Source organism: Rhododendron vialii, chromosome 2a (genome assembly GCF_030253575.1).
Source record: "Rhododendron vialii isolate Sample 1 chromosome 2a, ASM3025357v1".
NCBI lineage: Eukaryota > Viridiplantae > Streptophyta > Magnoliopsida > Ericales > Ericaceae > Rhododendron > Rhododendron vialii.
Window position 1 is genome coordinate 11,382,747 of NC_080558.1, and position 119,228 is coordinate 11,501,974.

Consider the following 119,228-nt stretch of genomic DNA (forward strand, 5'->3'; position numbering starts at 1 on the left):
AGAGGAATAATTCTGAGATTGAGAACCAGAGGGATAACCACCAGTTTGATTAAATCGACCTCTATAAGAATTGTAACCACCTCCTCCTCTGTAACCACCTCTGTAGGAGTTATATCTGTCACCTCTGTAAGAATTTCTGTAAGATCCACGAAAACCCCTAGAATTCTGGAAATAATTTGGTGAATAAGGTCTGTTGCCCTGATGTGGAAAACCTCCCCGAGATGCAGTAAAAGCCACAGTCAGATCAGTCGGAGATTTAGGTTTGAGAGAAGATTCTTCATGAATTGCCTCAGAAAGAAGAAGAGAACACAGTTCCTCCATCGTAATTGGAGAAGGCCTAGTTCGAATTGAAGTCTTAAAGGCACGAAATTCATCAGATAAACCATTGAGAGTGATAAGAACCAAATCCTCATTATCAACTGGAGAGCCAGCCAAGGCTAATTGATCAGTTAGGGTTTTAATCTGTTGAAGATAAACTTCCATTGTGTGTGCATTCTTAGCAGTAGAATTCAAGCGATTCTTTAATTGATGAACATGTGATCTTGAAAGAGTAGTGAATCGTTTCTCAATATTAGTCCATGCTTCAAGACTGGAGTGACAATTGAGAATTACAGGATAGATCTGAGGAGAAAGAGTACCAGAAAGACAGCTCATGAGATGTGTATCATCCACCATCCACTGAAGAAATGCCGAATTAGTGATCTCCTCATTTGACGAATTACGAGCCGTAGGTGGTGGTGCCACGCCTGTGCCATCAATAAAGGAGAGCAATCCAGTAGCTTTCAGAATGTTCTCCCACTAATTCTTCCAAATGAGGAAGTTCGAAGCATCGAGTTTCACAGAAACAAAGGCGTTGAGATTGGAAATGAGAAGAGAGAGATTGGAAGATGGCGATGGTGTTTTTGTGGAAGAAGATGCTGTATTAGGGTTTGACATTGCTGAACCTTGCTCGTTGGAGCGTGAAGGCTCTGATACCATAAAGAGAAATGGAATCCAATATGATTCTTTTCTATTCAAGAACAATCAGTTTTACACCCACCATTGACAGTGATGAGATCAGAGCATAGACAGTAATTAAAACCGGGGGTTTATGAGTAATGCATCAATAGCCACTTTTTTCATGGTTCCAACTACCAATCATTATCTATGGCCAGGAGATTTGGGCAATCATCATCTCCTCTTGTATTTCTTCGCACTATCTGAATCTCCCTGGCCGATTCCTCAGCAGAGCAACTGCTCTTCCTTACCTCAATTTCGCGAAGTTCGTTTAGATTAGCAAAATCAATCGGGATCCACTTCAGATGTGTGCATTCTTTAACTACTAAGATCTCAAGTCTCGGAAATTGATTTTCGGAAGCATTCCATTCTCGGATGTGCAGATATTGTAACCTCAAGTACTTGAGTTGAGAGAACCCTTCAAGTTGATTTGTGTTCCAAATTCGTCCCTCACAGGCACAGTGTAATAATTTGAGAACCTCAAGCCTCGGCATGGTTTGGAGGATTGATAGCTCCTCCCACTTTAAGCCCGTATTCTTCAAAGTTAGCCGCATAACAGTCGGAGGAAACTTCAGCACTGGCAAACGGGTAGTTACCCAGTACGAAATATTGCGGCATTGGTTAAAACTGAGTGTCTCATTACTGGCTTATTTTTTTGTTTTTATTCATTTTTTTTTTGTATTTGTTAGTTTTTCGTCATTTTTTTGGAGATTATTGCATCGTCATGACAAGAAGAATTTAAAAAGTAAAAAAGTATGATCGAAATCTATTTTTTTTAAATAAAGATGAAAAAATTGGCTTATTGGCTTATTTTTTTCTTTATTCAAAAAAATTAGGTTTCGATCGAAATTTTTTACTTTTTAGATTTCTCTTGTCATGACGATGCAATAATTCCTAAAAAATTGACGAAAAACTAACAAATAAGAAAAAAAATTTGAATAAGGACAAAAAAAAAAAGTCAATTGGCTTATTTAGCTGAATGAGGCCGAATTGTGCAAGTTTATCGGCGTTACCAGGCTGGCCCGGCCTTGTCGTTTTGGCGTCGCTTGTTCGAACCCTGACAAGGTTGTTATTGTGGGACGGAGATAGCTGGTGGTGTTATTGGATGGTGGGTGTGGTTGCTGCGGTGATCTGCGATCTTGGTGACCAGATTTAAGAGTGTAGATTTGTTTCTGTAGGTTTTGGTCTATTTTTTTTTGCTGCGTTTTTTTCTTTTGGTTTCCTACCCCTGAAGGGGTTGTTTCCTCCCCTTCCGGGGTTTCCTTTGGTTTGGTTGTGCGCTCTTTCTGCGGCGAATGTTGTGCCCAGAAGGTGTGCGGGAGTGGGGTACTTTCTTGCTGGCCTCTCCCTTTGTGGCTTGATTCGCCCGTTGTGTTGTGAGAATCTTGCTCTTCTTGAGAAGATGTACTGTTTCTCCTATCAATGGAAACTCAAAAAAAAAAAAAAAAGAGTCAAAATGAAATTTGTAATTAATACGCTTATTTGACCCTTGAAATCAAGGTTTTATCTTTACATTTGATACCAAATCTGGGAGCTAGGATAATGATTCAACATGTTGGGGGGGAAAATGTGCATTGTTTCATGAGACCAGATATAGTTCAAATTTGGTCTCTATTTCTGGTAGGTGAGTCAATGTAATCGGCGTATATGGTAACCAGATTGATGTCTAACAATTATCGATTAACTGTATGCAAATGGATAGTTGATTACATTCCTAAATTTGGGGTGAGTCCTGGATAATAGCGAGTCAAATGAAATTCAAAATTTGAAATTAAATACTTTTCTTTGACCCTTCAAACCAAGATTTCTCTTTCATACCTTTGATAACGAATTCGACAGAGGTGCCAGCTTATATAACAGAAGCTATCCTAGGTTATGTTTCTCCCCTGTGCTATATCATTATTCCTTGTAGTATCATTTGAATTTCTCGCTTAAATCACTTTTTGCAAGGCTCCCTTGGAAAGAAACGAGGATGCATATCACTACGAGGGGGACGGCGCTTCTCTTTCTTTCTGTCCTCTTCGCTCTGATCTGCTGTTCGCGTTGCGATTTAATAGCTGACACCTGCAAGAAAACTGACTATCCGGAACTTTGCATCTCAACCTTAAGATCCGACCCTCTTAGCGAAACTGCAGATGTCGGAGGGCTCGCCCGCATTGTTTTAAAAGTTTTACTTGTGAAAGTGAATGCTACTCTCAACCGAGCAAATGAATTATCCAAAGAGTCTGAGGATCCTGTTGTGAAAGCGGATCTCGACGTTTGTGCTTCGCAGTACGATGATGCTATATATGATGAGATCCCTGAAGCCATTGAGAATTTGAGCAAATTTGCAGCAGATGAAGTTATTGTTGGTGCTCTTACTTGTGAGGATACATTTAATGAGGAGCCGGATGTGCGTAAATCGCCCTTGACAGCTGACAATAATATGTTGATACAACTAGCTTCAGTTGCTTACAAAATTATAGCATCCCTTGGTCGTTAACTAATTTCCTCCTTTGCGCCACATTGAATGAATAAATGAAGGAATTGATTGGTTTCTAGTCCGTACCGCTCTTTCCTCTTAAATGTCGACATTTGATTTGCAAAATCTTAAATCTGTGATAACTTTTCACGGTTGTATTTCTCTTGTTCTTTGACTGAAGTATACTCATTAAATCATACCGCTCGCAGTTGATTGATAATTTATTAGCCGTTTCTATTATGTGTGCAGAAGCAACTAAGAAATAGGAATGTAGTTGTTTGTTTCTTATTTGTTCGATCCTTTACAAGGTGCAGAGTTTTCTCTAAGGTTGATTTTGCGATTGGGATGCTTGACATTCTGGAACCTACTTTCTGAATCAAGTATGGACATTATGAGCTTACTGTCATGCTGTTCGGTTTAACAAATGCTCATGCTGCATTCATCGGTCTGATGAATGGAGTGCTTAAAGCTTATTTGGTTTGGAAAATTTATTGCTTTTGTTTTATTAAAAAGATATTCTGCTTCTTTTGGTGTTTTTTTGTTGTCGAATCGGTGGAGAAGAGGATTCTTCCTGTAAAACAAGGTATCCGTGAGGATACAATGGTAAATGGAAGGAGGGAAAGGATGGAGAAGGATTTGTGGGAGCTGCTGGAGCTGCTATTAGAACTAGCGCGCATTTGCTTGTGGAAACAGCACCCACGTCCCATTCTGCACGTTGTGCGCTTCGATTCTTGATACCTCCTTCCTTCTCTGGCCAAAACAACTCCGAAAACTGAGGGACTCAATCCGCAACACACCCACTGGATATCCCCTTCCAACATGCCAACAACATTAGCCATGCTCTGCCTCAGCATCGGGTCTTGGTGGCGGAACTACACCAAGGCTACCTTGGGCTGTAGCCCAGGTGGTCTCCCAAAAAGTTTTAAAAAAATAATAATTATACTCCGTGTGTAAATTTTCAAACCAAATGAGTTTAGCGGCAGCATCTCCGGCTTTCACCTATATTTTTCCTCAAATTTGATTCAAATTTTGGATAAAAACTCATTTTGGGTAAACACATCTCTAACCATCAAACCCAAATTTTACACATCTCCATCTTTCCCTCTCTCTAACTAGCCGCTGGAGAAATGGGTTAAGGCAAAAGTTGTCTCAGATTTGGGCAAAAAAATGGGTAAAACCCAAAATGAGGAAGGGTTTGGGTCAAAAATTGGAGAGAGATTTTTGTGATTTTTGCTCCATTTTTAAATTTGAGTCTTAAAATAGGTCAAGGCTGGAGATGCTCACCCACCATCCTTTTATTCAACCCAGCCAACCGTTACCCACCATCCAAATACTCCTAATTTCGGTCAGCAGGGGCAGAGGAAACGAAACATCATTGAAAATTGGGGAATGCTAGGTATAAAGAAAATTTACCCCGAAAATAGCAATCAATGGTTGAGAATCACTTTGATGATTATGTCACACACATCAAAGTGAATCTCAACCACTAGTTGATCTTTTCGGGGTACTTTCGGGATAAATTTTCTTTGTCCCTAGCATTTCTGTTGAAAATTTGAAATCGACTCTCTCTCCGACAAACCCTCTCTCGGCTCTCTCTCCGATGAAATCGACTAAGAGGTTACTCCTAAACTCGACATGAACACCGTCACGAATAGGTGCCTCAATTGCCCCTCTCTCTCTCTCCCTGTGTGTGTGGATTTCTCTCTCACTCCTCTCTCTCTCTCTGGGGTAAGGCAAAGCAAGTGCGCATGTCTATAATCTTTGCATTACTAACCACGTTTATATAATACCTAAATTTTATTGATCCTCAAAATTGTGTTTGGCCGTTGAACAAATAACCTAAAATTATAGGAAATTGTGATTATTAGGAAAAAGAAAGAAATGCCTGAGAATATAATTCTTTTGTTTCTTTCCAAATAACAGGGCCAGTGTGCATATGGGCTTTCCCTTGCGAGGTTCATGAAACTTCAATGGGTTTACCGTTTTAGACGGGTATTAATTATTAAAACACGTCTTGAACCATTATTTTTCCTTTTAGTTTGGATCCGAATGGGCCAAATATAGAACTCATCCACATTTGTAAAGGCCCATTATCAAACGGTCCACGCGGACTGGAACCAATATAGAACTCATTTTTTCTCAAGAAAAGAATAAAAGAAAAGAAACTGACGATGCATTCAGAAGTATCAATGGAATTGATACTTGAAGGAACAAACTTCGATAACCAAAAATCCGCATTGTTTCTTACCATTAACAAAAAAAAAAAAAAAAAGGCAAAAAAAAGTTTGATATGTACAAACGTTGGATTCAACCCAAAAGTTTTAGACTCGGTGGATGAGAGGTTGCAACATTAGATTAAGTGATCATTCATTTCCACGTGGAGTTGCTTTTGATGTTTGACACTTGTAGTCTCTTTTTAATGGGTGCTGTAATTTTTTTGAATCAATCATCGTGGCGTGTGAACTGTGAATTGTTAGGTTTGTATCTCGGATTTAGCATAAGATTGTTCTCTAAAGTTATTCAAAAAAGATTGTTCTCCAAATATGATATTGTTTCCTTGCTCCTATTAGTCTTGTAATAATTTCAAGATTAATGAATTTTTTCTTGCCATTCAAAAAGGAAAAAAAAGTAACTGTGAATTGTTAAAAACGTAGGATGAATTATGCCCTGCACCCTCTTATACTAATACCAAGTGAAGTGGTCATATAATACGATGTCAAGTAATCGCTCATATTATATCTACCCAATGAGACTTACACACTTTGTTTGGTTCTCTTCTCAGAAATAATCTTTCCTATTTCGTCATCCGTATTTTTTCGTCTTTAGTGATTTTTTGTCATTTTTTTTTACTTATTTTATACTTTTTGGATGTACATAGCATACCTCTATTCAAAAAGTAAAAGAGTTTGTCAAAATGCTAATTTTTTTTTTACTAAAGATGGAAAAATACACAAATCTATAAAACTTTTTTATCTACAAAATAAATCTCAAAATTGCAAACCAAACACAGTGTTGTCTGATAGAATATGATGTCAAGTGTAATTCCTTGCCTTACACTTCTGTTATTGCCTAACTGAAATTTTCTTTTTCTTCAAAAAAGAAGATTGGAAGTTAGTTTGCATGCTTATCTATACTATATACTAAAAAAAAAATGTAGTTACCTAAAATAAAAAAAAAGCCCTCCTCTCTTTTTTTTTTTTCTTTTTAACACGGGAAGAAACTTCTCTCCTTCATGAAATTTTCTCATATTTTTATTTATTGTTTCAACCTTTTACAAAATATAAAATCTATACTTTATTTTGCTTGAAAAAGAAACTAAGTAGCATCAATAACATAACAAAATATATATTTTATTTTACGGATGCACAAGACAACAGTGGTTAAGGACCAAAATGAGTCCCTTTTTCAGAAGAAATGATTTGAAGTATTTTCAAACTAGTAGTAATAATTATCAACACCAACACCAACACCACCAACAACAAAAAAAATGCTCCAAAGGAGTCGCAAGATTGATCAGAGAAAATTAGAGAACCACTGTCCAATTAAATGCAGCCTTTTAGTCACATTTTCATGTGTTTAAACTTCATGGCCCTCCATTTTAAAGGAGGTAAATCTCATAACCCAATTACAAGAGACTAGAGAGGAAGGAAAGCTACCAATTGATTGAAACCCCATTGACCTAACAGAAGTCATGTTTGGCTAGTGTAAGCCCAAGACTTAAATCAGCATGGAAACAAGTCATTGACAAAATCAGGTTGAGATTAGCTTCATGGAAAAGATGACACATATCAACTGGTGGAAGAATCACACTAATCAAGTTTGCACTAAACCCGTTCCAAAAAAAAAAAAAAAACTCAAGTTTGCACTAAACAGCCTACATATGTTCTATACGTCTCTCTTCAAAATGCCAGAAGAGGTTGCTAAAACCATGGTAAATGGAAGGAGGGAAAGGATGGAGAACGATTTGTACGAAAAAGGATTTGTGTGCGCCGCTGGAACTGCTATTAGAACTAGCGCGCATTTGTTTGTGGAAACAGCACCCACATCCCATTCTGCACGTTGTGCGCTTTGATTCTTGATACCTCCTTCCTTCACTGGTCAAAATAACCACCGAAAGTTGAGGGACTCAATCCGCGGCGCACCCACTGGATATCCCCCTTCCAACATGCCAACAACATTAGCCATGCTCGGCCTCAGCATCGGGTCTTGGTGCACAGTCCAATGGCGGAACTACACCAAGGCTACCTTGGGCTGTAGCCTAGGTGGTCTCCCAAAAAGTTAAAAAAAAAAAAATTATATGTAAATTTTCAAACCAAATGAGTTTAGCGGCTTTAACACCCACCATCCTTTTATTCAACCTAGCCAACTGTTACCCACCATCCAAATACTCCTAATTTCGGTCAGCAGGGGCAGAGGAAACGAAACATCATTGAAAATTTGAAATCGACTCTCTGTCCGATGACCGCTCTCTCGCTCTCTCTCCGATGAAATCGACTAAGAGGTTACTCCTAAACTCGGCAGGAACACCGTCGCGAATAGGTGCTTCAATTGCCCCTCTCTCTCTCTCTCTCTCTCTCTCTCTCTCTCTCTCTCTCTCTCTCTCTCAATTGCCCTAACCACGTTTATAATACCTAAATTTTATTGATCCTCAAAATTGTGTTTGGCCGTTGAACAAATAACCTAAAATTATAGTAGGAAATTGTGATTATTAGGAAAAAGAAAGAAATGCCTCAGAGTAGAATTCTCAAGGTTTCTTTCCGGATAACAGGGCCAGCGTGCGTATGGGCTTCTCCTTGCGAGGTTCATGAAACTTCGATAGGTTTTAGTCTGGATCCGAATGGGCCAAATATAGAACTCGTCCTCATTTGTAAAGGCCCATTATCAAACGGCCCACGTGGACTGAAACTTTCCAAAATAGAACTCATCTAACGTTTTTTTCTCAAGAAAAGAATAAAAGAAAAGAAACTGACGATGCATTCACAGAAGTATCAATGGAATTGATACTTGAAGGAACAAACTTCGATAACCAAAAATCCGCATTGTTTCTTACAATTAACCAAAAAAAAAAGAGGCAAAAACAAGTTTGATATGTAGAAACGTTGGATTCAACCCAAAAGTTTTAGACTCGATGGACGAGAGGTTGCAACATTAGATTAAGTGATCATTCATTTCCACGTGGAGTTGCTTTTGATGTTTGACACTTTGTAGTCTCTTTTTAATGGTGCTGTAATTTTTTTTGAATCAATCATCGTGGTATGTGAACTGTGAATTGTTAGGTTTGTATCTCGGATTTAGCATAAGATTGTTCTCTAAAGCTGTTCAAAAAAGATTGTTCTCTAAACATGATATTGTTTCCTTGCTCCCATTAGTCCTGTAATAATTTCAAGCTTAATGAATTTTTTCTTGCCATTCAAAAAAGAAAAAAAAAGTAACTGTGAATTGTTAAAAGTACGGGGTACCCAAAAAAAAGTAACGTTGCATTATTCACATCTTTGGACTTCCTAAAATATTGAACTACTCCTTCGAAGATGTTGCTTCCCGATTTTGTTTGCATGAACACGTACGTACAGGATTTTTATTTACCACATATATCGTCATCGAGGGGTGAAATATAATTTTTGAGGATTGGTGCAATCATGCATTCGTATAGCTGGGAAGGAGATGGAACACTGGCACTCTGAAACTTAACCTATTGAGCAGAGAATACTAGGAGGTTTATCAGACTTGAGATTAGAATCTGTTGTTGGGATTATGCCCGATAATCCCACCCGCAACGGAAGCGCAACAAATTAACAAAAACGAAATCACACACAAGAGAACACACACAACCAAAATACGTGGTTCCCCAAACTCGGGTACGTCCATGGGAGAGAGAGAAATCTTCCACTATATGAAAAATAGAGATTACAATGTGAGATGTAAAACCCTCACGAGCTCCTAACACACGGCTCTATACAATGTTTTACATTCACCCCTACAACTCTATTTTTCCCTCACATCTTTTCTCCTCTCACCTCCTGGCCGGTTTATCCGGCAACCCCCAAAGGGGCTGCCCTCTCCTTCTTCTCACAGTAATCTCGGCACAGGAAGCCTATAAATAGGCATAACAAAGGCCAGCACAAGAATCTCTTCATCTGCCGAGAATAATCTAGAGCCAAGCTCAACAAATGCTCTTTAATGCACTCTCAGCCACCAAATCATTTATTCAAAAACACATTTACTTCTTCAGCCAACTAATTTCATTAAAATTTCTTTTTCTTTTTCCAAACAATATTAACACCACATGGGCAAAACCCAACAGAATCTTCGAAAGCACTTTAGATGAGAATCTTTGAAAGCAGGTGACAACTTCTGCTCAGAATTTTATGTTTTTCCCCCAAGTCAGACAACCTAGTCAAGTGCATGTCCAATGGATTTAGTAATCCTCATAGTTGTTAAAAACCTACGATACATAATACGTATCTTACAATTTATATCGTTTCCTTCAGGGAACGATACGTGGATCCTATCATGTATCATTTTTTATAAAAATCCTACGATACGTCTGCGTATCTTACGATTTATACGCATATCCTAATTCTGTACGTATCCTACGATTACTTATTCGAAAAAAGTCAGACCTTATTTCAAGAAGCGGAATCCCAAATGCATTAATTTAAACCGTTTGATTTTATTATGACATCTTTCAAACCCTTTGATAGAAATTCAACCTTAATGTAGGTCTTGTATAAGAGAAAGAACTATACTTCGATTGTATTTTGTCTTACTTTTATTTTCCTAACAAAGAGAACATAGAGCCTTAATGTAATAGGCCCCAGTTGAGAGACTTGAAATTTTGCATCTTAAATTTTGTTTAAATGTAAACATAATTTGTTGGTGTTATTAGGTGTATCTACTTCTTAATTATATTTTAATTATGATTAACATTGTTGAAACATAAACTAAATTTAGTATTTTGACAAAGCTCCAATTGACAAACCCAAATATGATAGATATTATCGAAAAAGATATAAATATCTAGTTTTAGAAACTCTAAAATATCTAGCTCTAGAAGCTCTAGAATATCTTTGTGAAATATCTAGAGTTTTTTTTTTGTGAAAAATAGTCTCATGTATAATTCTAGAATTACCTCAAAGTTTATCTTGTATGAAAATATTCTTGTACTAGAGTCTTCTATAGAGTAGTACAACTAGGGATGAATTATTTTGTACCAAGTCCAAAAAAAAAATTGAGTTCAACTCTCCTTCCCCACTCTTGTCTTTAATACTCCCCCTTTTCCAAAATATATTGTCCAATTATACAATAGAAACTCCTACTTTTCTAGCAAACGTATCTCAAGATATACGATACGTATCTCGATACGAACTATATAAGTGAAAAAATGATACACGATACATATCCCGATTTGAAAACATTGATAATCCTTCACAAGTCTTGATGATCGGCTCAAGATACATCAAGATATTAGTTGTAGCATGAGACGTGAGTTGCCTAGGTTATTCTAAACTTTTGGGTGTAGCATGTTTTTTTAAGTATGAGTAGTCAACCATGGGATTCACATAAATGCACATTTTTTTTCCCCAAATGCATGCACACTTCTTGTTTCCACTCATGAGATATATTCGGACATTGGTTGAACCATGTCTTATGACTCTTTGATCGCCACATTTACACATTAGGATTAGAGAGATTATTCAGATTGGATAGTTGGTTCTCGTGTCCATGAGTATGTCTCATTTTGTTTCCTCGGCGATTGACCTTTTGGCATCTTGGTTGGATACGGTGTTCTCTTGGTTCTACTGAAAAAAAAACTATTCATGAGATTTCAATGCTTATCCAGGCGTTCATCGAGTACCGGACAATTGGGGGGCGATACTCTCCCTCTGAGGTTCGTGTCACAAAATGGATAGACCTTGTGAAGACATTCGTGTTGGATTGCTTGCTTAGTAACTAGGGATTGAGTATGAGGTAATCTTATTCCCAATATTCGTGTCAAACGGCGGTGGGGTGTAAAAAAAATGCATCTGTTTGGTAGCACAATAAAAAATTGACATAACAAAATACTCATTGGTTGAGGGAGCATTTATTATTGAGGGGGAGTTATTTCTAAACCTTGGGATGTCATTTGTGTCATCATGCCTGGTTTCACTTCATGGGAGGAAGAGTAGCTAGCATTCTTGGGGTACATGACAACTCTCAAATCCATGAATGGTGATCTAACTATTTTCTGACGTGTCACACACCCACTTTGTCATGGTCTCATATCGCACTCAATTCTAGATTCATTCATGCTTGGGATACATACAAGTTTACTCATGCATCTATTTAAAATTGTAGTGACAGTCGTTATTGAGCCTCATGGTTGAGCACTCACATCTTGAATTCTTGAATTAATGTGTTCATTTCCTATGAAAACCCAATTTATTTTGTGTTGGTAGTTGCCTGGTGTGGTAGTTTGTTTTGATTTTTGTGGTTGTTTTCGGGCTGAATGGAGCGTAGCTAGTATTTTACTCTACTTTGGTGCTTAATTGGCTTATGCTACTATGGTACTGCTTTCTAAACTTCCATTTGGTATATGGTTATTATGGAATATGGTCATAATAGTTTGATTTTAGTTTGTTTATCGATGTTATGATCTGTTGGACCTCCAATCTCCTTTTAATCCTTATTGATCTAGGTGCTTGTTTATGTGTGTTCTACCTTTGTCATTCCAAGACAAAAAGGGGTGTAGGATTATTGTGATTCTAACCGATTTTGTTTCTTCGAGTTGTGGTTGCAGCAGATTAATGAATTAGGGATACAGTGTTATTCTTGTAGTGTGTTTTGTCATGAAAGTGTCAAAGGGGGAGATTGTTGGGTCCAAAAAGCGGTGCTATTTTTTGGTTGGCAATTCCATTGACAAAATGCATATTCTTTTGTATCCCATTATTTATTGAGTTGTATTTTTTTTTTTCATTTTTTTTGGAGTGTTTGTTTTTGGACATTGAAGGGAAATGAAGAAAATATATGTATTTCTATATAGAGAGTTCGAAAATTAGGCATAACTCAAGGGATTTTCAGCAACCTATATATATATTGGCATGTTAGGGTTTGGTATGTGGACGGAAAAACATACAGCAGCCATACTTTCTTTGAAGGCCAAGATACAAGGGGTGCTTTTAGAGCAGCCTCATCTTTTTTTTCCCGTTTGAAGGCTAATATACAGAAGCCCCATTTGACGTGGAGCTTGCAGACCTCAGGGTCAGGGGTGCTTTTACTTTGGATCTTGAGTAAAATGGGATCCATGGATCATTAAGCATACAAGTATCTTCTTCAACTTATTTGAGAAAAGCCCTAAGGAGGATTCTTAGGCAAGTTAAAGTCCTTCGGTGGATTCCGGGAGGCAAGCGGATCGAAGCCTTATGGATTCAAGGCGGTCAAGCACTGGGGTGTGGAGAACGTAGATTCAACAAATAGGTCTTAGGCTCAATTGTGAGGATTCAAATCGTAGGGTAAGATTACTTGTAACTACACAATGTTTATAGTCTTTGATTCCTTCCTGTGGTTTTTTTCCCCAAACGTATATCTGGTGTTTATCTTTTTATTGCTTCTCATTCGTGTGATTAGTTTATTTATCAATTGGTGGATTGCTTTATTAAAAAGATAAAAATAGCAAATATTTATATACCTAGGCGAGCTTGGATTTTTCAACTGTTACTGAGTGATTTATCCATGTTGGCAGGAGGAAGCTGGATGCTTAGAGCATCCGCAGTAGGAATAATCAAAATCGATAACCAAAATGTGTCACGTCAGTATTTGATTATCTATTTAGATCATAATCAAATTTAACAAACTTGACCTCCACATTGGTTATTTTTGTATCTCTATAAAAAAAAAACCTCCACAATACGCAATGCACCTATGTCCAATTGCAAACGAGTTCCAATTACGCACCCGACCACACCAAATTATTCTCGATGAGACGATTCTAATGTGAGGTGTTTTTTAATTTTTTAGTTTTGAATTTGGTTATTGAGTTTTGGTTATTGGTAAAAATTGTTAAGTTTGGTTATGGAATGGGTGAAATTTGGTTATTTGCTAAAAGACTTGTAACTTTGCTTATTACAATGTGAGGTGTTTTTTTAGCATTGTTGTTAAGTTTGCTTATCCATACCAATTTGCTTATTACAATGTGGATGCTCTTACTCGGGTAAGATTGAGTACGAATGTGAATTTTACTTTCTGCAACCATATTCATTAAAGCCAAAAAAATGTTTATGAGGCCTATAGTTCAAAATTAGATTGATATTCTCTCATGTAGGATTTAGAATCCGGTAACTAGATATAGTTCAATAGCTCCTAATTCATTATAAAGTGTTCACAACATTGCAAGTATGTTTTGTACCGTCGCATGCTTGCAGATTTTCGAATCACTGCACATAACATGTTTCATCAGTTCATGTAATGGCAACATAAGCACCTATAAAAAAAAAAAAGTTTTGTTTTCAGTGCTGTTATGCATTATTCTGACGTCTTTGGACTTCCTAAAATATTGAACTACTCCTTCGAAGATGTTGCTAGATTGGATTTCTAACTTCTCGATTTTATTTGCATGAACACAGGATTTTTATTTACCACATACATGTATCGTCATTGAGGGGTGAAACATAATTTTTGAGGATTGGTGCAATCATGCTTTCGTAGCTGGGAAGAAGATGGAACAACTGGCACTCTGAAACTTAACCTTATGAGCAGAGAAGACTAGGAGGTTTATCAGACTTGAGATCAGAATTTTCGAAAGCACTTGAGATGAGAATCTTTGAAAGCAGGTGACAACTTCTGCTCAAATTTTTTTTGTTTTTCCCCCAAGTCAGACGACCTAGTCAAGTGCATGTCCAATGGATTTAGTAATCCTTCACAAGTCTGGATGATAGCACGATGGACGATAGGTGGATATTCCTGTATTCCTGTACTACCCCAAAAGAAAAAACATTTCCTGTTCAACAGAAATGGTTTTTGGAGTTCCCTGTGCATGTAGGTCCTTCTGCCGGATTTTTTTTAGGAGAAATTTGAATATCTAGTTTGATGGATACAAGCTACAAAATTGAACCTTTTGGCAGTGCCCATGGATTTACATACTTGGGACTCTTAAAATTTATAGAGGTCATCCGTCATTTATACGCTGAATCCTTGGGAAGGAATAACAACTACGTTAGTCTTTCTACAGATACCACTCAAACCCTTAATTCACCTCGAGTTTCTTCATGTTTGCTACTATTTGAGATCCGACAATGCTTTTAGGATAAGAGGGTTTACTATCTGGGAATTATATTAGCAGGTTGCCGTTTTATTTCGATGTGGTTTCCCATCCTCCTTCATCTGTTGTTTTTTTTTACCTTTTCTCTATAAGAATTTCGGTTTCTTATCATAAAATGATTACTTTATCGCCATTCGTGTGGGGTACTCTGATAAGAGCATGGTTATAGTACACACTGCACTCTCAAGCCCCAAGATGCAACCTAGAGGTTTGACTGGATATGATCTCAACTAAGGCTGGTTGTGGTTTAGGCCCTTCTTTTAAATCCAACACTCCAAAATGTTAATGTTGAGGCTGACCATGTTCCGGGATGGATTTACATTTAAATGTTGGACAGATTTATGTTCATTAAAATTGTGGCTCATTGTTATGGCTTTACCTACAATCAAGAAAGCTATAAGGAACGTAATTATGAATCTCGCTACATGTTATAGAAGTATGATGTCCGCTTTGCCGAGAAACCAAGTTGGACCACTTATTTCTTTTCTTGTTGACATCAATCACATCAGACTTGTTGTCAATATGCATTTTAAACATGTCTAATATAGTTTTGAACATGTCTAATATAGTTTCGTCAGAGGTTACACCACCAACCCATCATCCATAGTTTGATTTAGAGCATTTTTGTACATCTCACTACCATCTGGACGCTCTAATTCTTTGACTACAACCTTTAGATCAGTGTATGACATCCAGTCTGGGTCAATCTTAAGTGAAGTCACATTTCCACCAACATACATTATTCTTGGTCCCTCCCTCATATATATACCCTCCATGGTAAAAATAGAAGTGTTAGAGCATCCTTATTGTAATAAGTAAATGAGTGTGGATAAACAAATTTAACAACAATGCTCAAAAAACACTCCACATTGTAATAAGCAAAGTTATAAGTCTTTTAGCAAATAACCAAATTCACCCATTCCATAACCAAATTTAACAACTTTTACCAATAACCAAACTCAATTACTCAAAAATACCCCACATTGGAATCGTCTCATCGAGAAGAATAATTTGGTGTGGTCGGGTGCGTGATTGGAACTCATTTGCGATTAGACAGATATGCATTGTGTATTGTAGGTGTTTTTTTTTTGGTTAGGGATGCAAAAATAACTAATGTGAAGATATAGGTTGTTAAGTTTGATTATGGACTAAATGAATAATCAAATACTGAAGTGACACATTTTGATTATTGGTTTTGTTTATTACCATTGCGGATACTCTTAGTGATGGACAAGCCATTTATAAAATGGAAGGTAAAAAAAAAACAAAAAACAAATAGATGATCCAAACATAGGCTAGAGTCATAAAATGGGGCAATCAGGAAACAAACACCACAAAAGCTACTTACTTCTAGCAAATAATAGGGGGAGAATTGAATCTCGATATTCAATTCTAGAATAAAAACCGCTAGTCATTAATCCAGAATCAAATAAAAAAACATGGGGAATGATTCTGGTAATTAATCTAGTTTTGACCATTCTACTGCGCACAACTGTTGATCCAAATGCCAAACGGTTTGACCCGTATCCAAAAACCACAAACTTCTGGGCTCTAAAAAGATAAGGAAATGCCCAAAGCCCACCAGCCAAGCCTAGTCCAGTCCGACGAACCACGGGCCTGGGTTCACGGATCCACGAGCCCACAGCCCCCTCACGGCTCGGTCTGGGCAGGAGCTCGTGGCTTATGGATCGAAGTCCAAAGCCCACATAGCGTACGTGCTCCCTCATCCGAAAAATTTGGGTACCCCCAAAGGGTCCAACCTTTAGGCATTTTTTGCATGTGTATGCCTATCTATGGTTTCTCCTCAAACCAATGTGGGACTAGGTGACTTTTCAGCTTCTCAACTTACCCATTATGAGAGACAATTTCTCATTCATCTTTTAATAGAATTAGTTTAAACCCCTTGCTCTAAAACCCACTTGGGCCCACCTCGCGCAGTGTGAGTCCCACCAAATTCTCTTCTGTTAAATTTCAATTTTCCAACATTTTCTGCGCATTAAGGGTTAGGGTTTGTGGCGATTTGTGGGGTAGTATTGTGGTGGTGATGGGGGTTGTAATTAAGGGTTGCAGAGGGTGTGGGTTCAGTTGTGGTGTGGAGGTTGTAGGTGACAAGTGGTGGTGATTGATGATTGTGGTGGTGGTATCGAATCGGTGGTGGTGGTGGTAATGAATTGTGGTGAGTGGTGGTGGTAGAGAGAGAATGAGAGTTTTTCAGTTGCCAGAGGAAATGAGGTGGTTACGAGTTTTTTTTTGATGCGAGAGGGAGCCAGCAATTAGTCAGCATAGAATGCAAAAAAAGAAAAAGAAAATCCACATCAGCAGTTCCGTTAGCAATTGGACAGATTTAGACTGCGGGTGCCTATTTTAGGGGGTTTTGTAAGTTCAGGTATTTATTTGGAAAAAAAAAGAAGTATAGGTGCTTTGGAACATTTGGATAAAGATTAAGGGGCGAGATGAAAATTTCTCAATACTTAAATCAGGGTTTCGAGTCTTTCACGGACCCCTTTTCCTTGCCACTTCTACGTCGCTTCCTCTCACGTCCGGACATCAATAGACGACAATGTCGATGGAGTTGATGATATCGCAGAGGTGAAGAGAATTTTTGATAGGCAAAAGGTACATTCGCAATTTGGTTTTACAGTGGTGGTAATGAATAGTGGCGAGTGGTGGTGGTAGAGAGAGAATGAGAGTTTTTCAGTCGCTAGAGGAAATGAGGTGGTTAGGAGTTTTTTTTTTTTGATACGAGAGGGAGCCAGCAATTAGTCAGCATAGAATGCAAAAAAAAGAAAAAGAAAAAGAAAATCCACGTCAGCAGTTTCCGTTAGCAATTGGACAGATTTAGACGGCGGGTGCCTATTTTAGGGGTTTTTTTTGTAAGTTCAGGTATCTATTTGGAAATAAAACGAAGTATAGGAGCTTATGGAACATTTGGATAAAGGTTAAGGGGCGAGATGAAAATTTCTCAATAGTTAAATCAGGGTTTCGAGTCTTTCACAGACCCCTTTGCCTTGCCACTTCTACGTCGCTTCCTCTCATTTTCGGACGTCAATGGACGACAACGTCGACTTCAATGTCGATGGAGTTGATGATATCGCAGAGGTGAAGAGAATTTTTGATAGGCAGAAGGTACATTCGCAATTTGGTTTTGTTTTACAGTAGCATTGTGGTGCATCTAACTTCTGCTTTATGGTTACTGCCTTAATACAGTACCTCTTAGTCACTTTGGGTTTGCATATTTAGCGTCTGTGGGAAACCATTGTAGTTATGTTCAATTTAGAAGAGTTTTGAGTTGAGTTGAACAGTTCGACGAAGGTTCTCTAAATTTGGTTGCAGGGCCAAGGTATTCAACCCTATAAAACGGCCCGTTTGGATGCGGGTAAAGAATTGTGGGTATAAGTTAATAAGGGAATAAGATAGTAGGAGGTATTAGTTAATACGGGAGGGCCCATATTGATGTGATGTTTATGGAGGGGGATTAAATAGTAGGTTGTTTGGATGAGGTATTAGAGAAGGGTGATTAAATAGTACTTCGTTTGGATGAAAGATTAACAGGGGGTATAAGGAAGGGTGGATGATGTAAAAAACTGTCAAATGACCCTTTTGCCCTTGTGCAGTGCCTAAATTCATTATGTATTACGTTTTATATATAATTGCAAATTTAATTATTCTTTCACAATTTAAGCCGTAATATTTATTTGTACTAACAAATTAATGAATTTAGTATTATTATTATTTAAAAAATTATATATAAAATTTGGTTTTTTTAAAAAAATTCGGGGGTTTTTTTTTTAAATTCTGGAATTTTTTTTTAAAAAAAAAACACATTGTTTGGTAGTTGGAAATGTGTCCATCAAACTAGTTAAGTCAATTCTCATATGCATAACAATATTATTTGGTGAAAATGTGTTCATTTTAATTAATTATTAGTGAGGGTGTATGATAGCACATGGTCTCGTATGCACACAATCATTTTTCTTATTCTTTTCTTCCTTTCTTATCACTGTTAACTTTTCTTTTCACCGTTTAACAGAGAAAGAGGGAGAGAGGGAGAGAAAGAGCGAGAGAACTCCGGCGGCAGCAATAGCGGCGGCAGAAGAAGAAAATGAAGAAGAAGCAGCAGCAGCAGCTTTGACTGGTTTGATCCCTCCTCTCTCCGATCTGTCCTTTCTCCGATCTGTTCTTGTTGCTACTGTTCTTCTTCTTCCTATTTTTTGTTTATTGCTCCAGAAAACAAAAAACGGTGTAGGGGTTGGGGAGGGGGATAAGGAGGGGTGAAATCGTCAATTTTTGAGGGGGATTAGGGGTATAAGTTATGGATACCTCAGACCCTGTCCATAGGTAAGACCCCCTAATACCCCTTTCTCCGGTATTGCACAAGAATGGGATAAAACAATACCCAACCTCAAATGGCTTCCCAAAGGAGGGATAAGCCGTGGGCCCAGGTATAAATGGGGGGTATTAGTTATCCCCCTTCATAAGCCGGCATCCAAACGGGCCAGTCAAATGCACCTTTGAATCGTTTGGTTGGTTTGGATATACTTTATCTTGAGTGGTGTCTATAATATTCCCCAATCGCTTTTCCCTTTTTCCATGGCCCATATGCATTTGATGTTCTCAGTAGTATTGGCTGGATCCATTAGGAGCCATTACCAACAATGGTGTGCATTTCCATGTATCCAGAAAAAGTGATTAAATGCAGCTTGTATTCGGTAGAGATCTATAATATGGCTTTTGTGCATCTAATTTAGGCGCAGCTTGTTACTTCTTTGCAAGTAGGTGTTAACAACTACGCAGTCGCTCAATTGTCAGATACGCCACTTTTATGGTGTGAGGTTTGGAATTTGAGCAGATGGAGGAGGTCATCAAACCACTAACATCTTCCATCTGGAGAGAAGGGAAAAAAAGGAGTAGGTGTATGACATACTTAAAGTCCCATATTTGTTTTAGGGTCGATAATTGGTAGGCCCAATCTAATAATCTATACTCAGAGATAGAAACTCGTGTTTGGATCTTGAATTTTTCAAGGTAAAGGAGAAAATGAGATTATTTTTGTATGTTGATTTAATACGAATTATCTATACAACACAAAATTGATTTTTTTTTTTTCTTCATATCTTATGCCTATTCCTTGTTTCTTCAGCTGCATTTTGATAGGGAAGATGTTGCTGGAAACGCTTTCCAAAAAGTGTGTTGGTCTCATGCAAAAGTTTATGAATAGCGCTTGAAGATAAAGGAACAACATCAGAAAAATGCATAGGTATGCTGAATCTTTGTGATTTTAGGAATTGGCAGGTTTATTTGCAACTTATCTCTTCATGTACTGGCTTCGGGCTTGGTTGACCTACTTGGATACTAAGATATGTCCCGTTTCTCTCTAGTACATATTCAGTAATCCGATAGTAACACGAGGCATTATCTACATAGTGCTCCCACACACCGATTGAGCAAGCAATTTTTTCTGCGAGACAATGTGATTGGAGATGGGAGGACACCATTGTGTAGATGGATAACCGGCATCCTTTAGGAGTTTTGGATGCTAGGTTGTGTGCAAGGGTGGAATTTAATTTAAGCAGATCTCTACGGGTTGGGGTTAGCTCTATTGTTTCTAATGGAGGATGGAAATGGCCTAGAGCTAGGAGTGGTGTAACAAGGGACATTGTGGCCCTCACTCCTCTTGGGTTTCTTCCTAATCCTTCTCAATCTGATAAGTAGTTTGGCTGACCTCTAAGTCTAGTTCTTACCCTACAAAATCTTCGTGGGGGGCTAGTAGGTTTTCAAGCCAAGTGTAGCCCTGGTGGAAGATAGTCTGGTGTAAAACAAATGTGCCAAGGTGGGGTTTTATTGTTTGGCTTCCCATTTGGGGAAAATTTGGCCACAAGGGACAGGCTAAATGGATGTGGTGTGTCTAGCGAGACTCGGTGTGTGCTATGCACGATGAGCATTTTTTCTCTAATTCCCTATGTTTGTGCTTGTATGGCAAGAAGTTTTGGACTAAACCTCCTATGGCTTTGAAGGATGAGATCAGTTGGGCTGCATTTTAGGAAAGGAAAGTTTTTGGTGGACTCACTTTATAAGTTATTATCTTCTACTGCGTATTGGTTGTTAAGGTAGAGGAATTCAAAGGAATTCTTTGGGTAACGGGGTAAGTGGAGTGAATGCTTCAACCTTGCTTGCAAAAAGTGAAGGAGGAAGTCAGGGCTAGAAATTTCGTATTTGCAGAATTCTAAAGATACTAAAAGGATTTGCTATGCTTTAAGGATCCAACTTCCCCCGTCCAATTGCTTGTTTGTTGTATTGTTCTGTTTGTTGTTTGTCTTGTGTAGCTTGCGTTTTTGGTTGGGGACTACGCTGCTACTATATTTTGTAATTTGTTTGGTTTTGCCTCTAGCGTTTGGTAGGGTTTTTTTTTAACCAGTGTGTTTTTCCAGGAGGTAGTGTGAGTTGCAAACTTTTTGTTATGGTTGTTTTCGTATAAAATGAGTTATTTACCACCAGGAAAAAAAAGGAAGAGAAAGACAATGCACACACCAACATTGTTATAAATGTCCAGTTTCTTTCTAGTACATATTCAATAATAACACGAGTTGTTGTCTACATAGTGCTACCACACACTGATGGAACAAACAAATTTTCTTGCAATGTTAATCGCTTTTGTTAGGTGGTTTCTCATTGGCAGGAGCACCACTAGATAATGCTACATTACATGTTGGAATATGGAATTCTTTAAAAATTGTACGTGTACATGTACCAGAATTTCATAGTGGTCATGATACTTGAGTACATGAATTATATCAACACCATATCAAATCTTAACTTCACTTGATCATGACCGACAGTCTATGTTAGCACAGCTTTAGCAGTTGGAAGAAAAGACAGTGGTGTCAGTAAAAGAATGGGAAATAGTCGAAAGAGAACTCGAGGAAATAACAATGGGGATGAATAAATGGAAGGAGGTACTCCCTCTGTCCCGATTTGTTCGTCTACTTTTTACTTCTTTTTTATTTTTATTTTTATGAACTGGTTTACTTTTTTAATTTAATATCTAGAAAAGTGATGGGTATTTTTCTTTTTGTGTTGTAGGCTAGTGAGGTGGAGCCCGTATCTCTTTCGGACCCATGATATTTAGGTGTTAATATGGAAGGATTGTTGGAGCAAAATAGTGGTTTCTATTTGTGTGCTGTTTTTTTATGGGAGGACCTGGAACTCTTTGCCATATCTTGTTTAATAGAAAATTACATATTTAGGTAGAAAGAGTTCATTTTGTTAAATGAGCTACAGGGGTTATAGTTTCTAGCATCATTTTTTTGATAATTCAGGCGACGTCCGAGCCAACTTTGGCCTTGATAACATGTTTTCTAGTAATTACAGAAGTGTTGGTGCTTGTCCTTCTTGTGGTTTGCTCCTAGATTGATCTTTTATTGGGAGTTCATCGTGGTAACAACATTATTTTCGTTGTAGGACGTGGCCTTTTGCCCCATAAAGCCTAGTTGGGGAATTTATGGCCTCGAATGTTGTCTACCCCCCTTATTATCTTATTCCCTTCATAAATAATACACCAAAAACTCATACTGCATCCAATCGAGCCCTAATTTCAACAATCCAACACCCCAGACTACCGGCCAATCATTTTGTGTGATGTGGTTTACAAATTGATTGTGAGGTGGACTTCAATTGGTGGTTAAGTAATAATCTCTATATAGTATAGCAATGAGTATTTTGTTCTCTTCTACCCTTCAGGCTGATGTTTAATGCAACAACAGTCAAGGCCATAAATTCCCCAACCGGGCTTTATGGGGCAAAAGCCCACGTCCCACAACCAAAACAATGTCATTACCACGATGAACTCCCAATAAAAGATAGCTTACACTAGAAGGACAAGCACCAACACTCTGTAATTATTAGAAAACATGTTATCAAGGCCAAAGTTGGCTCGGACGTCGCCTGAATTATCAAAAAAAGGATGCTAGAAACTATACCTCCTGTAGTTCATATAACAAAATGAACTCTGTCTACCTAGATATGTAATTTTCTATTAAACAAGTTATGGCAAAGAGTTCCAGGTCCTCTCATAAAAAACAGCACACAAATAGAAACCATTCCATTATTTTGCTCCAACAATCCTTCCATATTAACACCTAAATGTCATGGGTCCGAAAGAGATGTGGAGCCGGAGATATGGGCTCCACCTCACTAGCCTACAACACAAAAAGAAAAATACCCATCACTTTTCTGCTATTAAATTAAAAAAGTAAACCAATTCATAAAAATAAAAATAAAAAAGAAGTAAAAAGTAGACAAACAAATCGGGACAGAGGGAATACCTCCTTCCATTTATTCATCTCCGTTGTCATTTCCTCGAATTCTCTTTCGACTTTTTCCCATTCTTTCACTAACACCACTTTCTTTTCTTCCAACTGTTGAAGCTGTGCTAACATAGACTGCCGCTCCTGATCAAGTGAAGTTCATATTTGATATGGTGTTACAATTCACGTACGCAAGTGCCATGACCACTATGAAATTCTGGTAATTTTTAAAGAATTCCATATTCCAACCTGTAATGTAGCGTTATCTAGTGGTGCTCCTACGAATGAGGAACCACCTAACAAAAGTGATTAACATTGCAGGAAAATTTGTTTGTTCCATTAGTGTGTGGCAGCACTATGTAGACAACGCCTCGTGTTACTATTGGATTATTGATATGTACTAGAAAGAAACTGGACATTTATAACAATGTGGTGTGTGCATTGTCTTTTCTTCCTTTCTTTTTTCCTGGTGGTAAATAACTCATTTTATACGAAAACAACCATACATAAAAGTTTGCAACTCACAGTACCTCCTGGAAAGCACAACTGGTTGAAAAATAACCCAACCGAAAGCTAGGGGCAAAACCAATCAAATTACAAAATACAGTAGCAGAGCAGTCCCGAACCAAAAACACAAGCTACACAAGACAAACAGAACAATACAACAAACAAGCAATTGGACGGGGGAAGTTGGATCCTCAAAGCATAGCAAATCCTTTTAGTATCTTTGGAATTCTGCAAATACGAAATTTCTAGCCCTGACTTCCTCCACTTTTTGCAATCAAGGTTGAAGCATTCACTCCACTTACCCCGTTACCTAGAGAATTCCTTTGAATTCTTCTACCTTAGCAACCAATACACAGTAGAAGACAATAACTTATAAAGTGAGTCCACCAAAAACTTTCCTTTCCTAAACTGTAGCCCAACTGATCCCATCCTTCAAAGCCATAGGAGGTTTAGTCCAAAACTTCTTGCCATACAAGCACAGACATAGGGAATTAGAGAAAAAATGCTCATCGTGCATAGCACACACCGAGTCTCGCTAGACACACCACATCCATTTAGCCTGTCCCTGGGAAGCCAAAGAATAAAACCCCACCTTGGCACATTTGTTCTACACCAGACTATCTTCCACCAGGGCTGCACTTGGCTTGAAAACCTAATAGCCTCCCACGAAGATTTTGTAGGGTAAGAACCAGACTTAGAGGTTGAGAAGGATTAGGAAGAAACCCAAGAGGGGTGAGGGCCACAATTTCCCTTGTTTACACCACTCCTAGCTCTAGGCCATTTCCATACTCCATTGGAAACAATAGAGCTAACCCCAGCCCGTAGAGATCTACTTAAATTAAATTCGACCCTTGCACACAACCTAGCATCCAAAACTCCTAAATAATGCTGGTTATCCATCTACACAATGGTGGAGGAGGTGGTGGGGATAGAGGAGTGAGCGGTGGATGGTGGCGGGAGCCCCTGCGAATTTTTGTGTGAGGCAGAGCGGCCGAGGGTGGCGGGAGGAGCCCCTGCGAATTTTTGTATAATTGTGTTTCTCTTCGAATTACCCGTGCAAATTTGTGAGGATGACGTGGGTGTTTGCGGCGGCGTTTAATCTGCCATGTGAGGTGGATTTGTACTTGCAGCACCAGATGTGGAGGCGTTCGACGGCGGCGGCCACATTGGTGCCGAGGAGTTGTAGTGTGGGGCAAAATATTACTTACACCAGCTGTAAATGCCGTATTTACCAAAATATAATTGGTGCCTGATAATAATGAGAGGCATTAATGCATTAGCAACGAATATTTGAGTGAATATTTAGAAGGAAAAGACCGGGCAACAATATTTAAAATTATATTCTTTTGGCTGAGAAAGGAGTGTGTGTGAGAGGCCAAAGGATGAGAAATCGAGGCTCAGGGACGAGTTAAAAAGGCAAATGTCTGCAAGATTTTAGATAATTCTTATTCTGTTGTCTTAAGATCAATCTACAAGACTACAAGTTCTTAACATTATTTTATTTCTCAATTAGCAAATTTGGATAAAATGCAGGACGCCGGAGCAGGGAAGAGCGAGAAGGAAATGCCTACTGCCTGTTTTTTGGAAACTTAACATGAGAAGTCATAAGGCAGTGTGTTGGATCTTTTAAGTTGGGGCTTTGGTTTGTGTTTTATTTTTCATCTTGTTCATAGGCATCTGTCAAATGCAGGAAGCTTCCTTGTTTTAATTTTCTTGCCTGCATGCAAATGATACCTGAGGAAAGCACTCCACGAAAGGGAGCTTCTTCAGCTCTGTTCAATTAACACGGCTTTCCCAGGTTTGCCGGACATCATTTTCCGGGCTCATTTCGATGATTGGAACTGTTTCAGGAACTTCCCTTCCGTCACTATTCACGAAGCACGTCGCTATAAACATGGTTTCATGACTAGAGTCCATCATAAGAATAAGGAATATTCCGTCATATGCCTCAAGAGACTGCCACCTGTCCCCTATGCCCTATACTTGCTTAATCATATCAGAATTCACAGGGATTTGCTCCTACGTACTACTCATGGACTTGGGCTATGTTTCCACTAATTGACAAGTTCTGAACCAGTCAATAGTGGTTTTATCTTTATTTTAATTTTTTCGCATTTGTTAGTTTTACGTCAAATTTTTATGAGATATTGGTTTGTCTAGACGAGAAAAATAAAAAATATAAAAAAATATGACTTTTACACTAATATTTTGGAAAATATCCAAAGAACAGCTCAAAAAGTCAATTGTTGTTTTTCTTCGATATTTTTCATATAATCCTTGTTGCTTTCACCGCTTTAACACTCCCCCCCCCCCCCCCCCCCCCCCCCCCCCCCCCCCCAACACTTGTATGTGGCCACTGCTCTCCAGCCTCTTATCTCCAAAGTTAACCCTAAGGAACTTGTGATTACCTAACCAAGTGTAACCCTTTTAAACTACCCACTAATTAACCACGTACACCCTCAAATATAGCAACCTATTAATTAAGTTATTTTAGTACGGTACAAAACTAATTACTATAATTAATTATACTTGTACCCCCAAAACTATAGTAATGTCGACAATGCTTATACTATGCGTAGAGATAAAATATTAATTAGGACCCAAACATTAAAACCAAGCTTCTAAACGGGAAAATTTATTAGCATTACGAAAAGAAAAGTTAGGGCATAACAATATTCCCTTTTGATAGCTCACGATGGGATAGTTGATAGGCAGTGTGGAAGTCCTTCCAGAATGCTATTGATGGTTGGAGTTACCAATGCCAGTGTTGGTTTCATGCATCATATGATTTCTATTCCATAAATTTTTGTCTCATTAGATTAGATTCATTACCAACATAATTTCTATTCCAGTTTCTTTTGGGTATTTCAATTGAAAATTGTGCCTTTTTGCTTTCTTAATGTTGCATTGAATTGATATGCAGTGGGACAAATAAAATATTTATTTTGTTAATCTTAGTTACGGTGGTGTCGTAATAAAACGGTGCTCCCTGTCTCTCTAAAAAAAAAACCTTTCGTCTCCCTCTCTCTCTCTAAACCCTCAACGAGATCTAGCTGCCGGGAGGGTTGCTAGTAGGCTTAATGACGTGATCTTGTGGCGATTGGAGGGACTGGATCTCGTGAGTTCTCCCACCGTGCAACACTCTTGAGTGTTGCCGATTTTGGCCTAACGGCAAGTGGAGCCTTGCGGCAGGTTTTTTGGTATGGCCGGTGGAACAGAGCATGGATCTACTCGGAGCTTCAACGGGTGACGAAGAGGCGGCAGTAATCGTCGGCGTTCATGGATCCTTGGCTCTCGGAGTTTCTAGTCGTTTATGAGGATCGTTGTGCTGGTTTCTCGGCGGCTTTCCATGGGGTTCAGGCGTGTGAGGGGATCGGACAACATGGGTCATTGCTTTCCTCGATGTTTGGTGGATTTGTTTCTTGGCTAGGGCGGGTGTTTCTAGTGGTGTTGGTTGGCCTGCTGGGGAGGTGGTCGTTGGTGAGGTGAGCGGCAGCAATGGTGGTGATATGCATAGGGCAGGTTTTGGGGTGTTTGGACTGGGCTTGGCATTGGGTTGGGTCCGACCCGTTTTTTACTTGAGCTGTATTTTCATATTTGTGTTGTTTGGCCCTTAGGTTTTATTGTGTTTTAATGTTTGATCTGAGCATTTTAGGCCCTTTGGTGTTTGGGTTTGGTCTGTTTGTTACGGGTCTACCCCTAGGTGTTTAGGGCTTTGTCCCTTCAGGTATTCGTCCTACTTTTGGTTGGATCCTCCTTCCCTCTTTCCCCACTTGATGTACCCTTATCAATTTTTTTAATAATATTTTTCCATTTCAAAAAAAAAGAAGATGATATTCTTAGTTTTGTTAATTTGCTTTTTTATCAGGTTTATATGAAGCAGGGGTTGGTGTTGCAGATGGTAGAAATTGAATGGGAGAGCTTGGGGTAAATAAGGCGATGGAGCTGGGCAGGTGCCTAAGGATCACATGCAATAGGTTTCAGTTTCAGTGTAGAAATATTGCAAGGACATGAAGTCATCCTACTATTGCTAGAGGAAGATGAGAATAGAGGATTGATCATGGTAAGTAGTGGATAGGGATACAAATGTGTTGAAGTGGGTTAGAACGGGTGAGAATCTGAAAGAGGATTCGGATGTAAGTCATGATAAATTGGGGTTTGAAATTTATTACGATTGACTGTTTTGATAGGTTAAGAGGACGGAGATGGGTTGCTCTCTAGTACTGAGTCTGATTTTGTAATTGTTATTGTATATGATTTGTTGGACATGCAATCGCATTACGTTTGGAGTTTATTTTGTTTCAAGTGCGACCGACTCTCGATGGATGTGGGTGTCTTTAGGCACTGGCAATTGTCCACACCTTGCTAAAGAGTAAAGATTCTACATTCTTCAAGGCACGACATATGCAGTACTATGTTTTAGTGGTTTTGTTCTTAACCGGCAATGAAAATTTCATTAGAATCCAATATGGGTACTTTTTTTTTTTTTGGTAAATGTACGCTTTCATAGAAACCACAAACACGGTACATCTATGTCCAGCCAGGACTCAAAAACCCAAAAAAAGCCTCAGCCAACTCCCTCAACAGGAGACAAGAAGACAAAAACACTATAAACTATACAACCAAGCACCTATCCTCGAGAGACAAGAAAACAGAAGTTAAACTTCTACAGTAGAAGGCCCTCAAACGTGGAAAGGAAACTCTCCAAATCCTGCACAAAATCCTGTTCTCTCCTGAGTAGATTTGATATCATGCCAAGCCATCATAGCATCTCTGATATTATTGCAGATCTTTGATCCCAATATCTCAGCCTCCATCATCTTATGCTGGAAAATCCTCATGTTCATTGTGATTTGCACTTGGCGGTGATTAATCATTGTTGATAATTGATTGTGCAAGCTATACATGTCCTTAAAGCCATGAATGGTAGTTACTATGTTTTTGTGGATATGGATCTTGGTATGGATTATGATTTGTAGTTCTGTTTTTTGTATTGGGATAGATTTCTGTAAAGTCATGAATGGTTGTTTAAATCTATATCTTTTTTTCCCCCATGCGATTATAAAAGAACCTAATTTTATATGATTATATTATTTGTTATCATGCTATGTCGTTTTATGCCTTGTAGTTGCAAAAACAAATGGCAAACGGGAAGAAAAACTTCATCAAACCATGTTCTCTAGCAACTCTGAAGAAAACCAAATATGAGAGGGAAAGAGATAAGAGAATGGAGGAGAACAATGCGAGACTGAAGGCTGCTGGGATTAACAGTATACTAGTTGATTTGAGGGGTTTGTCTTCGCCAAACTATACGAATGAGAAGAGAAGGAGTACTAGGAATGGGGTAGATGATCCTGACTATATGCCACCAAGTATTGAGGACGCCGATGACGATGAGTCCTTGGATTCTTTTGAACGCAAGGTACAATATGGATGATATATATAGAGTGTTTTTGTGTGTGTGGCTTTACTCCATTTTGTTTTATGTATTGTTTACAATTTTCTTGTATTGTGTTATGTTAGCTCCAACAGATGCCACCGAGTGGACTAACAAGATCACAAGTTGAGCTCCAACATGACTCGACTCGTGTCCTTGAGAGGATGACTCGTTCGACACCACATCTTGTAGTTGAGTCCCGGCCCTCACCACCTCGCAATGTAGAAATACAAAGTGAGGCAGCTGCAGGTAGCAGTGTTGGTAAGATGTTGAAGTTCCATTTATGGGGATATTTTAAATTTAATTTTTTCCATTGAATATAACTAAATAATATTGTTGTTCCATTAAAGTAGCTTCTAATAGACGCGGACGTGGCATATCACGCGGACTAGATATCCAAAGACTTGTTGACAAATCTGGGAAACTACTTGTTCCCATCCCACCAGAGTATGGTGCTCCGGTGGGGATTTACGCTTCTAAATTGGCCTCTAAGATTGGTGTTGAGGTTCGTGCACAGTAGAAGACCCAAGTGTTAAAAGTTGGAAGGCTGTAGATGAGGGTATTAAGGCACCTTTGCTTCAATCCCTAAAGGTAGTTGCAATACCTATTTATTTTTGTAGCTGATAGCACATAGTTATTGATTACCGCAAAATCTTTTTATAGGATCAGTTTGACTTTGAAGGAGATCCAATTGATGTCAACAAGGCAATAACAATAAGGTGTGGGTGGAGATTGAGTGATTACACCCACAGGTTGTATGAGAAATTCAAAAAGTTTAAAGCAACCAAGAGGGAAGCGTATGCTAGAAGTCACCTACCTCCTCAAATTGCCATGGAGCAATGGACTTGTTTGATTCAAAAGAAGTGGACAAACAAAGATTGGCCGGTAACCAAAACTTTTACCATTCTACTCCCTCCGACTCAAATTCTTTGTCCGGTCCGCAAACGGAGTGTTAAAAATAATACAATTTTTGCAAGAAAAAATCAAAAGTTTTCCTACAACTTACTGGATATCAATGAGTATTTTTAATGCATTATATTTAACACTCCGTTTTGTTGACCGGACAAAGAATTTGGGACGGAGGAAGTATATTGTACTTGTTTCAATGTTTGGGCACTCATTGTTGGGCTTCACCCACGTGTGATAATTTATCGAGGGGGTGCTTGGTAATTATTCGCGTGTAGTTATGTTATATTCGGTTTTGGTTAGAGAATCAAATCCTATGGCAAGTTGGAAGAGTTCCATACTTGGCGCTATTACTTTGGAAGAGTTTCCTTCTTGGTGTATTTCCTAGTTCGAGTAGGAAAAGGAATTACAAGGCAGTAGGAAGCCTTGGAGGTTAAGGCTTGATACTCTATAAATAGCGAGGCGTATTTGAGATTTTTATATAGAAGCTGATGAGAAGAAAATTATGTGCCTCAACAATTACTATCAAAAAGGGGATATGAATCTCAATAAGTAATAGCATATAAATGAAGAATGTACTTCAGCAACAGAATTCATCAACAGAATGTATGGTTCCACAGGAGAGGTCATTCACCAAAGGGAATGGTTCATGTCCGTAAATTGTGAAGGTCTGATATCTCTTCTCAGTCGGACTTCTTTGATTAATGGAGGAAATAGCTTTACTGATGTCTACGGCTCAAAGGATCAAAAGGGATCATTTTCAGATTCAGACCCGAGTCCTAAGGAGAAAGTAAATGAGATGGAAAAAACCTGTGATACCTTGGAAAAAGGGAGGGTTCACAGGGACGTTAGTAAGCATAACTTGGAGCATTTCAAAGACAAGGAAAATTTGGAGTTGGTTACTGGTTTGGACAACCAAGTTGAAGCAAAAAAGCAACAACCACGGCTACAAATACCTTTATTAGACAGGGACACAGATGTGAAATATACCGATGGCGACTCAACCCAAGGTCTTGATTCAATAGTCGAGGATTCGATGGCCCTTCTTTCTCTCTTGTGAGAGGTCCAAAACTCTGGAGTTAAAGTCCAAGCAAACAATGACCTAGAAATTGTCAACAGAGAGGCAGGAGGTCGGATCGAACCAATAATGATTGACTCGGGCTGTAATTTCAGAGCATCTCAAGTTGAAGGGATTAATCTTTTGGTGAACCTTGGTCCTGTTGAGGACAGTAAGAGAACTAGAAATCAAACAGTTGATGAATGTAGTAGCTCTTCTGAGCATGATGTAATGGAAAATTCAAGTTCCTCTGGAAGCCCATGTCACAATCAGGTAATGACTCAAACTAGAAGTGCTTGTAACTTTGTAGAATGTGAGGTTGTGGGAAACTCTACTGATGAACTCCAAAGTCAGCCATATAATGACATCCGTAAGGAACTTCAAGCAACAATTATGGCTGGTATAAGATTAGGAGTGGAATTTGATGAAAAAGATGTAGTAAATATGCAAAGATTGATTGAAGACGAAGCAAAAGATTATGATGCTCATCTTAAGAGGAACACATTTGCTCCTCTTCAGAGGAAAAACATGGCTTTTTCTTTCGTTTTCATTGATTGTGTTGTGGGTGGTTTCGGAGGGATGTGGGGTGTGGAGTTGTGTACTATGGTTGAGTTGGCTTGAGGTTTTGTTTCTGGCTGGATAGATTTCTGTGATAGAGTGAGAGGAGTGTGTTTTCTGGTATGGGTCTTGTGGCTGCTTTGTGTGGTGTTTGGTCTACGTTTACTTTGTCTCTATTGCTGCTTTATGTTGTTGGGGGGCTGCTACTCTGTTTACTGTCTTTCGGTAGCTGCATCTAGTGGTGTGATTGTGGTTTTTGGCTGCTCAAGACTGCTATTGCTGCTCTTAGTCTTTTGGATCGCTTGGCTGATTTTTGCTGATGTTTTTTTGGGCGAGGTCTTCTCTTTTATTGGTGGAAGTCTTATGGTAGCTCTTGCGATTTAGGTGGAGTTGATTCCTGCTTTTGGTTGCTTTTGTTAGGCCTCAGGATTTTAGGTGCTTGTGCTTCTTGCTTTGGTTGAGGTGTGTCCGGTTTCATTCAACTTTGTGTTGGATGTTTTTTCTTTGTTTTTTTGTTTTGGGTCTTTCACTCTTCTTCATGTATCAATGATGGAAGCAGGTGTTTTTGCCCCTCTTCGCTTCCTCGATGTACCTTTTGTCGAGTTTATAATAAATTTTTTGCCATTTCAAAAAAAAAAAAAGGGATCTCATTATGGTGCTCTTTATCTCAGTTAGGAAGCTTGGTGTTGATTTGTTTGATAGGGAGGGATTCTGCTTGTAAACGATGTCCTTTTGTTGACTTCTTGCCAACTTGTTCTGTCTTGGGTCCGTGATTGGGCATATGATTGTCAATGGTTTGGGTGCCAATATAGTTGGGATGCTCTCTCCTTGATTGTGATGCCGTCCTCACGTGTTTCTCTTTAATCTTTGTAATCTCTCTTCAAAAATTAATAAAATTCTTTTTCGCCTTTCAAAAAAAAGTAATAGCATATAATTACAGCTCACAAGTAATAGCATATAATTGTGATAACGTCTGAATGATATCCAAAAATAACCTATGAACCATAAACACAAATGCAAATTGTTTTTCTCGGGGAGTCATCACCCCCAAGAACAATATAATCAAATAGGCTGGGGTATTACGTACATATTCAGCGAGTCCATCCCACTTTGGTTGGATTGAGTTTGTCAGTCTTTCCTATAAATAATTGGTGTTAGGAAGGGTTGTGAAATCCTGGAGTGCATTTCCTTGCAGGGCGCTCTGTAGGGCAGATCTGGGCCGTCCATCTCGGCAATCAATGACATATGGACCATTGATTGCCGAGATGGACGGCCTAGATTGCTCTGCAGGGCACTGCAGTATCTGCCCTGTGGGATCCATGGATCCGTTAGGAAGGACTTCACTTATGTTCTTTACATAATTCAACATCACACCCACTGCTCCAGTTTTAGAGCAGTCATAGGGAACGAGATATTGTACGCCTGCAACAGTACATATGAATGCTGCACGAGTAGCTTACTGCTCCACATCATTGCTTTCCCACTAATGTAGCAAAATCCAAGTACTTACGCAACGTCTAGCTATTTATTACTTTCTATATATCCTCGAATTCCAACACAAATGTAAAGCAATTCCATAGTTTGAACGTGCAAGATCGATGGAAGCTCTTAGACACTATCTTAAACAATTACTATAATTTGGGGCTGACTATCTTAGAAAAATATTAGTGATCATGATATATATGCTTAGCGCATAAATAATATTTTAGGTTTATTATACCTATAAGCGACACCCAAATCCTGTTCTTTATTTCTCTTGAGCAATGGGCTCTCTACTTTCATTTGTTTATCTAATTGACGTAAGAGTTCCAGAAAACTTCTAAAAAAATACAAATACATTCAATATATTAGTACCATTCATTAGAAGACACTCTCAAATACAGATGTGTTCCCCATCTGCTAACTCATATATAAACAAATTAGAGTTTATCACGTCTAAACATATAATATAATGCAGTAGTAGTAACCAATCTGGATACTAGAAATCTACAGTAAGTAATCTATTTTGTGCCATTCATTCTCTCCGTTATGGGGGGTTTTGTTGATATATGGCATTGGACTTTCTTAAATAGTTGATTGTCCTTGTATTTGTAGAAGTACTCCTACTGATTAAAACAACAAAAGAAACAAAAGACTGTAAATGTAAGGTATTTTTTTTATTGGTTTAGATTAGGAGAATGGGAAGAAAACGAAGTTGACAAAATGATAAGAAACAAAAGAAAAAACTTATTGCTAGGCCCATCCAGGTACAAAAAAAAAAAAAATGATTGTGTGATTTTGTCCCCTATATTTTATCTTTCTATTGAAAATCCATGCTCTGAAATTAGATTACATACTACGGAGTTAAAATCTTTACCAACCTGGAGAAGAGCCTTGTCAAAGATCCGAAGGAAAGATATACACCTTTAGCCCATTGTTCACATTGCTTTCTTTCTGCTGCCGTTTGATTTCCCTGGCAGAAGTTGCAGCAGCATGTGATGTTTGATGAAGCTTAATTGTCCGGAGTGTTTCTAAATTGCCCAGACCTGAAGGGATCGCCCATAGCTTCGTGCAGTCCTTAAGAACAATGTGCTGAAGGCTTGGGAAATGTTCAGCTTTGGCCTCCCAATACGCCAATTCTGTCTTCCAAATTTGCAGAGCTTTGAGTTTCTTGAAACCCCCGTCGACTAGACTCCACCTTACCCCTGTGAACGCGTTGTCCTTTAACTTCAGCTCCTCAAGTTCTGGCAACGTCCCCAGCACAGACATGTGCTTCCAGTCAAGAAAGGTATCGGCCAAGGTTAGCCTTTTCAAGTTTGGTGGGAATTTGTTGCACTGGGGTAGACTTTGTAGTTTAGATTCAGCAGGAGGGCGAGGGAATACGTCATTGAACAACTTCGATGTCACAAGTTGTTGTAAATTGGTGAGGTTATCAAAAGAGACAATCTCTTCCCCTCAAGAAGGGTGGCTAGTTCCCCACGGATTCCAAGCTTCTTTACGCATGGAGTCTGGCCTAAGATATCCTCGGTACGGCTCTCGGATGTGATGGTGGTAAGGGTTTGTACGCTTTTATTTGAAGAGGCGTTATCATGATCCTTACTTTTTTTTTGGCTTCAGGGCCATGCAACTGACTGGCCTTGTTTGTATGCAGGTGCCTAAACTGTGACATTTTCAAAATGTCTGCTTTAATGTCAATGGTGCGTGTGGTCCGTGAGGACGTTTCGGCAATAAGAGTTTGAAGGTTCCAAAGGTTGGACATGGCTGCAGGAATAGTTGTGAAGTCACCGGAGAATGCTACATACGTGAGATGAACTAATTGTTCTATCTCGGTGGGAAAACGGGGTGAAATAATGGGCTGAATGTGAAATACCCTAAGCAATTTAAACTCTTCGGGGATGTATCCTACATATTCCCGGCGTAGGTTGACTTGATCCTTGGCAAAACACAAGAAAGAGAGGACACGGGGGCCAGAAGGGCTGGAAGAAATGTACTACAAAACACCAAAATGTATACAAAGGCGATGATTGATGATACTTACAGCGGGGGTTGAGTAAGATAATGAACTACTCCCAAGCTCTTTGATCTCGAATAAGAAGTTTTCTTCTAGAGCTATTGTCAAACACAAGTCACGCAACATATCATGAATACGACATGTTTTGATTCGACCGCTGAAACTCCTTTGTTCTACCAACACTAGGTTTCTCGCAGCCAGATCCTCCAAGTGCTCCTCGGCCATCTCCTCAAAGGATACATTCTCAATTTTCTGTACAAATCCCTCAGCAATCCATAATTGGATCAGTATCCAGACAGGGATCTTGGAGTACTCTTTTGGAAAGACTCCAAAATAGAGGAAGCGTGCTTTTAAGTGAGGTGGTAAGTGATAGTAGCTCAGAGCTAGCACTTCCATGCAATCCTTTTTGTTCCTAACAAGGAATGCATTGACACTTTTAGCTACAGTCTCCCACCAGTCCTTGCGTTTGTTGGTTTGAAGCATTCGGGCAATTACCACAACTGCGAGTGGTAGACCATTGCATTGTATTGCAATTCTAATTCCGACATCCTTCAAGTCTTCTGGAGGGCAATCTCCCCGACCAAAAACCTTCTTCTGCAGCAGCTCCCAAGTTTGAGGATGAGTTAGAAAATCCAGCTTGTAAGGCTGGCTACGTGGATCGATTGATTTAGGCATTAGAGGAATGTTGGTTGGCATCACATCAGGAAAAACAGGTAAGCATGTGAGATTTGAACTGGTAAGCATGTATTAGGTAATGAAGTGGATTGTTTACGTAATATATTTAAGTACGATGGGAGATGTGCTAAGTACGAAAATTGTGGATGGATTTTTATTTGGACAAGTTTATTTAATGAAGGTTGGATTAGGATGATGTTATTTTGGTTCTATATGAAAAAAAAGTATCTTGACACCATTGATTGTCTTCCTAGAGAAAACAAACAAGTGTAAGTAAGACCAGTTTGGCATATACAGGCGCTTTCCAAAGCGATGCTAGAAACAGATAATTTAGAAAATAGAATATGGAAGCAATTTATACTGTAGCAACGGTTGAAGTGCTACTAGAGGATTTGGCTATGGCGAAGGTTTGTGCAAAACATACCGACGGTCCATAAGACAGGACAAAAATTGACCTCTGCCAATGGTTAAAGGCGTCACTAAACCAATCGTCACTAAAAAAATCTGTACCAGTGCTCGGCAAAACGGTTGCTATATCTTTAACAGATATCTCACGACGGTTTGCCTGCTGGTATAGCCTAGATGTGTCTTTAGCAGCACTTTTTTTCCGTTCTTTAGTGACACTTCTAACCGTTGATATATGTAAAATTTCTTGTAGGGAAACCATGATTGAAAGTATGAGACTTTTAATTACGCCTTCATACACCATGGTTAAAACCGAGATAAAAAGGGCTAAAAACCATGGTCTTTCTTATGTTCCCTAGTAGTTAATGGGCCATAACATTAGTGTGAACCGTAAAACTACGTATTTTCTTGTGTAACAAAGATGTCTATATGTTTGAGACATATAAACACGCAAATTGAATAAAGGGATAAGAAAGATGAAAAGCGATTTCTTAACTTCAAATGAAGGACACTTACCAAAATACTAACATTAATAGATCAGGACAGAACAATTTTTTTTTAGAGCTTATCACTAAAGAATTTCGCTTTGCTTATATCGTACTAATGATAGGATATTAGTCTCATGCCCGACATAGCTGAAATGGAAAGCATAGAACACTTAAGTTTTCAAAACTAACTAATTTTGAATCTAAATTTTTTTTGACAAAATATGTACCAATACCTCCACTTTCGGTAGAAGAGTGCTTGAGTCTTTTTTATTGCTACTCCATTATAATGTCATACATATTCTCGTCGTAAATCTTCTTCACCTCAGCCATAAGAGTCTTGATCTCCTCTTTGACACTTTTTAGGTTCAGGGAAAGATGCTTTTGATGTTCACGAATAGCCTCTCTTTTTTTCTTCCTTTTCTTCTTTTTCTTGTTATTTTGAAATCGAGAGACATCAGCCTTGACAGCATGACTTACAAACAGTTCTACGATGTTTTCTGCCTCGGATACCACGTCTCTGATTTGCTTTACCAGTTTCATCACTTCTGAATGCTCGTTGCGTTTCTTCTCCGTAGACTTGAGGAACCCTCTCAGGTACTTTATCTCCTCCTCAAGAAACTGAAGTTGATGTTTCTCATCTATGATAAAATCGAGGTTGGAGTTCGTTGTAAGCTGCTTCAAGGTCTCCAGGAAAGATACAACATCAATGTCACCCATCTCTCTCTACAACAAACAACAACAGATTGATCAGGTAAAATATAGTTAGAGACGAGATAGAGTACAAGCAAATTGGTGGAACAGAACTAGCAATGGGGTCTCTCCTTTTGGTAGCAAGTGATCCAATAGATTATTTTTTTTTATAACTAAAGGAAAGACTTTCCAGTGATTAATTGCACCAAGATTGATCGATCAGGAAACAAAAGACTTGGTACGCCATTTGAATATTATATCCTAACCTTTGTCTTTACATTTGTAAGAGCAAGTTTACCAATTGATAGCTAAACATGCCATTGAGCAGTATCTATTTTTCCTATCATTTATTAAAATATTGTTTTTCTTTTCATTTTTTATTTTTCTTTTCTTCTTCTTCCCCATTCCATTTTAGGGTTTGAAGCTAGAGAATCAGAATACACACACGTACACATCGGAAATAGCTGTGGATATACACATATACTCCTATACACACACCTTTGATATCCTTTGTTCAGCCCGTTACTGCCGCCGCCGTCGCAGTGGAGGTTGCCGGGCCGAGCCAGGCAAGATTGAGGTCACCGGACCGGGAGAGATCGAGGTCATCAGACCTCGCCGTTGATCGATCGTCGTCGATTGTCGGACCTAGCTCTGTTTGAACGGATATCCCAAACCACCTTCTTTGCCGTCGGACTAGCCTGGCCTGTTTAGATTAGTTGCAGAGAGAAGAATGAGAAAGGTGTTTGGTAGGGAAGAGAGAGAGAGAGAAGGAGAGAGTATTTTAATTCATAACTCTTGAACAGTCATACGGCAAAGTAGCCAGCAACTGTTCCTAAATGGTACGTAAATAACTTCTTGTTTACCTAGTATTCTGCAGCCCCATTTTGGAGACTTACACCTCCTTTGGATGGAGTGACTTCGCGAGAAAAGAAAGGAGTTTGAGGGAGAGAGGAACACCTCTGGCGTTTGGATGGTGTAGCAGGCGAGAGAGGGCGAGAGAGGGAGGGAGACGAGAACCCCTTACACCCCCGTTTTCGTTTCTCACTGATTTGGTGCGATTCCGTGAGAGAAGAGTGCATGTGGGCCACGGAGTGATGTGCAGTCGCCGAGGTTGAGAGACAGACACCCCCTTTGGTTGCTGGAGATGGGAGACAGTGTGTTTGGTCGCGGGAGTTGAGAGATCTTGGTCGCTGGAGCTTCGCCGGAGACCGTTCCCGTCGCCGGAAATTGCCCTGAGAATTTGATTTCTCACAATTGTTTGGTTGGGGTGGTGAAAAAACACAACCCTTTCTTTTCTTCTCTCACTAATAAGAGAGACCACTCCCCTTTCTTTTCTTCTCTCACCCCTCCATCCAAAGGAGCTGTTAGGCTCTATTTGGAACCTGTGAAAGGAAAGGAAAATAATAATAATAAAAAAATGAGAAACAAATATGAGGGAAAATTTATTATTCACTACCCTTGAAATCTTTATTTCTTCTCTCCTTCTCTTCTAACCAAACAATAGGAGAGAAAATTCTTTAATTTTTCTTTCTTTTCCCTAACTTCCAAATAGAGCCTTAGGGGGTCATTTGGTTAAATAAGCCATTTGGCCTATTTTTGTTTTTATTCAAAAAAAATTCGCATTTGCTAATATTTGTTAATTTTTCATCAATTTTTTGAAAATTATTATTTTGTCATGACGAAAGGAATTAAAAAAGTAATAAAGACGAAAATATGCCAATAAGCCAATTTTTTCCTCTCTATTCAAAAAAAATTGAATTTCGATCGTAATTTTTTACTTTTTTAGATTCCTTTCGTCATGAAAAAGCAATAATTCTTAAAAAAATAATGAAAAATTAACAAATACAAAAAAAAATTGAATAAAGACAAAAAAATAAGCTAAATGACCCCTTAAATAGTTAAAATAGCTACAAAGGACTGTTTACCTATGCTCATAAACTTGCGCTAAGTAGTATATACAGTCCACTCCCTACGAGAGATACCTCATTTTGCTTATAATGCGGACCTCTGGTTTTTGAGTCATATTTTGATGATTAAAATCGTTCAAATTGTTTATACCGGCACGGCTTCAATACCTGGTCTTACTGGTCGGTTCCGAAAAATTCGGCAAATCTCGGCCGAGATGTCGTCACCAAGAATTTTGTCCGGTATTTTGCGAGAGAGAGAGAGACCCAGATCATAAAATAGACTATGTATCTTCCATTTCAACATATAAATTTCCACAAAAATTAAACCCAACAAACATGACCCAGCTCTTACAGATAAGAGAGAAGAAGAGGTGTTTATACATATTACTTAACAGAAATTCTTGAGTTCAACAGCGTCGACGTCGTTCAACGGAGCATGATTTTCTGATTTGGAAGCAAACCAACAGAGAGAAGATCTCGATCGAGGGTTGTGGGGGGCGGGAGATTGGCTGGAAAGTGGAAATGGGTTTTGTCGAGATGGGAAAGTGGAAATGGGTTTTTTTTTTTTTTTTTTAAAGTAAAAAGAATTTATTAATCTTTTTTTAAAGAATTACAAAAATTAAAAGGATCAATGGCACATCGGCAAAAGCGTTCTTCATTCCCAAGCAAGACTCAGGTTCAAGTCTTGTCAGTGGCAAGGGAACGTGAGATTTGTTTTCTTATCATCCTGTACCTAGGTGGTGCTGTGGTGATGGTTTATGTTCACGGACAATAACTATGGCTCGAATCAGATATTCCATAGCGGGTAGGGAGCCTCTATGGTCACGTTCAGGGAGTTGCTATATTGGTCGACCTCTTCCGCCATTTTTTGTCGATAAAAAAAAAAATCTAAAGGCAAATAAGACGCCAAACCAGACACAAACGCAGAAAACAGCCAAGAAACCCAACAACCAAGAACCAAAACAAGTTTAAAGCCCCAAAGAAGCCCACACAACCAGATAACCACCAAAAAACAAAAACACCTAAACAAACACTCGGCAATTCTGAACACAAGGAGCACACACCAAATCCGCCAAAAACTGGAAATTAAAAATCCAAAGTGAGAGACTCTTCAGAACGTTGGTCGAGAATTTCTTTTCTCCATGGCTGCAACAGCAAAACACGTTTGTCTTCTTAGTGACGTAACTCCCCAGTGAACTAATCTTGCGTACATATCATTTGATATCAATCTATAGGATTGAATAAAAACAAACAATGCAATATAGATAAAAAAAATTCCCGGATTAGCCAAGTTTGCTTTGATATCGATAAGTAATCTTATTTTTGTGTGTTTTAGTCAGCAATTGTCAAGTGGAGGTCGTAAGTGGAATTACTCTCTCACTCTTCCATGTTCCTGGAGAAGATAAATTCTACAAGATTATGTCATAATTTTATTTCTATATTTTTCACTTTTAGTTTAGCTCCGACTAATATAGTTAATTTATGTTAATTATAAACTTTTAAACTAACCAAGGCTATGAGGACCTTTGTAACTGGAAGGTAGGTTTAGTTCAAAATAGTAAGTTGTAATCGATTTCCTTAATTTTCTCCATCAACGATGATGTGTCACTTATTAATTGGATATGCGTAAACCCCTAAGTTTACGTTGTACGCATATAGAATTTAATGCTCACACGAGCTCGGCTTAAAACCCTCGTCAACTAATATATACCATTAGAGCATCCGTAATGGGAATAATCAAAATCAATAATCAAAATGTGCCACATCAGCATTTGATTATCCATTTAGTTCATAATCAAATTTAACAAATTTTACCTCCACATTGCTTATTTTTGCATCCCTATAAAAAAAACCCCCCACAATACGCAATGCACCTATGTCTAATTGCAAACGAGTTCTAATCACGTACCCTACCACACCAAATTATTCGTCTCGATGAGACGATTCTAATGTGTGGTGTTTTTTAGTTTTGAGTTTGGTTATTGGGTTTGATTATTGAGTTTTGGTTATTGGTAAAAGTTGTTAAGTTTGGTTATAGAATTGGTGGAATTTGATTATTTGCTAAAAGACTTGTAACTTTGCTTATTACAATATGAGGTGTTTTTTTAGCATTGTTGTTAAGTTTGCTTATCCATACCAATTTGCTTATCAATACCAATTTGCTTATTACAACGTGGATGCTCTTATACAAACAGCTCCACTATGATACAGCTACAAAATTGCCATTAATTTTAATGACGTAACGGTGGATTTTTTTTTATAATAAAACTAGTAAAGTGTACGTGGATAAATTAATCTATAACAATATTACATTTAACAGGTCAAAGTGAACAAAATAAATTTTCGCTTTATATGCTTCGTTCATTTTCCTGATTTTTTGGGTACAATAACTTGTGCGCGCCACGCCAAAACCACTCCTTTTGCATTCATTATCTCAACCAAATAAGATAACGAAGAAAACAAGGTGTCATTTCTTTTTGGGATTATGATGCAGCGCGTGTATGAACTACAAAAAAGAACGTGCAGCAAAGATTAACACAAACGATATAAGTTAGAGTAAATGCTCTCTCTGACTTTATATAGGTAGGAACCCAAACCTAATTTTGCCACTTTAGGCTTAAAATGCCTAAAGTACATAGCATTCCTTTATAGCCACCGCATCAGATTGTAGGGTAGAAATAAGATAAACTAAAGTCAATGATTACAAATCTTGGCGAATTCAGCTCAAAGAAGCTCTCTAACTTCCTTAAGACAAATTAACACAATTTCTAGAAGTGTATCCTGCTAGAGGCCCATCTTTCCCTCCCGTGGAATATAACCAACAGTCCAATTCCTTCTTGCCATGGTTTCTTTACCTTCGTCCTCAAGCACCTTATGAGGGGAATTTACAGGAACTCCACCCTTGAATTTGCAGACTAGGAAATATGCCCCTAAGTTTGGCATTCAAAGTCGTGACATTAGCCAACCTTCTAAAAAGTTAAACATCTAGTAGCTCCTCTCGTCCTTGAAGACAACTCCAAGACCAGCCAACCCAAGGTTACCTTGCAAACTGTCATCAGTGTTCAACCTAAACTTGCATCTACCTCGAAATTTGCAACCAACATGTAAATATGCGAGGATTTTGTTCGGTTTTTGTTGGTTAATGTCTTGTTCGGTTTGGTTGTTGAAAATTTTTTGCCAACTCAAAAAACACTCATTACCCCTATTTTCAATCACTACTCTCCACTCATTACCCATATCTTTAATTATTTTTCTCATTTTTCTCTCTATTTCTTTCCACTCATTACCCCTGCTTTCAATCATTACTCTATTTCTCTCTCCACTCATAACCCCAAAAAATTTCTCAAAAACTCATTCAAACACAGCATAAGTCTTAGTTTTGTGCTTAGTGCTATCCAGATTGTCAAACACTTTTCTTTTGTATATACTCAACCAAAAATATCCAAGAAGAACAACACATAAAACATTCCAAGGCTTCATTTGATTTCAGTTTATGTTTTGTTTTGTTTTTTTGAACGGCAAAGAGAATCTTATTAATCTTTGAATAAGCATTACAAAGACTAAAAAGAACAATGATAACAACGGCATCACAATCCGCATCAAACAACCCAACTAAGTTGGCACATAAGAATTGGGACAATCATCTATCAACCCAGGACCCAAAAAGAGAAAGGAAGGGATGGCTAGAAGCCAACTCCAGAAAGAAAAAGAATAGAAACAAAACAAGGGAGACAGGTATCCCACGCCCACAGTGTCACAAGTATTACTCCTCAACAAGTACCAAATACAACTCTAGGATCCAACAAGTTGATAAGTAGCAGCATTTCGTATCTACCAGCAACTACGAAATAAAGCAGCAGCACTTCCCTAAGTAAAACAGCATTTTGTTTATAAGTTCAAATGCCGCCCCATCATTTAAAATGTCCATATATACTAGCACGGCACCCGTGATATGCACGGAGTGAACCAAAGTCATTTTATACCTTTTTTTCTTAAAAGATGCACATGTTTTGGTGACTGTTTCGGATTTTACATGGAAGTTTAAAAGAAGAAAAATTACAAATTCATCAATAGGTAATGCTATAATTTGATAGTTACCAGCAAGATAACAAGTTTTGATATAGAATGCTGTAAAATTTCCCATCAAGAGTCTAACAAACACAATTGGACCATATATCCTTCTAACATAAGACATTTAAACAAAGACATGATCGTAAATGTGCTCATTTACGCCCCTTAATTTACTCTTGTTATGTCTGTTTATTATATTATTTGGAGTTTGATATTCATTTCCCTTGTTTCAAGACCCACAGAGCAGTTGGATAACAAATTGGAGCTATATAAATCGAGAATTTTACCCGTGCCAATCAAATTAGTCAAAGAAAGGAGACCAAGATTATATTGGATATTGAAAAAGAGAAGCACTGAATAAAAATTCCTAGCTACGTAATTGAAATTTTTAAAAAAAAAGGATCTCGGCTGGAATTACTTTTCGGAAGCACGGGGCCATTCAGAAGACTCCATATATAAAAGGACAGCAAAAGCTTTCAATGGAGTTCTATTCTTGCGTACCTATATGTTTTAATTCCATGATCAGCTAAACCCTCCGGCTAGGGTGACGAGGAAACTTCCTCCGAGTAGTAATGCAATCGTTTGATTTTTAGGATTTTATTCAACAGTATGATTTTTTGGGATGATTCATTGTTTTTATGAAAGAGCAGATTTTTCCTATTTATCCATTGTGTTGGTATTCCGGATATCAAGCATTGTCATACAATAGTTTTCACTTCTCCGAAATAGTCTCTGAGATGGGTTATACTGCACTAAACGGATCGTGCCGTTGGTTAAATCTAGTGAAACGATCCGCGCTATGTTGAGATAGCCTTTACGGTGTATGAGTCCCGTGAACCCTCTTGACGACCGTCGATAGAGATTGCAGCCCCAGCGACAATCTTATTACGATTACTATATTGTAAGGCGAAGGTGGAAACAAAACTCTAGTCCTTTCTCTCTTCAGTCTTCAAAATTTTAATTTGCTTTCTACGGAGTAGTTTAATTTTAGTCTACTCAAATCAAATCACAATAGGAGCGGTTCCTCTATTGTGTTCTTCGGATAGGAGTCAGCATTGGTCCGTTACTTCTTCGGACTCGCGACAACTAATATTTTTATGTTATACTTAGATAGGATACCACGTGTTTTAAAAAAGTAATAGATTCGGTAAATGTTTAACTACTCGAGATTACGCTCTTTGAATGTGATCTACCCAATCTGCCCAAGGCCGAGAGTTAAACCTATGCTCTGATACCATTTATAACGCCCTGAATTTTCAAGAAATTTTGGAGGCATTAAATAATAATTTCTTAGAGAAAGTTTTGCTCCTTTAGTCAAAATTCAGCAAATTGAGTACAATTTAGGAAAAATTTCAAAAAAGCCCCTGAATTTTCTGACAACTTACAAAAAAACACCTGAACTTTCACTATTGACAAAAAAACACCTAAACTTAGCATTCCGTTAGCAATTAGGCCCCTGCCGTCCAATTCCGTCTAGTCCTAACGGATGGAGCTAACGGAAGGCATTAACTTATTATTATTTTTTACTTTTTACATTTAAAAATTACTTTTAACTCTTTATTTTTTTATTGGTAAATAAATATGCAATAAAGTTCTTTTTTTTCTTATTATTTATCAAAAATTACTTTAACCCTATTTTTTATTTTAAAATTTTACCTTCCCCAATACACCACACCCCCCCCCCCCCCCCCCCCCCCTTTTTTTTTTTCTTATGAGAATCGACTCCACACCACCAATTAACCCCACAACCAACCGCCAAAGCCTTAGCCACAATTTCAAAAATTCAAAAGTTCTTTTAACCTCCTCTTTGTAACCTTTTCTTTTTTTTTTACTACTTTTACTTCCAAAAATTACTTTTAACTCATTCTTTTTTTAGTCATAAATAAATATGCAATAAAGTTCTTTTTTCCTTACTCTTTTCCAAAAATTATTCACCCCCATTTTTTAACTATTTACGAAAATTATTTTAAAACCCCCCTGCTTCACCGCACCCCGCCCCGTTTTTTTATTGTTACTTTCAAATTTAACCCTTGGGTTTCTCCAAACTGATCGGTGGAGAGAAGAGGGGGGAGGATTTTCATCAGTGGAGAGAGAGAGAGAGAGAGAGAGAGAGAGAGAGAGAGAGAGAGAGAGAGAGAGAGAGAGAGAGAGAGAGAGAGAGTATTTGAAAGTAAAAATGGGTCTTAAAGTTATTATTATAAATAGTAAAGATTAGAGTTAAAGTAATTTTTGATAAATAGTAAGAAAAAAACTTTATATCATATTTATTTACTACAAAAAATAAAGAGTAAAAACAAGAATGCTAAAAAAAATGAGGTTAAAAGTAATTTTGAATTTCTGAAATTAGAGCTAGAGCTTTGGCAGTTGATTGGTGGAGTAGGGTTAAAGTTCTAAAAAAAAAGAGGGAGAGAGAGAAAAGGGGAAAGGTAAAATTTGAAAGTAACAAAAAAGATGGTGGTTAAATTTATTTTTGTAATTAAGTAGTAAAAAATAGAGTTAAAGTAATTTTTGATAAATAGTAAGAAAAAAAGAACTTTATTGCATATTTATTTACCGATAAAAAAAGAAAGAGTTAAAAGTAATTTTTGAATGTAAAAAGTAAAAAATAAATAAAAAGTTAATGCCTTCCGTTAGCTTCATCCGTTAGGACTAGACGGAATTGGATGGCAGGGGCCTAATTGCTAACGGAATGCTAAGTTTAGGTGTTTTTTTTTGTCAATAGTGAAAGTCCAAGTGTTTTTTTGCAAGTTGTCAGAAAGTTCAGAGGTTTTTTTGAAATTTTCCCTACAATTTATCAAAAATAAAGGTTTGACTATTACAACCCTTGAATAAATTTTACTGAATCAAAATACATTAAGTCTAACGAATTTATCAAATAATTTTAGAGCCGACTCTAGTCTTGATACGAATCCCAAGCAACACTAGCTCAATCTCTGCCTCTGGGATCTCTCTTGGAAGATATTGGTCAGCTACGGGGCCCACTAGTTCATCTACAAAGAAATCTGGCCGGCGCGGGGCCATGGTGCTGTGTACTGTGAGTGATGAGATTTACCCAGTAGAATAATTCAACCTACCCAACTACCCCACTTATTTTACAACTAGTAAGTAAACAAGATAATATTGATGCGAAAAATAAAACAAAAATTTCACACATAAACAGATTTATTACTTTCCATTAGTCTGACGTTCGATCTAAGATCTCATCTGCGAGATCCTTCCTCCTTAACCGCTAGTCATGCCCTGTCCCATGAGGTCACTTCCTTTTATTATCGCGGATTGCATCTAAGTTATATACCAAGCGTTCATCCCTCTCATTACAATAAAGAGGAAGCTTATCATATCATGACATAATTAGGGTTCGCCTTCTTATTCATCACTTCACAATCACCACTAGACTATCGCTAATTTGGAGACTGGCCCTTGTTAGCACCCATCTCAATTCAAATCATCACTGGACTTTCCACCGGTTTGGAGACTAGACCCCCGTTAGCACCCATTTCAATTCACATCTCAAAAACCCGCCTGTAGGCAATCGATGTCTAACCTCACTTCTTTCCAAATTAACCTTTACCTAACAACGTCTAGGTGAATTCTATTCACAACCCAATCCATGTTTCTAGGGTCCAATCTAGCATATAAATCAAGAATTGGAGCAACATGCAAATTATCCAAATGATAATTGAAATAAATAATAAGCATGGAAATCACGTAACTTTTTATGAATGGCACGTTGCGCTTAATCTTGTATGGCCAAAAAGTTAAATTTAATAAAGGAAATTATTATTAATAATAAAAAAAATTCAATTACTAGTAAGTCTAGACTTGTATTAGTTTATTTTATGAAATTAGATTGATTAATAAATATATTAAATACATTAAACAGATAAAAATATTTGAATAATTAACATAACCTCAATAGGTGTCCTAACGGTTCTACGTAACATGTTCAGATATCAAAATTGGGTCTGGAAGGTTGCGAGGTTATTTTAAATAAAGACATTACCAAAAGTGTAATACTTAGATAATAAATAATTTAATAAATAAAATATGTTGAGGTTAACATATTAGTGACCGAGAATAATAGAAATATAACAATTGGGACGAAACTATACACTTAAGCAACCTAAGGGCCTAATCGTTTTAAGTCAATAACTCAATTGGGCCTAAATTCTATACTAAATAACCTCAGGGGTGTAACTGTGATTTCAGTGTCATTCTTTTTAGGAATTCAGAATTCCAACAGTTCGGATCAAAAAAAAGAAAAAAAGAATTCCAACTGTTACGAATAGTGAATTAAAGAGAACGGGTTCGTGCAATTTTTGTAAAAAAAAAAAAATTTGACACACGGGTTCGTTTATTTTTCTCTTCTAGACATCACAGCTAACATATCAAGACATCAATATACTTGGGGAGAAGTAGGAACCTCGAATTCGGTCGAAAACTGCGGCAAACGGTTTCGTTAAATTTTGGATTGCATGGAGAAGATAACCGCAATGGAGAGCTTCGGGAGTGACTTCGGACGAGTGGGTAACGTTACTGAGATGACAATAGTAATTAAAACCGGGGTTTATGAGAAATGCATGGGTAGGGGGTTTATGAGAAGTCACTTTTGTCGTGGTTCCAATTAAAAAGTATTAGATGTGGCCAAGAGAGAGATTTATGCAATCATCATCTCCTCTTGTATTTTTTCGCTCTTTCTGAATCTCCCTAGCCGATTCCTCCACAGAGCGACGGCTCCTCCTTACCTCAATTTTGCGAAGTTCGTTCAAATTAGCAAAATCGATTGGAATCCGCTCCAGATATGGGCAACGTTTAACCACCAAGACCTCAAGTCTCGGAAATTGATCTTCGGAAGCATTCCATTCTTCAATGTCCAGATCTTTTAACCTCAAGTACTTGAGTTGAGAGAACCCCTCCTCAAGTTCACTTGTGTTCCAAATTTGTCCCCGACAGGCCCACCTTGATAATTTGAGAATCTCAAGGCTCGGCAAGGTTTGGAGGATTGATAGCTCCTCCCACTTCAAGCAAGTATTTTCCAAAGTTAGCTGCGTAATAGTCGGAGGAAACTTCAATACTGGCAGAAGGGTAGTTGTGTCGGTCAGAGCGATGTACTGGTGGAAACTGAGTGTCGTGAGACATTTCAAGAACTCTAGATCAGGGAGCATCAAAACAAAATCACTGGATATTAGATCTCCACAAAACCCAAGCTTCCTAAGATTGGGAGTCCTTACCAAGAAATTTCGGCACTCTTCACAAGGACATATTGGATGCAAGGTCTGTAGGCTATCCAACTTAGACCAACAGTCAAAACCAATTCCAGCTGCTATGTCAGGATAAAGGCAGCTACAATGATATTTGAATACCCCTCTTTTAGCATATAGATGCCTCAACTTAACCATCTTAAATATATAGCGAGGCAACATAATGGTTTTCCAAAACCGAGCTTGGAGGTTAACAGTTTCTAGGTTGAAGAGGCAGGAAAATGGCCATACAATGTCCGGTGTGTCATTTGGTAACTGAAGTGCCAAGTATCTCAAATGAACAAGATGTCCTCTTCCTATTTTTCCTCGGCATTCAACGGAGATAAAACATAACACCCTGAGAAGTTCAAAGTTTTCTACAAAGAATGACAGGTTTGTTTCAAACTTTAAATGAGTGGAGTTTTGCAAGCTAAGGCACAGAAAAGAACGAAGGTTTTGAGTACAAGGCCTTAAGGAAAACTCATGAAAGAACTGGCTGCCAATGAAGAGGCGACGATTCTTTGTTGCAGCAGAAGATGAAAATGTATTATGCCTGTAAGTTGGCACAAGGAAATTATCCTCCTTGGCTTTTTTCAAGCATAATTCACGCAGAAGATCATGGATACGACATGCTTTAATTCCTCCAAAGGACCTTTTCTTAGCTACCGTTACGAGATTTCTATCAATAAGATTGCTTAAGTAATCTTTTGCTACGTCCTCCAAGCTTTTATCACCTTCACTTTGCTGAATAAATCCTTCTGCAATCCATAACCATATCAACTCGCGTACGAGGATTTCAAAATTTTCGGGGAATCCTCCAATATAAACGAAACACGCTTTCAAATGAAGAGGCAGGTGATTGTAACTGAGTTCTAGTTTCTCCATGCAGCCATCTTGATTTTTGGCAATGATCGAACTTAAATGTTTGGAAACTTCCTCCCATATGTCGAATGCCTTGTCTTCCACTGCCAGAAAGCCAGCTATTGCAACAATCGCGAGTGGTAGTCCTTCACATTTTTCTGCTATATGCTTACCGACGCCAACCAACTCCGGTGGGCAACATTTCTTCCCGAATATCTGTTTAATATATATTTTCAATATTAGATGTCTATAATTGTAATTGCATAAAATTTGAACCAAGTAATAGGAGTTTAACAGTTCGTATGACAAGAATAAGAAATATTTAAAATAGAAATTCTTGAAAAATACAAGGATGCATATGTTCAAATCACTATGTTTAGTTATACTACATATACTAATTTATTATTATTATTTATTGAAACAAATACCTTTTTTTGTAACAATTCCCAACTACAACTTTTTGGTAAGGGAGCCAAAAAATGAGGGACGTAGCGGATGCTATTAGGTTCAACACGTACTCGACTAGTGAACAATACTTTACTGCCATTGCACTCCTTAGGAAGTGATCTTTGGATATCATTCCAGGCTTCAATGCCCCATATGTCATCCATGACAATGAGATATTTCTGACCCTTCAAGCATTTGAGCATCTCTTCTCCCAATTTATCCTCACTACTCTTCTCGTAATCTCCATTTTTGTTTGGGGAAACTAATCCCAAAATATGAATCAACAAATTCCTCTTCATAGTCTTATTATAATCTTGAAAAATATTGACCCATGCACGAATTTCAAAGGTATGTGACGTCCAAGGATGATCATACACTTCTCTGGCCAAAGTGGTTTTGCCACCTCCAGCTGCACCAACGATTGATATTATCTCCAGCCGGCCACCATCTCCACTGTCGTGAAGCTTTCCCATTAATGTCTCTACCTCCTCCTTGAAACCAACCACCACTTTCTCATCTGCCACTTTGGATGTGTTGCTCCCTCCTGATGAATAACTTGACTCTCCTGGTAGAAAATAAAAGGAAGGGTTATGATCAAGGACGACGGAGCCAAAAAGTTACATGAGGATCCTGTTGTTTTAATTTATTATTTTACATATATATTTATTTGATTTGACATTGATGAATTTTAATCACTTAACTTGACGCGGGACTCTAGTTAAAAACCTAGTTTACTTAGTCTCCTATTTTTACTCCAACATATATCAAACCACTATCCTTCAAGTACACTCCTATAACAGTTGCAAAATAATAGGATGGGTTTGTAAGAGCATCTCCAACCCTTGACTTCATATTGGAGATGTCAAAATTTTTTTGAAGGCTTACGTGTCGTTTGGCATCTCTGATTTGATATCAAAGCCTCATCTCTAACCCTTATGCCAAATTCTATTTATTTGACATCAAACTATATCCCTCTCTAACCCTTAATGTCAACCCCTATAGAAAAAAAAAATACAGCTCAAACTTTGAAAGGAGAAAAATTCAAACGGCACATTTTCAAAATCATAACCGTCAGTTTTTGAAATTTGGCATGTGTGTTCATCCATGTCAAAATTGGCATGCTTTCTCCCCCCTTCATCCATGTCAAAAGCCACGTAAGTTTAATTTGGCCTAACAGAAGACATCTGGATTGGTTTGTGAATTAGTGTCAAATTTGAACGTTACAACCTCCACATCACATTGGAGATGCTCACATATATATCAACCCAGTGGTCTAAGACTTTGATTATAAATACTCATATAATGTTATTGTTTATAAATATGAGTGAGTAAGTTTTTCTCAAGTACCAGATTTCGTAAGTATACAAGCGGCCGCCTCATCTCTTTCCAAATACGCAGCAATGGGAAGAATGTTTTGTCCTTTATTATTCACCATCTCCCAACAATTTGGACAAGTTGATAAAAGCTCCTTCACTAAGCTTACATCTCCTCGAGCAGCTGCTGTGTGAAGAGCCGTTTCTCTGTTGTCATTGTTTGTAGCAACATATGCCACCCATTTATTCTTTTCTAGTATCATCTTAACTGCTTTAAGGTTCTCATAGCTTACAGGTAAGTCAAGAGGTGTCCATGCGTGTATGGATGGGTATAGGAAATCTGGAAAAGAAGATCACAGAAATAGAAGCTGAAAAAAAGGAAATATATACTCTTTGTGGCTCAAAACACAAATGTACATACCGTCACCGATATGTAACGTGTTTACCCTAACCTTGTCCAACATACATTTACACACACAATAGGAGGTACTAGTTGTTTTCCATTAAAATTTAAACAACTACCAACTAAACTAATAGCTTTATTCCCATTCATTGACTTCTTTATCACAGTATTTACTCCTCTTATTCTTCCTTCACACACGACGTCTCCTTTGCTCTATTGGAGTATACTCTTAATCACTGTTTTATGTATCGCTCAGATTCTATCATACTTTTGTATATATTTGCTGATGGATTTCATACAATTTAGAGTGTCAGGAAATTACACCGTTTGTGAGTTTTATTCGATGCACAGAAGAGAACTCGAAGGTCGTTGTAGCTTGAGAAAAGAGCACTATCTAACCCTGTGCAGAAGGGGGTGTATCCTTCCTAAGCCAAAGGATTTTATATTCCTTCATCTATCTATTTAATTTTGTGAATTTGACTGATTAATACTCCCTCCGTCCCAATTTAATTATCCATCGTTCTATTCTAACCAGCTCAAAAAATAGTTATTTCTTTAAATCCGTAATGAATTTCATATTTAATATGGATCTTATCTGATAGATCTTGATTAGTTCTATAATAAAATGTTATCGAAATCATATAAAATATTATATAAATTACAAAATATAATCAATTAAAAAATAGCACAAACTCCTAAAAAGGACAATTAAATTGGGATGAAGGGAGTATTACTTAGAATTATAATTAGCATAAATTCCTATCACTGATCTCATATCCCATTTTCCAGAGATTGTCACTTAAGAAATTTGCGTTGCTTATATCATATTTATGCCATGATATTATCCTCGTAAGACCCCGAAATAGTTGAAACCGAAAACATAAAACACTAACTAGTTTTTGAATATTAAAATACTGAAAAAATGTACCAATACCTTTATATAAGACATAAGTGTACTCGAGTTTTCCACCTACTAATTCACAAATCTGGTCTTCCTCAGCCATACGAGCCTTGGCCCGCATTATGACAACATTGTCAAGAAGCAAAAACAGTTTCACGATATTCTGTTTCTCGGATATCGCGACTTTGATCTGCCTCACCTGCTTCTTCACTTTTGAACGCTCGTTGCTGTTCTTCTCCATACCTAGGACTCGTTTCATATACTTTAACTTCTTCTCAAGAGATTTGATCTCTCCCACGCTCTCTCCCTCGCTCTCTCCCTCTATCAAGCAATTGATTAAGAGAGTTAGATTCTGTATGGAACCCATGGAAAAGAAAAGAAAAGAAAGGGAGTTAGAGATCAGATATTGGACGAGTAAATTGATGGAACAAGTCTAGAAGTGTGATCTCCCCTTTTTGGAGGTTGTGATCCAGTAGAGGATATAAGTAAACGAATTACTTTACTGTGATTGCACCGAATTTGATCATATTAAAAAAGATAGCTGCTACTCATACTGACCTTTTTAAAATAGATCACACATAGATCACAATGTGGGGCCCATTACGGGTCTCACACAAACGATCGGATCTGTTCATTAGCTGTAAAAAAAAATTCAAGGGTCCTCAAGTAAATAATCAGCTCAATTTGATACCTATGGTGCTCGATCCAATCTTTTAACTTTTCCTTTAGATTTCAAGATAATGAAAAATTAGATGATTGGATCGAGTACTCATAAGTATCAGATTGAGCTGATTTTTTGTGGGAGCCCTTGAAAAAATGTTTTACATTTAATGAACGACTCGAATCGTTTGTGAGGGATTCGAAGTGAGCACCGCATCATAATCTGTGCACGATCTATTTTAAAAAGGTCCGTGTTAACGGACTTTCTGACCATCTGAATTTTCTACATCTCACCTTTGTCTCCACTCGTTGAATTTGTATATATTTTATATTTGCTCTACAAATTCAACTTTGGAATAATGCTTCATTTACGGCATATTTGATGAAGCTCACATGGTCTACAGCTCAGCACCCCCACCAACAAATTGTATATAATAACAGAATGAAGTTATATTGGAGATCGCTCGCAGAGGTTGCTCTATCAATCTTGGGTAATTGTTTTTCGGATAATTGAATTCGTTGGACAGAGATTGACATATTGAATGTGAGTCCAATATTTATTTGTGTGTGTTTATCATTCAAGCCATGCCTAATATATTAGCTTTCAAATTCTTAATGAGTTAATTGAACACAAAATTAAGAATACCAATTTAGATGAACTAAAAAAATTGGGCAAAAAAAAAAATTGGCATACAAAGCATACCAATTTAGTGCATCAAATGGTGGTGGTGTTGGCTCTCAAACAGGAAGAAATTAAACCAGCTTCGTAAAAGCATACAAAGCATTGGGCCCTATGCTTGAAATTTGTAACTGGAGTGAGTCAGTCAATATTGGCCTGTCTGTGGCAGTGGAGAAAACGCGGAACATGGCCCTAATCCTTCACTCCCCAATGGAACAGCATTGGCATCTCTGTGGCAGTGCAGAAAACGCGGAATGTGGCCCCAATCCTTCACTCCCCAATGGAAAGCAGTGTAGAAAACACGGAATGTGGCACCAATCCTTCACTTTGTTTTCTGAATGTGGCCCCAATCCTTCACTCCCCAATGGAAAGCAGTGCAGAAAACGCGGAATGTGGCCCCAGTCCCTCACTCCCCAATGGAAAAGCATTGGAAATTCAATAGGACATAAGGCACGCACAGGCGACAGGGGCCCTAGCTCATTGATTTAATCAGAATTGTTCACTTTAATGAACCAATTCATGCATAATATTAACATGGTGGAAAGGAAAAACTATATAATTGAGGCAGATTTTTTTTTCCCATTTTATTCTCTAAATCAGATTGTACAATTTTCCAAAACATATTTGATGCAGTCCGATCAGTTCATTTTTATTATTTTTTGATTTACTACATACTACGATTCAAAGGGCAAAGGGAGGGAATTTGAACACTATACCGATAATTTACAAGAAAAATGACAAATGAAACAATGAAATTCTGTGTGCGTGTCCGAGGACAATATTAGTTGGGTATTTGAGCAATGTTTATGTTGGCAGTTCTTTGATTAGTTTATACTATAAATGTAGTGAGCTAAGGTATGCATATGAAGTGTTTGATGAAATGCCAGTGAGAAATGTAGTGTCATGGACGAAAATCATTGCCGGGTTTGGATAATTTTCCTGCTTCATATTGCATCGTTCCTTTAACTTCCAAACTTTGTAATCTAGTGGCAGGATTATGCTTGGGAAATAACAATTGCTGAAGTTGGCTATGGTCTAGATGAACTCTTAAGTAGTCGAAAGAGTGTTTTGACCGGTATGTGTTTTGTTTCTTACAATGGGTGCTACTTCTATTGAGCATTTTCTCTATTAGAAAGGCGAATGGTTGAGAGAGAATCATGTTAGTGCTGATCGACTTTTTGATGGTTTCCGTCTCCATTCTAGGTCTGTAACTAACTAGACAAGGTTTTCAAATTTTAAAATTTTGTTCACATTTCAAGTATTTTAACGGACAGTCTTGGCAATGGATTCAATTGTAGAGGGGTCCTGATATTTTCTAATTTCTAATTGATGAAAAAATGTTAAGTTGGATTAGAACTGTTGAAGTTGGATAAGAAACACTGTAAAGACCCGGTATTTTTAATAAATAATAATAATTTCCAAAACAAAAATAATATTTTTGCTCGTAATTTTATTTCCATAATCGATTGTGCGCGCATGTATCCAGCGAGTAATTTTCCTAGTGTGTGCATGAGTTGCACCAGATCATTTTTTTTCTAATCCAAACCAATACTCCACAATCACCTCACCTCCTTCTCCCCAGCCGAAACCCACCTTCTCCCCCTGCAAAAATTCAGACTCCCCCACTCCCGAGAAATTATTCATTGCCCCTGGGGTAACACGTCACCTCTTGCCTCCACCAATCCAAATTTGACTTGTGGCTAAAGTAAATTGCCAATCCCCCTCTCACACCCCACCCCCGACCCCACAGTCCTTTTTCCACACTTTTTCCCCCGGCTCTCCCCCGGTCCCTAAAACGTTGCCGTTTTATTTTTAAAAAAAAATTTCAAAACCATCCCTTTGCAATCCTATGAAACAGAAACGTAATTATGAGAGCCTTAGAGTCAAAATTTAACTATGTCTCTTTAGAATATTATGATCAAAATAAAAATATCTGCACACCCATTCAAACGGATTAAAATTGAAGTACTTAATTTTTTAACCATATTTTTTAATATATAAACGGTCTCAAATTAATATATAAACGAAAAGTGCTCAAATTTTTACTCCATTTGAACCGGTGCAAAGATCTTGTCAATATAATCAGAAAAACAAGATCTTTGCACTGATTTAACGGAGTGAAAATTTAAGCACTTTTCGTTTATATATTAATTTGAGACCGTTTATATATTAATTTAAGCACTTTTCGTTTACAGAATACAAGTAAATACGTAGGTAAAGTAAATCAGAGTTACCGAAACAAGAAAATGAAAAGAAAAGTTAAGCATAAGTCTACAATCACATTAAACACAACTAGTAGCCCATTTAAGGGGATAAATAAGCAAACAAAAGACCCCCATTTATGAGAATAAACAATAATAAGGCTTTTGGCAACAAAGGCAGTCAATGCTTTTAGGATAAGAGGGTTTACTATCTGGGAATTATATCAGCAGGACCTTTTCTCTGTAAGAATTTCGGTTTCTTATCATAAAATGATTACTTTATCGCCATTTGTGTGGGGTACTCTAATAAGAGCATGGTTATAGTACACACTGCACTTTCAAGCCCCAAGATGTTTGACTGGATATGACCTCAACTAAGGTTGGTTTTGGCTTAGGCCCTTCTTTTAAATCCAACACTCAAAAATGTTAATGTTGAGGCTGACCATGTTTCCGGATGGATTTACATTTAAATGTTGGACAGATTTATGTTGATTAAAATTGTGGCTCATTGTTATGGCCTTGTCTACAAACAAGAAAGCTATAAGGAACGTAATTATGAATCTCGCTACACGTTATAGAAGTATGATGTCCGCTTTGCCGAGAAACCAAGTTGGACCACATATTTGTTTTCTAGTTGACATCAATCACATCAGACTTGTTGTCAATATGCATTTTGAACATGTCTAATATAGTTTTGAACATGTCTAATATAGTTTCGTCAGAGGTTACACCCACCAACCCATCATCCATAGTTTTGATTTAGAGCCTTTTTGTACATCTCACTGACATCTGGACACTCTAATTCTTTGACTACAACCTTTAGATCAATGTATGACATCCAATCAGGGTCAATCTTAAGTGGAGTCACATTCCCACCAACATACATTTTCCTGGGTCCCTCATATATATACCCTCCATGGTAAAATAGAAGTGTTAGAGCATCCTCATTGTAATAAGCAAATAAGTGTGTATAATCAAACTTAACAACAATGCTCAAAAAACACTTTACATTGCAATAAGCAAAGTTACAAGTCTTTTGGCAATAACCAAATTCTACCCATTGCATAACCAAACTTAACTTTTACCAATAACCAAACTCAATAACTTAAAAATACTCCACATTGGAATCGTCTCATTGAGAAGAATAATTTGGTGTGGTCGGGTACGGAATTGGAACTCGTTTGCGATTAGACAGATGTGCATTGTGTATTGTGGGTGTTTTTTTTGTTAGGAATGTAAAAATAACCAATGTGGAGATATATGTTGTTAAGTTTGATTATAAACTAAATGGATAATCAAATGCTGACGTGACACATTTTGGTTATTGGTTTTGATTATTACCATTGCGGATGTTCTTAGTGATGGACAAGCCATTTATAAACTGAAAGGTAAAAAAAAAACAGAAAACAAAAAGATGATCCAAACATAGGTTTGAGTCATAAAATAGGGCAATCAGGAAACAAACACCACAAAAGCTACTTACTTCTAGCAATTAATAGGGGGAGCATTGAATCTCTATATTCAATTCTAGAATAAAAACCGCTAGTCATTAATCCAGAATTAAATAAAAAAACATGGGGAATGATTCTGGTAATCATTCTAGTTTTGACCATTCTGCCGTGCCCAACTGTTGATCCAAATGCCAAACGGTTTGACCTGTATCCAAAAACCACAAACTTCTGGGCTCTAAAAAGATAAGGAAATGCCCAAAGCCCACCAGCCAAGCCCAGTCCAGTCTGAAGAACCGCGGGCCTGGGTTCATGGATCCATGAGCCCACGGCCCACTCACGGCTCGGTTTGGGCAGGAGCGCGTGGTTTATGGGTCGAAGCCCAAAGCCCACATAGCGTACGTGCTCCTTCCTCCGAAAAATTTGGATACCCCAAATGGTCCAACCTTTAGGCATTTTTTGCACGTGTATGCCCATCTATGGTTTCTCCTCAAACCAATGTGGGATTAGGTTACTTTTCACCTTCTCAACTTACCCACTATGAGAGAATTTATCACTCATCTCTTAATAGAATTAGTTTAAACCCCTTGCTCTAAAACCCACTTGGGCCCACCTCGTGCAGTGTGAGTCCCACCAAATTCTCTTCAATTAAATTTCAATTTTCCAACATTTTCTGCGAATTAGGGTTTAGAGTTTGTGGTGATTTGTGGGGTAGTATTGTGGTGGTGATGAGGGTTGGGGGTTGTAATTAAGGGTTGCAGCGGGTGTGGATTCAGTCGTGGCGTGGAGGTTGTAGGTGACAAGTTGTGGTGATTGATGATTGTGGTGGTGGTATCGCTTCGGTGGTGGTGGTAATGAATAGTGGTGAGTGGTGGTGGAAGAGAGAGAATGAGAGTTTTTCAGTCGCGAAAGGAAATGAGGTGGTTAGGAGTTTTTTTTTTTTATGTGAGAGGGAGCCCGCAATTAGTCAGCATCAGCGGGTGTGGGTTCAGTCGTGGCGTGGAGGTTGTAGGTGACAAGTTATGGTGATTGATGATTGTGGTGGTGGTGGTGGTAATGAATAGTGGTGAGTGGTGGTGGTAGAGAGAGAATGAGAGTTTTTCAATCGCCAGAGGAAATGAGGTGGTTAGGAGTTTTTTTTTTTGATGTGAGAGGGAGCCAGCAATTAGTCAGCATAGAGTGCAAAAAAAAAAAAGAAAAAAAAGAAAAAGAAAATCCACGTCAGCAGTTTCCGTTAGCAATTGGACAGATAGACGGCGGGTGCCTATTTTAGGGGGTTTTGTAAGTTCAGGTATTTATTTGGAAATAAAACGAAGTAGAGGTGCTTATGGAATATTTGGATAAAGGTTAAAGGGCGAGATGAAAATTTTCTCAATAGTTAAATCAGGGTTTCGAGTCTTTTGCACAGACCCCTTTTCCTCGCTTCCTCTCCGTCGCTTCCTCTCATTTCCGGACGTCAATGGACGACAACGTCGACTTCAACGTCGATGGAGTTTATGATATCGCAGAGGTGAAGAGAATTTTTGATAGGCAGAAGGTACATTCGCAATTTGGTTTTGTTTTACAGTAGCATTGTGGTGCATCTAACTTCTGTGTAACCATTGACCTGGTTCAATTTTTTACCCAGATTTGGAAACACTTCTGGTTCTGGCATCTGCTTTCACACCGTTCTTTGGGTTTGCATATTTAGCGTCTGTGGGAAACCATTGTAGTTATGTTCAATTTAGAATAGTTTTGAGTTGAGTTGAACAGTTCGACGAAGGTTCTCTAAATCTGGTTGCAGGTCCAAGGTATTCAACCCTATAAAGGTCAAATTCTCCTTTGAATCGTTTGGTTGGTTTGGATACAAATTATCTTGAGTGGTGTCTATAATATTCCCCAATCGCTTTTCCCTTTTTCCATGGCCCATATGCATTTGATGTTCTCTATATTGGCTGGATCCATTAGGAGCCATTACCAACAATGGTGTGCATTTCCATGTATCCAGAAAAAGTGATTAAATGCAGCTTGTATTCGGTAGAGATCTATAATATGGCTTTTGTGCATCTAATTTAGGCGCAGCTTGTTACTTCTTTGCAAGTAGGTGTTAACAACTACGCAGTCGCTCAATTGTCAGATACACCACTTTTATGGTGTGAGGTTTGGAATTTGAGCAGATGGAGGAGGTCATCAAACCACTAACATCTTCCATCTGGAGAGAAGGGAAAAAAAGGAGCAGGTGTGGGTGTATGACATACTTAAAGTCCCATATTTGTTTTAGGGTCGATAATTGGTAGGCCCAATCTAATAATCTATACTCAGAGATAGAAACTCGTGTTTGGATCTTGAATTTTTCAAGGTAAAGGAGAAAATGAGATTATTTTTGAATGTAGATTTAATACAAATTATCTATACAACACAAAATTGACTATTTTTTTTTTTTCCATATCTTATGCCTATTCCTTGTTTCTTCAGTTGCATTTTGATAGGGAAGAAGCTGTTGCCGGAAACGCTCTCCAAAAAGTGTGTTGGTCTCATGCAAAAGTTTATGAATAGCGCTTGAAGATAAAGGAACAACAGGAGAAAAATGTAGAGGTAAGCTGAATCTTTGTGATTTTAGGAATTGGCAAGTTTATTTGCAACTTATCTCTTCATGTACTGGCTTCGGGTTTGGTTGACCTACTTGGATACTAAGATATGTCCCGTTTCTCTCTAGTACATATTCAGTAATCCAATAGTAACACGAGGCATTGTCTACATAGTGCTTCCACACACTGATTGAGCAAGCAATTTTTTCTGCGAGACATTGTGATTGGAGATGGGAGGGACACCATTGTGTAGATGGATAACCGGCATCCTTTAGGAGTTTTGGATGCTAGGTTGTGTGCAAAGGTGGAATTTAATTTAAGCAGATCTCTACGGGCTGGGGTTAGCTCTATTGTTTCTAATAGAGGATGGAAATGGCCTAGAGCTAGGAGTGGTGTAACAAGGGAAATTGTGGCCCTCACTCCTCTTGGGTTTCTTCCTAATCCTTCTCAATCTGATAAGTAGTTTGGCTGACCTCTAAGCATGGTTCTTACCCTACAAAATTTTCGTGGGTGGCTATTAGGTTTTCAAGCCAAGTGCAGTCCCGGTGGAAGATAGTCTGGTGTGGAACAAATGTGCCAAGGTGGGGTTTTATTCTTTGGCTTCCCATTTGGGGAAAATTTGGCCACAAGGGACAGGCTAAATGGATGTGGTGTGTCTAGCGAGACACGGTGTGTGCTATGCACGATGAGCATTTTTTCTCTAATTCCCTATGTCTGTGCTTGTATGGCAAGAAGTTTTGGACTAAACCTCCTATGGCTTTGAAGGATGAGATCAATTGGGCTGCAGTTTAGGAAAGGAAAGTTTTTGGCGGACGCACTTTTTAAGTTATTGTCTTCTACTATGTATTGGTTGTTGAGGTAGAGGAATTCAAAGGAATTCTCCGGGTAACGGGGTAAGTGGAGTGAATGCTTCAACCTTGCTTGCGAAGAGTGAAGTATAAAATCAGGGCTAGAAATTTCGTATTTGCAGAATTCTAAAGATACTAAAAGGATTTGCTATGCTTTGAGGATCCAACTTCCCCCATTCAATTGCTTGTTTGTTGTATTGTTCTGTTTGTTGTTTGTCTTGTGTAGCTTGCGTTTTTGGTTGGGGTCTGCATTGCTACTGTATTTTGTAGTTTGTTTGGTTTTGCCTCTAGCTTTTGGTAGGGTTTTTTTTAACTAGTTGTGTTTCTCCAGGAGGTAGTGTGAGTTGCAAACTTTTTTGTATCGTTGTTTTCGTATAAAATGAGTTATTTACCACCAGAAAAAAAGGAAGAAAAGACAATGCACACACCACATTGTTATAAATGTCCAGTTTCTTTCTAGTACATATTCAATAATCCTCCGATAATAACACGAGGCGTTGTCTACATAGTGCTGCCACACACTGATGGAACAAACAAATTTTTCCTGCCATGTTAATCGCTTTGTTAGGTGGTTCCTCATCGGCAGGAGCACCACTAGATAATGCTACATTACATGTTGGAATATGGAATTCTTAAAAAATTGTACGTGTACATGTATCAGAATTTCATAGTGGTCATGGCACTTGAGTACGTGAATTGTATCAACACCATATCAAATCTTAACTTCACTTGATCAGGAGTGACAGTCTATGTTAACACAGCTTTAGCAGTTGGAAGAAAAGAAAGTGGTGGCAGTAAAAGAACGGGAAAAAGTCGAAAGAGAACTCGAGGAAATGACAATGGGGATGAATAAATGGAAGGAGATACCCCCTGTCCCGATTTGTTCGTCTACTTTTTACTTCTTTTTTATTTTTATTTTTATGAACTGGTTTACTATTTTAATTTAATATCTAGGAAAGTGAGGGGTATTTTTCTTTTTGTGTTGTAGGCTAGTGAGGTGGAGCCCGTATCTCTTTTGGACCCATGATATTTAGCTGTTAATATGGAAGGATTGTTGGAGCAAAATAGTGGTTTCTATTTGTGTGCTGTTTTTTATGGGAGGACTTGGAACTCTTTGCCATATCTTGTTTAATAGAAAATTACATATTTAGGTAGAAAGAATTCATTTTTTTATATGAGCTACAAGAGATATAGGTTCTAGCATCCTTTTTTTGATAATTTAGGCGACGTCTGAGCCAACTTTGGCCTTGATAACATGTTTTCTAGTAATTACAAAAGTGTTGGTGCTTGTCCTTTTGGTGGTTTGCTCCTGGATTGATCTTTTATTGGGAGTTCATCGTGGTAACGACATTATTTTGGTTGTAGGACATGGGCTTTTGCCCCATAAAGCCCAATTGGGGAATTTATGGCCTTGAATGTTGTCTACCCCCTTACTATCTTATTCCTCCCTAAATAATACACCAAAAACTCATACTGCATCCAATTGAGCCCTAATTTCAACAAGCAAACACCCCAGACTACCGGCCAATCATTTTGTGATGTGGTTTACAAATTGATTGCGAGGTGGACTTCAATCGGTGGTTCAGTAATAATCTCTATATAGTATAGCAATGAGTATTTTCTTCTCTGTTACCCTTTAGGCTGGTGTTTAATGCTACAACATTCAAGGCCATAAATTCCCCAACCGGGCTTTATGGGGCAAAAGCCCACAACCAAAACAATGTCGTTACCACGATGAACTCCCAATAAAAGATCAATCCAGGAGCTAACACCAGAAGGACAAGCACCAACACTTCTGTAATTACTAGAAAACATGTTATCAAGGCCAAAGTTGGCTCGGACGTCACCTGAATTATCAAAAAAAAGGATGCTAGAAACTATACCTCCTGTAGCTCATATAACAAAATGAACTCTGTCTACCTAGATATGTAATTTTCTATTAAACAAGTTATGGCAAAGCGTTCCAGGTCCTCCCAAAACAGCACACAAATAGAAACCATTATTTTGCTCCAACAATCCTTCCATATTAACACCTAAATATCATGGGTCCGAAAGAGATATGGGCTCCACCTCACTAGCCTACAACACAAAAAGAAAAATACCCATCACTTTTCTCGATATTAAATTAAAAAAGTAAACCAGTTCATAGAAATAAAAAAGAAGTAAAAAGTAGACAAACAAATCGGGGAGTACCACCTTCCATTTATTCATCTCCATTGTCATTTCCTCGAGTTCTCTTTTGACTTTTTCCCATTCTTTTACTAACACCACTTTCTTTTCTTCCAACTGCTGAAGCTATGCTAACATAGACTGCCGCTCCTGATCAAGTGAAGTTCATATTTGATATGGTATTGATACAATTCACGTACTCAAGTGCCATGACCACTATGAAATTCTGGTAATTTTTAAAGAATTCCATATTCCAACTTGTAATGTAGCGTTATCTAGTGGTGCTCCTGCCAATGAGGAACCACCTAACAAAAGTGATTAACATTGCAGGAAATTTTTGTTTGTTCCATCAGTGTGTGGTAGCACTATATAGACAACGCCTCGTGTTACTATTGGATTATTGAATATGTACTAGAAAGAAACTGGATATTTATAACAACGTGGTGTGTGCATTGTCTTTTCTTCCTTTTTTTTTTTCCTGGTGGTAAATAACTCACTTTATATGAAAACAACATACATAACAGTTTGCAACTCACAATACCTCTTGGAAAAACGCAACTGGTTAAAAAAAAAACCAAGCTAGAGGCAAAACCAAACAAACTACAAAATACAGTAGCAGTGCAGTCCCCAACCAAAAACGCAAGCTACACAAGACAAACAACAAACAGAACAATACAACAAACAAGCAACTGAACGGGGGAAGTTGGATCCTCAAAGCATAGCAAATCCTTTTAGTATCTTTAGAATTCTGCAAATACGAAATTTCTAGCCCTAATTTCCTCCTTCACTCTTCGCAAGCAAGGTTGAAGCATTCACTCCACTTACCCTGTTACCCGGACAATTCCTTTGAATTCCTCTACCTCAACAACCAATACACAATAGAAGACAATAACTTATAAAGTGAGTCCACCAAAAACTTTCCTTTCCTAAACTGCAGCCCAATTGATCTCATCCTTCAAAGCCATAGGAGGTTTAGTCCAAAACTTCTTGCCATACAAGCACAGACATAGGGAATTAGAGAAAAAATGCTCATCGTGCATAGCACACATCGAGTCTCGCTAGACATACCACATCCATTTAGCCTGTCCCTTGTGGCCAAATGGGAAGCCAAAGAATAAAACCCCACCTTGGCACATTTGTTCCACACCAGACTATCTTCCACTAGGGCTGCACTTGGCTTGAAAACCTAATAGCCTCCCACGAAGATTTTGTAGGGTAAGAACTAGACTTGGAGGTCAGGCAAACTACTTATCAGATTGAGAAGGATTAGGGAGAAACCCAGGAGGAGTGAGGGCCACAATTTCCCTTGTTTACACCACTCCTAGCTCTAGGCCATTTCCATCCTCCATTAGAAACAATAATGCTAACCCCAGCCCGTAGAGATCTGCTTAAATTAAATTTCACCCTTGCACACAACCTAGCATCCAAAATTCCTAAAGGATGCTGGTTATCCATCTACACAATGGTGGATGAGGTGGTAGGGATAGAGGAGTGAGAGGCAGAGGGGCGGAGGGTGGTGGTGGATTTGTACTTGCAGCACCAGATGCAGAGGCGTTCGACGGTGGCGGCCACAGTGGTGCCGAGGAGTTGTAGCGTGGGGCAAAATATTACTTTCACTAGTTGTAAACGCCGTATTTACCAAAATATAATTGGTGCCAGATAATAATGAGAGGCATTAATGCATTAGCAACGAATATTTGAGTGAAACAACAATATTTAAAAGGAAAAGACCTGGCAACAAATTTCAATTTTTTCCCTTTATTTAGAGTTGTATTAGTGAGTGTTGGGGCTTATTATGTTGTTTGTGGATTGTATAGTTGGGACCTTCTCATATCGTTGAAATGTCCAGTTCAATGTTAGCTCAATGCTAATAGTAAAATAAACTCTTTTAGAGTTAAAATTATATTCTTTTGGCTGAGAAAGGAGGGTGTGTGAGAGGTAGAAGGATGAGAAATCGAGGCTCAGGGACAAGTTAAAAAGGCAAATGTCTGCAAGATTTTAGATAATTCTTATTCTGTTGTCTTAAGATCAATCTACAAGACTACAAGTTCTTAACATTATTTTATTTCTCAATTAGCAAATTTGGATAAAATGCAGGAAGCCAGAGCAGGGAAGAGCGAGAACGAAATGCCTACTGCCTGTTTTTTGGAAACTTAACATGAGAAGTCATAAGGCAGTGTGTTGGATCTTTTAAGTTGGGGCTTTGGTTTGTGTTTTGTTTTTCATCTTGTTCATAGGCATCTGTCAAATGCAGGAAGCTTCCTTGTTTTAATTTTCTTGCCTGCATGCAAATGATACCTGAGGAAAGCACTCCACGAAAGGGAGCTTCTTCAGCTCTGTTCAATTAACACGGCTGCCCCAGGTTTGCTAGACATCATTTTCCGGGCCCATTTCGATGATCGGAACTGTTTTAGGAACTCCCCTTCCATCACGATTCACGAACCATGTCGCCATAAACATGGTTTCACTAGAGTCCATCATTAGAACAAGGAGTATTCCTTCGTATGCCTCAAGAGGCTGCCACCTGTCCCCTAGGCCCTATACTTGCTTAATCATATCAGAATTCACAGGGATTTGCTCCTATGTACTAATCAGAGACTTAGGCTATGTTTCCACTGATTGATAAGCTCTGAACCAGTCAATAGTGGTTTTATCTTCGCATTTGTTAGTTTTGCGTCAAATTTTTATGAGATATTGGTTTGTCTCGACGAGAGAAATTGAAAAAGTAAAAAATTATGACTTTTACACTAATATTTTGGAAAATATCCAAAGAATAGCTCAAAAAGTCAATTGTTGAACTTTTTCTTTGATATTTTTAGAAATATTTGCTTAAAAGTGACAATTTTTCAGACACTCAGAACAGGGTCTAAACTTTCTTCAGATACTCAGGGCAGGGTCTTAACTTAGTCTCTAAACTTGCAATGATATCTGGGATTACTTTCTTCAGACTCTCAAAGCAGCATGGAGGGAGAAAAACACGAGTGAAGAAGGAAGAGTGCACCCAAATTGCAGCAATGCATCAACACAGCTACACCACCGCGGTGTTGAAAAACTCCATCAGTCCATGCACCTCAGCGGTGGAGCAGCGGTGTTGGAGGCTAAGGGGTAGCAGTGCCGAAACTGTAATTTTCAACTCCAAGCAATCTGTCTCTGCGTGTACCACCTGTTCCTTTCCAAAAACAATCAAAACATGCACAAGCCACACCAATCCTAATATTCCAAAGCTCTACACCCAATCCTCCAAAAACAGATGGTAAAATTTATCAAAGCGAGGAAACCGATGCTATTAACTTCACATAATCCTTATTGCTTTTGCCAACCGGAACTTACCGCGATGGAAGACGAGTACGAAGATGACTTCGAAACAGTTATGTGGCCACTGCTCTCTCCAGCCTCTTATCTCCAATTTGTTTTTGCTAAGGACTCTTATCTCCAATGTTAACCCTAAGGTACTTGTGATTACCTAACCAAGTGTAACCCTTTTAAACTACCCACTAATTAACCACGTACACCCTCAAATATAGCAACCTATTAATTAAATTATTTTAGTACGGTACAAAAATAATTACTATAACTAATTATACTTTTACCCCCAAAACTATAATAATGCCGACAATGCTTACATTATGTGTAGAGATAAAATCTACGCATAAAATAATAAATAGGACCAAACATTAAAACCAAGTTTCTGAACGGGAAAAATTAATTATTAGTATTACGAAAAGAAAAGTTAGGGCATAGCAATATTCCCTTTTGATAGCTCACGATGGGATTGTTGTCTGTTGATAGGCAGCGTGGAAGTCCTTCCAGAATGCTATTGATGGTTGGAGTTACCAATGCCAGTGTTGGTTTCATGCATCATATGATTTCTATTCCATAAATTTATGTCTCATTAGATTCATTACCAACATGGTTTTTATTTCAGTAGGGGGGGGGGGGGGGGGGGGGGGTGGACGCGTGGGGTTATGTGTGTGTGTGTTACTAGTAGGCTTAATGACGTGATCTTATGGCGACTGGATCTTATGAGTTCTCCCACCGTGCGACACTCTTGAGTGTTGCCAATTTTGGCCTAACGACAAGTTTTTTGGTATGGTCGGTGGAATAGAGCAAGGATCTACTTGGAGTTGGAGCTTCAATGGACAAGTTTTTTGGTATGGTCGGTGGAATAGAGCAAGGATCTACTTGGAGTTGGAGCTTCAATGGGCGATGAAGAGGCGGCGGTAATTGTTGGCGTTCATGGATCTTTGGCTCTCGGAGTTTTTAGTCGTTTATGAGGATCGTTGTGCTGGTTTCTCAGCGGCCTTCCATGGCGTTCGGGCGTGTAAGGGGATCGAACAACGTGGGTCATTGCTGTCCTCGATGTCTGGTAGATTTGTTTCTTAGCTAGGGCGGGTGTTTCTGGTGGTGTGGTGTTGGTTGGCCTACTAGGGAGGTGGTCGTTGGTGAGGTGAGCAGCGGCAGTGGTGGTGATCTGCATAGGGCAGGTTTTGTGGTGTTTGGACTGGGCTTGGCATTGGGTTGGGTCTGACCTGTTTTTTACTTGAGTTGTATTTTCAAATTTGTGTTGTTTGGCACTTAGGTTTTATTCTGTTTTAATGTCTGATGTGGGTATTTTAGGCCCTTTGGTGTTCGGGTTTGGCCTGTTTGTTATGGATCTGCCCCTAGCGTTTAGGGCTTTGTCTCTTCAGGTGTTAGTCCAACCTTTGGTTGAATCCTCCTTTCCTCTTTCCCCACTTGTTGTACCCTTGTCAGAATTTTTAATAATATTTTTCTGTTTCAAAAAGAAGAAGATGATATTCTTAGTTTTGTTAAATTTTTTTTTTAAATTAGGTTTATATGAAACAAGGTTGGTGTTGTAGATGGTAGAAACTAAATGGGAGAGCTTGGGGCGATGGAGTTGGGACAGGTGCATAAGGATCACATGCAATATGTTTCAGTTTTAGTGCAGAAATATTGTGAGGACATGAAGTCATCCTACTATTGCTAGAGGAAGATGAGAATAAGGATTGATCATGGTAAGTAGTGGATAGGGATATGAATGTTTTGAAGTGGGTTAGAACGGGTTAGAACCTGAAGGAGGATTCGGATGTAAGTCATGATAAATTGGGGTTTGAAATTTATTACGGTTGACTGTCTTTTGATAGGTTAAGAGGACGGAGATGGGTTGCTTGCTAGTATTGAGTCTGATTTTGTAATTGCTATTGCAATCACATTACGTTTGGAGTTTATTTTGTTTCAAGTGTGACTGACTCTCGATAGATGTGGGTGTGTCTTTAGGCACGAGCAATTATCCACAACTTGCTAAAGAGTAAAGACGCTCAATGCTAGTTACTCCATAATTTTGCATTCTTCAAGGCACGACAGACGCAGTACTATGTTTTAGACTTTTAGTGGTTTTTTTCTTAATCGGCAATGAAAATTTCATTAGAATCCAATATGGGTACATTGAGAAAGGGATCAAACAAAAGCGTCATAGCCGGAGAAATGTGAACTCTTCCGCACGATATTATTCATAAGATCAGACAGAACCCAGACAAATGTTTCAACTCGTCCGCATCTCTCTCTAGAACCCCCCCCCCCCCCCCCCCCCCCCCTCTAGAAAGGTCATCTTCTTGCGACGGTTTTGGGGGAGGCCTTCGCCAATGGTTTAATAAACCCACCGGAACTGATAATTAAGAAGTCAATGGTTTTTACAATGCTTATCGAGCAAGTTGGTTGATTTCTTTTCTTGGAATTAGAGCCCGTTCCAGAAGTGAAAAAAAGTCCTTATATTTTAAAAAGACAATTTCAAGTTAAAAAATTATGGGCTTATTGAATTCTAAAAATGTGCAATATGGATTTTATTTGAAAAATCTCGATGGGATCTTTATTACGATGAAAAAAAAATTGAAAATTTATTTTTCATTTACATTATTTTTGAGTTTAAAAATGTGAAATAAGCTGCTTATTTTTTAAGAAGGTTTCTGGAACGGGGCCTTAGCCTCCCTTTTAAGAGTAATCTACTCCTATATTTCAAGACACAAGGGTGTACGGCCCACTAAAATACAATTTCAAAAGAGCGGCTCAGATTATATTGATCAAAGGGTTGCAGTGTATACTCCAGTGTTCTAAAAGAAGAATTTAATCGCCGATTAATCGGCGATTAGTCGGAAATTTGGCATAACTGATTAGATTAATGCATAAAAGGTTGAATTAGTAGGTCAGGAGGTTAATCGGAGTTAGTCGGCGGTAACTCCGATTAACCGGCGATTTGTCAGTCGGCATCTAGTGGCGATAAGTCAATTAATCGGTTAATGGGCGATTAGTTGGCTATCGGCGATTAATAGGGGTAAAATCTATAATTTTGAAAAATCAAAGGGTGTAACTGTTATATACTCATACTAGTTTAAGGGCTTTAAATCACAGTTTTTACGGCTTGTTCAACACCCAGTCATCGATTGATCGATTTCGGAGTCACCTGTCATATCTCTGTGTAAAACACGAAATCTCCGAGCCGCCTATCGTCTCTCTCTCTCTCTCTCTCTCTCTCTCTCTCTCTCACAAATTCGAGATCTCCTCTCACTCCATGTCTCCACCGACCTTGAACATTAGTGTTTTTTTTTAAAAGCCCATACCCATATTGACACGTTAGTGATTCTGGAAACAAAGTGTAGTATTGTTTAGTGTATATAAATAAAGTTATTATAATTGGTAAGTGACTAATAAATGAACGGCGCTTACCCAATACCAGCTGGTGTTATAATCATGTTAACAGTTTTCTGTAAAGGAGAGATTTCTGTCATATTTGAAAAACAATTGATGTTGTTGGATTGATAGATGAATGTTCAATTTTTTATGAGAGTTGTTATTGGGGAGTATTTATATATGAATAAATAAAAACCCGATTAATTGCTACAAGCCGATTAATCGGCGATTAATAGGTCTCGAAGCTCGAAGGTGGTCGACCGAGCGACGAACGCCAAGCGACTTTTAGAACATTGGTATACTCTCGAAGTAATACTATAAGTGCCCATCCTAGGCACATATATTACATTTTTTGTTTTTGAACAGCAAAAGAATTTTATTAATCTTTGAAAATAAATTACAAAGATTAAAAGGATCCAAAGCACGAAGCACCCGGAACCAGAAGGGAAAATAACCACCTAGATGGCAAGAAGCCAACCAAAGCATACAACCCCAAAGAAGAAGCACCACACCCAAACCCAACCAAGGCAATAAGACACCTAAAACAAAACCCGCTCCTGAGATAACTAAGGATCAATCATTACATTGAGAATCCTGAACATTGGTGCTTGTGCCATCTTTGGCTTCCATAGTCGTGAATTTGCTTATTATATGCTCATCATTACCCGAATAATTGGCTCCCAAAATTTTCTCAATAGACCAAGTAGCCCTTGCCTCATCTAGATGAATCATGTTTGTGCCTTCGGAAGAAACGGATAAAGCCGCAGCGGCAATCGCAGATCTAAACATGACACATTTTTTCTTCTTTCTTCCAACTCTCTTCTTAGCTTTAGGAATACCCAACATTTTCTCGACCGACTTCTGCTTCCAATTATCATTCCCCTTTTCTTTAGCCTTAACAACTGGGTCGAGGTCCACAACTAACTGGATACCATCAATAGATTTAACTTGAGCCGGGTTAAGCTCAACTACTTCCATATCTGCTGGGTTAAGCTCAACTACTTCCATATCTGCTTGATTTAAGAAACCCACTTCTGAAATATTCCAAAATGTTTTATTAAACTCCCCAACATCCGAAGCCAAATCATGGATCGCTGTGTCAACTCCCAACAAAGGAGTTATATTCTCTGTTGCAATTTCGCCATCTTCCAAGGCCAAATTGCTTTCCCCGACACCAGAAATTGAAACGAAACAAGTATCACCCACCACTGACTCCATAGCCCTGGAACTAGAATTTTGAATTTTGAAATTAAGATCTGAACCTTCAACTACCCTCTCCCCAACATACGAATTTGCACAATCATTGATACCATCCTGGAGCTCGGTGACCGAAGAGAGCTCACAACCTGACGGAGATCCATCAATCTTAGACTCATCCCCAGCGTTCATTGATTTGCTGCCACTGTACCCATTCTCCTTAGGCACATATATTACAGATATTTACATAGCTGCCATTGAATTGTTGATTTGCCAAACAACCGTTGTAGCCCCACCCTCTTTTCTCTGTGAAAAAGATTAGAAAAACTAAAGCTATTGAGACCGATTGGTGTCATCCTTATACACCCTCAAGATCTAAGAATCTCAAACCTAATGGGAGTCTATCGTTGACTGGCTGACTACATAAACACGGACACCTCTTGCACTCCTAATTGCTTGAGCTATATTCATTTATTTATTCTACAAATCAAATGACTTAGGCATCAGAAGGATGTTGGTTGGCACAACACTAGTGTGTTGATTTGTTATGCAGGTCGTCGATCAAGTATGCCGGAAATGGATTCATGAGTCATATAAGATAGTTCTATCCATTTCACACAGAATCAGAATTACTTGATAGGTGAAAATCAATGGAGTCAATCTAACACAATACCCAATTGAAGTACCGCTTTCTATAATCTGAACTGGCATCAACACATCAAGGTCAAACATACATACCAATTGTGGAAGATAACAAAATGAGTCTAACAATGAACTATTTTTTGAATTTCAACATCAGATCGCAATTTTTAGTAGCTCAGAAGTCAAGGTAACGAACTAGGAGTTTATCTAATCAGTTCATTTTCAGAGACATGCATCAAGAAGAACAGGTAAGCATGTGAGATTTGAACTTGCCAAGCTTGGCAAGGACCTCCTCTTCCGGTCTATAAATCAAGTCGATCATCCGCCATATCTGCACAATTACGCACTACTCAGTCCAACAAAATGACAGTATTGAATCATCTTTATAAAAAGTCATGAATGTAGATCTATTCCATAATCCGCCAATTGTTATTCTAATCTCCACCCCAAAAAAGTAGATAAGATAAAATATGAGTAAAAAAGCCACCTTCAAATTGCCATTAAAAAAAAAGAAGCCCTAGAGAGAGAAAGTCCCACATCTCTCTAGAAATCTTTTCCAGATCTACTGTTTTGGGGGGGAGGCCGCCGCCTCCTCCCCTCCTCCTCTTCCGCCTCGTCCCTCCTCGCCTCTATCCTCTCTCACCTTCATGCTTCCGGGTTCTGCAGGTTTCGGGCGAGGGTTTGTTGAACAGCGAGGTCTTCTCGGGATCGGCGGCGCCGACAAATGGTGGTTCCTCAAGCTAGTTTTCTTCCTTCGTCTCCAGATCTGAAGGCCTTGGACGGTAATAAGGTGTGTGCAGTTGGGTTTAGGGATTTTCTGCGTTCAGTTTCTTTTCTTTGTTTTGTTTTTTCTGGCAGTTCCCGTTGGCTTTCTACCGGCTGTTTTGGGTTTCCTCCAAATCAGTCCGGTTTGGTACCAGTTTGGTTGTTTTCCCAAATCTGGTGAGGAAGAGGTGGTGGGCGAATAATTCCGTCGCCCATTGAGGATTAGTCCGATGATGGTGGGTTGATTGTGGTCTCAATCTTGCTCCGTGCGCTTCTGGCCTCGCGCCGATGGCTTTTTTCGGGGTCCAGATTTCATAGGTGCTTTCTCAAGTTTGAACTAGGAGTCCAGTCTGTTTGGGATTCTCTTTTATCTGGGTCTAGATTGGTTCTCTTTTGGCAATTTCGCCGGTCTTGCTTCTGCAGGGGGTGCTTGCGTCGAAGTCATGGTAGTTTTGGTTCATTCTTGTATCTTTTGATGAAATCTGTATTGTCTTCAGGCTTTGTAATTATGAAATGAAATGAGTGTTCAAAAAAGAAAAAAATTGCCATTAAAAATGACGCTTAAAGCCACATAATTTAGGTCCAAATTAAAAGGGACTTGTAGCATACCACACAACCACCAGTACTTTTTTCACCATTATCAGACACGCTAGAAGTCCATAGGTACGACGTCACACGAGTTCCAACGGAAATCAACGACCTTATCCCTAGATTTTAGTAAATTTATACTTGATAAGGATGGTACTCAGGAAAACAACGATGCCTGCAGCTAAGAGTTATCACGGCATTCTACGAGTGGTGAACAATGTGTGAGCATGAAATGAGCATATATATATAACAAGCGGTGAACAATGAGGGAACCAAACTCCCATGAGCAAACTGCAACAAGGAAATTAATGCATGATCATGAACAGAATTCAAACAGGAATTGATGATGGCGACGTAGACACAAGCCGATAAGCAAAATTTTGGCCTTTCGTTTCTCTTGCATGCATGTTTCATTGGCTTCAAGGATTTTCATTAACTACAAGTCGGTCAATCTTGCATTATTATTTTCAATACACTAGTCTACATGAAAAATGCAGAACTTCCGGTTAAGCAATAGGCAAAAAAGCAAATAAACACTTCTTTTCTGCAGATGCACTACTTAAAGAAATCAAGGAAAAAAGGATGCCAAGAATACGTAATCTACCCGACTTCCTGCACTCCCACTCCCCCCACCAGGGGCGGACCTAGGATTTACTATTACTGGGGTCAAATATCTTGATACACAAAGGCTCGTTGTGACTTGTAGAAATTGATGGTTGTGATGGTTCCTTCCTTTTAAAATTACTCTCCATAGTTATAGAAAAAAATTTAAATGTTAACAAACTTTAATAGGACCTATGTTTAACCCAATTTTAAAAAGTTTGCTTAGTTTGGATTAATGGTACGACCCAACTAGGTACACAAAATTCAAAGTCTAACATTAAGATTGAACCAACGCTGATTGAAGGTTTGGTAGTAAAATAAAACTGAAGAAAAGAAGAACTCTTGCATAGTTATTATGAAACGTTGGGAAAAAAACTTGCCTACAATGCAATTAATTCACAACTCAATCAATTTCCCCAAAATACAATTGTACAATTCCAAAAGCAGACCAAAAAAAGAAGTCACAATCATAATCAATTTTGTCTCAAATTGATCTAGGTTTTTTATTTCAAATTATAACCTAGGGTTTAGATTATTTACCAGATCATATAATCATGGTTCATGGGCCATTGAATTTTAACGAATTCTATTTTTTAGGATTCCATATAATGTTTACTTTAAATTGTTAATGCACAATCCAATCAAGTTTTACGATCTACAAGTTCAAAAAAAAAAAAAAAACATTCACACACACACAAATAAAGTCACAATCTAAGGGAAAAATCAAATTCCCCTCGAAGGCCAACAATTAGGTTTTACCTCATAATAATCAAAGTCTTGTTTTGCTAAAAGATGGGAGAGAGATAAAGATAGGCGGTGCACTTTGAGTAAAAAAAACTCTGAAAACTTTTGGTTTTTTATTTAGAAATAGAGGAACTATTCTTGCCCATTTTCCCCTTATTGAGAGAGAGAGAGAGATTCAAAGAGAGAGAGAGAGAGAGAGAGAGAGAGAGAGAGAGAGAGATTCACTGATTGAAAAGGTATTTGGGACCACAAAAAGCAAAAAGAATGGGTGAAAAGTTGGACAAGCGTGTAATTTTTTAAAGACCACTTGGGACAAGATATAAAGGGGAGACAAGGGGAGACTATAGGTCTTAGGGCAAAATTACAAAAATATCCAAAATCTATATACATTTCAATGGGGAATTTTCATCTAGTGGGGTTACTTGGCCCATCTTGCCACCATGTGCATCCGCGGTGCCCCCCGTGTGTGTGTCTACGTTGGTGAGATAAAATCTCAGCCCTCCATTTCAAAGACTGAGATTCCTCATTTCTTCTCTAAAACTAAAAACACGCTACCCACTTTCTCCACCCTAATACCCTCCCACCCGCAGCCCCCCACTCCTCCAGTGCCCTCCCCTCGGACCGACGACCCCACCACCACCGCTAACGAGCAACCCACCACCTCCGATGACTGCCACCACCGCCGGGCTCTCTCTTGCACGGTTAGAACAAGAGGTCTCCCTCTCAACAAAACAAACTGCTTTCAACCTGAACCAACAGTACACCTTAAATGTTTCAAGATTGTTAATTTGGACATCATGACCATGCATTCCCCCATAAAATTCTTCCTTTCTAGTGATAATTGTCTATGTGAAACTCACCCCAGTCCAGAATCAAGACTTGGGATACCCAACAATCCAACATGTACAGTGGAAGTAAAGAAAGATACATGAGTTGTGGACTTTTAGATTTACAGTCGAGCAATAATATTACAAAAAAAAAAAAGCAAAGTAAAAGAAAGGTAGGTGAGGAAAAGATAAGAGAGCATTGGTCCTTGGTTGGCACATATTGCACAACTTTTCACGAGAAAAAAAAGTTTTTTCTTTTTTGTTCACTTTTCCAAGTAAATCAAATTTGATTCTACAAATATAGATTTTCCCATTATGGATTGCTGTTTAATTGTCTCCGGATTGGTGTTTAAAGAGTACCAACATTGACTATATTCCTATATAATATTAGTAATTTTGTGCATACTGTTAATAAAAAAAATTTGGTCTTGGGACTTGGTATTAACATGCTTGGTCCTATTATTTTTCTTCACTCATATTTGGCTTTTATTTATTTAAGTCGCCAAATCCTTGCATTACTTATTCATTACCAGCGGTGCTCTATTCTGTGTCTGCGTGTACGGGTATGATATGTATGTGTACTTTTGTAATGGATACTACTTTCCTCTTTGTAGGCAATTGAAGGGTGAACAATGGAGTCAGAGGCTTTAGATGATGTCGAAGTCAGGGATATGGAGACTCCATATAACAATGTGGAAGGGTTTAAAACACCGACAATTGGGATGTATTTTGAGACAATTGAAGAAACACGGAATTACTGTGAACGTTATGATCAAGAAAATAGGTTTTGGATTCGTACTCAAGTTTCAAACAAAAGACAAAATAGGTCGAATGAAGTCACTAGGGTGCGATTTGTTTGTACAAAAGAAGGAAATTATGCTGCAAAAAAGTAGCAAGAGGGTGTTAAACCGTTAAATGTGGATGTGGTAGATGAAGATGAGAAGGTGATACCAAAGAAAAGAGTTAGAAATTGTTCAATCGTTAAATGTGGGTGCAAGGCTTATTTGTGGATTATGCATGACAAATGGAATTGCCAAATGGAAAGTAACAGATTTTGATGAAAGTCACAACCACCCATGCTTGACGTTTTTTTAGTCCTAAAATAATGGGTTGCTCCACAGAGACGGTAATGTGTGTTACTTAAAAACTCAGGTTATTACTATTAAAAACGGGCTCTTAAGTAACCTCCCCTTGACAATTGATTGGGATTAATTAAAACCTAGAAAATTGATTGTTCTTTTCAAATAATTAAAAAGAAGATACGGTCGTAGGGTTCATAGCACTCGCAACCGGCCCGGACTCATCTACTTTGATCAGTGTTCTTTAAAACGTTTGATTTTAAGCTGAAAAAAATATCCCGAAAGATGCGAAGCCTTATGGTCGCCGTTTATCTATGTGCAGCGGAGAATGAGTTTTGAACCCTCATTCCCCTGTTCATATGGGTTTCGACAATACCTAGGTTCGTCTACAGGAAGTATTTTACCAATCTAAAATTGTCTTTTTCTATTGTTTGAAATAGGAGCAGTGCCCGACCTGGCCACGGCGTGCTAATCGCCCCACTACCCTACCTATACGACTACTCACTCATTATCAAGCAAAAAATGGAAGAAACCTTAGTTTGAAACATGCTTCTATTACACAAGATGAAAAATAAACAAGAAATATAAACTAATCAAAAACTAACGAATAACTTTTATAAAGAATAAAAATTAAAGGCGAATTATCAAAGTACGAGTAATTGAACAAAACTTTTAATAAAAATTTGAAAGAAAAAGAAACTCAAAAAAAAACTTTGGGAACAAAAGTCTCAGCCTTCCGTTCGGTTTTCTTATTTAGTCCCTCCCTGGTACGCAGCTTTCTGTTCTATTTTATATGCTTTTTTCCGTGATTTCTTACTGTAGCTGACTTTCCTGGTAAATTACAAACCCTCCGAGATGTCAATCACTTGGGCCCAGCCTTTATCAAACTAACTATTAGACATTAGCCCACTTAGAAGACCAATTGCAAGTCTAATTAGTATAGCTGCGGGGCTCACCAATTTTATGACTTGTATTATTATTATTTTTTTATCCGCAACTTGTATTATCTTGCTAACCCATTTTACTTTCAATATCACGTACACAGTGGCAACGACTACTAAAAGAATATGGAAAATTGGTGTTCAGTTGCCCTTGGGGCAAATTATTTCCAAATCATGGACTAGTTTTCATAGAATTCAACTAAATATGAAAAGGATAAAAATAATTCTTAATACATGGAATGGACTATGTAAAAGACTAATATACCCACACACATTTGAAACCCTAAAAATCAGTTACTATCTTTTCCCCTTTCCCAATTACGTAGCCAACGAAGCTACAAAGCTGCTGCTGCTTATTCTTTTCTCTGTCTCTCTCTCTACCCTTCCTTTCTCTCAGCTTTCCCAACTCCAATGGCTAGGGCTTCAAACAAGCACGGTCGCGATCAAGCTGTGGTACCCTATCCTTCTTTCTCTCTGCTTGTTGCCTTCCCTGTCAATTCAGTCTTCCATGGGTGACCCTATATAGAAACTGAAAGGCCTTTTGATCAATCAGAAGTGGAATTTGTTATCCCTCTCTTTGTTTTGTTTTTTTTGCATGATGTAATTTTTTTTGTGGAATTTTTTCATCCTTCCACCAGGATTTTTGAACGACTTGCAGGATTGGGAGATGTCAGTTGATGGCAAAGATAAGAAAGTGAACGCCACCGTCTGGATCACCAGCCACGAGGAGTTCGATTGTGGATGTGGGCCTAAAGGAATTCATTCAGTGACTGAGTTGCCCCTAAGTTGCTCTGTGTATAATTTAAGTTGTCCCGTGTATGAATCTAAGTTGTCCCATGTATGAACTTTAAGTTGCCCCTAAATTGCCCTATGTATAACTTAAGTTGCCCTGTGTATAAATCTAAGTTATCCCGTGTATAAACCTTAAGTTGCACCCTAAGTTACCTCGTGTATGAACCTTAAGTTGCCCCCTAAGTTACCCCGTGTATGAATCTAAGTTGCCCTCTAAGTTCAAAATAAGAGGGGTATTTTTGTCTTCAATACCATGCCTTGGGAATTATTATTTTTCTTCTCATGAAGGGGCAATTCCAAAAAATAATTTGCCCCAAGGCCACTGAACACCAATTTCCCCAAAAGAATTCACTAACAAATCCCCTTTCTGTAGCTATCTATCATGACACCCAATTGTTACTGATAATTAACTCATTGTTTAATAAACCCACTGTTAATAAGCCCCACCCTCCTCTCTGGATCTGCGAAAAAGAAAAACTAAAGCTATTGAGACCGATTGGTGTCATCCTTGTCCACTCGAGATCTAAGCAAGGTAATGTAATTATTTATTTTCACTGGACATGTATAGTAAACGTAGACAGGATATGGTTTGTATTGATCAATATTCAGTTACAATAACAATTTGACAATCTCCAAGATTTAAAGTTAAGTAGGCTGCCTTAATGGCTTAGAAGTTAGAACTTACTGGTCGGAATCAACTGGGGCTAGTTCAATTGGTCATGACTCTTGCATCTCACTAGGAGTTCAGGAGTTCGAGTCTCGATTCCAATCTATGTGTAGGTGTTCTTCTCTTAGATGACTTTTAATTCAGTTCTTTCTTTGTTTCTACCATACAATGAGCTTATTTCTTATATTGATTGAATTATTGGACTTGGTTGTCTCGTAAAGTCTCATAATTAATGTAGTGTCCCGGATTTATACTATTACTTCATATTTAATTTAAAATGATGATCTCTTCTATCGATTGACAAAGACAAAAACTTACTGGCCGGTCTGGGTTGTGACAGGTATTTGGTACTCAAAATATTTGTTAACTTGAGCTGTCATATTATTAACACTAATAATTGTCCGTACTTAAAGGCACAACGCAATGCTTTCTATTCATTAACATTTGTTTAAAGAATAAATCAGTGAAACAAATATTAAGGATAAAATGGGCATTATTTAAATTTCAAGTGACAACATATCTTTTCAAACTGTAGGATTTGTACATAAGTATCTGGAGAGGACTCCTGTTTAAGTTCAGTTCACGTGACTGTAAAGTGCTTGATTTGTCAGACGCGTTCTAGAGAACACAAATCCGCGTGAAGGAGGAGGCCACGTGGAGTTGACCTCAACCCGTTGATGCTCATCGCCTTCCCAATCATTTCCATGGAGGCGGCTTCAACGGTTTAACCATTGCCATATGTTTCTCTCTCATCCACTTTCCTCCCTCTCCTCCATCATCTGTGAGATATCCCCAAATTCCCCATTCTTACAATTTATTGCCAGTTTCGTAAAAATTATCCAAAATGTCATCTTTAGACAGCCGGAATTTTGAAGAAGGGCAAATTAGCCAACCTGTAAGCCTTGCCGTCAATGTTTCTAGTGGTACATATTCGAGTCACGGAAACAATCTTTCAAGAAATGGGACAAAGGTTTCCGACGTCTTACCCTCTTCGGACGTCGTTTCTGCCGGAGCCTCGTCCAAACAGTTGCCCTTTTCAAACAATCAGAATCCAATCGATGTTGGTGAGATTGAGTCTGAGGGCACCTGTCGTTCCTTTTCACTGGATGAGGTACAAATAGCGACAAACAATTTTGATGATGCATTAGTTATCGGGATCGGGGGCTTCGGTAAGGTATATAAAGGGTTCATCGATGATAGTGCTACGATGGTTGCCATAAAGCGGTTGAATGCCGAGTCCAAGCAAGGTGCGGGAGAGTTTTGGATGGAGGTCAAGATGCTTTCGAAGCTCCGGCATGCTAATCTCGTTGCGCTAATCGGCTACTGCAACGAGTGTCAAGAGATGATTCTTGTTTATGAGTATATAGCTCTCGGGACCCTTGCCGATCATCTCTACAGGCTAAAGACAGCTGAAAGCAATACGAGTTTTTCTCCTCTCTCTTGGGAGGAAAGGCTTGACATGTGTATTGGTGCCGCCCGTGGATTAGACCACCTTCATAGTGGTACCAGCCAGAGTTTCATACATCGAGATGTGAAGAGCACAAACATTTTGATAGACGAGAATTGGGTAGCTAAGATTTCGGATTTCGGATTGTCTAAAGGCCCTACAAGTCATTCAATAACCCATATAAGCACAGAAGTGAAAGGCACATTCGGGTATTTGGATCCTGATTACTTCCGTACTCTTAGACTGACTGCGAAATCCGATGTGTATGCCTTTGGTGTGGTATTGTTAGAAGTGTTATTTGGGAGGCCACCCGTGGATAGTAAACTAGACTCGGAGCAAATAGGTTTAATTCATTGGGCTCAACAGTGCTTCAAAAAGGGAAAGTTTGCCGAAGTCATTGACCCATCTCTCAGTGGACAAATAGCACAACCTTGTTTGAAGTCTTTTGTTGTACTTGCCAAAAATTGCTTAAGTGAAAGTCCAAGATCACGGCCTCCGATGGCTGAAGTGTTGGGTAGGCTTGAGCTCGCATTGTTATCCCAACGGAGAGGAAGAACAGCGGGAATAATGACCAAGGCGTTTCAGAGTATGAGGTTGTTGAGGGAGAGGAAGGACAACAGTTCCTCAAGTGGGCCATCAAATGATTTGCTGAGCTCCAGGTAATATATCTAGGAAATGATTTGGTTATATTTTGTTGAGTTCCGCTAAAAGTTTTTAAAAAATAGGTGTTTATTTGTAATTTTCAAGTTTAAAAAATAATAAACTTCACTACGAGAAAAATCACAACAGCTGACAAAAAAAATTACAAATAAGTACTTATATTTTAAGACCCTTAGCAGAACAGGGCCGCTAGCCTATCCAAATCCTGATTCTTTCATTCATTGACCTATTTCCTGTCACAGTGAAGATCCTGAAATTCACTTTAAGTACATTAAGGCAGCTGCCAAGGCTGGACAAATCGAGGAGGTCGAACGCGTTACAAGAGAATCGAACTTCTATGATCCTGAAAAGACAAAGAACTTCTTGATGAAAGCAAAGCTTAGCGATGCACGACCACTTATCAATGTATGTGATCGTTTTGGGTTTGTTCCAGAGCTGGCCCACTACCTTTATTCAAACAATATGCTCACCTACATTGAAGGTTACGTTGAGAAGGTAAGAATTCTATCAAGGGTCTTAGATAGCACTTTCGTCACTTGAAAATGAGAACTCTTGTGAACATGGTCAGTCGTTAATTTATTGCAACAAAAATGAATCTATAAACTGGGAATTAACAATTATTCCCTAGACCGGGTGTTAAGTCCAAGATCGTTCCCAGGGATAAAAAGCTAAGATGTTGTAGATTCAATTGATTTCTAATTTAATTCCAAAATGAAATGGAATTGAATTCCGATTGGTTAAAACTTAAATTATTTTAAGAATGAATTAAAGTTTTGAAAATAGGAGAAAGAACGGACCGGGGTTTCGATTCCACCTTACCCTTGCAATATAATCGTAATTAAAAGCCATAGTAATTATTCAACACAAAAATATAGGAGGGTTGGTATTATTATTTGCTATTATCACGTTTAACTCCTCAATTTAGCTCCGTGTGGCATTCAATTGCTCCACAAGTTCTGGAACAAGGAAAACTAGTATCAAGCCCCAAGTAATACACTAAACATACGCAACACATAAATTAGCTAGAGAGAATAAATGGGTACATTTACGTACCTATCAGAAGGCTAGAGTGCGAAACTATTCTTGAATTTCTCTGGATAGGTAAATCCAGGAAATGCTCTGTTAGTTGTAAGGCAGCTGCTGGATGACGACTGCCCTGAAGATTTTATTAAAGGCCTTATTCTATCTGTTCGTTCTCTGCTTATAATTGAACCACTGGTGGAGGAGTTTGAGAAAAGGTCAGCTCCCACTCTCTGCCTCCCTTTCTCTATCTCCTTAACTGCTTCGCATCGATCCTCTCCTTTCAATGGTTAATAAAAACCTTTCATTGTTGAGGAAAAAAAACTGCTTCGCATCCTGACACTCAGCTTATGTTTTCAGGAAACGGCTTCGATTGCTTAACGAGTTCTTGGATCATCTTGCATTGTTATCCCAACATAGAGGAAGAAATGAGGGAATAAGGACCAAGGCATTTCATAGGATGGACCGGTGGTTCATAACTGGTACCCAATTATACCGCCATTTCTCGCTTGATGACATTTGTGAAGCCACAAAATATTTCAATAAGAGCTTTTTGGTAAGTAATTCTGACAAGGTGTATAAAGGTAGTATCTTAATCGATGGTAAAACTCGTGTGGTGGCGATCAAAAGGTGTATGAAACTTACTGCTGTTGGGGATGAGATTCATCCAAAGAAACTGCTCCTCCACCCCAACATACTCTCTCCGATAGGAATTTGCACCAAGAGAGGCGAGCTGATCCTTGTGTACGATTACATGGCAAATGGGTCCTTCCAAGATCATTTGCATCCTACAGATACTCCACTTCCGTGGGAAACGCAACTTAAAATTTGCATTGGAGCTGCACAAGGACTGGAGTATCTCTATGCAAACGAAGAGCGTGAACTCAACTACCGCCGCATTGAACCATCCGGTATTCTACTGGATGAGAATTGGGTTGCAAAAGTTATGCTTCCTGACATGAGAACTAAGACCGATATCAGCGCAGGCATACCTAGACTGGTTACAAGGGGCTACGACTCTGCATATGAGGAGGAGGACCTGTTCTCATTCGGTGTAATGTTGTTGGAAGTACTGACTTGTAACAAGCAGATGGATATCTACCGGAACCCTGAACATCGTGATGTTCCACTGAGGGATTCGTTGAGAAATTTTTTCCAATCCAAAAACATTTATCAGGTCATGGATCCGCACCTTATTGGGGAAATAGGACAGGAGTGTTTGAGGGTACTCGTCAAGACAACGTTGAGTTGTTTGTTTGAAGAGGGGATCCAAAGACCGTCGATACACCACGTAGTGAGGAGCCTCAGATTTGCATTGGAAATGCAAGAGAATTGGCAGAAGAGCTTTATCAAAAAAGAGGCCAATGCAGCAAATCGTGCTGGAAAATATCATACAATATAATATTTTATTTTAGGTGTGAATGGAAATTGATTTGTTTTGAAATTGCATCTTTTCATCTGCACTTTTTCGCCGTGGACGGCTGCAGTTTTTACGAACAATGTCTCTTTCCTTGGTGACTCTTTGGAAAGTCACCAGCTAGCATATAAATATCACTTTTCTATTTCATTTTTGTTGATGGATTTTTCCTTCGATTTGAGTCTATACATTTGAGAGAGTACAAAACACAAGGAGGTTCAATAGACCCATCGATTGTACTACTGCTTCTATGGGGAGTTTGATCAAGTGGTGCTGGGAGATAGACATTCATGCAAACCGTGAGCACCATAGTGGAGACGAATTTGTCTTAAGTACAGAGTGTCACACACTAATACTTGCCTTAATCACCGATTTGTTTCCATCAATTTCTAGCTTTTGAGTTTCAATTTTAATTTATTGCACTCCTAAGACAGTGTCGGTTTTCATCACAAAAAGTAAACACATTTTTCCAACAATCTTAAGACAATGTCTGTTTACTTTTTGTGTACATTATGATTTGGAGAACTGATACTTGATTGATTTGATAAATGGGTTCGGTGATAATCTGATCATGTCATAAGTCTTCATGTCAAGTGGAATTACATGCTTGTGTTTGATTTCACGCATTGTTCACAGCATAATTAGAATGTTATGCAATGAAGTCTTAGTTTTATGTTACTCGTTCCTACAAAACTAAGAATGTCGATGGTTTATTTTATGCACTGATGTCATGAAACCATGGAGTTATGAACCATGGCCAGATTGTTTAATTTCTTCGAACGGGTGTCTCGTTGCAATTAGCATATTATTCCCGTCTAAATTGCCTAATGTGTTATGCTATATGGATATGATGTACATATGCATAGTCTCTTGCGTTGCCAACAAAACCTTTGGATATGATGTACGGGTGTCTCGGTCCAGTACGTGTTTTGATAATTAATATCTGTCAAGGACATACCGAACCTTTCTTTCTGGGTAAAATAACGGCCCATGACGTATTTTGAAAATTAATATCCGTCAAGGACATATTGAGAACATTTATTAATGCTGAAATATCTTTGACGGATATTAATTATCAAAATACGTAATTGGCTGTCTTCTTTGAGACTTGAAGAAGTTTACACCGATCATTTGGTTTGCAACGGAAACGACAAGAGTAATTGGCACCGCTTGAAGAATCGGTTTATGAGAGGGCTCATTGGTCAGGTTTGACTAGAGCAGTTGTATTGGATCTGATGTCTCGATCTCCAACTTACAATCACACCGAAAACACTTCGGACACATACATTTTTTACACAGATTTTCACAGATGTTTTGTGGGGCCCACTCTGGGGTCCCACAAAATAATCCGACCCATTCATTAAGTTTATAATATTTTTTCAAGAGACTCCGTAAAAAATCATCTCAATAGGATGTGTATAAGTGCTTGATCTAATCTTACAACTTTTCATTCAGAGTTCTATTCGAGATTCTGAATGAAAAATTGAAAGATTAGATCAAGCACTTACACATATTCTATTGAGCTTATTTTTTACGGAGTCTCTTGAAAAAATATTTTAAAATTAATTAACGGGATTGGATCATTTGTGTGGGACCCAAAAATGGACTACACAAAAAGTCTGTGTAAAAAAGGTCTATGTCGCTAGAACGGTTCCAATCACACTGTTTCCCTTAAATGTTGTTCATTCTTAGCCTAGTTTATTTCGTGGAGGTGTGTAACCCTTGGGGTTAAACCAAAAAGGTGTGAGGAAGTGTCACCATATATTGAGGATATGTGACCTATGGGGTTAAATTGAAAGGTGTGACCACTAGGTTCAAACTAAGCGGTGCGACCATTGTGGTTATATTGAGATTTGTGGATGTTGATTGTACGCCTAGAGACGTGACCTTTGGTGAATAAGTCACCCAATCATTGGTGACTAAGTCACTTATTTTTTGACCTTCTTGAAAAGTCACTTGGGCCAAAAAAAAAAAGGAAACGCCAAACGTGTAAATTCATGTTTCGGATTTTGTGAAATTTAGTTTCCATGGACTCAGAAGATCCGTTTGCTATGTTTGAATTGGCATGACACTAAAATTGAAATATCTTAGTTTCTACGATCTTGAGTGGTTGATAACTATCAACTACGCCCCACTAGATACTTTTTAATAAAGTGAAATCAATTTTTATGCTAGGGAGAATATCCAATGTTGAATCTGCAAAGATACTTAGAATGCATGTTGTAGTTAGCATAAAATTTTCCGAATATGAGTAAAGAGTTACTCAATATAGGGTGAGTTACCCAATGTGGGGGTTGTTTCTTACTAATGTGTCTTGAAACACGAGAGATGAAGAGAAAGTTTTTGACATCATTTGTATTATGTCATAAACTACGGAAATTATATATTGATAAATTCTGAATTAATTTTTGAATTGTGCGGGAATTGGGAAGCAATAATTATAATTTCCACAATGTTAAACTTTTGTTGCACTATTGGAGACGTCCAACTATACTTGAAGAATAAAGTGTTGTGATATGAGTATGATAAGCACGCAAGATTGTACAATCTTATCTGTTCAACGGGCAAACCAGGAAACTGTGCATAACTCTCTCAGAATATGTATGCTATGAGTGCAAGAATTTTATTAACTGAAATAGGAGGAGATGAGTCCTATTTATAAAGAAGTAGGCACCCCAATGAAGAAGAACAGTGACTGTTTGAAATAGTGTTAGAAAAAAAACGCAACTGTTTGGAGTGGTCTCAACCGGAGAGACACCACCGTCCGAATTTGTTTTGGCCGAACCAACACTTCACTTCCATTTCCACGTTACAAATGAAGAGACACTTCATGTTGCCAAGGTAAATGAAGCATTGGCACCCATTGATTTAGATTGCCACATGTTGGTTTATGAACCTGTTTATACCCATTTTTGGCCAAAAATCAAAAAATGAATTTATGGGTTTAAAGGTGACCTTGAAGGTCAGTCTTTGGCCTTGAAAAACCTTACAATCAGTGGCCCATGAAATTGGCCCGGTTTGGGAGCCATTGACTGAATGGAATTTTGAAAAGGCTTGGGTCAAATTGATGTCTAAAATTTCGTTATCACAAGCCCAAGCCAAAGATTGGCCAAAGACTTGAATTGACCCACTAGGCCTGAGCATTTTATCCAAGCCTAGCCCAATTCTTTGAAGTAAAAAGACCGACAAATAGGTCCAAATCAGTTAAAGCCTGAGTTTTCTCACCAGACTTGGGCTCAAAAGGCTTACAATAGACGAAGGCCCATGATTCACATTGAGTTTGGGCCAAAATAACAGATGGGCCTACTTTTTAAAGAAAACGTCACCTATGGCCTTCAGTTGGCAGGGAAAAGGCCTTAAGCTACTCACAAGCAGCTCAAAGGCCTAGAATGTTCTTGCATAGCAGGTCTAGGTGAGCTGCTTATAAGTAGCTCAAGGCCTGAGTCTTTACTATCCTTCAGCATGAAGCAAGGCTTGGGACACATGGCAGCCATGCATAGAGACAGCCCAAGCAGCTCCAAGCAGCTCAAAGGCCTAGAAACTGCTCACAAGCTGCTCAACTAGACCTGCTGTATGAAAGCTTAAAGAAAGCAAGTGGCAGGGCATAAGTTCCACGAAATCTCTCTTTTCCATATATAAATGTATATGAATATATATATGGAAATACCTAAAAATAGCAAGTGGGCCCTCAAAAATAGCTCAAGAGCCAATGAAATAGCTGAATGGCCTGGTAAAATTTCGGCCTTTAACCTTGGTGGGCCCAAGATTTTCTATCCAGGCATTTAAGCAGCTTACAAGCAGCTCAAAAGGCCTGGAGATTCTGCACAGCCAATATTTCTTTTACCCGTTTACAAATTTTTATGCAGGAAATGAGAGTTTTTTTAGGCCTTTCAGGCCTCAGCTGATTTCTTGGAGTGAGGAGTAAGGCTTGGACAGGTGGCAATCACTCATTAGAGGAAATAAAAGCAGCTCAAGCCTAAGCCTTTATCAAGAGGACACTTGGCAGCCATGCATGAAGGCCTGTGGAAGCAGCTCAAGGCCTGAAACTTCTTCCTATATTGAAGGCCTTGGCAAAGGTCCCCGACCATACAAGTCCAGCGCTTATGCAAATTATCTTTCAATTATCTTTACTTTCCCGCAAAGTATATTTTATCTTTCAGTCCAATCTAGCCCGGCCTAAATTTTATTTCCTTGTACCCAAGCTTTGATAAATCGTTAACGAAGTTTGTTTATTTCTATCGTTCATTCTTACTTTTTCTTTCCATTTTCCACAACGGTTGGGAAATTTTAAGTCCTTAGCCCGCAAAGGCAACCAACGAACCATCCCGAGGCCTTACCCTTTGGGCCAAGCACAGTCACTTGAAAGAAGTCAGATTTTGAGACACGAAGGCCTTAAAAAAACAGTTTGGACTACAATCTAGTCCTGGCACGCCCGCGATTCTAAGCCAATCTGGATTTTTACATTTTCGGAAAAAACAGAACCAACACAAAATTCAATTCAAATGACTTTAAATAAGTAAGTAACTAATTAAATTCGGTCCAAATATTAAGTCTTAAAATCTTATGAACCCGCTGCCACGCTCGGCCCGATTCAGCAGCAAACCAAATAATTTCAATTACTCCAACTATACTTATTTATCCACCATAGGAAAAATAAATAACAATTACAACCAATTAAAATGATTTATTTTGGAGTCAATTTTCAATTCGATTATTTCCAATAGTAACATCCCTAGTGGCCCGATTCAAGCCATGGAAACAGCCTTGCGTACATCTTGCCCACTCCAAACCCTTACCTAGAGAGAGGCCCCTGTACTCGGTTGCCCTTTTTCAAAAATCCAAACTACACAAGACCAAGATTTGCATTGGTTTAACGGACCACATAAATCCCAATGTTTGTATGGACATCTCACGGGACAAAATATGGCGGGAAGCATGCGGGCTTTGTAAATCATTTTGAGCATAGAATATTGTAGTTACAACTGGTGGCATCACCGGTTTGAAGATAACGCACTGACGAACTTAAGCATGGATATCTACCAAGATATGGTTTGTTTTGTTCAATTAATATTCAGTTATAATAATCTGACAATCTCCAAGATACAAAGTTAAGTAGGCCTTGGCGGGTGTTTACACCATAATTTAGTAATTTAGTCTAATATGATCGATTGGGTCAAAATGTTACACGTGTCAGCACGTTTTGGACTAGTTAATATAAATGCAATATGAAGCCTATTAAGGCAAATCAAATGGACTAATCGACGGTTAATATTCAACTCTGGAACACGTTTCAGAGCATGAGTTACATACAGATCGTGGACGAGACAATTAATACAGGCAGGCAGTTGAAGCAATTACAACATTGGGAACGTGTGAGGTCATGGAGAAGTAACCGCCTCGTGCAGATAGTGGAGCAAGATAAGGAAGTGTGGAAGTAACCACTCAATTCAAATCGAAGGAGGGAATTCCATCTGATTTGAATTTCAAGTATTTCAAGTCGAAGACAGCCTATAAATGCAAGAAATAGAAGACAGTTAGAACCCCCAATCAATCGCCCAAAGGCTTCTACTTTTATCTGTACTTTACATTTCTTGCTCTAGGAGTAGCTTGTAATGTAATTGTCTGTTCGACTGTGTTCTCACCGTCGATCGACTTCTACCTCGAAGAATAATAAAGTCCATTTTGTTGTTCTTCTTTCATCTCCATTCACTTCATTAAGTTTGCTTCCAGAGAAGTCCTGAAATACGGCAAGGAACCAAACTCCACCACCACAAACACCCATATTCCAGCACACACACGTAACAACTCTAGTCGATTCGTCGACTGCAAATGAGAAAATAGACAAACAATTTTGGCATTAGAAGGAGGGCTCTTACTAATTTGGAAGTAATGGCACCAGCAACAAGAAAGCAAGGCGACCGACCAACAGAGCCTCAGAATGAAGGCTTGAAAACCCAAAACGATGTGATACATCCTGAACAAAGGATGCCAGAGATTAGCCAAGGGAATGGCTTGAGTGCACCAACGGATATACAGAGCCTTTCCAGGCAGTTGGCACAGGTTTTGTCTAACCCAGAAGACGAAGCAGCACAGGAATTGATTACCCTAATGAGAAGGGTAGTTACACCCCCATCTATAATAGATGTTGATGCAAATGGAGTAGTCCATGAACAGTTGCAATCCGGAGATTTGCCTAGACAGGTCCCTCAACAGGTATATTCAAACCCAACATTTGATTCAAATATGAATGTGCATAGTCGACCATTTGTAGGTCCAACTGCTCTACGATCCACAAGAAAGCCAACCAGTTTTTATCAGAATGTTCCATCTATATATGAAGTTGGAAACAGTAGTGGGAATGGTCTAAATCCTGGTCAGAATCCTCAGAATGGTTTCACAGGAGTCCATGTTATGAACAATGGTCAGCACATATATAGCACTGCACAAACTTTGCCAAATCATGGCAATCATACGTACCATACTATGCCAGTTGTGTTAAATAATGGAAATAGTGGTCAGTACGTTCACAATCTGCCAAATATTGGTAATGGTAACGGTCAGAATGTCCCTTTCGCGCAACCTTATGTACCAAATGTTCTTAGAGCCCCAGATCCCATGAATATTAACAGGGCACAAATATTGGAAGTCATCCAAGATGTGTATGGACCAGGGCTACGCAGGGTAGAGAAATCTATGTTTAGGAAGCCTTACCCACATTGGGTTGACAATGTTCCTTTGCCAAGAGGGTACAAATTACCTGAGTTATCACTTTTTAGTGGTACGGAGAACCAATCAACAATCAAGCATGTAGGCCGGTTTTGCCTGCAATTAGGCGAACTGGGCTCTGATGATGTTTTTAAATTGAAATTGTTTCCGCATTCGTTAACAAAAACAACATTTACGTGGTTCATAAGCTTACCTGCAAATTCTATCCATACATGGCAAGATATGGAAGAACAATTTCATGCTCAATATTTCAGGCACGAACCCGAGGTTTCAATCGCTGATTTGGCTAAGTTAAAACAAAAGCCAAATGAAACAGCAGAACAGTTCTTAACTAGGTTTAAGAGATTAAGAAACCAGTGTCACTGTAATGTGCCAGAGACCGAGATAGTTCGAATAGCTCAGGATGGTCTCGAGTTTAATTTTAAAAAGCAATTTAATGGATCTAACTTCAAAGATCTGTTTGAGCTTTCTATGAGAGCATCTCAATTTGAAGCTATTCTGCAGGAAGAAGAGCAATTGAAGAATACGTCTCTGGGAACATATTACCAAGATGTGGAAGGGGATATTGAAATCGATGTAGCACAAGTTGTTGGGAAATCCCCCATAATTTGTGACACTCTGGTTAAAGCAGAAAAACCAATGAATATGCCTTCATCCCAACCCAATAGGCGTGGGGGGCAAGCAAATTATAGACAGTACTCGTTTGACTTAGCACAAGCTGACCAAATATTTGATGAACTGTTGAAACAAAAGTTTATCACTTTAAGTCCTGGGCATATAATTCCTTCTGATAAAGATAGAAAAGGAAATGAATACTGCAAATGGCACAATTCGTTTAGGCATAATACTAACAATTGTGTTACATTTCGAAATTGTGTACAGGATTTGATCCAGAAAGGGCTGCTGCAATATGCTAAAGGTGATAAGGACCCGATGGGTATCGAATCCAACCCTTTTCCAAAGATTGAAGTGAACATGGTGACGGCCAGCCTAGCTAAAAGGCTGGGTTCCAATATTGCGAAACAGAAGCAAGGGGATGAAGATCAGATGCAGACTGAAGAAGAGTCAGCAAAGTCTCATACCTCCAGATTCCCAAATGATTACCTTGGTATCAGGTGTGGACATGAAATCCAGTATGGAGAAGCAATTATAGCAGAAAAGGAGCAGAAAAATGCATTCTCCAAGTCCAGGATAAGGTTCAACACAATGGGGGGAAACGATCTTCAAATATATGTTGGAGCCAAACTGATTTATGAAGGAATAGACCCAGGTCTTTTCAACAGGATAGAGTCAGAACATTGTTATGGGCCAGATGATGGACCATTCTTATTCAGAGGACACCCAGTGGTACCTGCAAGGCCTGGGGTACCTTCTTGCCAAGACCTTGAAGCAGTGGGATACCAATTTCCCAATCAAGGGAGATACCCTAATCAAAGGGGTGTTGGTTCCAGAAGAGGTATTGGACCACGAGGTGGAGGACCTTATGGACGTGGGTGGCACCAACCTAGGATGGTAATGCCGCCTAATCATGATCATGAGGATTGGAGCATGCTTAGTCACCCAAAATTCCTAGCAGAGGGTTGGTACACTAAAGTATCCAGTTCGCAGAAGAGAAGACTTCAAAGGAAATTTGCAGCCAGGGCTTATGGTGACCCATGGGATCATGTTTTCGAACCAAGAGAAAGATTGGAACCATCAAAGGTTTCAAACATGGTATGGACCCGAGAGCAGGGAGAAACCAGTGGTCCAAAACAACCAATTCTCAAGCATGGGGGGTAAGAAACTAATGCTGAAGTTTCTCCCCAGTCGACTGCCCAACCAAAGGGTAGAAAAGAGTTGAAGCAGAGCTTAAAGAAGAAAATGGAGGAATTCCAAAAACTCATGGAAGCAGACAATGATGATCTCTTTGACGAAGGTTCAGAACAAGAAGACTTGATCAAAGGTACTTCCCCATCTCCACAGAGGTCTGCAACATTTGGTGAAAGTCTGGCCGCAATCCAATTCGGGTCAGTACCTATAAACTATCAGTGTAATATGATCTTAGTTTTGCCAAAGCAGTTCAAGACAAAACCAAATCAGCCTATGAACTTGGCAGGTGATGTTGAAGATACTACCCAATCGATTGTAAAAATAATGGATAAAGAGAGGCATTCTCAGTCACAGCCCATTAACGTCGAGATGGATGAACATGGAAATAGTATCGTAGTTCTTAGAACACCTGATAATGCCTCAATAAGGCATTTGAAACCACTATATATCAAACTTCATATGAATGGCCAGCCTATCTCAAAAGTGTTGGTCGACAATGGGGCAGTAGTCAATATTTTACCCTCTAGAATGCTGAAAGTCCTGAACAAAACTAATGACGATCTGATCCCAACAGAAGTTACAGTTGGCAACTTCGCTGGAGGATGTTCTCCTGCTAAGGGGGTCATATCTTTGCAACTGCAAATTGGGACTAGGAGGATGAATGCAATGTTTTTTGTAATTGATTCTTCATCTAATTACAATGCCTTACTAGGCAGAGATTGGATCCATATAAATAGTTGTGTGCCATCTTCTTTGCATCAGGCTTTGATCTTTCTGAAGTAGGAAGAAACAGCAGGAATGGAGGTCTTTTGGGCAAACCGACATCCATTCAAAGCAGAGACCAACAATATCGAAGCGGATCTCAACAACTGTTACGCCCTCGATTTTCAACATAATTAAGTAATGCATTTTAAATAAAGAACCTCGCCTATCATATATATATTACCCAAAAAGGTTCCCACCTGTCTGAAATTACAAATCGAATCCCCACGATCAAAGGTTTACAACCTTGGCGCTTTGGCCCCAAAAATACATAATTGCAAGTACGATCCTGTTTAGGATATTACAAACGTTTGGTCAAAAGGATTAAAGTAATGTGTTACAGTTACATCTCTGGCAAAATAATGTCAATACAAAGATGCTAAAGTAACTACATGAGGTTAGCTTCCAAAAAGTCTTTCATTCCCAAGCACACATTGCCTACGAGCTATTGTCCAGCATTTGAACCTGAAAAGAAAGATTAGGTTGAGCTACACTAGCCCAGTAGAAAAATCTCTACCAATTCGATGTATGAATATAATGATACGGGTAGGAGGGATGAAGTCAAGAGATTCAGCTCAATCAATGGTCAACAACGAACTCACAAGAGTGCCAATAAGATCATTCTATGATGTGCCTTTGTCTTAATACGCTAACTAGTTCATAAGACATTAACAACTCTAGCAATCTCGAAGCGGCTTGCTATCGCCAATTTCCACCATCGGTAGTTCCACCCCTTGCGTCACCGTATAACAATCACGAAGGTTATCGTATTTCCACCCCTTGCGTTACGTAAACCCTAACAACTTGGATCACCGTATTACCACCCCTTGCGTTACGTGACCCACTTGAGTCTTCGTATTACCACCCCTTGCATTACGAGACTCCTTACCCCAACTCCCGACACATACGACTACTCTCTTATTCACTATGCTAGCTATGAATTCCAAATGATCACACTCATACAAGGGACATCTTACAACATGTCAACAATGTCACATACGAGCCATAAACATTCACAAGTAATCAACAATTAATAGGATGCATTATAACGAGATCTTAACCGTGTAATTCTCTATTCGTTTCTCACTAACGGAAGACCAATGGACCAAAGGTAATGTTAATCAATCATAGGAATTTAATTGAATGTACTTGAGATAGGTTTGGAAGTGTCCGAAAGGGTTTAGAAGCGATCAGGGTTCCAAACCATGAAAGGGAAAACTTTTCAGAAATTTCCAGTTTGCTACATGTAGCAATTAAGGGCGTTACATGTAGCCAGTGAACAGAATGAAAAATCTGGGTTTGCTACATGTAGCAATTAAGGGTGCTACATGTAGCCAGCGAACAAAATGATGCCAGCGAACAAAATGAAAAAAATCTGGGTTTGCTACATGTAGCAATTTAGGGCGCTACATGTAGCCAGTGAACAAAATCAAAGAAATCTGGGTTTGCTATATGTACCGGGTAAATGCTGGTACATGTAGCACCTGGGTTTTTCAGCACGAATTTACAGCTTTCATGGGCAAACACAAGGCTTCCAAACAACGATCCAAAGCAAGTTTTGGACACCAAATCGACTCATAAACATACATAGAAAGTTAGAAATCCCTACTTCGATTCAAGGAGCGAAACCTAAGAGATTCGAATGAGCCCTAACTCCAAACCTTTGAAATCAACCGAAATCCTCTCCTCCAAGCTTAACCCAAGGAATTTCGAGCCTAAGAACGCGATTAGAAAGTCGAATGAAGGTTGATCTTTAAGGTTTTGGAGGTATAAGGTGGAGTTTTGTGAGAATGAGCAAGAGAGAGAGAGAGACGTTGAGGGGAGGAGAGAGAGCCGAGAGTTTGAGTTGGGAGAAAAAATGATTTCCTACCACTCACACCACTATAAATATACTCACATATTTTGCAAGTCACACACACATCCCTCTACTAACAATTGCATCATTTTAAACCACAATTCAAACATTCACCACAAAATTCATATTTTCCCAATTAAGCATTTAATGAACATTTAATTATATATAATAAATAAATAAAAATACGAGTCTCTACAACAACGAACATTTGTGGCAAACGAGGATAGAAGACCCAGAAGTCAGATCTAACTAAGTTGGGGTAACTGAGAGTCAATTCCTCACATACATTAAGGAAGGATTCCAGGAGTTGAGCAAAGACTTCACCAGGCCTAACATTATATCAAGGCCTGTCAAAGCGGACCAACAAGTTTTTAATGTTTAGAGACTTATTAAACATAGGAAGTGAAGAGTTGGGTACCGTTAAAGCCACTTTTAAGAGGATGTTTTCTTTTCTTGTTGACAGAAAGTTACAGGCAGATGAGCCTATTTCTTGTAATTGGGCTGAGTGTGTCTTTGATGATAGCCCACTAAACATGAAAGAATTAGGTTTAACAGACTTAAAACCAGCACCGGCTAAGCTGGATGATGATGGGGCCCAGGTTAAGGATCCTACGGAAGAGGTTAACTTAGGAACTCCAGAAGATCCTAAGATCACATATGTAAACGCTACTTTGCCTGATGAAATAAAGGAAAATTTTAAGTATTTGTTGCGTAAATTTAAAGATTATTTTGCTTGGAGTTATGATGAAATGCCAGGTTTAGATAGATCTTTAGTCGAGCACAAAATACCTATAAAAGAGAATTATGTACCTTTTAAATAGGCACCTAGGAGAATGAAAGATGACGTTCTTCCTCAAGTCAAAAAAGAAATGGAACGTTTATTCGAGGCAAAGTTCATTCGACCGGTCAAATATGCTGAATGGGTCTCAAATGTTGTCCCAGTATTAAAAAAGAATGGGAAAGTTAGAGTTTGTGTTGATTTCAGAGATCTTAATACAACATCACCAAAGGATGAATATCCAATGCCTGTTGCCGATTTGCTAGTCGATGCAACGGTAGGGTACCAAATGTTGTCCTTCATGGACGGTAATGCTGGTTACAATCAAGTATATATAGCAGAAGAAGATACACATAAAACAACATTTAGATGTCCTGGGTACATAGGAACGTTCGAATGGGTGGTTATGGCTTTTGGATTAAAAAACGTAGGAGCAACCTATCAAAGAGTTATGAATTTGATTTTTCATGATTTTCTACATAAATTCTTGGAAGTTTATATAGATGACATTGTTGTGAAGTCAAATCAATTGATGAACACTTACATCATCTTGAACAGACTCTAGAAAGGATGAGGCGTTACAATTTAAAAATGAATCCTTTAAAATGTGCATTTGGTGTTACAGTAGGAAACTTTTTGGGATTCTTAGTGCATCAAAAAGGGATTGAGGTTGATAAAACCAAAGCTGATGCCCCAACCAATAAAGAAGAGCTCCAACAGTTCTTAGGAAAGATTAATTTCCTTCAAAGATTTATTGCCAATCTATCTGGGAAAACAATGGCATTCTCCTCGTTAAAATTGAAGTCAGAAAAGGATTTCAAATGGGAACAAGAGCATCAGAAAGCTTTTGATATTTTGAAACAATCATTGGCAACGCCTCTTGTTCTGATGCCTCCAATAAATGGAAAGCCATTGAAGCTATACATATCAGCGACACACCATTCAATTGCTAGTCTATTAGCTCAGGATAATGAACAAGGCCGAGAGCAATCGATTTACTACCTAAGCAGAAGGTTAAATGATTGTGAAGGTAGATATTCATGTGTTGAAAAGATTTGTTTGGCATTATATTTTTCAGCAATTAAATTGAGGCATTACCTTTTGCCAGCTAGGGTAAAGATCATTTCCCAAACAGATATAATAAAGTACATCTTGTCTAGGCCCATTTTAAGGGGGAGACAAGGGAAATGGATATTAGCCTTAATCGAGTATGACTTTGAATACGTGCCTCAAAAGGCAGTGAAAGGACAAGCTTTGGCCGATTTCCTATCTGAGCATCCAAATCTACCTTTGGAAGAAGATACCTTCGAGGTGCATTTTTTGGAGCTTAAACCTTGGCAATTATCTTTTAATGGTTCAAAAAGCAGACAATGGAGTTGGGGCAGGTGTTGTCTTGACATCTCCAAAAGGAGAAATGTTACAGTTCTCTTTCCAACTCGATGAGAATAGAGTTCTGACAAATAATCAAGCAGAATACGAGGCCTTAATCATAGGCTTGGAAATAGCAAAAGATTTGAATATACGATATTTGAAAGTCTCTGGGGATTCACAGTTGATCATTCGACAAGTTACAGGGCATTATAAGTGCAATCACCCTTTATTGAGTCTGCAGCTTGCAAAAGTTTGACGTCTTGCTCAAAACTTTGATGAGATACATTTTCAGCATATTTTGAGACTTCAAAATAGTGAAGCCAATCAAATGGCCCAAGCAGCCTCAGGAGTTGAAATTCCTGAAGGGGACACGGAGAAAATAATCAGAATTCAAAAAAGGTTTTTACCCTTCTCAATGGAGAGGGAGAATGATCGATTGGATGTATTGGTAATCAATGTTTCTGATGATTGGATGGTTCCAATACAAAAATTATCTCCTAAATCCTAATGAGAAAGCAGAAAGGATTGTCAAATGCAGGTCCGTTAATTATGTTCTGCTAGGACAGGATTTGTATAGAAGAACTTCTGATGGCCTACTATTGTTGTGTGTCAGCAAAGACCAATCGATGAGAGTCATGGGAGAGGTCCATGAAGGAACCTGTGGTGCCCATCAAGCTGGTGATAAAATGAGATGGTTAATTAGGAGACACGGAAATTATTGGCCCACCATTCGGGCAGATTGCATTCAGTATGCTAAAGGTTGCCAACAATGTCAAAAGCATGGACCTATCCAATGGATACCTGCTCATCAAATGCAATCGATTATCAAACCTTGGCCATTCAGAGGTTGGGCGATTGATATGATAGGAGAAATTCACCCAGCATCTTCATTACCGCACCAATTTGTTGTAGTAGCAACTGATTATTTCACAAAATGGACAGAGGCAATACCTTTAAAAGGTGTTTCATAGAAACAAGTGATTGATTTTATTGAGGAGTATCTTTTATGTAGGTTTGGGATTCCTGAAACCATTACTGTTGATCAGGCATCTATATTCAATGGTAGAGAAGTTGTCCAGTATGCACAAAAGTATGGAATACAGATCTTGAATTCCACTCCGCACTATGCCCAAGCTAATGGGCAAGTCGAATCGACTAACAAAATTATAAAGAACACCTTGGCAAAGGTAATCGATGATAACCCAAGAGAATGGCATGATCTGTTGCCCACAGTTTTGTGGGCATATAGAACATCACAAAGAGAGTACTAGGGTAACTCCGTTCGAATTAGTTTACGGGCACGCAGCAGTTTTGCCAGTCGAAATTAATGTTCAATCGTTAAGGGTGGCACGTCATTATGATCCACACTTGCAATATGAAGAAGCAATGTATTTGGACATCGATGGGTTGGAAGAAAAAAGGCTGCATGCTCTGAACCAAATTCAAGCCCAAAAGAAAAGAGTGGAACGGGCCTACAACAAAAGAGTGAAACAAAAATCTTTTGCAGTCGGAGACTTAGTTTGGAAAACAATTCTCCCAATCGATTCAAAAAGAAAGAAGGGAAGATTTGGGAAATGGTCTCCAAATTGGGAAGGTCATTTTCTTATTGCTCAAATCTTACGAGGAGGTGCATATCACTTAGAATCAACCGAAGGGTTCTTCACGAAAGAACCATTAATGGTAAATATTTAAAGCATTATTTTCCGTCTATGTGGGAAAACATGAGCTAAAACAAAAATATTTTCATTCCATAGTCAAAAGCTGCCCATGGATAGGGCAGCATTATAAGAGGCAGTCCAAACACAAAAAAGATCCCAAGAAGGATCTAACAAAATAAAAAAAGGAACCCAAAACGGGGACCTAAAAGAAAAAGACCCCTGTGGGGACCAACCTACAAAAGAAAAGATCTCAAGCGAGATTTAAAAAAAAAAAAAACACCAGGACTCCCCACAAAAGAAGGCCTATTCTTTAGGACATTCTTTCCACTAACCAGAGGTGCCAGCCATGGAGGACCTGATGTCAGCAAGATCAATCGGAGGAGGCTTGTAGTCGATGGTGTCCCAGTTTGCCACCACAAGTTTAATGGCAGAGTCCATCTTCTCCATGCGAAGTGCCATACCCTCCACTCGATCGTGGATAGCCTGAATCCTTCGTTTACACTCGTTATGGTCTTCCATGAGTGCGCACGAGAGTTCAGTGGCTAATTGCTTGATGTGAGCAGGAGTGATTTGGGCAGAAAGAGGAATAGAAGAGCTATTGTTAGCCATAGCGTAGAAACATAAGTGCTTAAGCTTGTACTCAGTGTTGGTATTTATAGACCAAAGAAGATCTAGAGACGTGGGTTGTGGGCAATTGCCCCGAGGGAAAATTAAGAGACGTGACAGCTAATAGGGTTAGTGGGCACTCAAGTGTTGTTTCCCAAGGTAAGGCGGCTAGTTTACTGCAGAACGGCATCATTTGTTGTACTTAAACGTCATTAATTACTATGCATGTTCCCTAAAAGTAGAAGGGAAACGTCGCCATGAACCATGACGTGGTAATGCCATGATTATAGGTGCCCACGATCCGGATATATAAGGATCGAAGGTTTTGATCATGTGGTTTACTCACATTACTTACATTACATTTGAAAGTAAAAGGGATATGAACCAATCATGTGGGTTTATTCCTTAATTTGGACATTCACAAATGTTAAAAGGATGGTCATTCCAAACAAAAGTAAGAGAAGGGCCATTTAAGGCCTAACACTAGTTCGATTGTCATTCATAATTCTTGGCATGCCACCTGATGATAGGTAATAAAATAAACAGTACTTACAATTTTGTACTGACAAAACTAGTCGATGACTGTAAAACTAAAGTTATCCATGAAGAAAGGAAGACTTAAAAGCCTCCCATTTAATTACAAGTTCATCACATTTAATCCTGTTCCTTTGCAAGTCCTCACGAGCAGCAGAAACATGAACTTAAACTTCTTTGCCTTCTTCTGCTAAATGTTTGAAGTCCTTGTCAAGTTGGCTTGCTGTTACCAAAAGATGTTCTTTCTCAGATTGCAGTTGGCCTAGTCGATGTAACAATTCCCGTTCTTCTTGATCAATGGCCACAAATCTCGACTTCAAAGTCGAAGCATCAGTATGCATAGTCGATAACTTAACCGTCAGGTTGGACAGGTTACCAATCAACTCCTGCTTTTGGCTTATCTCTTTCTGGTAATACCGGAAAAGGCTAATGTTATGATGATGCATAGTTTTCCAAAATGATTTGTTCCCTGAGGGGAAAGACATGCCTTTGAGACAAGGATTCAATACAGGCACTAAATTCTGTAGACTTCACTGTCATCAATTCCTCAAAATGAAGTTTTAGGAAGTCAAAGAAAACTTGAATTTCTTTTTGAGTTTCTGCACTGAATTGGAGGAAAAAGAAGGAGCTGCTGGATTCTGAGACCTCAGTTAGAGATCGAAAGGCTTGAGAAGTCGATTCTATTTCTTCCATCAGATGGTCTAATGAATCACTTGAAGACTTAACCTGAGCCGAATCCTCCATGCCTGCAGGAGTTGTTGCAGCTTTGTTCACTGAGCGGGGGGATGTGTTTAAAGCAAGAGCCCTTGGAATGTTTGCAGGGTTAGGATTATTCACCTTTGCTGGTGATATAACTTGATTACCAGAAGGATTACTAGAAGGACTAGAGGCTACATCCTCTGCACCTTGACCACTTCTTCTGTTAGGACTGGCTTGAGCAATGTGGACAGGACCCTCTGTTGGTCCTTTCTTTTCCATTTCCTTTTCGATTGGTGCTGGTGGAGCCTCTAAATTTGGCACATCCGCCATCCGAGGGGAAGCCAAATCCTCCCTACTGTCACCCTGTTGGTTCAGATCAATCTTCTGGGTTTGTTGAGGAGTTGGGTCAATAGTAGTTTTCCTCCTTGGTATAGCATTGGCTTAATCTGATGCAAGTTGGTTTGTTGTGACAATGCATTGTTGGGTGGAATGTGCACCTAGCTCAGTATCATCTGGCATCGAAACAGTGCCCTCACCAATTTGCAGAAAAGAACTGTTGTCTTGCGGCAAAGGATTTTCTTGATGTAACAGTTTTTCTTGCAACTCTGGTAACCAATCAGCTTGATCCAAGGGGTCTGATACTGCTGTATCGAAAGACTCATATTGGTCAATTGCCAATTCAGTGTCAACTGTCTCTCCTACTGAAAAGGAAGACTTCTGAATTTGTGAGGACTTTGAAGAATTTTCATCTTCCTCCATTTCTTCAAAAGCATTCACAATTTTTGTTCCCTTTCCTTTCTGTAAAAGAAAGAAAAGATGAGAATACAAAGGCTTATGAAGAGTATGAATCAATAAGGGAAAGAAGAGGGTGAAAGTGTACCCTTGAAGTCAACCCTTTATCACTCAAACTCTGTTTCTTGGTGGGTTTTCTTGTCGATTGCTTCGTGGGGGTAGAGACTTCATCAACCTGTCTTTTGGATCTATCAATGGAAGGACTTTTAAAAACTTTCTGGCTCACACCTGACTTGATTCTGAGGGACTGCGTTCGTGGCCTAGTTTTAGAGTCCTTGATTGATTCGGCTTTCCTTTTTTTGGTATTCCCACTTGGTATAGATGATATGGGAATAACTGCTCCTGCATGAGGCACAACGGCCTTGGAAGGTTCATTAGGCAGTCGAGCTGTTACCTCTGTCAAGGAAACAATGTCACAATGTTAGTACAAACATAACTAATTGAATTAAAAGCCAATGAATAGCTTTGCTTACCAACCTTGTCCTGAAGATATTTGTATTCTGGGTCAAGCCTGTACAGGCAATCTGAAAGTGGAGCACTGAAATAAAGGGCCTTCATGGTTGACCACCATTCATCAAAAGCAGGCAAGGTCACACCATTGGTCTTGAAATCAATAAACTGAAAAGCTTTCACACGATGATGAAAATTGCTAACCATCAAGGATATCATTTACGAGTCCTTAGCTTTAATCGTTGGCCTACTTGAAGCCATCTCAGCAATGTTTGGGTGGACGAAAGGCATGGGAATGCCTTGTAAAAGGCCAAATTGTCGAGCAAATTGACAGGGAGAATAATTTTCGAAACTACAATTTCCAAAAGGAGTGTTATTCAGGGCAAAACCGACTGGGATAAGCTTTGGAAGGAGGATGCTGGCCCAGAATAACCGCTTGGAATGAGTCATTTTCTCTACAAGTTAAGGAGAGGCTGGTGGAATGCTCTCAAAACATGGCCTTAATCTTTCAGATGCATATTCAAATTTATCGAATGGATAGAAAACAGGTCAATTCTTTTTGTTATCTTCATAGAAGAAAGTGAAATACCTTTGAAAGGATGATTCCTCTATTTGAGTCAGAAAACCTAAGAGATGTTCAGCATAGCTACGGCATGTTGCAAGGTTTCATCTGATCGAAGAGGATTATTCAGCTTAGGCTTCAGCTGAGGAAAATATGCATACAGCCAAGCTTGAAAAATCCAAAAGGGACTACCACAAGAGTCTGCTATTTTCTTGTCAACAAAGGTAAACAGGCCCTTATACAAGGATCCTAGAACAAATGGAGCAAGGGCCAACCTTTTTACTTGAGCCATACAAACGGCCAAATTGAGATACTCTTTGGTAACCCTGAGCCCAGGAACTGCCATAAGAAATCTACAGATCCAAAATAGATAAAACGCGACCTTCTCATGAAAGCAAGGTCCAGATGCTTTGGCTTTAAAGTGAGTCTTCAACCATTTTGAGTAACTAACCCCAGATGATGGAACAATAAATGGGGGATCATATGGATCGGGAGAAAGTAGAGCATTTACCTCACGGCCTAAGGAAGGAAGGCCGGTCAAATGAGAAATATCCAAGACTGTTGGAGATAATAAACCACAATGCAGAACTAGGGTATTGGATGATTTGGACCAGAAACAAGCTGCAGCAGCTAAGAGTTCAGAGTTCATTTCTAAGGGAAATTGTGAGAGTTCGATTGTCTCACGAATTCCCATTGTCTTCCAATCCTCGAAAAGAAACTTCATCAGACGCCTTACCCAGTCTACCCATCCCATTTCAACGGTATAAGGCCAGGAACGAAGGCAAGTGTTCTTACCCTAGCTTGACCATTCGAGCATTGGAAGTTGTAGGAGAAGTGGATCACGTTCCGCCACAGGGTAAACTTCTGGAAGACCGTTCGGAAGAACTGACGGAAAAGTTGGACCCAATGTACAGTGAGAACTGATGTTATCGTTGGGAATCAGGACTTGGGTGTTCTGATCAACCCCATTTCGGTACGACTCAGGGAATCGGAAGTTGTCCTCCATTACCGATTCGGTAGTCGGATCTTCAACTGGATCGCTGGAAACCTTCAATTTGGATTTCGGTGCCATTTGGGTTTGAGAGCTGTTTCAGAGTTTGGTGTGAGAAGAAACTCAAATTCGTGCCCTAAAATTTAAAGTACTCTGCTTTATATAGGCGATGAGTTACTAAGGGATTATTTACCCAAGTTAATCTTTAACTCGGGTAAATAGGGGGGCATTGTTTACACCATAATTTAGTAATTTAGTCTAATATGATCGATTGGGTCAAAATGTTACACGTGTCAGCACGTTTTGGACTAGTTAATATAAATGCAATATGAAGCCTATTAAGGCAAATCAAATGGACTAATTGACGGTTAATATTCAACTCCGGAACACGTTTCAGAGCATGAGTTACATACAGATCGTGGACAAGACAATTAATACAGGCAGACAGTTGAAGCAATTACAACATTGGGAACGTGTGAGGTCATGGAGAAGTAACCGCCTCGTGCAGATAGTGGAGCAAGATAAGGAAGTGTGGAAGTAACCACTCAATTCAAATCGAAGGAGAGAATTCCATCTGATTTGAATTTCAAGTATTTCAAGTCGAAGACAGCCTATAAATGCAAGAATAGAAGACAGTTAGAACCCCCAATCAATCGCCCAAAGGCTTCTACTTTTATCTGTACTTTACATTTCTTGCTCTAGGAGTAGCTTGTAACATAATTGTCTGTTCAATTGTGTTCTCACCGTCGATCGACTTCTTCCTCGAAGAATAATAAAGTCCATTTTGTTGTTCTTCTTTCATCTCCATTCACTTCATTAAGTTTGCTTCCAGAGAAGTCCTGAAATACGGCAAGGAACCAAACTCCACCACCACAAACACCCACATTCCAGCACACGCACGTAACAACTCTAGTCGATTCGTCGACTGCAAACGAGAAAATAGACATACAATAACCCATATATCTAGCTGGGAAAAGAATTTTAATCCATTTGAGGGATCAATATAGCACAGCAACAAACGCAAATGTCATTCTCAGAAACTATTGAAATCGTCATAAAAACAAGGCTATCAATGGATCAGTACTTATAGAGGTAAACCCTGTACTAATTAGCCAGAAGTTCATATAACTGATATCTACAAACGATGCTTCCAATAACTGTTCGTATTGAGCAAATGTAAAAAACAACTCATTGGGGCATGAAAGTTTTTTCGAAAAAACATCAAATTTCATGGAAGAATTTCCTATGTATCTCATCTCATCGACCAGTAGAAACACTCACCATAGACAGTGATGAGAATAGAGCATTGGCTAAAGAAGAGATCGACGGCAGGGACAATAGGCCCAATTGTCAATAATTAAAAATTTGCTGTAATCCAAATGACTACTCGGCTACTGGCACAGACAGTAACCGGGGTTTATGAGAAATGCATGGATAGTCACTTTTGTCGGGGTTCCAATTATAAAACATTAGATAGGGTCAAGAGATTTATGCAATCATCATCTCCTCTTGTATTTCTTCGCTCTTCCTGAATTTCCCTGGCCGATTCCTCCACAGAGCGACGGCTCCTCCATACCTCAATTTCGCGAAGTTCGTTTAGATTCGCAAAATCAATTGGGATCCGCTTCAGATATGCACAACATTTAACCGCTAAGACCTCAAGTCTCGGAAATTGATCTTCGGAAGCATTCCATTCTTGGATGTCCAAATCTTGTAACCTCAAGTACTTGAGTTGAGAGAACCCCTCAAGTTCACTTGTGTTCCAAATTTGCCCCTGACAGGCCAACGTTGATAATTTGAGAACCTCAAGGCTCGGCAAGGTTTGGAGGATTGATAGCTCGGCCCACTTTATGCGCGTTTTTTTCAAAGTTAGCCGCGTAACAGTTGGAGGAAACTTCAGCATTGGAGGAAGGGAAGTTGCCCTGGCCGGGTAACGGCTGTTGCAAAAACTGAGTGTCTCAAGGCATTTCAAGAACTCTAGGTCGGGGAGCATCAAAACAGAATCATTGGATATTAGATCTCCAAAAAATCCTAGCTTCCTAAGATTGGGAGTCCTTACGAAGAAATTTTGGCACTGCTCACAAGGACATATTGGATGCAAGGTCTGTAGGCTATCCAACTTGGACGAACAATCAAAACCAATTCTAGCTGCTGCATTAGGATAAAGGCAGTTAAAATGATATTTGAATACCCCTCTTTTAGCATACAAATGCCTCAACTTAACCATCTTAAATATATCGCGAGGCAATAGAATGGTTTCCCAAGACGAGTAAGCCAACCGAAGGTTAAGGGTTTCTAGGTTGAAGAGGTGGGAAATTGGCGATTCAAAGTCCAATGTGACCTTTGGTAAATGAAGGGCCAAGTATCTCAAATGATACATTCTTCCTATTTTTCCTTGGCATTTAGCGGATATAAAACACAACACCCTAAGAAGTTCAAAGTTATCAGCAAAGAATGACAGATCCGTTTCACACGATAGAGTGGATTTTTGCAAGCTGAGGCACAAAAAAGAACGAAGGTTTTGAGTTAAAGGCCCTACAGAAAACTTAGGAAACAATTGGTTGCTAATGAAGAGGCGACGGTGCTTAGTTGCACCAAAAGGTGAAAAATTACCATCCCAGTAAATTTGCTGAAGGAAATTATCCTCTTTGGCTTTTTTCAAGCATAATTGACGCAAAAGATCATGGATATGGCATGCTTTAATTCCTCCAAATGACCTTTTCCTAGCTACCGTTACGAGACTTCTATCAACAAGACTGCTTAAATAATCTTTTGCTACATCCTCCAAGCTTTTATCCCCTTCACTTTGCTGAATAAATCCCTCCGCGATCCATAACCATATCAACTCGCGTACGAGGATTTCAGAATCTTCGGGGAATCCTCCAATATAGACAAAACACGCTTTCAAATGAAGAGGTAGGTGATTGTAACTAAGTTCTAGTATCTCCATACAGTAGTCTTGGTTGGCAATGATTGAACTTAAACGTTTAGAAACTTCCTCCCACACGTACAATGTCTTGTCTTCCATTGCAAGAATCCCAGCTATTGCGATAATCGCGAGTGGTAGTCCATTACATTTTTCTGCTATATGCTCCCCGATGCCAACCAACTCCGGTGGGCAAGATTTCTTTCCGAATACCTGTTCAATATATATGTGCAATATTAGATGTCTGTAGTTGTAATTGCATAAAACTTGAACCAAATAATAGTAGTTTAACTGTTCATATAACAGGAATAAGAAATATTTAAAATAGAAATTCTTAAAATGAACATAGAAATAGGAAACATATGACAAAAGTATAAGGAAGTATATGTTCAAATCACTAATTTTAGTTATACTACATATGCTAATGTTTTTTTCTTTTTTTTTTTAAGCAAATACCTTCTTCTGTAACAACTCCCAACTGCAGCTGTCTGGTAAGGAAGCCAGATAATGAGGGACACAGTGGATGCTATTAGGTTCAATAGGTTCTCGACTAGTGAACAACACTTTACTGCCATTGCATTCCTTAGGGAGTGATCTTTGGATATCATTCCAGGCTTGAGTGCCCCATATGTCATCCATGACAATAAGATATTTCTTACCCTTCAAGCATTTTTGCGTGTCTTCTCCCAATTTATCGTCACTAATTTTCTCGTAATCTCGTTGTTTTTTCAGGGAAGCTATTTCCAAAATAGGACTAAACAAATTCCTCTTCATAGTCGTATCATAATCTTGAGAAACATTGACCCATGCACGAATTTCAAAGGTATGTGATGTCAAAGGATGATCATACACTTCTCTGGCCAAAGTGGTTTTGCCACCTCCAGCTGCACCAACGATTGATATTATCTCCAGTCGTCCACCCTCTCCATTGTCATGAAGCTTTCCCAGTAATGTCTTTACCTCCTCTTTGAAACCAACCACCACCTTCTCTTCTGCCACTTTGGATGTGTTGCTCCCTCTAGATGAACTTGAACCTCCTGTTGAGAGATAAAAAGAAGGGTTATGATCAAAGACGGAGCCAAAAGTTACATGATGGGCATGTTGTTTTAATTTAGTATTTTACACATATATTTTAAAGTATTTACTCCTCTTATTCTTCCTTCACACACGATGTCTCCTTTGCTCTATTATATCACCTGAAGCACTGTTTTATGTTTGGCTTGGATTCTGTCTTTAAACTACACCGTTCATGAGTTTAATTCGCTGCGAAAAAAGGAACTTGAAGGTTGTTGTATCTTGGGGAAAAAACATCATCCAACCCGTGCAGAAAGGGGTGTATCCTTCCTAAGCCACAAGCTTTTCCATTCCTTTCTCTATCTATTTAATTTTGTGAATTTGATTGATGACTATTACTTAGCATAACTTCCTATCACATACATTTTCTCTAATAGGGTCATAGTAAGAGTATTAAAAATTTAAATTTGTGTTTTGGAATAGAACAATATCTCCTATCCCATTTTCCTGAGCTTGTCGCTAAAGAAATTTGGTTTGCTTATATCATATTTATGACATGATATTATCCTCATAAGATCGAGCCCGATATATATAGCTAAAACTGAAAGATAGTACACTAACTAGTCTTTGAATATTAAAATACTGAAAATATGTGCAATACCTTCTCTTTTGAAAAAAGTGTGCTCGAGTTTTTTGCCTGCTACTCCATTAATGTCACACATATTCTCATCGTACATTTTCTTTACCTCAGCTGCAAGAGTCTTGATCTTCTTTTTGACATTTTCAAGGTCAAGGAAAAGATGAACCTGATTTTGATAAGCATTGAATGCGTGAACTACAAACAATTCTATGATATTCTCTGCATCGAATACCACGTGTTTGGTTTGCCTCACCAGATTCATCACTTTTGAATGCTCGTGTTTCTTCTCCGTAACCTCGACAAATTGCCAAATATACTTTATCTCCTCCTCTAGAGAATCGAGCTGATGCATCTCTTTTATAATTGATTCGACCTTGGAACTCATTATAAGCTGCTTCAAGGTATCCTGGAATAAATCAACATCAGTGTCACCCATCTCTCTCTTTCCAACAAGATAAAAGGATGAGCAAATTATCTATTTAATTTAATTATCTTATAGGGTAAATTTCACGGATACAGCCTCTATTCTAATCACATTGAAAACCCTCTTACTCAAAAAAATCATGATGCTCCTCCTTGCTTTGTGACTGTATGAGAGTTCATTTGTTTTTTTTAACAATAAAAAAGAAATTTTATTAATCTTTGAAGATGAATACAAAGATTAAAAGGACACACGACATGCACAAGGGCATGCATCCCGATAAGGAGCATACAACCTAACATTTGGAGTCCATTATTAGTAAACCCTTAGCTAAGCAAATGGAAGTACTCCATCCGTCCCTTTTTAAGTGTCCTACTTTGTAACTCCAACTTGTTAAAAAGATATCATCATTATACCTTTCACATCAACTTTTTCCTCCACTTTCTCTACTTACCTATTATCATTACATTTTTACTCACTAACTTTTCAAAATGGAATATACTTTGTAGCGGGCCTAACCCAGCCATGACCTTACTGGGGCTCGGCCTGAACCGACGTCTACCCGTCGTCGGCCTTGCCTTTGCTCTACATCCGGCGACGGAACGGTTTGTATCAAGCTCGGCTACCGTTTGGCAGATGACCCCGTGGGCAGGTCTTACCCGGCCCAAGTTCCCTGCGGACTCGGCTACCCTGCGCGCTCGGCTCCCTCTTGGGTTCGGCTACCGCCATGATCTTCTGGCCTCGGCCACCTGCGCGGCCACGCGCCCTCCCACGTGCAGTGGCGGTTACGCCAAAGGATAATCATGAGCGCACGTGGGGCGTGCTAGCTCGCATCAAAGCGGTTACCAGATCTATTTGGTGACGTCATGACGCCGCCACTTAGCTCGTGAAGGGCACATGCCTGTACTTAGAGAGTAAGCCAAGAAGACTCTATAAATACTGAAGGATAACACCTGTGGAAGGTACACACAGATATACACCCTAAACCCTAGTCTCTGGCTTTCCTCTCTGCACATTCTTATCCTCTCGCCGGAGAGCCTTGCCGGGCAACCCCGGCCAGGTCTTAGTGGTGCGTTCACTGTGCAGGCTAGGAGAAGAGGCTAGGAGATCACTGAACCAACAAAGGAAGGACTCAAATCAGGGATCACGGGCCACACATACTTTTAAGGACAAAATAGACAATTCATCAACTTTTACCCACGAACTTTATAAAATTGGACACTTATTAAGTGACAACTCAAAATGAAATATTGGACTCTAAATAAGTGACGGAGGGAGTACCTAACATCAGGAGAAATGCATTCACCTATACAAACACTAGTACCCTTAGTTTACTAATACTAATTAAATAACAAGAAATTGATAAATTCACGAAAACTCTCTCACCACCTCCTTTTCTCTTTTCCCGTATCACCACCATTCTAACCTAATGGCAGTCTACAATACTAACCCACCCGACTTTTGTGTGATTACCACACCCCATGGCTTTGAAGAAGGCACCCTAACTTAGGCTCCATTTAGACAATATTATTTGATTTATCTTTTTTCTTCAGATTGTTAGTTTTGTGTCAATTTCTTTATTTATTTAATCATTTGTAACGAGAAAAGAAATTTAACTAAGTAATAGGAGTTTAATAGTTCATATGACAAGAATAAGAAATATTAAAAATAGAAATTCTTAAAAAGAAATTACAAATAGGAAAGATATGACAAAAGTACAAGGAAGCATATATATGTTCAAATCACTATGTTTAGTTATACTAATTTTCTTTTTCTTTTTTTTTTAAACACATACCTTCTCTTGTGACAACGTCAAACTGCAACATTTTGATAAGGCAACCAAATGGCGAGGGTCACAGTGGATGTAAGTAGGTTCAACTAGTCGACTATTGAACATTTTACTGCCATTGCATTCCTCATGGAGTGATCTTTGGATATAATCCCAGTCCTCATAGTGCCATCTGTAATCCTCGACAAGGAGATATTTCTTACCTTTCAGGCATTTGTGCGTGTCTTCTCCCAATTTTTCCTCACTACTCTTCTCGTAATCTCCATATTTGTTTGGGGAAGCTAATTCCGAAATACGAATCAACAAATTCCACTTCATAGTTACAACATCATGACAAGGAACATTTTCCCATGCACGAATTTCAAAGGGATCTGATGTCCAAGGATGCTGGTACACTTCCTTGGTAAAAGTGGTTTTGCTGCCTCTAGCTCTACCGAACATTGATATTATCTCCTGCCGTCCGCCCTCTCCACAGTCATCAAGCCTTCCTGATAATGTCTCTACCTCCTCCTTGAAACCAACCACCACCTTCTCTTCTTCCACTTTGCATGTGTTGCTCCATCCCAATGAATCTTTTTTTTTCTTTTTCTTTTTCTTTTTCTTTTTTTTATCTGATGAACTTGAACTTCCTGTTGGGAAATAAAAAGAAGGGTTATGATCATAGACGGAGCCAAAAGTTACGTGAGGGACCTGTTGTTTTAATTTAGTATTATATATATATATATATATATATATATATATATATATATATATATATATATATATATATATATATATATATATATATATATATATATATAGACACACACACACACACACACACACACAAAACTTCAGGTAAAGTTGCCCTTACCTGATTAAGGTAAGGACCTCCCATTTTCCGATCGAATTTCAATGATCCGAGATGCTTAATGTCTTCAGAACGTGATTTTAAGGGTACTCCCGAGAAATCGGCAAAAAAAATGTCCGGGAGGGCTTCATCCGAGCAGTTTTTATTTATTTTTTATTGAACGGTTCAAATAAAAACTGCTCGAATGAAACCCTTTCCGGTTTTTTTTTTGTTGATTTCAGGCGGATACCTTTAAAATCACGTTCTGAATACATTGAGCGGCTTGGATCATTGAAATTCGATCGAAAAATGGGAGAAAAGGGGAGGTCCGCAACTTAATACGTACAGTGAGGGCACCCTTACCTGAAGGGGACTATATATATATATATATATATATATATATATTTGATTTGTCATTGATGAATTTTAATCACTTAAATTAACGTAGGACTACTTGAAAACCTAGTTGAGTTAGTCTCCTCCAACAAATCAAACCAATATCCTACTAGTACTCCTATAACAGGTGCAAAATCATAGAATTGGTTTGTAACACCTAACCGCCAGTGGTCTAAGACTTTGATTATAAATATTACTAGGATTTGCTCGTGTTTGAAGACATGGCGCAAAATATTTTGAACACAACTAAAATAAATTATGAAATTACTGACCACCCCTGCCAAAGAAGTTGATTTATATAGGAAGAGTTTTTCTTAAATTAGGCTCAATTAGAGTTCTTCTAGTGCTTGTCCGTGCCCGAAGGCACGGATCGAACAATCAACACTGTAGCTTTGAACTTTTCAACCTGTTCATGTAACACAGAGGGGTCGCTTAGTTTCATGTAACACCGAGGGGTCTAAAGATCGCTGTATCCGTGTCAGACACTTTGGAGACAGGTGACACGACGGGGACACTTCGCAAGACCCTAAATCATATCAAAACAGTATCCGTGTGTTTATGTTACCATAGCCAATTTTTTTGTTACCACATTAGCAGCGAGAAATACAGATACGGAAAAATCACCAACTATCAAAACTTATTAATAGTGCTCAAACAAAAAGAAAAAGAAAGAAAATAGAAAACATAATTTGATTAACATAACACAGAGAGAGAGAGAGAGAGAGAGAGAGAGAGAGAGAGAGAGAGAGAGAGAGAGAGTTGATGTAAAATGTCCCGTCTCTCTAGCCCATTACACTCTGTTAGATTAGATTAGTTTCGAAAGATAAATATAGAAACTTTATATCCATCTCAAAATCAATTGGCAAAGAGTGGAAAGGCCGCCTAGGCTAATATACTAGTTTTGGAAAAGATAATTAACCAATGTGAGATAAATCCCAACACTTCTCCGCATGTGCGACCCTTGATTCGCATGTGGAGAGATAAACAAAAGATTCATAACACTTGGATCACAACAAACAATGGTGCACTTATGGCACAAACAAGGGGGAATAATGTTGGGGATTCGAGCGCGCAAACCCACGATCAACACACACAATCGAAGAACAAACCAACGAAGAGAAAACAATCACAAACAGAGAGAAGAGAGACAGAGATTTTTACTTGGTTCCGACTTGAGCGATGAACTCAATCGTACGTCCACAGGGTGCTGGGGTGTTTCACTATGATGTAAAAATATGACAGAGTTACAAAAGGAGGCAGCCCTAATTTTGCTTTTATACTATAAGCATACAATGGACCGAAACCCTAAAAAAAGGCTGACCCGCACTCATCTTGGTCCGCGCTCAGCTTAAATAGATTTCATCCTAACAATTCTCCCACTTGAAAACTGTTTACAGCGGCACTCCCAAACATCAACGGTCGTCTTCAGACACCACCAATCATAAACACCACCAGCACCAAGTCTCCCACTCAAGCTTGGAGACCCACGGAAGCTGAACAAGCCTTCAGCTTCCCCACAGTAACCACCTTCGTGAACATGTCCGTCGGATTTTCACTTGTGTGAATTTTCTCCAAAGTGAACTATTCTTCCTCCAACAGAGAGCGAATAAAGTGATACTTTATGACGATATGTTTGGTCCTCGAATGAAAGGCTGCATTCTTTGCCAGATGTATAGCACTCTGACTGTCACTGAACAATCTGCATTTGTCTTGTTCTTTATCCAACTCTTTCATTAAGCTCCTCAACCATACCATCTCTTTGCACGCCTCCGTGGCTACAACATACTCTGCCGCTGTCGTGGAAATAGTCACTATTCTCTGTAGCCGTGAGACCCAACTGATTGCTGCACTCCCCAAAGTAAACACATACCCAGTAGTGCTCTTCATGCTGTCAATGTCCCCTGCTAAATCCGAATCCACAAAACCTTACAGACAAATATCAGAACCCCCATAACACAAAGCCAAATCCGTAGTATCTTTCAGATAACGCAGAATCCACTTGACTGCTTTTCAATGCTCTTTGTTCGGATTTGCCATGAACCTGCTGACAACTCCCACTGCATGAGCAATGTCTGGCCTTGTATTAACCATGTCATACATCAAACTGCCTACTGCCGAGGCAAATGGAACACTTGCCATGTAGCTCTGTTCTTCATCAGTTACTGTATTCCTTTCACTTGAAAGCTTGAAGTGACTTGCCAAAGGTGTGCCAACTGGCTTAGCATTCTCCATGTTAAAGGGTTTCAGCACCTTTTTAACATACTCTTCCTGTGACAACTTCAACTTTCCCTTTGCTCTGTCCCTACTAATTCGCATCCCAAGGATTTTCTTGGCAGAACCCAAATCCTTCATTGCAAATTCTTTGGATAGTTGTGCCTTGAGATTCACAATCTTATCCATGCTTGAACCTGCAACAAGCATATCATCTACATACAACAAAAGTATGAGATACGACGTACCAAGCTTTTTAAAGTAACAACACTGATCCCCATGACACCTACTAAAACCCGTATTAGTCATAAAAGTATCAAACTTTTTATACCACTGTCTCGGAGCCTGTTTCAACCCATACAGGCTCTTCTTAAGCTTGCACACTTGATTCTCCTTTCCTTCCAAAACATAACCTTCTGGCTGATACATATAAATGTCCTCCTCCAAGTCCCCATGAAGGAAAGCAGTTTTGACATCTAACTGCTGTAAGTGCAAGTTCTCAACAGCCACAATATTAAGAACACATCTGATAGTACAAGTCTTCACAACAGGTGAAAAAATTTCAGTGAAGTCGATACCTGGTTTCTGCTCAAAACCCTTCACTACCAACCTTGCCTTGAACCGTTTGCTACCATCAGATTCTTCCTTAATCCTGTAAACCCACTTGTTATGCAAAGCTCTCTTCCCCTTGGGCAACTGAACTAATTCCCAAGTCTGGTTTGATGAGAGAGAATCCATCTCATCATCCATGGCGTGCTCCCACTCCTCCCTGGTCTAAACTTGCAATGCTTCGTTAAAACATTCTGGTTCACCACTATCTGTTAGCAACAAATAATGTAAAGACGGAGAATAACGTATTGGAGGTTTAGCAACACGTGTAGACCTCCTAGGAGGGGGAGTCCGTGGATTTTTCTGTGGAATGGATTTGGTATTAATATACTGAGGCTGCAAGACTTTGCCGTCTGGGATCCCTTCAAACTCTATCAAGTCTGAATTTTCCTCAGCCTCCTCGGGTTGACAGTTCCTGTTTCTATACAGAGCAGATTCATTAAATACCACATCCACACTCCTGCGTGTTTTCTGATTTTCAAAATCATACAACCTATAACCATAGCTATCAATACCATAGCCTATGAACATGCACTTACGAGACTTAGCATCAAGTTTACCCCTTTCTGCCAGTTCAATATGCATATAAGCAATGCAACCAAAAACTCGTAAATGAGATAAATTTACCCCTTTACCTGTCCAAGCCTCTTCTGGTAATCCACAATTCAAAGGAACTGAAGGTCCCCTGTTGATCAAGTACACGGCCGTATCTACTGCATGAGCCCAGAACTGCTTAGGCAACCCAACATGTAACCTCATGCTCCTCGCACGCTCTAGGATAGTCCTATTCATGCGTTCAGCAACTCCGTTCTGCCTTGGCTTTATTGGGACCGTTTTTATCCTACGAATCCCTTCCGCAGCGCAATGGGCCTCAAACCCATCGCTATAATACTCGCCACCGTTATCTGATTTCAGACACTTCAATTTTTTTCCTGTTTCATTCTCAACTAGTGCTCTCCAATTCTTAAAGACACTAAACACATCAGACTTATGTTTAAGAAAATAAACCCACAATTTTCTAGTAGCGTCATCAATGAAAGTAACAAAATAATTAGCACCACCACGAGAGGTTACCTTAGAAGAACCCCACACATCGGTTTGCACAAGCTCTAGCTTCTCTGTTTTCAAGGTCCTAACCACCTTCGTAAAGCTGACTTTCCTCTGTTTCTTGAGAACACAGTCCTCACAAAACTCCAAGTCCAGCGACTTACAACCCGGTAACTTTCCCTTCGACAACATTACTTTCATCCCTTTTTCGCTCATGTGACCCAGTCTACGATGCCACGTAGTGCAATCAATCCCCTTTGCTGCCACCGCGATGCTACTATATGTACCTGTAGATACATAGAGGGTTCCGTCTTTCTTACCACGAGCAAAAGTCAAGGCCCCTTTGCTCATCTTCCATGCATCTGAAGTAAATGATGTAACAACTCCACCCTTTGACAACTGACCCACTGAAATAAGATTCCGCGTTAGACTAGGCATATGTCTAACATTCTTTAATTTCAGAACTGTCCCGTTTGTCTGAGTAATCTGTACATCTCCTTTCCCAACTATGCTGCAAGTTTCATCATCGCCCAAATACACTTTACCGAAATTTCCTTGCACATAATTTTGTAACACATCCATGCGTGGACTAGTATGGAATGAGGCTCCGGAGTCTACAATCCAAGACTCACTGCGAGAATCCAGCGAACAAATTAAGCAATCATTATCAGACTCATTAGATACACAGGCAGTGTTTTTACCCCCTTGATTTTTTCCGTTCTGCTGCTTTGTCGGTGCCTTACAATCTCACCTCTAATGCCCCTTCTGACCACAGTTGAAGCACTCCTCAGTCTTCATATCTCCTCCCCGAGATTTATTACGGCCCCTGTTCTTTGAAGCCGTTCTGCTCTTATTTTTGTTCTTGTTGTTTCCCCTATTCGCAGATCTGCCCCTATCCTCTATACTCAATGCTGAACCCGAAGCAGTATCCTCACCCGATACCCTCCTCCGAGCCTCTTCACCTAATATCAAACCAGCAACATCCTCCTGTTTTATCTTTTCAGACCCGGAAGAATTGCTTACAGCCACGACAAGTCCGTTTCAACTTTCTGGCAAACTTGATAGTAAAACAAGAGCTCTAATTTCATCATCAAAATTAATACCCATGGATTCTAGCTGATTCGTGACCGTATTAAATTCGTTGAGATGTTCAGCAACATTAGAATTTTCAGGCATCTTTAGGTTAAACAACTTTTTCATAAGATATACCTTATTCACCGTTGAAGGCTTTTCGTACATCTTTTCTAGGGCTTTGAACAAATTTGCTGTAGTCTTTTCTTTGGCAATATTTGAAGCGACCGACAGCGCGAGGGTTAATCGCACAGTCCCCAAAGCTTTGAGATCCAAAATATCCCAATCTGCTTGTTTTATGCTTTCTGGCTTAACGATGCTGATCGGATGATATAGATCCTTCTGATACAGAATATCCTCCATCTGCATCTTCCAGAAAGCAGAGTTCATACCATTGAACTTCTCGATCTTGACTTTGTCTTCTGCCATTGTGTAAAACCCTAGATCTCCTAACCCGGAGCTCTGATACTAGTTGTTGGGGATTCGAGTGTGCAAACCCACGATCAACACACACAATCGAAGAACAAACCAACGAAGAGAAAACAATCACAAACAGAGAGAAGAGAGACACTGAGATTTTTATGCGTTTCCGACTTGAGCGATGAACTCAATCGTACGTCCACGGGGTGCTGGGGTGTTTCACTATGATGTAAAAATATGACAGAGTTACAAAAGGAAGCAGCCCTAATTTTGCTTTTATACTATAAGCATACAATGGACCGAAACCCTAAAAAAAGGCTGACCCGCACTCATCTCAGTCCGGGCTCAGCTTAAATAGATTTCATCCTAACAAATAAATTCTCTGAAACCCTAGCTCTGATATCATGTTAAAGCATCAAACTCCAAATCAATTGGCAAAGAGCGGAGAGGCCGCCCAGGTTAATATTCTAGTTTTGGAGGAGATAATTAAGCCCTTGAATTTATGTAGGACATAAGATTTGAAAACTGAACTCCCTTATTATAACGTGTGGTTTATATGAATAAGTTAATTTTACTCAAAAGGTGCATTCCAATTCACGGACTTCTTTATCACAGTACTTACTCCTCTCATTCTTCCTTCACACACGACGTCTCCTTTGCTCGATTATATCCTCTTAATCACTGTTTTATGTATGGCTCGGATTTCTACATATTTTTCGTATATATTTGCTCCAGGATTTCATATATACAGTTTAGAGTGCTAGGAACCTACACCGTTAGTAAGTTTAATTCAATGCATAGAGAAAACTCAAAAGTCGTTGTATCTTAGGAAAAAAACACCATCCAATCCCGTGTAGAAGGGGGTGTATCATTTCTAAGTCACATGCTTTTCTATTCCTTTCCCTATCTATTTAATTTCGTGAATTTGATTGTTGTATATTACTTAGAATTATGGTTTTAGTATAAATTTCAATGTCATACATTTTCTCCAACAAGGCCAGTTATAGTAAGGGTAATAAAAAATTTAAATCGAACAATTTGTCATTTCCCAATTTCAGAGCTTGTCACTAAAGAAATTTGCTTTGCTTATATCATATTTATGACATGATATTATCATCATAAGAGCCCGACATAGCTGAAACTGAAAACATAAAACACTAAATAGTTTTTGAATATTAAAAAAATGTACCAATACCTTCACTTTTGGAAAAAGAGTGCTTGAGTTTTTCGCCTGCTACTCCATTAATGTCATACATATTCTCGTCGTAAACCTGTTTTACCTCAGCCGTAAGAGTCTTGATCTTCATTTTGACACTTTCAATGTCAAGGGGAAGATGATGCTGATATTTAGCCTTGAAACCTTCAACTACAATGAGTTCAATGATGTTCTCTGCCTCAGATACCACGGCTTTGATCTGCCTCACCAGATTTTTCACTTTTAAATGCTTGTTGCGTTTCTTCTCCGTAACCTTGAGGAATCCTCTCATATACTTTATCACCTCCCCAAGAGATTCAAACTGATAGTTCTCTTTTAGGATTGATTCAACCTTGGAGCTCATTATAAGCTTCTTCAAGGTCTCCAGGAAAAAATCAACATCAATGTCACCCATCTCTCTCTCTCCATCAAGAGAATGATGAGGTAAAAGGGAGTTAGAGATCAGATAGAGGACGGTCTAGAAGTAAAAGAATGACTTTCCTGTGATTGCACCGATTAGTTTGATCAAATTAAAATAAAAATTCGGTACGCCATCTGAATTCTCTAACCTTTATCTCGATCTCCTCGTTGAATTTCAGTACTTATATTTTATTAGAAATTCAACTTGGAATAATGAATCATTTTTACGGCATATTTGACGAATTCCACACTGGCTACAGCTCAGCACCCCCACCAACTAATATGATACATAAAATTGTCACTATCTAACCTTTGTTTATAATTAAGTTCGAATGCCACAGCTGGCCGCACCATCTGGTGGGCATATTTAACTATCTATAAAATCATTTTTTTTTTTACCAATAAAAAAGGATTTTAAAACCATTGAAAATGAATACAAACATTAAAAAGGCACATGACACAAGGGGCATCGCGATGAGGAGAATACAACCTAACATTTTGATTCCATTATCAATAAACCGTTAGCTGAGCAAATGGAAGTACCTATTTTTTGGAAGCACATAACATCAGGAGAAATGCATTCACCTATACAAACACTGCCCGTAGTTTACTAATACTAAATAACACGAAATTGATAAATAAACGAAAACTCTCTCACCACCTCCTCTTCTCTTTTCTAGTACGTATGATCACCATCATTCTAACCTAATGATAGTCTCCAACGCCAACCCACCCAACTTTTGTGTGATTACCACACTCCACGGTTTTGAACAAGGCACCCAAACTTAGGCTCCATAATTTGGACAAATTAATATTATTTAGTTTGTCTTTTTTTTTCTGTAGATTGTTAGTTTTGTGACAATTTTTTTTAATTAGTCATTTGTAACGAGGAGAGAAATTTAAAAAGTAAACAATTCGATCTAAAATTAAAAAATACACTAAATACGAAACTAATTCAAACCCAACAACTTTTTTTTTTTTTGCAGTATATTATATATTGCCATTTCTGAATCTATTGAGTTGCTAGGTTATTTAGGCTTCGTGGCCCGTGGCCGGTCTTGCTTCCGGAATCAGTGTGTGATAGTATATGCCATGCCTAATCAGATTTTGCTATACGCTACCATGATCTGTTTTAATATTAATCTTCGGAAAATTTATATGAATGGTCCTCCTAGTTTCATCCAAGTCTCATTTTCATCATCTAAGAATTAATTATATCTCTTTTGACCTTCAAGTTTAATTGGTTTTTCCTACCAAATTAGTCCAATTGATAACTTCTGTCAACCTAGCTGGATGGAAAAAATTAAATTGATGGCAGTTTGGATGTTGTGGTTCATACCAAATTGGTCCAATTGATGACATTTGCCCTCAATCTGTTTTTTTTCCGTCTAGTTTGGCCGACAGACGTTATCAATTGGACCAACCAAACTTGACGGTCAAAAGAGTTGCAATTAATACTTGGAGGATGAAAATAAGACTCAGGTGAAACTAGGAGAACCATTTCTATAAATTTCCCTTAATCTTCTAAATGACTTTTTGTGTTCTTAGCTTAAAGTAATTCTTACATTTAACCATCAGAGGATGATATTG

At 38.7% G+C, this 119,228-nt stretch overlaps 3 protein-coding genes and 1 long non-coding RNA gene across 11 annotated transcripts; 3 read left to right on the forward strand and 1 right to left on the reverse strand.

Annotated features, from left to right (window-relative positions):
- Positions 1 to 1,037: 1,037 nt before the first annotated feature.
- Positions 1,038 to 117,728, reverse strand: LOC131316426 (disease resistance protein RPP13-like). Of its 2 annotated transcripts, XM_058345783.1 has the most exons (7): positions 117,219 to 117,728; positions 109,447 to 110,069; positions 107,484 to 107,636; positions 107,252 to 107,396; positions 106,033 to 106,613; positions 48,381 to 49,564; positions 1,038 to 1,635 (listed from the first exon to the last, which is right to left on the reverse strand). In XM_058345783.1, the coding sequence occupies exons 1-7, from the start codon at positions 117,631 to 117,633 to the stop codon at positions 1,131 to 1,133; spliced, it is 3,606 nt and encodes a 1,201-aa protein (XP_058201766.1). In that variant the 5' UTR covers positions 117,634 to 117,728; the 3' UTR covers positions 1,038 to 1,130. The 2 variants fall into 2 exon arrangements, with proteins under 2 accessions (XP_058201766.1, XP_058201764.1); XM_058345781.1 differs by lacking the exons at positions 1,038 to 1,635; positions 48,381 to 49,564 and adding an exon at positions 103,706 to 105,789 and having other exon boundaries at positions 107,252 to 107,636.
- LOC131316432 (uncharacterized) lies at positions 28,708 to 29,766 on the forward strand. 3 transcript variants are annotated; one of them, XM_058345793.1, is made up of 4 exons: positions 28,708 to 28,985; positions 29,087 to 29,261; positions 29,354 to 29,591; positions 29,664 to 29,766. In XM_058345793.1, the coding sequence occupies exons 1-3, from the start codon at positions 28,791 to 28,793 to the stop codon at positions 29,518 to 29,520; spliced, it is 537 nt and encodes a 178-aa protein (XP_058201776.1). In that variant the 5' UTR covers positions 28,708 to 28,790; the 3' UTR covers positions 29,521 to 29,591; positions 29,664 to 29,766. The 3 variants fall into 3 exon arrangements, with proteins under 3 accessions (XP_058201776.1, XP_058201774.1, XP_058201775.1); XM_058345791.1 differs by having other exon boundaries at positions 29,351 to 29,591; positions 29,664 to 29,765; XM_058345792.1 differs by lacking the exon at positions 29,664 to 29,766 and having other exon boundaries at positions 29,351 to 29,615.
- On the forward strand, positions 58,444 to 68,259 carry LOC131316435 (uncharacterized). 5 transcript variants are annotated; one of them, XR_009197119.1, is made up of 3 exons: positions 58,444 to 58,937; positions 59,028 to 59,974; positions 67,815 to 68,259. It is a non-coding gene; the product is annotated as an uncharacterized LOC131316435 (long non-coding RNA). The 5 variants fall into 5 exon arrangements; XR_009197117.1 differs by lacking the exon at positions 67,815 to 68,259 and adding an exon at positions 65,082 to 65,735; XR_009197118.1 differs by lacking the exon at positions 67,815 to 68,259 and adding an exon at positions 65,239 to 65,735.
- Positions 79,096 to 83,210, forward strand: LOC131316428 (uncharacterized). Its single transcript, XM_058345788.1, has 4 exons — positions 79,096 to 80,619; positions 80,863 to 81,115; positions 81,722 to 81,858; positions 82,001 to 83,210. Exons 1-4 carry the CDS (start codon positions 79,358 to 79,360, stop codon positions 83,040 to 83,042), a joined length of 2,694 nt encoding a protein of 897 aa, XP_058201771.1. The 5' UTR covers positions 79,096 to 79,357; the 3' UTR covers positions 83,043 to 83,210.
- Positions 117,729 to 119,228: the final 1,500 nt, after the last annotated feature.

Bases quoted from the DNA above. Each gene is read 5' to 3' on its own strand.
- LOC131316432 (XM_058345791.1), top strand. From the start codon at position 28,791: ATGGAGGAGAACAATGCGAGACTGAAGGCTGCTGGGATTAACAGTATA. The intron at 28,986-29,086 runs GTACAATATGGA...GTGTTATGTTAG, and splicing joins TGGATTCTTTTGAACGCAAG to CTCCAACAGATGCCACCGAG. The intron at 29,262-29,350 runs GTAAGATGTTGA...GTTCCATTAAAG, and splicing joins AGCTGCAGGTAGCAGTGTTG to TAGCTTCTAATAGACGCGGA.
- LOC131316426 (XM_058345781.1), bottom strand. From the start codon at position 117,633: ATGGGTGACATTGATGTTGATTTTTTCCTGGAGACCTTGAAGAAGCTT. The intron at 110,070-117,218 runs GTATTGGTACAT...ATTTCCCAACAG, and splicing joins CTCTTTTTCCAAAAGTGAAG to GAAGTTCAAGTTCATCAGAT. The intron at 106,614-107,251 runs GTATTGCACATA...ATCTCTCAACAG, and splicing joins CACTTTTTTCAAAAGAGAAG to GAGGTTCAAGTTCATCTAGA.
- LOC131316428 (XM_058345788.1), top strand. From the start codon at position 79,358: ATGTCATCTTTAGACAGCCGGAATTTTGAAGAAGGGCAAATTAGCCAA. The intron at 80,620-80,862 runs GTAATATATCTA...TTCCTGTCACAG, and splicing joins AATGATTTGCTGAGCTCCAG to TGAAGATCCTGAAATTCACT. The intron at 81,859-82,000 runs GTCAGCTCCCAC...TTATGTTTTCAG, and splicing joins GTGGAGGAGTTTGAGAAAAG to GAAACGGCTTCGATTGCTTA.